Source organism: Sparus aurata, chromosome 1, assembly GCF_900880675.1.
Source record: "Sparus aurata chromosome 1, fSpaAur1.1, whole genome shotgun sequence".
Taxonomy (NCBI): domain Eukaryota; kingdom Metazoa; phylum Chordata; class Actinopteri; order Spariformes; family Sparidae; genus Sparus; species Sparus aurata.
In genome coordinates, this window is record NC_044187.1 from 14,222,281 (window position 1) to 14,342,456 (window position 120,176).

A 120,176-nucleotide genomic window follows, 5' to 3' on the forward strand; every position below is an offset into this window, starting at 1 on the left:
TTGAAGCACATACCTTAACAGCAAGCAGTCATACCTAAAACGTTTAATTTGTAGTTTCAAGCTCCAACAAGTTAGCAAGTGAACCTTTTGGGTTTAGATTACTTTGTTACACACACTGTTCCCAGAGCTCAGTTGTAAAATATATTGCACTAAGTTCATATCTCATCCTGTCACCTCAGTATTTCTCTGGCAGTGAGTCCTGCTCCACTGTCCAATGCAGAAATAATCATACTGATTGTGTTTAATCAAAAAGAAGAGCTCTGGCTTCTCTGTCCCCTCGACCAAAAACAGGATAAGAACGACAGGGCCACCTAAAAGGTGTAGATGGGACATTACCATTTAAACCACTTAGTAGTATGCTCTATTAGGTAAGGGTTCATGAAGATCTGGAGCCATTTAGAAACTTTGGAGCACTGCCTGTCTCTAACCAGATGGAGGAAGAGTGGACTCATGGGTTAGGATTGATTACAACATTAACTCCATAGACTTCCGTGAATTAGCACGGGGGTGGAAATGCTTTACGATGACCGACACTCGTGTTTAGATGACACTCCTTCACACATGCAATTCATTTTGCCATGCAGGGGCTTTTGGCAGCCCCATCAGATTTTTTGCTGCAATGCGAAGCACGGCAGCAGTGCATCAGGCCAGCTCGCATTTCAAACGGGTGGCTCGTTTGGCGCGGCTTTTTGCAAGTCCTTCTAGAAATAATGTCTGGGGTGGTAATATTTGAATGCTGTCTCCAGGGGCTCTCGGCTTTCCTCTTCTACCTTCATCGCACGGAGACAAGGGATGCACCAATCAGAGGGTGGCACCGCTACCAGTCATACTAGCTTGCCACCTTTAAGGTCAAGATATGTCCATTAAAATGCTGCGAGGCTCACTGATGAGTTGTGTGCATGACAGGCAGACACACACCTTATCTGGCTTTATTGCACCGCCTCGCAATCACACTTGATTGATCGTTCTCTCAGGTCTTTTAGAGGTTTGATCACTGCTCCTCTCACTAGACAATGCTGTGTTTCTAATCGAAACCCTCTGTGTAAAATGAGACTCCCTTGAGGACTGTGTCTGCAACCCCCCCCTCCCCAACGTCACACATGTACACACACACAATTCTGTCCACCCCCAGCAAAGAGATTCCCCCGGCCCGAGTATGGAGGGTGGTCTGCCCTGGCTTTTATTGAGTCGAAGTGTTCAAGTCTTGGGGAGGGGAAGTGTCTAACGGCAGCTGTCACGGTCACTTGTTCACTGGGACAGTTAACCCTAGATCGCACCAACTGTCAGTCAAAGCAGTCGTGGCACATTTCGCACAAGTGGGTGGTGACACGATGAACTTCAACCAACTGCCGACGCTTGTTGCAGGCTGACACATAGCAGTGCACCTGTATGTGGGCCAGCTGTTGCTCACTGTACAGGTGCACTCTCAGAAGCCTTTCTTCACAGAGGAAGTGCCATTTTGTCCTCGTCATACACACTGAATTTAAAGGTGTTTTACATTTTCTTTTTCATTTTGCAAAGACATCTAAGTCAAGTGAATTTTGAGACCCTAAATTGCCCCGGGGTCTTCTGCTTTAGACCTGCAAAAAGCCTCCAGACGTCCAGTCCAGGGCGTTTCCCCTTTGATTTATGAATTTGTGCTTGACATGTTTTACCTTTGAAGATCCTTCTGAGCTCACCTGCTCGGCAAAGGCTTGCAGATACCTGCTAGGTGGGTCGACACAAAACAACTTTTTGTCAGTTTTGTTTTCACGAGACAGTGAAAAAAGAGCTGGAACAGCCTTCAGAATTATTTAGCTCACATGCATTGGCAGCACAGTAGCTCAGAAAGGGTTTTGCATACATCTTGAAAAGATTGCTTATTTGCTTCACCCATTTCTGTACTTAAAATATAATTCTAAAACCAGCAGCTTGTTAGCTCAGCTTAGCATAAAGACAGGAAACAGATTGAAACACCTAGCCTGCCTGTGTTTAAAGCCAACACAGTAACTTAACCCAGGAAGCTTTGGAGGAACTCACTGTGTTTCCACTGCAGGTATCAGGGTCTAAATTAGGTGCCAGGTACATTATTTTACCAACCAAAAAAGTATCATGTTTCAATAGTGCAAAAACTTTGGGGTGGTGCTTGTTGAACCTTTCTGATTGTTGAGTGCTTGTAGTGAAGAGGAGTACATTCAAGACAGTAATGAAAGAAAGGTCAACCTTTTTTAAATAAATCTATCGTTGCAGAGGTGAAAAGTGTGTGAATGAATTTACTCTTTTTCACTGGAATTGGGTATTTTTTCAGGTTTGCGCCACAACAAAAAGAGATAAAGACAGAACAAGTGGTTTGCTTGCTGTTTGCCTGACTCATTGGGCACTTGCAGTAGATCAGTCAGGAGTTACTTCTTTTTTTTTGATTGATAAATATTTATTGCAATGTGCACATCACATGAGAAATATGAGTTTTTGGCAATTAAGCCCCCCTCTGACATCCATAATATTTACAGGGAGTACAGGGAAACCTTGTGATGGAGCTTTTAAGCTGCTGGTGGTGGTGATGGAGATGAAGATGATGGCTGAAGATGTGGATGAGACAGGCAGCAGATAACAGCAGCAGAGAAGAGAACAGATTTGAAGTTTGAGAGCAATTACGTAATTGGTTGGTCGATTTAGTTGAGACAAAATCTGGTGATCAACTGATCATTTGGTGGGGAGAGAGTAGGAGTGACATAATTATGAATGAACATTGAGATAGATGAACTTTCGATAAGCTTTATTTTGTTTTTGTCATCCATCAAATTGGAGTTACAGAAGAAAGCATACAACAGAAGGACTGACAATCATTGTGTTATATGAGTTTATAACCACAGGGTTTTTTTTTGTTAATTTGCCTAATTTTTTTGGTCTTTTGACTGCAGTGAGAAATGCAGGCAACAGCTGGTGAAGGAACGTTTTAACTCATTGAAAAGTAGTTTCAGGGACTAAAGGTAGGAAACAAATCTGCCTACCAGCACATTTAAAGCTCATTAATTGACAAGACTTATTACCTTAACTCAAGGAAAGCGTTTTCCATCTCAAAATGATTTTCTTCAAATCACAAGGTCAAGAATAAACATTTTGCACCCAATAAAAGGTGCAATTTGATTGCATGTTTGACAGTGGACTGAACACCCTGCGATGGATCATCATTGGAGTGAGCAGTTATGCTGAAGAATGTCAGGGTCATAGTCTCGAGCAATAGGCTACATGCAGTGTTTTGCTGGGTCTTCTTGCCAATAGTATTTCTATGTTGACTGGAATAAAAGTATTTCACTGGTAAATAGGCCCTAAAATTTTCCATCAATCAATATGCATTAATTAGTACACTTCAGTACGAGGACGGGACACATGAACCTTCGTCTGCTTGTTTCTCTGACCTATTTTAAGACTCCAGTCATAGCTATAGTAGATGAAGACTGATCAAAAATATTTTCCACTGCATCACACAAGGAAGCTCTCTCCAGTGTAATGTCTTGCATCAGATCGAGCCTGCATCCTGCTAACCAGATCATCAAGCAGATGTTCCCTCTGTACTCCCAGGCTGAGGTCATACCTCAGGAGAGAAGGGGGTCTGTACATCTGCAGCTGGCTGAAGCATTGTAAGTGATAGCCATCATGACATCACCTCTTCCTGGTTTGGCCTCCAAAGGCAGATCTGCAGGGCAAAAATAGAGCGTTCCTCAAACAAAGCTGATGACTGATTGTTTGCAGCGAAAATGATTACGGCAGTGGAGAAACCACAAAGACATCAGAGGTCAAATGCCACAGAGTAAAGAGAAGGGCCGTAAATGGATGAGAATCTATTAAACTCTGTTGCATGGATAGAATGTCAATATCCTTATCGTGGCAAATTGCATTGTATCATCTGATGTGTCTGGGACTGATCGATTGTCAAACAGACATTTGGATATTTTGCATTGTCTCAGGTAAGGTTATGTAAATTATTTTCCATTTTTATTGCAAACAAAAACAAAAAAAATCCACTAGCCACATTTTAGAAATAAAGAATGATGTTTGTCTTATTTTACTTGTTTTCTTATATCTCTTTATGTATTTATTGTCTCATTTACGTCTCATGTACTCTCTTGGGATAGCAGTTTCAGCCTGTTCACCAATTTGGTCCAGACTGAAGTATCTCAACAACCACGAGACGGATGATCATGACACTCTGTACAGGCATTTGTAGTTCCCAGAGAATAAATTTCAATAATTCTGAAAAAAAAAGAATCAGTTTGTCCAATACTTTACCAGATATCCTTAAAACTACTGACAATCCCATCAGCATCAGCTAGACTTTGTGTTTAATCCTATTTAGCAAATGTAGCCTAACCTACATTGTGATCATGATAAACATTATACCTGCCAAACATTAGCATTTTAGCACTGTCAGTGGTAGCATGTTGCCATACTGATATTAGCATTTAAATAGCAACTCAAAGAGCTGCTTTCAGGGCTGAAGTCTCTTAGTTATGTATCCAAGATTCATTTATCTTATCATTTCACAACACTGTTACTTTATACTCAACCCTAACCCTAAATTATAAACTATATAGATGGATATAAAAATGGATATAATAATAATAAGTCACAAAACTAGTCAGGTAGTATGACAGCTGATACTTCTGTATCGCTTGCCAGACAAAAACTTTCATTAGCACTCTTTAGGCCCCATCGATACCACTGACGTTAGTGCATGTTTTTCTGAGATTATGTTTGCTAAATATATATAAATGTCGAACACAAATTAATAAATCAAAAGGATATGCGCAGGTCAGCGGATACTTCTGTATCCCTTGGCAGACAACAGAATCCTTCAGCTTCCTTTGTGCTCTCTGTGACACCTCACCTCACATATATCATTGATAATATCAGTGATGTTCTGGGCAGTTTTAATCAGCCACTGCAGGAAGTTTACTATCTTAAGTTTCCTCAGTAATGAAGTGGTTTCTGGGCTTTCTTTACCGCCGTGGAGACGTGTGATGATCACGATAGATTCTTTGTGATGTTTATTCCCAGGAACTCAAAACTGTTCACCTGCTCCACCTCGGCTCCACTCATGTAGACAGCGTGCCTCAATCAGCTCCTTGGTTTTGCTGACATTGAGCAGTATGTTGTTCTCTGTACACCAAAATTGCTGATTGCTGTTTGCCTTGTTAGAAACAAGAGTGATGTTGACTGCGCCTTGGTTCGAGTGCTAGTTGTGTGCACCGTCTGATTTGTTTGCCTCCTCATCTCAACATGTACTCGTCTAAATATGTCGAGGATTTTGGTTTTCTCTACTGGTGTTCCACAGAAAAGAAACAGTTTTGGAATACAGCGCTCATAAATACAAAACAATAAGACACCATGTTTGTCTAACTCAATGGGTGGTGCACTGGCATTTGCTCCACTGCGGTGTTATGACACCATACAAAATGAATGCTGCCACCACATTGCAAATGTGGCTGCAAATCTCTTGCTAAAATTGTAACATGCAGAACACATTTTCAACAATTTTCCGAGCCAATGCTTACTTGAACCCCTAACAACAGCAACAGCAGTAACACATGGTCAACCTGGGAATTCCCTCCTCGCATGGGGTCAGAAACTGAACCCAGGCATTGTGATGATGTCACCAATCTATAATTGATCCCTGAGATTACAGCTGTTATGTGACCAGGACAGATGTGTATGTGTGTGTCTAACAGGGACAGGAGGGGGTTCGTATGTTTTATAGGGACTTGAACAGGATGATGCATGAACAGAAAACTTAACTGCCAAACCTTATTAGATTATCCTCCGTCTCAACTCCCAATTCAATTCATTCCTGAGCGAACTAAACGAGGCTTTGCTCATGTGTGAGCGTGGTGTCATGTGTTGCTTCCAGCCAGTTAAGTGTACCGCCCGTCTCCTGTGCCCACTCCCCCTCCACCTTTGGTTTAAAGACTCGGCCCTCGGCTGGAGGGGGGTCATCGATCTTGACCATTTACAACAGTCCCTCCTCTCAGGACATCAGAGGAACAATCCCACTCTGCCCAGTTATGGTCCACCTTCATTTGACCTGATCTTTATGAGTTCTGAGGAATCGTTTTTTTTTTTCCTTTCTTTTGTCAATAAATAATAAATAATGTCTTTCGGGAGCAGAAGAAACCTTGTCAAGTCCACTAAACATCAGTTACACCAAGTCCCCCAACGTAAACAAACATGATGCACAGTTTTGAAAGAAGCACAAAGTCATCATGTAAGAGCAGCAAACTGATATTCCTGAACGCCATTCATATTTCACGAGCATGATGATTTAATGCACAGACGAGCCTTGATTTAGTTAGTTTCAAGCGAGAACAAACATGACTTAAACATAAATATTCCAACAGTTAAACATAGATAATAGAGCTTTTGTTTGAATCTTTAATCAAACTAATTTGCCAGCATTTTGTATAAACTTGTAAAGAAATATGTGAACAGACAGAAGTGCCCACTGGTACAGAGGAGCAGCAAATCTCAAAGTAGATTATGAGCGCCACCTTATGGTGAAACATGCTCAGTGAAAGATTTTGCACACTGGGCTGCAAGCGTAGCTGTATGTAATGACACATAATACTTCCTGTGCTTTAAATGAATTTAAAAAAAGTCCTCAAATATCTATTCATATAAAGTGTAAACATAATTGTAACAAGCACAAAGAGACAACTAAACAGACAGCATTGAGTATCTTTAAAGTGGTAAGCTCCACATTTTGGATAACTAAAAAACAAGACTTTTTGTTCATGTCATCTGCTCTTAAAAAATACAGTGCTGTGTTTGTGTGCGAGTGCTTGGGATTCATAAACAAGGTCTTTGCTCCAGTGCTCCCTGGCCTGTTTCTCAGTGATTTCACAGATTTATCATGTTGTTTCTGCACTAGCTCACCCGATTACATCAGCGTTACAATAATTAGTCTGGAAGGATTGCGAGCACCACAGGGCCGTTTCTACTCTACAGTGTACATGACCATTCACCTCTGACCCCAAAGTTTCTGTCTGACTTTAGTGATGCAGACAACAGCACAAAGCACTGCAGCTCCCCTCTTCTGTGTGATCTTCTGCATCCCATCCTCTGACACGAGTCAGATCAGAGAGAAAACGATTATAATGAGAAACAGAAAGGAAACTGTACTAGGTCCAGCTTCTACCAAAACAAACACCCTCTGCATGAATGGATTTCTGCATATCAATCATAAGGAGCAGACTGCATGTGCAAGAAGCATCCACTGTGCTCCTGCGATGTTGTTTCCCCCGGTGCCTGGTCAAGAAATCTCAAGTAAAAGATATGTTTTCAATGCCGATTATGAGGGTTTAACATCTTCTAATTCCATTATCAAGAATTGCTGATTACAAAATGTTATGCTGTTGTGCAAATAAACAAAAGAAAACACAAAAGAATGAACATTTAGAATGTTTGCAATGAATCAGAATCAGAATCAGAATACCTTTATTGTCCCACAAACGGGGACATATTTTTTTGCTATAGCAGCAGAAGGACAGTAGTACTTTAAAAAACAATAACAATAGAGGACAATAAACAAAATAATCAAAAAAGGTAAGAAATAGAATAGAAAGATGAACTCCTATATACATATGAACATATTTAGTGTACAAAAATGACAAAAATCAGTGTGACAGTGAATTTACAAATAATAACTCCAAGTTTGCCAGCCGTCATTAACACTCCCACCATCCCCAAATCGCTGCACGTAGCCCATGACCCCCACCACCCATTACATCCATACTTTACCCTCCTCCCCTCTGGACGAAGGTTGAGACAACTGTCCTGCAGAACAACCCGCTTCTGCAAAAGCTTCATCCCCTCTACCATTACAGCTCTAAACAGCAGGCGGTAGATGTCGTGGTTTTTTGTTTATCTGTATATGTATGTATGTATTTTTTCTGGTGCTGCACGTGTGCTGGTGTCTTTGTCTGGAACAGAACTGTGAAAATGAATTTCCCCTCGGGGACAATAAATCATGAATCTGAATCTGAATCTGAAGTGCTGGTTGTACAGTCTGACAGCAGCAGGAAGGAAGGACCTGCAATATCTTTCCTTCACAGACTTATGTACCAGCTTGTTGCTGAAGGAGCTGCCCAGTGCTGTGAAAGTGACCTGCAGGGGGCGGTACTCCTGCACTAGCAGCGATGATGGCTTGTCCATCATCTTGCTCTCTCCCACCACCTGCACTGGGTCAAGAGGGCACCCCAGGATGGAGCTGGCCTTCTTGATAAACTTATCGAGTCTCCACCTGCCTGCTGCTGAGATGCTGACGCTCCAGCGGACTACTCCATAGAAAATGGCTGATGCCACCACAGAGTCATAGAGAGAAGTCAAGAGTGCCCCCTGCACTCCAAAGGACCTGAGCTTCCTCAGCAGATGGAGTCTGCTCTGACCTTTCTTGTATGTTGCTGCAGTGTGATCAGTCCAGTCCGGTTTATTTTTCATGAGAACTCCCAGGTACTTGTAAGATGTCACCATCTCAACGTCCGTTCCCTGGATGGTCACCGGTGTGCAGGGTTGTCTTTGCCTGCGGAAATCCACCACCAGCTCTTTGGTCTTCCCGGCGTTGAGCTGGAGGTGGTTCCGCTGGCACCAGTCCACAAAGTCCTTAATAAGTTCTCTGTAGGCTCTGTCGTCCCCGCCCCTGATGAGGCCGACGATAGCAGAGTCATCAGAGAACTTTTGTAGATGGCTGTTGGGTGATTTGTGGGAGAAGTCTGCAGTGTACAGGGTGACCAGGAAAGGGGCCAGGACTGTTCCCTGTACTGCAGATTATAGTGATGTGCATACTCGACTGAAACTGCTGTATAGTATGAAATATTTATAAATATGGTGATTTATGTCTCATGTTTGAAGGCTGACAAGTTTGTTTGGTGAGCGTGTGATTGGTGGACGTCTCTACAAGCACGGACAATATTTGTTTACCACTGCTGGAAAAAATATGAGAAGTTAACAATAATAGTGATTCATGTCAATTGTATATTTTTAAAGAAAAGGTGCATTTGATCTCCTTGAAGTGTGCTTTTTCTGGCCGAGGCGATGTTTTCTGTGCTAAACTATCCGTGGTGTGTTGGAGTCCAAAGAGTCATTTTGATCAAATGGATGGATTATCATGGACTAGACTACACTAGGGTACATACTCGGATGCATTTTAGATTTATCTAAACTCTTTTTGAATTTTTTTCATCATGGATCCAAATATAGTACCGATAACTAGCAAATGGATCATTCAAATCACTAGACTCATTCACTATGCAACATATCTGATCATTCTGTTTTCTCTCTGCACATCTCCCTGTTCTCCATAAGATGTCAGTGTTGCACTGCACACAGTTTCCGTCCCCCAAGAAGCTGCATCAAAGGAGCCTTTGATAGGCTTTTGGCAGCACCTGACTCACAGCTAAACACTGGTGCATTCTGATGGAAAATCAGACTCTCACTCATGCCTTTAGAAACATTCCACGTCAAATTATTTAAACTTTTCCGTCAAAATAGGCTAAATTTTCTCGAGAACCTTTTTAAACTGAGCCGGTTTGCCAGTAATTCATGGAGCTAACATGGCGGCCAGTGTTGATTTCTACGGTGCCAAAATAGACAGAGTAAAGCCTAAAGTAAAACAATATCTCAACCAATGGTTCATAACATCTCAGCGATGAAATGGACTGCCAGCAGCGGTTGAAATGCGGTCAGGTTGAGGTGAGGTTTTGGGGTTGTTGGTTCCTCCTCAAGTTTAGCTAAAGTGGAAATTGAGGTTCGGTTTGGCCCATCTTGTGAGGGTTTTGAAATGGAGCGGGAAATGGGGACGCTTCTCGAGCAGCACACTGTTTTGTTGCATTGTCAACGGATAGAACTAGAAATTAACATGGCAGAACATCAAAATATGTTTGTGTCCAAACAGTGTAAACGGAGAAAACATCTTTTTATGTTGCCTCTGTTCTCCTCTGTCCACGCTGAACATGCAATTTGAGCGCTACAGTAATAAAACGATTTCCACCCATTGAAGTTTTCAGCGGAACACACTGTTTTCATTTCTCAGTTCCACTCTGAAAATTTAGAGTGTGTCCCCGCGGGCAGGGTGGGGTGGCAGAGTGAATGGGAAGGTATTACACAGCATGACTACAGTCCGTCTCTGTGTCTATGTCTATGTTCCCCGACGACTGCCCTTGTGAGCTCACCGGCCACTGACAGGGAATTGGCTGCAGTCTGCTCTCACTGAGTGATTCCCTAGCGGGACAACCTGCCAAGCAGCGAGCCTGCCAGCAACCCTCTCATACATTCCTCAACAGAGCGGACGCTGCCAGCTCGGCCAGTCTGGGTGGGTGCCACCCAGTGCTTCCTTAGCTGCCCCAGACACCTGAACTAGCACAGGAGTGGAGGAGAAAGGGAGAGAAACAGGGATAGCTGGAAGGGTGCATGGTGGGAGTGAGAGCTATGTTAAATAGACAGCAAACAGCCACTGCAGCTGTTGTGGACTTTTTCACAACGATCCCACTGTTCCTGCTTCCAGTACAGCACTAATTAAAACTGTGCCCATCCCTCTTCTTGCCAAAACTTTCCTTACATACATAAATGCACACGTGCATTTAGACACATGCTTTCTCAGATATATACACATTGCAGTGCTCCAACCCATGTCTGTAAAGGTAACAACATGTTTGAATTAAGTTTGGAAAACCCTTGATCTTTTGTCTTTCTCTTTTTCTGTCCCTGATTTAAAGCGGCTATAAGAGTTTTTTTGGCCACTTGGGGACAACAGAACAAACTGGGAACACCTTATGGAATTGTTATGGTGAACATGTTAGAAAACAATCAGCAATTTATACATTTAGCAGATACAAAGTCATTTTTCTGGTCATCTGATGACTGTAAATCCAATAGTCAACTCCCCTTTAAGCTCTGTTTTTGGTCTCCACCATCTGCTGAGGGAAATATCTTCCTCTTTAACTGCTGAAAGCTCCACTATGATCAGTAACAGCTATCGTTGGTTTGTCAGTGTGTTGTTTGGTGATGGGTGGGTAACATCCAGCATCTTTATCAGAGCTTTTTCACTAAAAAACATGTGTGCTGCATTTAGAAATTAAATGTCACGGTGAGGAAAAACATGGACTCCAACCCAAATGCTTGACCAAAACCGGCCAAACCCTCCGGCAACCGCATAAAAACTTGCACCAGATTGGATGAATGTGACGATTGGGCTGCTGCTTGGGGATTTCAAACTGGACCAGCGTGGCGGCTCCTTTGCAAACTTTCTCTCATAAAACAAAAACAGCTCAGCGAAATGTGTTTCTGAAGACATTTTGGGCGAGACGTAAGCCACGCAGTTGCAGAATCTGTCTTCATTTTAGCTCGGCAATATCTAGTTTTTATAGTGTTTCACAAACGTCCAGAGACGCCACGTCACGTAAGAGGAAGTAAAATCTTGCAAATGGCATCTTTAAATAAACTGATGATGACTATATATACTAAGTCGACCAATCATGACTAGTCACTTAACTTCATACTTTGGAGGAAACACACGTTGTAAAAGAACAGAAATATATTGCCTTTCTCCGTGGTTGGGCCTTAATTGCAGCACAAAAGAATAATGAAGTGTGTTGGCTTCCAAGAAAAACCTTTGGTCCCAGCCACTTCCCTTCACCTTCTCCAGAGTGGGCATTCCTATATAGATTAGCTGGAAATCTTTCCTGTTCTATCGAGGATAATCCCTCGAACAAGGCCGCTCGGCTCTCATATTAAGAATGATTTAGGCACAGTGAATTCCGGTCAGGTCAAGTCTCCTGCTTTCATGTTATGATGTGGCTGTTCCAGTTGTTATACGTACCTTGTGCAGAGAATAGGAGCAGACAGAAGAAAGGGGAAGGAAAAGAGGGCAGCTTTTTTTTTTTTTTTGTACTGTTCAAAGTTCAAAGTCATCATGTGGATTTGAAACATGAATTAAGGTCACGGATACACACAGACCGCTCAGTCCGTTTGAAAGGAAGCGCGTGCATGTGTGTGTGTAGGAGAGAGAGCTTGAACAAGGGTGTCTGGGAGTTAACTTTTTAAGATGTTTGAGGTCTTACAGATATTTCCACATCAGGTTTTCCTTCAGCCACACACACACACACACACACACGCACACACGCACGCACACTACCCACCGCATAGCAGAACATTCATCAGGAGTGTATTAGTATGAATGAGAATTACAAGTGGTGCACATGAGCTTTTTTTCCTCCTGGGGTCACACAGAAGAGAGTGACTCACATGTATTTACTCCACATAATGTGATTTAAAAGTGACTGAGAGGACATTGCTGCAGAAGCTTTAATTATCTCCGTGGCAAAATTGGGAATAGAGGTTTGGTTAAGCCGCTGTGATGTGATTCTATTTTCATTCGTAAAACTGAAACAAATGAGCCCCGTTCGTTTTCTTTTTGTCCTTTTTTTCTTTTTTTTTTGGCACAGATTCATGAACACGGGGAATGATTTGGCGACAGAACCAGTAAGCTCAGCTTTATTTAGTTCAGCTCATTTTGGTCAAATTCAATAGTGCATAAAAGAAATCTGGAGAAGATTGCTGCAGGCAGCGGGCTGTCACACTCTGCAGCGTTGTAGGCAAAGGCGAGCAAAGAGAAAATGGCTCCCTAACAAGATTTATAATTTTACGCTGAGGGTTCAAGCTCTGGCTCATTCCCCCTGAGTGGGATTGGTCAGCATCTATAATTTTAATTCATTCATGGAAACACTGCACTGTGTTCCTCCTTATAGTGGCTGTGTGTCAGAGGAGATGTGGGTCCAATAGGAACATAATACCAGAATTAGCCGTGGAAAAGCCTCCACTGATGGAGCACGGGGAGAAAAGACTGGCTTATTTCAAGCTAAAGTGAAAAGGACAGTATGGGCAAGACAGGGGTTTTAGTGGTTTTACAGTTCAGTGGTGGTGTTTGAAAGCATGGTCTTTCAGCAACGTGGGTGGCACGGTTGTTCCTAGCATCTCCGCTATTGTATTGTCATTGGCTCTATGCACTTGTCAGCATCATTGCTCACTTTCTCAGGATAAATGTTGATTTTGCTTTACAGAAGGAGAGCCGAGGCAGCAGCGCTTTGATTCGTGAAATTGCCATGGCCTCGGTGTGAGAGCCTGTGTCACTGCAGATGCCCAAATTCCTCTGACATGTTTATTGTTGTCTTTTATTTTGCGGAGGCCATTCTTTGCGCAGCTCAAGCCCAAGCCACTGTTCCTGTCACTACTCCTCCATGCGAAATCTTGAGTGTCGTGTAAACAGAGAACCAGAAAATAACAAGCACAAGAAAAGGGAAAATTTCCACCCCAGCGTCGTCCGCCTTTTTTCTCCCGAAGCCCTCTCCAGTGTACCCACCACTTGTTGTCCTTTATTTGTGGCCTAAGTGCTTTGGCATTAAATCTTATTATTTTTTGGTAAATAAACCAGTTTCTGGTTGGAATTACACACAACTTGGTGTGAGGTCCTTTTCAAAAAGGGGCCTGGATCCTTTTATCTAAAATGTTTTCTATTTCTGCTTTTGTAAGACACTTTTGACTGCTTTGAAAGAGAGAAACAAGGTTTTTCTTGCGTTTCTGGGGGTGAGGTCGGGGATTTTTCTCAGCATTGTGGTGAGATTTATTCGAAGAGGCTGCATTTTTTCCTGATTTCCCTCTTTGTTCTCTGTAAGTAGTTCCAGGTCCCCCCTCACACACACACACACACACACACACACACACGCTCATCTGTGTGTGTAAACGTGCACCAGGCTCTGTGATTTTGCACATGGGTGTATGTGTGTGTGTGTGTGTGTGTGGAGCACATGTGTGAATGTGTGTGCGTGTGGGTGAGGCGGGGACTTGATGTGACACCTGCTGTTGGGATGAATAGGGTCAGTGGCAGGGCCCTTCAGCAGGCAGCAGCTGCTTGTTCTCACTGCAAGCCCGACTCTCTCAGCACTCCAAAGCTTCGACTGAGGCCCTCACATGACACGTAGTGCCCCCTACCACCATCTACTATCATTACAGTTATTATCTCCAAGTATTCCCCCCTCTCCCGGGGTCACAATCTTAATCGTTGCGAAGGAAACGTAAAATTGACCCGAGGAAAACATCAAAAACGAACTTCAATTTCCATTCTTGTGCTCTGTGGACGCAGGAAGAGGTTTCCAGACAGCTGCTGACAGACAAAGATTCTTGGTATTTGGTTGGTCTGACCTGTCTATGCTCTCTTGCTGTGTGGTAGTCTGCCCTGCGTGTGACTTAGTAGGTCTGAAAACATTCCCTGTGGCATAACAGAGGAAGATAAACAGCGAGGTATGAAAACATCAGTCTGCGTTTTCATATGCCTCTTAAATGTGTCATTTTCCATCGATTTTTTAAATTTGTAATGGCATCAGAACGACTCTTCACGGAAATATCATACGATAGACTAATAAATTACAGTAAACACTCTTTGACAGCACAACATTCTTCAGAGTTTATTGCAAAGGCAGCAGAGATACAGCATCTTCCCTTATCTATCCACCAGAGGTCAGCCTTTTATCAACAAATTCTGATCGGGTCTCACAAAACTGCTCTTTTTCATGATGAAAACTCACACTTAATGGCACATTTGATAAATTACCAGCGATCCATAAGCGATATTTGGACTTTGGCGCGGCATTTTGCAGGACAAAGCCGGCCACATGTGCAATAACAGGGGGCCGTGGTTCTGTGACAGCGGTGATGCCAGCGCAAGGAAAACCCTCCTGTCATCACAGTCCATTTGGGCTGAAGCACACAAGCAAAGTACAGAGTGTGGTCCTGTCGCAGCGCATTTGTTAAATGAAGGGTTCCTTCAACAGACATCAAACGGCCACTAATGGTGCTGGGGGTATTCCAGGTTTTTTGCTTTGGTGGCTGGGAAGAGAAATGACAGCCTTTAAAAGAAAAAGGTGTCTGTTGTGTTGAAAATGATTATTACTCAACAACTTGACATTATGTTCTGAGAGTTCCTGTTAACCATTTTGTTAACCTTGAGCGCTTCCCATGTTACCCTGTAGTGTTGCGCATCTCTTTTCATTTGACTCTAAGATGAAGGTTTCTCAGGCTTGGTCCTTTTGGAGAGTTTGTAGTTGAAGTACATGACAGCCTTGGACTGTGGGGCTCTCCTGGGCCAGCAGGTGCGTCCGTTGCCGAAGTAGTCCTCCAAACACTGACAGGTGTAGGAACCATCTGTGTTGACACACTGAGCACGGCGGCTGCACCGGTGAGCCCCGGTTAAACATTCGTCCTTATCTGTGGAGAAAAGGAAGAGAAATGTTTACAAAGGCCTGTCAGATATAAGATATAAGTCTTATTAGCTCAGCACGAGGAGAGCAAAGGGTTTTGGAAAAGGGTCTGTTTAAAACCTGCTCAAGATAATTTTGCAATGCTCATCACACAGATGAAAACAAAAACAGGTCGTGGGTGAGCCCACAGCTGAGTGGGTGAGCTATGAGTGTTCATCAAATAAACATGGTCTGTGAATCCACTGCTGCCAAAGCACATCTTCACATGATCCCTCTCGCTGCCAATTAACACAGATGAGGAGAACATGTGGAGCTGTGCTATGATCCATTTAGTAATTTACAGGATTGGACATGGAACAGATCTGAACGTGGCATAAAGAAATGTCGTAAATGGGCGTCCCTGTGGCCTGGTGGTCTATGACACATAACATGTTAAGCTCTTGTAGGGGTGTTTTCTGTTGCACGATATCCCCTTTTCTCTTCCCTATACAACAATCAACTATCTTTCTCCCCAATTGCCTTCCCTACCGTTAACATTCAAGCGCATAAATGAAGTTCCTAAAATATCAGCCCAGTTGCCATCATGAAATGTTGCTATTGCATGTTTCTGCAAACCACAGATCCATAAAATGTGCTGGTTTTATACGTATCATGTCAATGTTTCTATGATATGTGTTCTTTGCAAGCTATGACAATATTTACAAGCCTGAAACTGCTGGTTGTTTTCAACAATACATGGGGATATTTTTTAAGCCATGTTAGTGAGAACCATGATGTTTTCCTACACCCTCACCAAGTTAACCAATTTTCTATTTCTCTGTTGTCACAACATTGTGATTATGCTCTGGTTAGGTTTAGGCACCACTTGGTTGGGGTTAGGAAAACATCATGTTTTTGTGGCCTTGATCACAGATTGGAGATGATCCCACTTCCCAAGAAGAAGCCTGTTCTGGTTGCCACAAAAATGGCTGGAAATATCCACAGATGTCCTTAAAATATCCAGTGATGTGAAAGTCACCTAATGAGCATGTAATGTGAAGATGAAAGGCCATGTTTGGAATAAGTTTCAACCTTGGACAACCTTGGGAATATTTTTCTGGTGACTGGGTTGGATTTTATGAGAAACGTGGCAATCTGTTAACAACTACTTATTGAGATGCTCCAAAAAGAACATTAAACCATTGACTTCATTTAAAAACAAAGACCGCACCTCGACATTGCACCGAGCCCTGCAGCATCCCAATAACAAACCCATCTCGGCACACGCAGACGAAGCTGCCGAAAGTGTTCTTGCAGATCTGCCGCGGTGGACACACATCAGCATCGCGCTGACACTCATCGACATCTGCAAAACAACATAAACACGTGTCGAACACCAGCAACACATTAGGGTAATTTCATTGCACAACAGTCTGAATTTTTGGCCTTCTGGTCCACATAACCCAGCCTCACCTTTTTTAAAACAAACACACACACGCACCACACACTGTATCTCTTATGGACGTGAAGTTGCTTGAACGTTCCTTGTCTTTGCTCAAAAACAATAATTACCTTCACAAACATGACAGGCACAAATGAGTACCTTGACCTTGCGACGACGTCTTTGTACTGAAGCTTTGAAAGATCTTCAAAAACAAGCAATGACCCAAATACACAAATGTTTCACATCAGGTGTGCAGAATGAAGTCATTTATGGCATCCTCTGGGATTCATTAACTTCTAATGACAAACAAATAAATGGTTCTCTCCCTTTTCCACTGGTCAAAGATTGCAGTTAAACCCGCTAAGTTCAGGCTTTTTTGAGCAATGGGATTATTTACTTGGCATTTACACCCAAGTCAAATGACTCTGCAGCAGACATGGGTTTTTATCACCTCGGCTTGGCTCAGCTTTGATCTAAACACAAGACCCAGGTGAACATGCTAAATCTCGCCGTTTGAAGTGAAATATGCGTTATCAACATCCGGTGGCGTAAATACGGAAGGAATTAGTGACGCAGTATATACTAGGACATTTCATTACTGGACACTGTGTTGCAGGTGGAGTCCAGCTTATGCCTATCAAAGCTGCTCAGTGGTGTTTTGAAGCCAAATAGCCTGACATCCTGGCTAAAAATATAACTGGATCAGTGACCAAGCTGGCTAACTTCCAGTTTAGCACCCGGCTAACTTGAACGGAGATAAAATAATTGAATCTTCTTCCTCAACTTTCAAATGTTATTGGACCGAATGGCTCAAATTGTGATAGTGAAACAAGGCTTTTCGCAGGGGGTTGTGGTGCTCAAAAGAATTGATCCACCTTTTTACAGACACTTCTTTGGGTCTATTGTTGTTCTCTCTTCTGATACAACTTTTTCCAGCGCATTCGTGATGTACAACGTAACTCTTCAGATAAAAATCAGAGAGAGGATGCTTTGGCTGCAGGAAGTGGGAATGTGGTCAATACGCGGGTGTACCCGCTTTTAAAAAACCTGTGTAGACCCACTAATTTTGGTTGGAAACTGGCATTACGGTGTCTTATCTGTGTGAGCATCCTTTCCACACAACAGAGTCAGGTAATGTCCGAACATTCGTAGGTATACCGTATGTAAAACACCTAAACTGGCAACTAGATGTGTCCTTACTTCTCTGCTATCTTAACCTTCTTTCTAAAGTTTGACTATGGTTGCAAGAACCCACAAAAATAAATGTAGTGCTCCATGTTTGGTACCTTATATCTTGTCAAACCACTACCAGGTGTTAAGCAGTGACTTGAAAGCTTCGACTTCTCTCCATCTTGGATGTTGAATGGTTCCCACCAAAAGCTCTCCCACTGTGTGAAAACATCCTAACAGCCGTGAGAGAAGCTGTTGAAGGCTCGCTTCATTACAGGACAGGAGGTGTCTGCTGCTTAGCCATCGAGGGGGGACTTTGGTCATAAAGTGGTCGGACACTGAGGAGTGAGTCCAGGGTATGTTTTTCTTCACACAAGGTAATTAAAGGCTTTTTCACCGTTGGGTGGACAGACCCAGTGGAGAGGTGCCACTGGTAAGTTCGCTGCATGTAGTTAACATAATGTGCATTGGAAGCTGTGTGCATCACCTGTTCTACAAATAAAGCCAAATATAGAAGCTCTAAAGGCCACAACAACAGTGATTCACTATATCGCTGTTTCACCACAGGAACTTTCCCATGCGACCATGAACTCATAAGAAACTACCAAGAAACGTAACCTGAATATAGATGACTAAGGGACAAAATGTACAGTGGTTCTTGCACCATAGGTTTGAAGTGCTGAATCACGTTCATTGGTCAAGTACATTAACTCTAGTCATATGCCCCTTTTGCACTTGGCAAAAAAAACAGACATTAAAGCCCACAGCACAACAGTTTTTCTCTTTGACACCGGAAGAAGAACAGGGATGCAAATTTATCTATCTGGCAATGGGAGCGCAGTCGATTGCCTATTTTATCCGGTTTACAAACCTGCATATGTGTGCTAATATTTGTGTAAAAATGATAATTTACAGCGAACACAGATTAGGCAATATAGCCTTGTTTATCCTGCATTAATTGATATCAGCTGATTGAAACAGCTGTAAACACAATATTGACATATTATTCCTTTTCAGTTGAAATGGTGAACTTGACAGCAAATACTCTTACTAGCAACATTAGCATTCATTTAGAGTCATGTTTCTTGCCAACTGATTAATGCAAGTCTAACATTTGCCCTGATCGAGGTGCTGAATGCTCATCTAAGTTCAGAAACATGGAAGATCGTGCACAGTTGAGGTGCAGAACACAAAACCAAAACAATGTGCTGAAAGACACTAAATGCCCCTTGAGTTGAGGAGAGTTATTTCCCTGCAGGTTCATCACTACAAGCTGAAAATGATATAAGCAGATACACCTCTCTCTAATGATGAGTGAGGACTAATCGCCTAAACATGGAGGTTATGTCAGACATGAATAATGAAGGAAACAGAAACACTATCAAGCTAAGAAGCACTAAATCTAAACAAGTGCTACACCACAGCAATAAGCCAATGGGGTGTTTGCTAAAGAAGCATTACCTTCACAGGTCTTGTTGTCAGCGGCCAGGTGGAGGCCGGGGGGACACAGACAGCGCACCGCTCCCCCTCTCTCCATCTGGCATCCAAACTGGCAGCGCAGGGAGAAACATGCGGCTTCTCCTGGAAGACAGACAGGGAAACACTGGCTGAGGATCGGTCAGAGAAATGGGCCACTGGATCACCGCTGAGACAACACACACACACACACACACACACACACACACACACACAAACACACACACACACACACATACACACACACACACACACACTGTCATGCCACCACACACACAGCACACGACTAAACAAAACTGGTGACCAAACGGTATCTTAAAAACATAAAACACCTCTGAACTTTTCATGATATCGCTCATTATAATATAAGCCTATAAAGGTGTTTACACTGAGAACAGAAGAGCTGCTCCGACAACAGAAATATCATCTGTCAGTTTCACAGATTTTCTTCATTTGATTTTCAGATTGTGGTCTGTAAGTTTGAAATGCTTTGTTTAAACAGGAAATTGCTCACTGGTGCAGGTGTATCCATCTGCGTCGAGTGTGTATCCAGGTTCACAGTAACAGCGATAGCTACCGTGTGTATTCATGCAGCGCTGGGAACACGGCCTCTCCAGGAAACCGCACTCGTTCACATCTGGAGTCAATATGAAACATTATTCAGGCAGCAGATAGAGATCCTTGTGGTAAATGAGGAGAACACAGGTAATGGGCAAGAAATTAGAAACATAAGACTGACAATGATTTTGTGTATTATACTCCACCTTCATCACACTGCGGTCCTTTATACCCCGTGGAGCATGAACACACGTCTGGTCGTACGCACTTTCCATTCACACATGACTTCCCGCACACCGCTGTGGAGGATGATAGACACGCTGAAAACCAAATCAAGCCAACTTCTGCACACTGGTATATGAGGGCCATCTTTATAGCTGAATTATATGACAACGAAGTAATTTTTGTCCACCTGACGGCAACAGAAAAGTTGTTACACACGTATCATGTTATAAGGTGTTGTTAGCAAACAGTTGCCTATTTACACATTGCACAGATACAAAGCGACAGTAGCCTAAGTACACAGTTGTCTAAGTCAGATATTAACTCGCCTATTACCTCTGCTTTGGTCTCCACCAGCTCCTGGCGCTCCGTTTTAGTGTTCAGCTAGTTGCTAGCTCTGTTAGGTGCTGGGAGGGTGATGTAAAGTGTGTTCATCAGGAATGTTTTTGTCTTTTCTCTGGCCGTGTCAGTGTGATTTTCGCTCACCTTTTCACCCTGTTTTGGTCTCCTGAGAAAAAAGTAGCCGCTTAATGCTCCCCTGTGTTTACCAGCTAGTTGCCTACTTTGTCCGTCGTTTGCTGTTGAGCCAGTAATGATATACAGTGGTTCAACAGAGCTTTTTCACTAAAAACAGCTGTGTGTTGTGAAATTATATTAATTTGAGCAGAGTTTGGGGCTGTAAAACCAAAACAATGAGCTCAAAAACACTAAAACCTTACATAGAGCTGACAGGAGCTGTAGAGTTGAATGATGATTCTCCATTAGTCTTTTAATCTAGCAACATTTTTGCACTACTTGCTCATACAGTATATTAGATTTAATGAATTGCATGGGCAGTATAGGCTAAATATTGATTAGTACAACCATGAATTTACTCAAAAAATACTCAATATCAATTACAAAACCTGCACTCATGTTTTTACGCTAGCAAAGGTACAAGAAATAATATCATCACAATATTCAATGTACACACCATGCAGAACAGCTTGTCTCAGAGTGTTATATGAAATGTTGGATTATTACAGATACAGTCACATTAAGTAGCATTTTAATGGTGTTGTCATGTAGTGTTTTCTCTATCAATACATTGTATTGGTAGACTATATTTATAAGCTTGTCAGATGTTCAGATCACACTTACTAACTAAAGCTGTCAGATACATTTAGTAGAGTAAATAATACATAATCTCTTTCTGATATGTAGCAGAGTAAAAGAGTAAAGGAGCATAAAATGGAAGTAAAAGTACCTCAAAACTGCAGTATTACAATAATATTACTTATTTACTTACAACACTAAGAATTCTGAGTTCATTTGTTAGTAGAAAAGAAAAGACGGCAATAAATGAGGAAAAACTAAAATAAAAAAGAACCAGAAATGCAAGAACCAGAACTTCCTCACATGTATTTCCTAATATTTGTTGTTTTTCTGAGATGTTGAACTGATAACCTGTGAACTGAGGGTAATGTGTCATTGTACTCATGCTGTCACTGAAACAGACTTACGCTGACAAATGCCGTTAACATTCCTCCATCCCAAACAACAGGAAGTAGTCTGACCGTAGCCGCAGAGCCCCGGCTGCCCACGACCCCGAGTGTGCTCCAACGCATCCTCCGGTGACCTGTGGAGGCTGAGACAAAAGGTTATCAGACCATTAAGCATCGTCAAGCCTTCAGGGCTTCAATTTCAGCGCAGGACCCTCACAGGCTGATGCCCTTAAGGAAGGTGAAAGGCTAAGAAGGGTTGAGGGCAGCGGCCTTTGAAGCTCAGTTCATGATGGCAAATGCAAACATAGAGAGCACATATCATGAATATTGAGAGACCCTAAACAACAGTCAGTCCAATGGTATTGCAAAAATAAAAGAGGTGCAGCAAAAAGAAAACTGTATTCACAAATAAATCTACTGTAAAATTACTCATGGCAAAAGATCAACATTAAGTCCCCAAAGGAAGTCGTTGTTCACTCGATCACCACCTCCTACATAATCAACACTTAATAGTTTACTCTATGACAAGCAGTAAATTGAGATTTCAAACACTAGTGTGATGGTTGACAGGTTTTTATACAACATCCACAATCACACAACAGCAATTTTTAACATCTATGCGTTTATACAACGTGATGCATTGCATTGTTGGACTGTAATTTCTGCTGCTATGGGTCTCTGTTGAAACAAAACGACTGCCGAATGTTGCTTCTGCTCAGAGCCAGCTAACTCTGGAGGAGAAAGTTGGTGCAGAGCCGGGCAGCCTGGAAGAAAAAACACCCAAAAGAAAAAGAAGAAAAGAAGAAGAAGAAGAAGAAGAAGAAGAAGAAGAAGAAAATAAAAAATTTAAATGTGTCATAAATAGCTTGTCAACTCAACAGTTTTTTAAAAATGTTTTAAAGGGAGTCTGGGCAACAAAGTAAATGTGACATGTTTAGTGTCAATAAATATAAAACTCTGTAACATGATGATAATGTCAGGAGACGTATGTAATATAAATCCTTAACTATGAATTCTAATATCTAGAAATGCTAAATTATATTGAATATTAATATGATAATGATAACAAATAAATAAACAAAAAAGTGAAAAAGTAGGGATTCAAATATGCAACAAAAGAACGGCCACAAGTTGATTTGATGCAGTCAAGGATAAATCTTGGCAACAATCAAATGTGAATGTAAATCTGAATCCCTTATTCAGAGAAATATCTCATACATTTTGTTTCTTAACAGATCTTTTGAGCGCACAAGAGCCCATTTGCTGCCGCTGCACACTGTAACTACTCATGAAACACCTCCCTCATTCCCATGCGTTCACCAGAAAACGTCCTTAAAGTCTATGCGGCAATAATTTCTCCCTCATTAAAAATCTGCTGTGAATAACAAAAGCGCAATAAACTACACGGCCTAAAGAACCACTGAACAAGCTTCCTCCACGGCCGCTGTTAAATCTCCTCACACCCACACGGCAAAAGGAGGCTATTAAATGATTAGACACAGGCCAAGTAGGTTCATTTCACATGCTCACACTGTACTGGCCCCAGCGGTCTATGTGAGAAAGATTCACATCCCTTTTCTTCGTCTTTTTCTGAAGAAGTTGCACAGATTCCTGTATTTCTCATAGTTGGGCAGCAGTTTATTGCTTCTAGGAAAAGTGACAGATTATACCTCATAAATACTGAAGTGATAAAGTTCACAATTCAATTCTATTTTCTCTTACATAAATTCTTTCTTACCTGTCCTGATGATGAGCCCCAGAGAGCGTGAAGAAATGCAACATCACCACAAAGACCTTTCGGCTTATTTCAATCATTTTCTTCCACCACAGTTTCTGTTACGATCCTTTAAGTTCATATTAGCTGCCTCTATCCTCCGAAAGCTTCTCTCGTTTCATGATGGGTGCGTGTGTTTAAAAGGCAATTGTAGAGGTGTCCTCGGTGCCAAAGGGGAATTTACCTGTGTGTTTGTTTGAGGAGTGGAGGTGGTGGGTCACATGGTGTAATTGCAGGGTGCTGAATGTTAGAGGTGTGACAGCTCACCTGTGTGGAAATACAAAGAGGCAGGAGCCAAAACAAGGAGAGGGACAGAAGAAGAGTCGAATTACGTGTATGAAGTGTTCATATTAGCAAGAGGGGCTCTTTTTCATCATTTATAATTTATTTATTTATATACTTATTCATTTCTTCCAGTTTCCCTTTTTGAATGAACTATACAGGCTACCGCCACCCGCTGGAATGGAGAGTTATTTCTTCTCACGCAAGCAAAGAACGCGATAGCTAGTTGGCTGCCGGATGTAGTCTTTGTGGTGTGTTCAAGTGCAGTGTTTTTTGGCAACGATACAAGCAGTGCGAGGTGATGTAGCAATTGGCCTTCGTGATTTGATTTGGGTTTTGTGGCAAGACGAGAGGTATTTCGCTTGTTGCAATCTACAACCTCACCGCTAGATGCCTCTAAATCCTTCATACTGTACCTTTACTGTGTCACCGGAATTGCTCAAGAATTGGAACTCCCAGTAACACAGCTTTATGTTTTTTATTCTGATTATTGTAAGGGTTGAACAAAACAGATGTTAACTTTGGATAGAGACAAGCTAGCTGTCTCCACCTGCTTCCAGTCTTAATGCCAAGCTAGGCTAACAACCGCCCCCATCAGCCCCTCATCTCTCTATAAAATCAAGGAATCTCTGTCCGTCTGTGTGTGTGTGTGTGTGTGTGTGTGTGTGTTCCTCAAATATCTCTGCGGATCAGGATCAGACTGACCTGAGACTTACAACATGGCTGCTGCTTGGTTTAAGGGTGTGCGACATCGGATTTGTTTGGACTGCAATGATACCGTAAATAAATTATTTCATAAATGCTTTGCCAATTCCGCTAGCATTGTCAAGCATAGCCACCATAGTCACGTGCGCACCAGAGCCAATCACTGCAGAGCCCGACTCCATGACACACCTTAAGAAACAAGCGGATTTATACCTGCAGCAGTGCGAGCTGGACCGGGATTTAGCCGGCGGTTCGGTCCCGTTCTGTGCATCTAAACTGACTGTTGTGGATTAATGAGACTATACGAGTCTAAGGAGATCCGGATACGCAAGGACAAGAAACTGGAATAGGAATCTGTGGATGTTTGTGTGTAGCTAGCTGGTAGCCCACCCACACCTCCTGAGTCTACGGACGCGACGGCATGTCCAAAACCGGACTTACGTTAAATAACGTCCGCCACGCTTTTTCATGAACATTGCCATCACGTTCGCGTTGTGTCTGGTGCGGGAAGAGATGGTTAAAACGGGCTTTTGTCACGAAAGTGTCCACAATAGAGATCGCGAGTTTTAAGAGTTGAGAGATTTATGACATATAGCGTGTTTGGAGTGTATAGTTAGTGTGTTATGTAGTGTTTGGTGGAGTGTGTTTAGTGTGTAGAGTAGTCGTTTTTTTGTGTTGTGAGTCAAAACGATGAGGAGACTGCTGAATGTTGAGCAGGCAGGGAGGAGCTGAGAGAGCCCTGAGGCATTGCCTGCATTTAAATGTAAATAGTTAATATAACTTTGTAAATTTAAAAAACTCATGCACAAATTTAGCAAACAGCAATTTATATTTGCATTATAAGTAATAAAAATGGTTCATTAAAAACATATTTGTGGTTTTCACAGTAAAAAATCCAACTCGGATTTTAGATTTTTTGTGATTTTAGGTCCATTGTGTTAATACAGTATGTCAACATGGAAAGAAATAACTGTACAATCACACATGTGAGGTTGTGCTGAAAATAATGACACCAAACAAGGCAAGGTAAATAGTTTTTGTGGTAAAATATAATGGTAAAATCAAAAATAGTCAAAAACGGCAAATTATCTCCATGACGTTCCACCTTCAAACACAGCCTCATTTGGCCATCCATGAAAAAGCTACTTAACCTCCCACTTTTCTATAGGAATACATGCTTCCTACGGGCAATGCACTAGTCCTAATAAACAACTTGGTGAACTGTCCCTTTAAATCAACATATTACACTTTAAAACTACTGAGAACTAAGTGTACTATGAGTCAAGATGTTCAACTCCTGTGTCCAAGGTCATTAATTAACTGTCAAACTCAAATGATATCACTGGTTCCCTTTTCTAGAATATATTTTATTTGTTATTTCCATGACTGATTTTCATTTGTTTGATTGTAGAACCATATTAATCTTAATATCCTGCCCCGCACGTGTGTTTTTAACTAAATCATTCCTTTTTTTCTTTCTGGTATCGTTATTTGTTTTTTACTCGCTTGAAACTGAAAAGGGGAAGAAAAGTCAAATGATGAATTATTATTCATAAAAGTGAACGACAGACACAGATGAGGACTAAGTATTTTCCGACGGCTGGGAGGGACTGGATCTCAGGGTCGGAAATAACTGCTGGCAGGCTGAGAGGTAGAGCCTTTGAAGCCTTAACTATTACCAGCACTGATCATAGTGCTATCAGTTGTATTAAGCTCAAAGGCGGAGTCCATGTCTGGACGCCTGGTGGTCCGCTCACTATGTGAAATCGCAAGCGCACGTGCACACACACACATGCACGCACGCACGCATGTACGCACGCACACATGCACGCACACACGCACACACTGCATCTGTCTGATGAATGAACATCAGCTGTTAAAAAAGTCTTTTATAAGTTGATGTCATGTGTTAACCTCCCTACAGCTTCACTGAGGGCCCAGATCAAACTGATTATACTCATCCCCACTAAGGCCAACATTATTCTGCTTGTTTAGTCAGCTCACAGCAAACCAGACTTCCCTGTTCTCAAGCGACACCTCAATTTGTCTGACCCCAAAACAACAAATGGCGCATATTTGGCACTGTTCCTCCAGTCCCATTCAGCTAATTATGAGATTACTGTGGGTAGGTGGCCACCGGGGTGCCACCACTGCAGAACAGACCAGAGCGTAAAAAAAGTGCTCAAACTGCAAACCGCACGGTTTTTAGATTCAACCAATCATACTTGTCCAAGAATGGGATTGTATGAGGTGCTGGATGGCATGGAAGAAGGTGCGGTTAAGGGTTGCTGAAAATTGAAAATTGGTCTGTGTAAAAGTTTTGTCTCAGTTCATTCTCAGCTGTGTCTGTCTCAGTAGACATACACGCAGTCCCCCCCCTCCCAACCCTCCATCTTGGATGGTTTTTGTCAAATGTGTCACCACCACACATCAGCAACTGAGGTGGAAAGAAACCATAAAATGCCTGTGCACGGTCTGCCTTGAATTAGTGCCAAACCTCACTTCGTATCTGTCATAAACGATACAATTAAACTTAATCCTGCCTGCCAAAGAGGAAAGGAGTGAGGGGAAAGGAGGAAAAAAAAAAGAAAGTGGCCGTCAACAGTAAAACAGAATGATAAACGTTGTCGGTGCGAGCGCAGTGTGTGGCAAGTGCAGGAGTTGATCAGAGAGTTCGCCTCCATCTGCCCGCATGGACTTGGTGGGAGCGGATCAAGATTTCAAGTGTGTGTCTGCGCCAAAAATCTGCAGATCCTCCTCCTCCTTCTCTTTTTTGACCACATGAGAGGTGTAACACATTGGTGGTCTTTGATTCCCCGACTTGAAAAGGGATGCCCCACAAAGAGATCAGATGTCATTTACTTAAAGCCTCTTCCCCACCCCCACCTGCTCAAAAAATATAACATATCCGTCATAAATGATGAGGTTGGAGTGAATGCCCCGATGTGAAAATAAGATTCCTGGAACAATGTTGGTGGTCAGTAACACAGCCCGTTAAGACAGCCCTTCTGCTCTTATTAAATCGTACTTTTTCATATGTAATAGTGACATGCGGGTGTACTGCGTGACAATTCAGATTTACTTGAAGGATATTTTGCCTTTCAGAACTTGCCCACAGAGATAAAAAAGACCACCAGTACACTGAGAAGTCAAATTAAACTTAATTTTATAGTTGCTGATTATCATTTTGGAGTTAAACACTGCCACAGAGGGCTAAATTTGGACTGAACTGTCAAAAGGTCTGCTTCCAAAATTAACACTTTCACAAGATTTTGCTGTTTATGGTGTTTTATTTTTTTTATGTTTAAATCTTTTTTTTGCTGATTTGGCAGCCCCGAAGAGTAAAAGAAGACCTACTCTTCCACGAGACGACAGAGCTTCTTTCTTCAGGCTGTGAGCCCCCACGGAAACTCATCCTCAGCACTCGGCCATAAAGAATAGCTTTAATTCTATGAATTCTTCTACCCAGAGAAGTCCATCCATTACATTTGATGATATCCAATATGAGGATGATTTTTCTGAAATCTGACATGTACTGAAAGTTTCAATTGAGACAGTTTGTGTATCTCATTGTGCATTTTTAGAGTCAGGCTACGTGAACAAGAAAAGGACAGACAGACAACAAGGTAATAAAAACAATATTAAATGTAACTTCTATGGGTTACTGTAAAGCTGAACGGATTCAGAGAAGAAGTCATGAAAAAACCACATTCTTGCAAACATTGCCCCACTTCTAAAATCTGACTATATTTTTAAACTTTTTTGATTCCTGCCTGCCTGGCAATATTTTCAGTATCAGTCCATCTGCTTGTTCCTGCACACAAAACTGCTGAACTCGAGACTGAAGCTTGTTTGGAGTCCCAAATAGAGAGAAAAATTCCAGCAGTATGCTTAATTTTTCTACAAACAAATATAATATGTGATCAAAGTCACATGCTGCTTATCATGCTTTAAGTTAATACCAGTGAACACCATAACTTCCACGAGATTACTTTAGTTAGTAAGCAACCCAGTCGCCAGGATGAAATGTTGGCTGCACATCTTCAAGCCACTGATATGTACACAAAACGTGTCATATTGCGTTCACATTAAACGTTTATGTCTTGACTTTCAAGTCAGGAGGCGAAGGGGACGGCCAAGCCATTAACCATGGTTTGAGATTGTGTTTCAACATTTGTAAGCATCAAACCACTGTATAGTTTTGACGAGGGACCTCAAAGTTTCAACATTTGTACGCAGGACACAAGTGGATTCTGTTAACGAGACCCTGGGACAATCTGCAGTCGTGTTCGTGGCGACAAAACCCAGAAAGTTCTTCGATGAGATCATCAGTCAGTCTGGACATCTTCAGCTGTGTGTGTGGTGACCTAAACAGATATTTTGACCCAAAAAACGACGTTTTTTGAGCACTAACCAAGATGGTTTCCTCTCTCGCCTCTGGCACAACATATAACATATACAACAAATTCAAAATAATGTATGAGAGGTGCATTAAGCAACATGTTTAATATTTACATCAAACAAAATTACACTGCTACCGCCACTCTGCAGCACGACCCAGCTTAGTGTCACTTTCACTTATGTGTACCAACACAAACTTAAACAATGCCACATTATATAAAGCTGTGGGCAGCTGCTCCCTGCTGGCAGAGCGCAGAGGTAAACAAGAGACTGGTGCAGAAGTTTCCTGCTCTTCGTCAGTTATCACTCATGGCATTCATGATAAACACACTATTCTGTTTTCATGCATTTATACAAATAGCTTCGAGCGCCCATGAAAAAGTGTAAAAGTACATCTGGTTCTAATACGCATGTCAGTTTACAGCATGAATGTATGTATGAGTGCAAAGCAGATATGCATGCGTATCCGTGCATGTTTTTTTTTTTTTTTTCTTGCCGAAATGAAAGAATCTGATATTATTCAACACTTTGTAACCCGCTCTTTAAGACCCCCGTCGTTGGTATGTTGCAGAGGTTTTAAACAACTTGGTAGAAGGGGGTGTGTCGTCATTGTTTTGAAGGTGTCTCTCTGATTTATAGGTGTGGAGAGCTACTACAGTTTTTTGCTTAATGCTTTTACCAGGTGACCCCCAGGATGATGGAGAGTCCGGGGTCAGAGATCGGAGAGGGTATGCAAAGGAGTCGCCCAGGTGTGAGGGGTTAAAGACTAAAGGTCAGGGGCGAGGTCGGCAGACGGGACACCTGCGAGGGCCTGATGAGGACAGCAGGGACGGCTGTGGCAGGACGACAATGTAACAGATCTGGGGGGGGGTGTCTCACTCCATCTATCACCATGATGTTGATTAACAATTTTCAAGATCTGTCTTCCATCAAGATGACTCTCTAAATGGATACAAACCACCGTGGAATCATCTGAAATCCCTCCTAACCCAACGGCTGAAGCGAATGGCCGGCCACCCAGAGCCCGGCACTACTCGAGGTTTCTGCTGGTTAAGAGGGAGTTTTTCCTCACCACTGTCACCTAGTGCTCGCTCATGGTGGGAGTCTGTCTGGTCTCTGTAAATAAGATTATAATAAGACTGAGGTCTCAACCTGCTCCATTTGAAAAGAACCCTAAGGAAACGTCTGTGATGGTTCTGCGCTATTAAACTGAACTGAAATCAGCCAAGTGGCGTTTTTTTCTACATGTTTTAAATCTGGCTTCATTATATTATAAAGAAGTCCAATGAAGGAAAATGTATTGCTTGATTTAATTCGCTGCTTGTTCCTTTATGTGAAAGTTTTTATGCTGCGGTGTGACTCCCTTATAAAAGAATATTTGTGGTGAAAGAAAGCTTAAATAAATAAGTTAAAAATAAACATGTGCTGCTTGTAGAGTTAACATTTGCTCCAGCTTTAAAAACATATACATTTTCTATAGTTTATATCATTATAAACTGGATATATTTGCATTTTGGACAAAACAATATGAGGAATTTCAACCTGAGCTGCTTTTTGGTTTGTCTGTTGTTGGTTACTGTAGAAACACAGTGGTAACATGGCACAAGTGGAAGAACATTCACTTCTTCTGTAGATATAAAAACCCATACTAAGGTGACGATAACACAGCAATTCTTAGTGTCAGCGATTATACACTGACGACAATATGATTATGCATATTTTATATTTTATTATATTTTAAGTAGTTCAGAGGCAGCCATGATAAAAGCTGTTCGAATTCTCCAACAGGTAAGGAAAGGTGCTTTTAGTATCGTGTGTACACGTGGACAATCTTTACAAAAGGAAAGGTTCTGTCCTACAGCGCACCACACGGTCATAAACAAAAAACAAAAGATCCACTTGTTACATTCGTTTGTTTTATTTATTTGATATGGACAAAACTGTAACCTTGGTGCTGCAACATACAACCATGCACAGGCCCAAAGTGTTTCCATCAAGATGCTTATTTACAACACCTGTCCACATGAGGAAAACTAGAAAATACAGGGTAACAAATGCAGTGCAATTACAAATGCAGGTAAAAATACAATGCAGTGATACATTAAACATTACACATCCACAGCCTGTGAGCACTAACAAGTACAGTCAAGTCAACAGCCCCCTCTGCACCCTAAATGAAGTAGTGTTTTTCAGCTGCTGGTTGTCAGTGTTCATCCAGCTTCCATGACACAACACATTAAGAACGTACAGAGTGAAGTATCCAAGATGCAGATTTAGTAGTCCATCTTTGGAAAAATGGTGGTTTCCCCACGGCAAACCCAAAAACATCCACCGTGATATGATTAAATAGCTTAGTGTGGACTCTCTTTGCAGAGCAGTTGTCTCCTCCTACACACTTATGAATTCTCCTTCACATCTTTCCTTGACCTCACAATGTTTTTCCACTGAGGTCAAGGAAAAGTGGTTAGGAAAGGACATAGGAAGTGACTGTTCGACTGCGCCCTGGACGTTTAAGGCTCAGTGATTGATGACTAAGTAGACAGAATAATTGGCAGCGAAAATACGCGTGTAAGCTCCGGCGTCACAATTCAAAACACAAAACTGCAGCCTGCTATTACCACAGAAGTGATTGACAGGTCTTGTGTGAGGCAGATTTGCATGACTTAATGTTTTCTGACGCTGTGACGGGTTTGTTAACATCAGTAACATTGATCAACACAAGTAAAACAGGCGTGATTTAAACTGTTACAAAATTGGGCCTCCTTGCTTACTTCCTTCCTTCCTTTCTTGCTTCCTAGTCTGCTTGTGTAACAACCTCCTCCTGTCACCACTTTGCCATGTGTGTTAGTCTACAGCTAAACTGGAGGTACACAGTGTACAGAGAGGCAGTGCAGCCATTAGACACAGAGCTTTGGAGAGATTAGGATGCACACAGTACACCAACACCACCACAGGCAGTCTCTGTACCAAAACGAGGATTAGAGCTTTGGCAAGGCAGCACCACAGAAGAACACTTAACCATGCACAAAGACACCGGAGCATCACCAAATGAAAATCATGCACCATATGTGTTTTTTTTCCCTTACCTTATGTGGCACTGATGAGAATGAATGGGCAATATTTTCTGAGAAGGAATGTGCAATCTTTATTTTTCAGTTCAATATTTCACTGAGGGGAACGGCATGTTTACTCTGTAATCTGCCATTTCTGGAATAACACTGACTCGATTTATTTATGATTCATTTTGTAGAGTGCGCTCTGAAGCTTGACTTGGAGTTATGGGGATGCATTTGTGTGATTGTGTGTGGCTTTTGAGGCACTGTTGCAATTTGTTGTTATACCAGAGCCATAAACAATCAGGTTTTTTTTTTGCTCACAAAGCGCGGCTTTGCCTTTTTTGTTGCTGATTCATTGGACAAGTTAAGAGGGTTTTTTTCAATTCTTGTTTTGACTGTTGACTCATTAAAAAGCTTTAATTAATCAAGCTTCAAATCGTAAAGGACTGGTTGAGAAATGAAGTATTTACTTCGTGCAGAGAGTTTTGTTTCTTGGCAGTTTCTCATGCTTGAAGGCTACATTAAAAATGGAGGTGGCTAACTTATATCAGCATGATGACTGGAAGTGAAGCTAGCCTGGCTTTGTTAAACGGTATCCGCACCAAACTTGTCTTGGGAATACCACTACATATCTGAAAAAAGTATATTAGTATAAAGGCTTTTGTGGCTCCAGATGAAGCTCCATGAAATCTGATAAATGCCTGAGTGATGACACTCAGTGGATATATTGCATTGTGGGTAGTGTATGCAATGGCTAATAGGCTTCAAAAAGCTGGAAAAACACTGGATGAAGGGAAGGGCTTATTGTGGAAGATGCAGCGGAGGTGTGAAGGGAAAGCAGGCTGGGAAGAACTCAGGTAACAGGGCTGGGCTGATTCAACAGATACAAGACAAGTGTGGAGGGAAGCGCAAAAAACTGAACACTGTAAAAACGGCAGAAGACACCACAGAAGTCAGAAAGCACATAAAACACACGTATGATTAAACTAACATGACAGGACCATGAAATCCATGCATGTGTGCTCAAACACGGTCCACTGACAAAGTGTGTGTGTGTGTATGTGTGTGTCTGCGTGTGTTTGCTATCACTTGTGCAAGACCCCAACCTCTTTGCTAGTGGTGTGTGATAAACTGTTTGGCCCACACAGCGCAGCAGAACGGGCCGTGCCTGTACAGATAACAAGGCGGCAGGCATCTGGCAGAATTCACTGGCCTGGACACACAGACATACGGACAGAGGGCTGATGCAAGCCATGGCCCCACTTCAGTCAGACGAAAACCGCATCTCTGCAAGCACAGAAAACCAACTGTACTTTACTTTCTTTTCCTTTCGCTGTTCCTTTTTCCCGTTCTCGCAGGGCAGGAAAGTTCTGGAGGGTGGTCGGTGTTTGAAGAGCAAACACTGTCGAGGACACGGTCATCAGACGCAGAGGCTGTAATAGTTTTTTCTGTGCTGCCGTAGTCAGGTGCCTGTGAACATCAGCGGACACTTACAGTCAACTCTCTAGACCTTTTTTGGCTGTGCTTGGTCCCTTCGGTCGACACACACTCTGGCAGGGACACACACAAACACACACACACACACACACACACACACTGTTTGACCCCGGCGTTAGCCCGAGTGTTAGCAGTAAGGCTGCGGCGGATGTCCCACTGTTGACTCTGAATGATGTAAGCTCGAGATGAGCCCAGCAGATTAAGAGTGAAGGCAAACAAAGGACCCTGCCAAGATGAGCCACAGTGTATACAGATTAATATAACAATACAGCCACACGAGCGCTGCCGTAAACCATTTGCATAACTCTTTTTAATGTGTTTCGGAAAATTTCCTTGCCTTGCTTTGAGGGGATACCCCCACATGGAAACTTATACCTAGGTGGTCCATTCCAGCCGACATCAGTTGTTTACCTAGCCCGGCCGAGGATCACAGAGAGGGGAAGCAGACAAAGAGCGATGTGTTGTCTTTGACAGCCGCATGCACATTCATTATAGATCGCACACACACAAACACACACACAGTGATATATGCAGGTTACACATGCACTGTAAGGACCTTCATGCTACTGTACATACACTCACAGTAGCACATTTCACTCATACTCGTATATTTTGTGGGAACAATTTTGTTTTCCTTTTGTTTTTCCCCTCAATTAGGATACTTTGTGTCAGGATACAGTGGCTGTCAACGCTGGCAAAACACAAGATCAAACCGATCAGATTCACGATTAATTTGGTCACTATAAACAAACGTGAATGCTTTCCAGCTATAACGTCATTAAAGATTCAGGTTAACAACGTGTATTCAGAAGGCAAAAAAGAAAAGCATGTTAAGTACAAGATGAATAGTAAAGAAAACAATTAAATCCCGCCCACCTCAGCGGGGAAAACATATCATCGCTCTCCGTTGACTTTGTATTGCTTGGAGGTACCTCCTTGTGTCAAATGGCTGCTGTGTGTAATGGGATGCACTACCAACAGGGTAAGTGACTTCACTGAAGAAGTCAAATGTGGAAACCGTGAACAGGCATCAGTAGGAAAACTGAAGGATCCTGAAGCCTGGTACGCCAACTTGTGTGTGTAGCCAGCATATTTTATTTGTAATAAGCTCTGCTGAAATACTTAAAAAAGTTTATATTGTTAATAAACCTGTTAAACCTGCAGGTAAGATGTTCAAAAGGAAGTTCCATAATCAATATCAATAATATTCTATGGTATGAAAGGAGAGAGAGAAATGAAGCTGTCCTTATTATAATAAAGTGACAGTTGTGCTTGATTCATCACACGACTCAAGAGGAAGTGAGTGTACACACCTGCTGCAACGCATTTTGTATATTTTAGGTAGCACTTATTATTTCTAGGGTACACTAATAAAAAGTAACAAGCTGAACCTTTTATCAAATTAGACTAAAATGAAAGAAGTAATACGTTCTTTATTAGACAGTAAACAAACACAAGTGGGGGGTCTAACAGGTAGGAAATAAAGATGATTTTCATTTTATTTTGTAATACAGATTTTGTTGTGATCTGTTGCAAATTAGCCGTCTTTATTTCCTACCGGTTAGACTCTTATTAGTCCTTCTTGCAACACATTACAACAAAACTGTACCACAAAATAAAATGAAAAACATCTTTACTTCCCAACCTGTTGGACGCCCTACTTTGGGCACAGCCGTGTTTGTTTATTGTCTGATAAAGAACACATTATTTCTAGCTTTTGTCTAATTTGTCGGCTTGTTACATCCCACTGGTGTACTCTGAAATATATTATTAATGTGCTGCGTCCTCATGAGCAAACTCATCCAGCAGATCCAAAATGTGAAGACGCCTCTCTTCCTCTTGAGTTCACCGTTAATCTAGGGGCAGAGCCTTGTATAATTTAAGTCTGTAACAGTTCGGTCAATGTTGAGCAATTGACAATTACACAACAGTAACTAATGAACTGATTAAAACCATGAATCAAAAGAAACATCCAGTACATTAGATACTCTTATCTAATACTTGTTTTATTGCTGGTGTCTGTTGCTCAGACGCTCATAAACACACATACCTAATGTTTTCTTTCTTAATCCTCTCCTGTCAGTGTTGTGTGGTTACATTATGCTTTTTCTGCAGTACAAGACATCACACTCCCCTCATTTTTTATACCACCGCTACCCCTCACCCCCGTCAGTCTTACCTGTCGCCCAACACTCAGTGCTGCTCTCAGCCCTCTGTGGGGGTTTAGCATGTGTTAACATGACAGATTGAGCCCCAGTGGGATCCTTAATTGCATCATTTCATGGATGCGAGTCAGTGCTGTGGTCCGGGAGAGTAAACAAGCTCTGAATCCAGGAGCGAAAGAGAGAGGAAGGAGAGGGGGAGTGATGGAATGAAGAGTGAATGGAGAGATTGAGTGGAGAGTGAATGCAAGAAGAAAAAGAGGAAGTGCTTCAGGATGGGATATTGGTGTAAATAACTGAGGTATTGAGATGAAATGAACAAGTGTGAAATATGAGATAGTGGAGGTGTGAGGACAGCAAAAAAAAGAAAAGAAAAAAGTCTCTTACAAAGCAGACAAAAATCAACAGCCTTGCATGAAACCACCCAAACGCCTCTAAGGTGGTCGGCGAGGGAGGTTTGTTTTGTTATGTGATAAGCTGAGAGTTAGCTGAGGCACAGGGAGAAGGCAGCAACAGCAGCAGCAGCAGCAGCAGCAGGAGGCTGGTTGGAAAGTGTGTCTTCATTAGTAAGTGATCGGGGCCAGGGAATATGAGATTTCAGCTTCCTCGGCCGTGCGTTTCAGTAGTGCTCACTGAGTCAGCCCAGAGTAAACACATGAGGTCACAGAATACACTAAGCAATTAAGGGTGTGACAAAACCAGATAAACAACTGTGGTATTGACATGCACACAGGAAAAAAACACACAGGTACAAACTCACTGAAACAGCCGCCACACATGTTTACACAGTCCAGATCCAATATTCTCACAATATGTTGCGTCCTGAGGAGGCACATTTCATATCCGAGAGACCGTCTCCAACGTGGACTAACGCAGACGTTAATACGAAACATGAATCAGTGTTATTCCCCAGCTAGGATCCTTCCCTGACAAGACATCATGACTTCATCCAGCTCAGCCAAATGTACAACATACTGTACATTCAATGGTGATCTCCACAGTTTTGTGGTATGGTGGTGAATTGGTAATGTACGGTTAGATCACAGTGGAAACAGTTATTCATGATGCATTCGTCAAACAAGACTTGAAGGGACGTCACAGTCAAAGTGAATATCGGCAGATGTTTCCAGAAAAGTGTCATGGGATGGACATGGGTGGCTTGAGAAAAAGTTAGAGTCGACAGCTAGAGTAATGAATGGTACTGTGGATTCGATGAAGCAGCCGTGCCAAAAAAACAGGCCAATTGAGAAAAAAGTAGCCTGTCCTCATCAGAAAAACAACCATATAGGTCGACAGTGAAAGTAGCTTATTACGACCTATACTTGTGTTTTTTGTTAGGCGGTGTCCTCTAGTGGCTGTAAAGGAGGAAGTGAGGTAGTATAAAGACCAAAAAAGTCCATAAAGAGAAAAGGTTTGGGATGGATAATCAGTTCAGGACTTTGATTCAGGAGACTGCTGTTTGGTTCCAGAAGTCAACGGTGAGTTATTTTAACTAAAGTAGTGAAGTTAGGACATGTTTATAATGTAGGTATGTTTGTACTGACAGTTACAGACGTGACATAGCTATTTTAAGCCAAACCATGATGTTTTCCTGAACCTAACCATGTTTTTTCTGCCTAAACCTAACCAAGTAGGGATTTCTTCGCCTAAACCTAACTGTGATTGTACAATGGTGTTCTCTTAAACCCTACCGAGTAGTTTTGTTGCCTTAACCTAACCAAGCAGTTCTAGTCTAACCAAACTATGGGTGTACGACAATGTGTTTTTTAAACCTAACCAAACCTTTTTCTCGCCTAAACGTTATCAAGCTGTTTTCTTGCCTAAACCTTACCAAGAAGCTTTAGTGCCTGAAGCTAACCAAACTGTATGACAAACATCTGAAAAACCTGTCACGGTTAGGATCATATTGTTTGGGGAACCGTGATATATGTCATTTTGGGAGTCACTGGCAACTGACCTATTCTGTCATTTTGGTATAATGATGTGTTCGAAAAATGACTTCTTTGTATGCGTAGTTCAAGAAAGCAGCTGACAAGTCACTTTGTTCTACCAGCTTTATTAAAGGGACCGGTCCTTTTACTGCAAATGTGAATTGTTTATATGCAAACCTTGAAAATACTATTAAGCAATTAGCTCATTGAAGCACATTTTTCACAGCAACTCCAGACCTTTCAAGTTTCCACGTACAGCTGTTAGAATAATATATGTTTTTTTCCACTGCATAAGTCGTCATACTATACCTGCACTGGCACTGTGTTATGTTTAGCCTCCACATGCATACCGTAGTTTGTACTTATAAAAGTCACACTCAAAAGGCAACCTGAATATTCACTTAATGCTTATTTTTAGAGAATGCTGGTGAGTTTACAGTCCTCTCCTACACACACAGTGCTACACCTGGACTGGACTGCCATGAAAAAAAAGGTTGCTGATACTGGTGGCTAAAACATCAACTCAGCAAAATGTAGTGAAAATGCTAAACACCTCAGGAAAGTCACGTTTAAAGTGAAAGGAGTCCTTAAGGAAAATCTTTGTTTCATAACCTCAGTCTGATTTTTATGATTTGTTTGTATTAACAACTTAATTACTGAGGTAAAATGTTGTGAAAGCTCCACTTTAAAGGCTCCATTGGTTCTAGAAGTAATTGTTCATACCATTTTATTCAAATGCAATGTTATAAAGTATTCAAACACTTAAAAGAACATACAAATATCCCGAATCATCTGTGCAAAAGATAAACAAGCATCTTTAGAAAAAATTAGTTTTTTTTTTTTTTTTTTTTTTTTTTAAAAAGAGAGCAGTACAAACCTGCATGCATAAGGTGTGGAGTTACCTATGACTCCCATGATGAATTTAGGTAAATGTATACAACTTATACAGTATTCTGTGCGGACGTTTGACTTCACCGACATCACTGTTACTCTGTAGATGGGTACCAATGATGTTTTGTGCAGTTTTAGTCACTCTGCAGATGTTTCCTGTTCTGGGCCAAGTTTCTATTGCAACAGAATTTAGCTTTATTAAGTTTCCTCAGGAAGTAGAGCCTTTTCTGTGTTTGTTTTTATAATTTGACTTTAAAATTTGTTTTTTTCGACTGATGATGATGGTGTCATCCACATACTTAACAATAGAGTTCTGTGGATTGTCTTGGAGTGCAGTCATGAGTGTACATTGTGAAGAGGAGGGGGCTGAGCACACAGCCCTGGGGGGCTTGGTTTTGCACTAAAGTAAAGCAGGTGTGACTGCCAATCCCAGGAGTCTGGGGTCTGTTTTTGAGTCGGTCCAATATCCAATTGCAGAGTGTTGTACTCAAGCCCAGAGAGTGAAATTTTCCAATCAGCTTCATGGATAATATTGTATTGAATGCTGATATAGATGTTTTTATTGTCAAGGTGTGTGAAGACAGAGTGGAGGGCAGTGGATATGGCATCCTCTGTAGATCTGTTCGTTCTGAATGCATACTGGTGAGGCAAGGGTCCAGGCTGGCAAGGATGTTATCTTTGATGTGTTGGAAAACCAGTTTCTCAGGATAGATTTATGTGCCGCAGGGTGGTAGTCGTTAAGACAAGACATGGTAGAAACTTCTTATGTACATGGAAGGATGGTGTCTGTCTTGAAGCAGGTATCAACAGTCTCCTGTGAGAGTGAGACGGCCATTGAAAGCCACTCACTTTGAAATAAAAAATAAAAATGAACATGTGAAATTTGATTCCACATTTCACAAAGGCACTTTTTCGTAAGGGTCCAATCACGTATGTCACAACCTATATCTCACAATAAGCCATCCATATAAACAGCACTGCAATCAATAATTAAAACATTGATGCGAGCATCAGACATAATTTCTAAAGCAGGAGGCGGTGAGAGCCCCACAGGACATAATAAATGATTACAGAATAGGACCACAAGTAAATGCAGCATAATGAATTGTTCACTTTCAGAAAGGAATGAGAGAACGAATGACGTATTTCTTAATCACAGGGCTATTGTTTCTTCCTGTTTTGCCCTGTCTCCTCCTGTTACCCTATAAGTATTGCTTGTGCCGACTCTTTCACTCATGTATACAATATTATAGCATGCACTTCCAGCCATCTCAGTCCTACAAATATTTGGTATACAGGCTCCTCATGTTTATTCAAAGTACTGGGTTACACTGTTTGGGAAAGATAGCCAGACAAGGGCCCTTTGGGAAGGAAAAAGAAAACTATTCCAAATGAAAAGTAATGATTCATGCCACAGATAGTGTATAAACTCAAATATACGCTGGACCTCGCAGCACTATTGGACAGTTCCACTTTATGCAATTTTGATTGGATCCGAGCAGTGCATAGACAACTTAGTATTGCATTACTCTAAATATGGCAGTGTGTGCACTTGTGTGTATGTGTGAGTGAGACCAGAGTGAGGTGGGTGGTCTCCACTCACTATCATTATACAACACAAAGCCTCATTGGTATTTTGAGAAGGAAATTAATATTGCCATCAGCGGTGGCTCTTGCGTGTGTGCCTCCATGCATGGATGTGTTTGTGTACTTCCGAAAAATAGAGTGGAGAATTTCCACTTCAAATGAGGAACCTTTCCGGCTGAACTTTGGCATTGCTCAAAGTGACGCTGCATGACGACATAGCAGCCATCTCCGCTCTCTCCTCGCCGTCAACTCTGCGGGCAGCTTTTCCATTTGAGCAGGAGGGAAGGGAAAACCCTGGGCCTCTAGCCACATTGGCCCACGTTTAACTTAAACATCTCAACATCCTTCTCTTTACTCTTTTTACCTGGCTGGAGGTCAAACCATCGGTGGAAATGTTGCAGCTGACTTACCAGAAATGAGACAATTCCCAGCATGGGGCCATTACCAGAGACAAGGTTCTTGTACATTTAATAGCCACTGGATTAAAAAAAATAATAATGTTGATAGGAAAATCTCGTATCTTTTCTGTCTTTTTGCAATTTCTATACTGTCATTCTTTAGTGAGAATATGCAGTAGGGGCAGACTGGACACATGTAGAGAAACAGATGTGTCCGACAACTGAACCCAGCTGGAAAAATTGGACATTTAGATTTTATTGGAGGCTTCTCATAAGAGGAGTTTGACATTTTTGGAAATGTACTTCAACGGCTTTCTTGCAGAGACTTAGACTCTCATATCTGTATGTATGCAAGTATGAAGCTGCAGATAGAAACCTAACAGCATCTCTGAAGCTCATGAATGTATAGGTTATATTACAGAATAGACTATAATGTGTACATATCCAAAGTGTAAAAAAAACAAAAAACATAAAAAAGGGTTTTTAAGAGGTTCCCGCGTTGAGTCTTCATGCTAAACTAACTGTCTGTTGTCTGGCTGTACAGAAGCCTCATGTTTAACAGAAGCATAGAAGAATGGTGTCAATCTCTGTGAGAAACAGTGAACTATTCCTTTATGGACTTCTGTTTAATGTTGACTTTATAGTCGAGATCATTGTTCACCTTGAAAACAGCAACTGACAAAACAATTGCATCATTTGCTGTTCTGGTGTTGAGATCACATAGTATGATCTTGCTCTGTAGACGTACCTTCTCCAGCCAACGATAGCCAACATAAACAGGTGCATTTCCACGACAACTGGGAAACCTGATATACTAATGAAGGTCACGGTATGATTAAAAGCTTATAGTGGACTATGTGGTGTGAATTTGTGGTTAACTGGAGGGCAGTAAAATTTGATATATATACATTGAGAGTCAACTGATACACTTCCACTTGTAGTGTATTTACGAGTGTAGTCTGGACAATGCAGCGACTCAGCGGAGGGTGCAAAAATGTCAAATTCATATGGATGCAGGCAACATATATGGCGACTGAAGTTTGCAAGACATAAATAATTCATTCATTTTAACCCAACAGCAATTTCTCTTTCCAGTAATTACATTTAATCCAGTAGTTATAGCTCACTGAAAACCTCCAAACTTCGTTAGGTGATTAGTTTTTTCATATATTACTGACTACCAAAAACGAAAGAGAGACAAACATTTCAGACATGCTATAAATTTTAATAGACATATTGATATTTCTGTAGAGAAACAAAGTTATCCCTAGTTTTATTTACAATACAGGAATAAAAAAAAATTGTCACATACAGTACAATGGTAAAAACAACATAGAGAACTTAAATAATTATTTTATTTGTGTAACTACTTAAATAATGAAAATGGTTATTCTATTCACACCACGCCGTCTCAGCAGCTACAATGCAACTTTCACATTAAGTGCTAAAAAAAAAATTATAATTTTCCATTTTACAGCATGAATTCCATTTTGACCAGGTAGAGTTGATTTATTTCAGCAAACACAAGCGAGGCGGGAGATGAACAACAATTACATCTTTATGGACACTGGACTTCAATTAACCATGGTACTTGGGAGACCTGTTTTTCAAAATAAGAGTTGGGGAGAGAGCAAAACTGCAACTGTTTGCCTTTGAAACTGTTCAACACGATGAATGATGGTTATGTCAAGACTCAATTCATTTGAGGGACATTTAAAAAGGGAAAAGATGTAATGTGGAATTCTCAAGAAGCTGTTAGTTTCAGAGAATATGGCCATGCTTGTATGTGAGCTGCATCTGTCTGTCTGGCAACTGGAAAGACAAAATACATTAATGCGACTCCAGACAAACCCCGGTCCATGTTTGGCTGGTTTCTGACTACATGTAGGAGTCAGATGCTCATTAGAGTGTAACATTCAATCTTATCTCCATTAGACAGATCCTTAGGTTAATCTTAAGTCTGCTCTCTGCAGATAAGATCTGCCTCTGACTGTGAACTGCTTCCACAGTGACTTGGTGGCCCGACGGGATCTTTGATCATCTCACAACAGAGATGCATTTCTGACAGCCGTAATGAAACCACATGTCAGGGGGAAAGAAGAATTAGAAGGACTGCTCCGAATTACTATATGCAGGACCAGACATGCATTACTTTTATGCACCTCACGTGTCTTTCTTAACAGAGGAAAAAGCTGCATATATATATATATATAAGTACAAGAACATGAAATGACATGAACTGACAAGCTTAGTGTAAAACTGCTTTCTATAAACACCATTCTCTCCCATATATTATTACGCTTAAAAAAATAAACCCTCCTCTATGATAACAATAGTATGCTATAGTTTTTTTTGTTTTTTGCAATGCTAAGTAGTACTTAGGTAAGCTCTATTGGAAATATACATCACCGCTTCGCAATCTCTTTCCCTTTGTATTTTTTTTTTTTTTGAGTTCAGGTTCAGTGTGTGATGCAATGAAAGGAGTTTGTTAGACCATACCTGTGGCAGCGTGGTATGTACTGGATGTGTGTGAGTGTGAAACTACTCTCATTGCGATTTTTTTATTCTTTTCTTTAAAGACAAATTCATTTTGAATAATAAAGTGAATGAAACAAAAAAATGAATACAGTGCATGGGAGCCGATAACTCCGTTCAGATTGTATGAAAACTGGCTTTGAATGTTCTCACTCGGTCGTTCTGTTGTCGATCCATTCTGTACATTGGTAGCAAGTGAGTGTTGCTAAACAAAGTATACGTACTGTATACTGTTATAGTTTTTTGTTTTTTTTTGACAATGTGCCCACAAACTAAATACAACATCATAAGTGAGACCACATCTCTCTTGTGTTAGTGCCTTTAGAATAGAACAGCACAAAGCACTGCAGGCTCTATGTGACTCTCGTAGACTTCTCAGCTTTTGATAACCGAGGCAGAGGTGCAGAGTGTTCCTTCAACGTCTGTGTGTAGACAATTATTTAGCTGGATCTTGAGCCACTCCACTCTTTACAATTTTGAATCCTTAAAGAACCCCTGGACGATCAATTGTCTCCGCTGAGATGCCTCAAACTCCATTTTTTTGAGGGGTCTCGAGGAAGGCGACAGATAGCCCCTGAAAAGATCCAAAGTCTTCAGTTAATATGGTCTGTTCCTGTGGAGTTCCTGTTCCTGTGGAGTGTGCGAGTCTCTTTTTTTTTTTCTGAACTTCACGAGAAAAATGTCTTAGTGGAACTTCCATAACTTGGCCATGCTTGTCAATCATCTCGCTTGCTGTCTGCAGGTCAGTGAACACGGCTTGGATGCCAGGCCTGGTGCTCAAGAGCAAGTAGCTTATAGGCGAAAGAGGAAGAGTTTGTTGATGAGGATGATAAGCAGTCTGACGGGATCCTGTGTGTGTACTGTATGTGTGTCTGTGTGTGTGTATGTACATGCCTGCGTGGGTGTGAGGGAGATTAAGAGGCCATATTAAGGACACCTCGTTAGAGTCTGCTGGTGGTGGTAGGTAGATTTGTGTCAACTTGAGGATGACAGCGGGGAGCAGCCCCCCTCTGCGCGCCCCTATACGATATAGCTGGTCAGGTCCAGGATGTACGAGGTCATGTCGATGATGTGGTCCAGTATGCCGTCTTTCTCCTGGTCGTTGGGCATACCCCCCTCGCTCTTCTCACACTGGGCCCCAGAGTAGCCGCTCTTACACAGGCACTTGTTGGGCTCCATACACACTCCTCCGTTGCGGCAGGCTGGTTCACATTTGGCTGCAAAAGGAAAGAATAAAATTTAGGTCAAAAGTAGTAGCAAGAGAAGACAGGACACAGGAGATCAAATCGATGACATTTCTGGAAAGGAAAAACACATTTGTCCAGATGATACTACTTTGAAAATCTTCTAAAAGGCACTCACCAACTCGGCAGAGCGGTCCCTCCCAGCCGGGGCTGCAGCAGCACTTGCCAGTAGGAGTGCAGTGTCCGTTCTTACACTGTCTGGAACAAGCTGTCATCAGCAGCTCTGGAGGCTCCACCTGACGCTGGCACTCCTTAGGGGCATGAGGCCTGCAACAGATGTCGGAAAGAGGGGAAGTCAATATGTGGGGGACGCAAGCATCACATGGCAATGCTAACAAATAACAGAAAGTCCGGCTGAGCATTTATTTATGTGAATGTTCGCTTAGTGTCATCCAGAGTCACACCCCAAGTTTCGAAATACATTTTGAAAATGTCAGTTTGAGAACTTGTTTGACAGCTTCATTGACATGATTATAAATACTGGCAGTAACACACAAAACAGTTGGGATATAATTAATGCAAATAAATATGGAATTCAAAACTCCAGTATGGACCCCAAATACTGGTGGTTATCTGTTGTGAAATAAGTCTATTTCTAGATTTCTTTGAAGGTAGTACCGAAACATAGGGGGCAGCTCAGAGCACCTGACAACTGCTGTTCTCTACTAGCTATCATGGGCTGTACCTAGTTACTCACTATGAGTAACGGAGCCCAGCTCAACTGGATTTGGCCGAACACGGCTGGACACCGGATTTGCACCGAACACAGTGTCTGAGGCCGTTGAGGGTTAGTCTGACAACGGGGGCTCTAACCATGAGTATGTCTTTGGGGACGAAAAACACGCGGCAGCCAGAGAACAGCCACAGAGAGTCAGACAGCAGTTGAAGAGCTGGAATATTCTCACATCTGACTCTGTGAATACAGTAAGTATTTTGGAAAGACAAACCACGACTGTGTTGGTGCTTTTTATCTAGTTTATATCAAGCTTGTATGATGTGGGAGTTAACAAGGCAATTAAGCTCATGGTAGTTCGGTCTAACGAGACTTTGGAGCCCATTAAACTATCACCTCTTGATGCAACCAATGACAATAACAACTGTAAGGAAGTAGTCGTAGATGTAAACAGGGGCGTATTGGTCGTGTAAAGGTGTGTACTTATACTGCAAATCAATGTCTGGATGATTTCATGCCACGAGACTAGATTTGTTTAACTTCTACCTACTTCTCAGAGTGCTGGCGTGTGACACGACGCAGCTAATCAGCTCTGTATTTGTTCTGCGCTCAGCCGCCGTGCCAAGAGGAGAAAATTAGCAGGGTTGGTCTGCAGGTTGTTTGATTGGAAAAGTAAATGGATGTGTTCCTTCATCTGTCTGTGTTTAGGCACACTACGTTAAATGTTTAGAAGTTGGAGTCCTTTTAAGTGAGAAGTCACACCCACCAACACACATCAGTTGCTACGTGCCGGATCAAAGTTTCCACCAAGTTCTCGTGCAAAAATCCATTCATAACTTTTTTTTTTAAATATCGTGCTCACAGGCAAACAGAGAAGGAAGGACTGGGCAAAAACAAAACACTTGTCCAACTCTTACTGGCCGTGGTACACGGTAATACTATACTGTGATTTGTGGAAGTACTGTATGACACAAACACTTCATTTTGATCTATCATGATAGCTGAAGCCATTTGTTTACTGTATCACAAGAAGTATCAACAAATCTGCCATCAGATGTTGTGATGTCGACCAATGATTTTCTCCCTTTGGCATCTTTCTGTATATTGTCGTCATAGTGGGTCCACTTTGAATCCACCGTCTGAGATGGATTTTAACCGTACGGCAGAGACAATTACTTTGTCAAGCGCGGCGCCTTTATCGTTTCTGATTTATGTTTTTTCTTAAAATTCTCCACACTTGAAGAGCAAAACAACACTGAGGGTTAACACGGGGCTCCCGCAGATACAAACACGACTTGGAAAAAAATGCAGACACACACAAACACAAACATCTCCACACCATATGCGTGAAGTCTGAACACCACAGAAACATATTGCGAGAGTTCCATATTAAGACAAACATCCAGACACGCACATCGGCAAATGGGCTGGAGCAGAATTATTTCATATCACGCTCGACAAATCTGGAAATAATACAGCGGGTGTGTAATCAAGTTCGAATGTGAAGCGTCTGTTAGCGTCTGTTGCCCACTGGCCCACACACACACACACACACACACACACACACACACACACACACTAATACACATTTGTCTGTGTGTGCTTTTGTGAAAGAGAGAGAGGAAGGCAGAAATGTAGATGTGTAAACAGTGAGGTATAAAGCTACCGAGACAACACAATTTGCTGGACACTGACACGCAGGCATGTTAAGTGGACCCCTGTGGACCGATACTGTTATGAGCGCTGAGAGCAATGAGCAGTGAGGTCAGGGTGTGTGTACGGTACTGCTTGGTCCATGAGCAAACAGGCCTCATCAATCATGGCTGGAGAGCAAACGGTCCAACAGCAGTACAAACCAAAACTAGATGGAGTTCAGGACCTTTAAAGCCCCCCCCCAGGTCAGTGTCTCTTCCTGTCTAATGGTCGCTGGTCCTCCTCGAACAGAGAATGGGGGCGTGGCTAACAGTCATACGTAGTTATAACCATCGCAACCGCACTGATGTTCTAGCAAGAAAAATAGCATTGATATTAGCATGGATAGCGATCGCATTTACAACTACTAGTCACCTTCGCTACCAAACTCACATAGCTATCTCTCCTTCTCATGCTCGACCACACCACGCACTGCCCCTGTTTCTTAAAAGGAGCCGCGCAGCTTTTATAGCCCCTATCGAAGGATGACGTACGACTCCCAGGTTCTACTGTAGTCACATAACATTATACCATCTGAGCCACCGCTGGAATTTTGTGACTTTGAGCACAAAATTAAGTTATTATTTATCAGAAACACTGTTGCTACCATCAGGGGTCGCATTTACTAATCAATTCAACTTTTTAATTATAACTTTATTCTTTTACACATTACGTATTGACATAATTTGCATTGACATGTCATGCCGAATGTTACTTTATAAAAGAGGAGCGTCCGTTACTAACAGGTTAACTGTCTAGTCTGAGATGTTATAATGAAATAATAATAATACGCAAAATTTAGATCGATTTTGATTGTTTTATCTCACTTTTAGTCCATGACTCTCAGGTAAATGACTCTTTAGAATGATCACTACTTTATTTGTTGAGTCACACCTGCTCTGACCATCACTTGTTAGGGAGATATTACATTTGTTCACTGTACAGGATTGAGTGTGTGGGAAGATACGCAAGTAAAAATCTGCCAGTTAGTGGAAAAAATAACTGCAGCTACAATGTTGTGCGGAGATAATTGTATTTATTTGACTGTGTGAGTGTTTACTCAGCAGTGTGAAAAATGTGTTGCAAATGTTCTGACAGACACACTGACTGATGGCAGTGTGCAGTGACAATACTGTGACTGTGTGTGTGTGTGTGTGTGCGTGTGTGCGCGCCCTAAAGTTGCTTTAAATTTGGAGGATGGAGGGCAGGGGGGGTTGATTCCCATGCTCCCATCAGCACCCAACTCCAGACTCCATCCGCACTGGCTTTTGTTGTCGCAGGCTGCATGTAGTTAAAAAAGAGCGAAGGAGGGAAGCAAACAGAAAGAGAGGGAGAGAGAGAAAGAGTAAGAGTCCCTGGAGGATGGGGGGGGGGGGTCTGTAGCTAACACTGTTAATAGCAGGCAGGGGTCAGCAGCGCTACTAAACAGTCTGTACGACTGCCAGGGTGGCTGTGAAAACAGCACCTGCTGGTAGCGCCACTTGACAAAGGCAGCTGGGTCAACAGCCACTGTGGGAATTTATCAACTTTGGGAGGGGTGGTGTATGTGTGAGAGCGAGTGGGAGAAGGGCGACAGTGCTCACACATGAGGTGGCTGCACGGAGAGAGAGAGAGAGAGAGAGAGAGACAGAGACAGAGAGAGTCGATGATGATGACAACAAAAATCGCAAAGCATAAAACGAAGATCAGGTCATAGATAAAATGAAAATGGAGTGGAAAGAGAACAAGATGTGCTCGCTGCTGCAGAGATAATGCAGAGAAGAGGCCAGATGAATGCAGGTTAAGACTGTCGTTTTGTGTCCTTACACCGGGGCAAGCTGAACATTAACATATCTTAACACTGACATCCATTCAGGTCCGCGCCATCAGAGCCGTGTGGATGCTCTGCCTCAGATTTGTTCCTCATCTGTTTGATTATTATGTTTGCCAGTGTGTGTGTGTGTGTGTGTGTGTGTGTTTAGCTTGTTGGCTCGCAGGGCCCGTTTGATTGACATGAGGTATATGTGAGAAAAGGGCTGTGGAGTGGTGTACATTGTGCGCCCTAACAATGGCTTAATCAAACGGCCCAGTGTGGTCTCTTTTGCTGTTTTGTCATCCGACTCCATTGTTTGGGGGCTTCTTTTGTAGCTTCATTCCTTGTTTTAATTGTGCAAGAAATTTACTGTGTATTGTAGGAGCCAGGGCTATTCAGTGCGACTGGCAAGCAGCTTTGTCAAGGGGAGGACCATAGCAGAGATGTAGGAAGATTTAGGAGGGATAGGGAAAATAAAGAAAAGGCTTCTTTCTGCAGCGTGCTGGGAGCTAGCGTACACCACACGCTCACACAGGCTCACAGATGTGCATGTTCGCGTGTACCCACCACCCACACAGTTTATATCTGTACATACAAAACACAGAGAGGCACACATAAGGATAAATATATCCACAAACGAGCACCCGCAGTCTCCCTCCCCTGTACATGCAGTGATTTGTGACTTCCATGGCTAATGCAGTTCATAAAGGAGGTCCCAGGACCCTATTTGAAGTTCACTGTGTCTTTTTAAGGTCTCCGCTCGCTGTAATTCAATCAGTCCGGCCTGCAGCTGACAAAACCCGAACGTGTGAAAAGTCCTCCGGAATACTGCTCTCCCTTCTCCTCCGTGGAGGAGCGGAGGCAAATTGCATTTTACACCAGAAGTCAGCAGGAGGTCTGGCTCTATATGTTTCAATTAAGCCGTTGCCAGTGGCAAACTTTAAGAGCTAGGCTGATTCTGTCCAAGTGCGTGGTTGGAGCACAACATGTCCCTATTGAATTATGATATAATAAACATGTAAATTTACAGTACAACTCCCATGGCGTATTGTATATACACAGAGGGGCTGAAACAAATCCCTGTCTTGTGCTGTATCGTAATATCTTTGTTTGTTAGTATGTTTCATTTCTCAAAAAGAAAAGGGGTCTGTCTAGTATTATTTGTTCCTGGCATAAATATAATGCTCTCTCTGTGTAAATAATTATGTTATCAAATGCAGACTCAGTGGGACTGAGAAGTAGCTTAACTTGCCCATGAATACCTGCTTCAGTATATATGTGCAGAGTAAAGCCCAGCAAAATTAAATTTCACCCAGTTAAATGGCCGAGGCTTTGCTTTGATTGTTGTCGAGCAAAATAAAACCCAAAAACGTAATTATTTGTCTTAATCAGATATGACATTGCGCAAAATTTTTTATACATGATTTAAAAAAAAAAAATTCCTAAATCGATTATTTGATTCCCGAATCAGTACCAGGTGCTTAGTTCCTTAGCTCATTGCTAACATATCACCAGAGTTACCATGCTAAGAGTAATTAGCATAGCGTTCAAAATGATTATATCCTAACAAGTGATCCATTTCACTCGACATGCTGAACATAAAACATCATGTGTGCTCATACTTGCAGGTTTATACAGTATCTCACACTGACCAACTACAGCATCCTCAAAGGGTCAAAATTCATATTAAAATTTCTCAAGGGTTTTAAAAATAAAGCTACTAGTAGGTAGGTAGGAAGAGACACTGCATTACAATACAGTCAATCTACTCACATATTCTCTGTTATTTATTATTCTTAAAGCACAAGCTTGATGAGCAGAAATGTAAATGTAGCAGTTCACTTCATCTTGCAACCAATATAACATCCCTTGCCAAATTTGAAAAACACAAAGGCCCTCTTTAGAGCCTGTGCTTGGTTTGTCTGTTCTGGGCTACTGTAGAAAAACATGGCAGACTCAGGAGAATCTGGTCGTCCTACAAATATAAAATGCTTATTTCAAGGTAACAAAAACACAACAGTTCTTAGTATCAGGTAATTATAAACTATAATGTCAACATAACCATTGATATCATATTCCATTTCTGCCAATAGATCCCCCCAAATCCGACAAACTGCACCTTTAACGCCTTTTTTAATGTCTTATGTAAAGTAGTTGGAATTACTTTGGTGAAAGGTGCGCAACAAATAAACGTATCTTTTCTTGCTTTAGCTGAAATCTAAGTGCATGGATTCCCGTTCTTATGCTACACAGTCCACTTTAAGGATTTCAACTGGTCACCATATAGAGACAGATAGTGTATATGATTGAAAGTATTTCTATCTGGCTGCTATACCACAAACAAGCCCTGCCGCTCCCTACGTCTGTCCGCCTCTCTCACTCACATACACCCTCACACGCCACACACATCCAGCATGTTTCGAAAATGCATGGTGGCCTATTTATTATTGGAGGGGTACTCCAACTGACAAACAAATACCTAGAAATGAAGTCATCTGGCCAGGACATGTTTACACAAACACTGCTGAGGGATTTTATGGCTGATGTTTCCCTGTAAGCCTTCACCGCTTTCCCCAACAGTTCCTCTTTTCCCCCCTCTATGTTCCCAAACACACAGTTGATCAAAACACAGCAGTAGATGCTATACTGGACCACAGAAACCACCATACTCTAAAACAAACCTCTAAATGTGAGGGCTTTAGGGTCCAGATGTCTTTGCAGTATGGAAAAGAAAAAAAAAAAGGGGGGGGGGGGGGGACCACCGGACTTGATAACGCGTTGAGGTCAGACACGTTAGCTACCCCATTTACTCCCCCCGTCACCCCCTCTCCATCCTCCCTGAAACAAGATCATAATAACGAAGGCAGATTGTATTAGGAGTCTGGACTCCAACACCACAGGGTCCGCGCAGACTAAACAAGTCCACTTGATGGTGGAAAGAATTGTTCTTTGGGAGAAATGCATCCAGCAGCCACGCCAGAAAACATAAATAAGGAGCGAGCCACCAGGGCCCCTCTGAAACATCTGTGTTGTAATTAATTGCACTAATGCCTGGGTGGCACTGTCGTCACCCAGGAATAATCAGCTGCGGATATGTTTCTATTGCTGATTCTGAGGCATGCAAATTCTTCCTGTCTGCCTCTCTAACTTTATCTGCCTCTTTTAATCAAATCTGACTTGGCCTAAAGAAATATTATTCGTTTGGGACTTTTCCTGTGCGTTCAGTTCGTCTAGGGTTGGACACGATACGCTTACAGACCTGTGCAGATGGGCCTAACGCTGCAGGATCTCAGTCTCTCAACTTCCTGCACAAGTCCCGATAAGACGATAGGTAAAAACACGGTGCGGTTCAGCTTGAAACTCAATATGTAATTGGTTTGAATATACAAAGTCTGCTCATGTTTGCAGTAATTTCCTGCCAGCTTGATACATCAGACATAAGTACTTATACATCTGTATCATCCGTATCGTGAGGGATGCATTCATGCCCCGTCTGCATATTTTCTCGACGTGAGTGACAAATGTTTATCACATGTACTCGGGTTTCCAGGAACAGTTTATAGATCCATCCTGATCGGAACAATTTCTAATACTGTGATGCATATGGTAAGGATTAATAGACAATAACACGCACACACGTTTGAATTATGAAGTCGCGCTCACGTGCATGTTCCCAACACATTCCAGTTGTTTAACATCAACTAATTAAGCGTCAGACTGCACGGAAATGGACTGGACGGAACCACTCACAGTGAAGCTCATGTGAATGATGATTAAAATGTGCGCTGGGTTATATGCCCAAACACGCATATAAAGTATGTAGAGGTTTCTGAGCTCAGCAACAGGTGCCTTTGTGATGTCCCTGCTCTCAGCAGAATAATCCCTGCTGTCAAATGTTCTGATAATAACCAGCAGGCAACAAATCAGCCAGCTAGTCAGTGCTGCTGTTAGCAGTACTTTACACTAAGATTTTGAAATGCGGTGCTTATTCTCCAGTTACCGCTCGCCATTTGTTTTGGCCGAGGCAGGCGGTCATGGTGTGACATGATGTGAAGTTCTATTCACAGTGATAGTTGTTAATTGTGTGTGTAGGGGACGCGGGTGAGTGTCGAAGATTTGAGGAGGAAAACGAGCGAGAAAAGACGTCACTGCAGTGAAATGTGGTTAACTATAGATCCGTGGTTTCATGAGTCAGTGGCTGGATCTCGTTTGATATAGTCTATGTGGAAAAACAAAAACCAGCATGCAATTAGGGATGGCCGGCTTGTAGATGGTATGTACAAGTGCAGAGGGATCCCTTACTTGTTGAACCGGGACCTGACTGTATGCCACCCGAATCTATAAACATATGATGTCTGAAAAGAGGCTCGCTGAAATGGCTGTAAATGTGCTTCATATTTGTACCTTTTGGGGTCCACCAGCTTGTAGAGTTTCCCACTGTGTGACTGCGCCATGCTTTTACTGCTTGCCAGGATGTAGACCTCACCTGCAAGAGAGGAACAGTCACAACAAAAATTGGCCATCAGCGCTATTCGCATGACATACTGTTAATATGCAGCAAAAGTCCCAATGCATTGCAAAAAATAAGAAGAGGAGACAAGCAGGCACAAGTGGATGAAAGGAGAAGACACGAGGAGATGAAGACGACGAGTGTAGCTAAAGCTTCTGCATCGGCGCACTTGCCAAAGGACTTTGAGAAAGAGTTTAACGGGACAATTGGATACTCATGACTGGGAACCAGGCGGATAATTTAATGAGGAACAAGCCCGCAAGAAAATTCCATAAGGGGACAAATTGTAAACATGTGTCCGTGAGGCCCATACTTTGGGACACGAGCCCACCCCCCTCTATGATTCTTGCACCACTTGCAAATCAAGATCAAATGCAGGAATCTTTAAATACCTCATCAAATAATAACTCCACGACCTGGCAAGAGCCGTGATCAAACATTTCTGATGCGATCGCGTCCTCGTTTTAATCAGAAACACCAGAGCTGACAGCTAATAATTTTGAGTGTCTGGTGGGGGTCCAACTGGTAAAAACTGTTCTGTATCATATTAGTCGGCTCACCTCGGCTCACCCTCCCCTTATCTTTACGCTGCAGTCCCCCAGGTAAACAGTAACACATCTCCCCGCTCATGCAAAACATCGCCTGGTAGGTGGCCCGATATATAGCTCATAATTGGGTCTTTGGAGTATCATTGCTATCTTATGGAAATGACAATTAATCCAGGAGGAAGCACTCACTATTTAATATCCTGTTGGGAATGAGCCATAGAGGTAGATTAAGTACGGTATTACTTGCGACGTAGTTTAGAGATTTACTCCTTTTCGGCTGGGTTTTGCAATGTTCCCATATTTACAGTCGTGTTTTTATGCATTACCATGTGTGCGTGCAAAAAAATTACAAACATCTTTTAAATAACCAAGTGGAAAATTCCACACCATGATGTTAATGTATGTACCCTTGATAAATATACAAAAAGACGACTCCAAGCCATGAATTTTCCATAGTTTTGACATCCGTCATTTGAAATCAACAAGCCTTTCTGCGCTCGTGTAAAACCCCGAAGTGATTTCAGAAGATATGTTAGCACATAGCTGTCACTCACGCGGATGTAGAGAGGAAGAACAAAACAAAGGGGGGGGGGGAAGAGAGAGAGAGCTAGATTTAATGGCAGCATAACAGCGGTCGGTTTCTCATCATTCATCGTTCCACTAACCCAGTTCATCCTCTCCGAAACCCAAGATGTGCCCCACAAGCATGGAGCCACAGGAGCCAGCCGAGCCGAGACACAGAGCTTTCTCCTGCCACTGGTCGCCGCTTCCTGACGTCGACAATGTAGATTTCTGGAGGATTCGCAGGTTGCTGAGAAAAAACAAAAAAAACCCCCAAAACATAGAGTAGGTCAATCACTTCAAGTCTCACATTGTCAGTTTGTGTCATGTCGACTTCAACGATACTGCGCATAAGAAAAACCCGTGCAACTCACTTTGCAGCAGTTTTCGGAAAAAAAGTACAGTTGGGATCTGGAAACAGCTTTTACTTCTAGTAATATGGTTCAATGACCCATCTTCCTTTTTTCCACCCCGCGTCTCACATGGTGTCATTTAAGACCTCGGCTTTTAGTTTCAAAACAAACATCATGCCGGAGCCTTCACTTAGCCACAACAGTGTGCCCTCAAATTGTAATGAGGCACAGAATTAACCGACCACACATTGTTTTAAACACAGTGCCAACTCCTGATAGTGTACCCCCCCCCCCCCCCCCCCCCCCCCGCTATTTACTTCCTTTGTTTACTCAAGCGTCAGTGTTTGACATCAGCAAAGTGGGATAAATTACAAACCAAAGAAAAGTGTGTGTGAACAGCACAGGGCAGGATGTCTAATCTCAGTTTACACTGAATGGGCCATGCTGTAGTGGTGACAGTAACATGAAACTTGTTTTCCCCCATGTGGAAGGAACTTTGTTGTTTACTTTGGCACATAACGCAAGGTGCATCGTGTGCCAACGCAAGGGACAAATTGTCAGTGTGAGAACAGACGAAGAGTTATGTTCATCCACATAACAGTGAAGATGTTTCTCCCAGCTCATACATCAACAGGGGTAAAGCCGCTACACTATCCTTCAAATAAGAATGTCAGTCATCAAGTCCGCGGGGAGTCGATCGAGATCTCAACATGTGGCAGCGTCATTTTTCAGTTTGATTAAGATCAGAAGTGCTTAAAGTCCTTTGTCATGCTTACCCATTTTTATCTCCAAACACATAACTGCCATAAAGTCTTCTAGACTGGCAGCCTCTGTAGATGAAGCCTCCCACGGGTGATGCTCCTCCACTGGACTGCAGGTCATACACAGAGGGCTCATTTTCTAATGGAGGAGAAAAGGAGGCAAAGGTCTGATTTAGCCACCGCTGCCTGCGTGCATCACCAGTAAACAATCAGTCAACATTCACAAATTCAATCGTCATCCTTCAGCTGTTCTAATCTATTGAGTTATTCAATTAATTGTTACAATTCGTGCTTTGGGATGAGTTCCATTTTGTTTGGGCTGAACGATTAATCATGTTTGCTTAATTCTGTCTATTAGATATATAATAGCACTGTGGTTCCTGTTAGGGAAACCCGCTTCCATGAGAAAAAAAGAGTGAATCCTGATTGAAGTTGGACAGCGATATATTGGAATTTTCTTTGGCAGACACTCCAGACTTTAATGTGTCTTTATCAAAACTTGAAGAGAATGCATTAATCTTTTATTCATAAGTGTAGTGTTGAGGCAACATGGCATGTTTTCTGGATTACAGTTGTCTTGGCAAAGGGAAATATGAATGGAGGTTTGCTGCCTTTAAAAATTTATGATCCGAGACTCGGTGTGCTCATTTCCAAGCTGCAATCACTTTAGAGGTTGGCTAAAGTGGCTAAATCAGGCGCGTGGCCAGGCGAGAGCTGGTCTGTGACAAGAACTGGCACTTTGAATTGGAGTGAGAGATAGAAGGTCGAAGGATTAATTTGTGTTGCCAAAGCATCACCAGTCCAATGCAGTTTGGAACAATTCAGTCATTTGTTTTGTTGTGAGCAGAAGAAAGCCGAGCATTGTCAAGGTGCTGCTGTTATTGATTATTTTCTCAATGTGAGAAGAACTAGGCCCCTCTCAGCTTGTTTTCAACAATGTCAAACCACCATCTCGACGGTTATTGTTGTTGACAGCTATAAATCTTACTTGTGGAAACAACTTCACATTCACTTGGCAAATCTGCACTCCACAAGGGATGAGTCTTTGTAGGCCACATCATTTTTACATTTAACCTTCACTGTCTTCTCCGCTCGCCCTGGTGTGTTTTCTGAACTCGTTGCCAAAACACCCTGGTCTTACAAAATGTAAGACATTCGTAAAAACAGATGTAATCTTCAGCAGAATAAATATGAAAGGTGATCCAAGAGGTTAAGGTATTTTCATGTCTTTCTCCAGACGTAATGCCATCGAACATAACTCGGGCAAAGGTTCTGATTAGGTTTTTTTTTACTTATTTTTTTTTATCAAGGGCTCTATTAACATTGCAAAACAGCGAACGCCTTCCAAAGTTCAAAAAGGTAAATATTTCGAACATCTTTGGAACTTCTCATGGAAACTGAAGCTCACCATAATCTTTCCCCTTCGTAATCTCCAGTATTCTTCCCGCTGATGCATTTTTGCCACTGGCATCCGTGCAGAGGATCAGGAAACTCCCATTGTCCATCTGAAGCCGATCCACTGCACACCTAAAGTGAGGAATACCAGATGAGTTCAGGAGAAACAGAAATAATGTCTCGCCAGCAGCCAACTACAATATGGTAAACTGGTATAAGAACAAAGCAAATGGGAAGAAAATTGCATCATCTTTTTAAGTTTGAGCGAGTGGAGTTTTGAGCAGGGGATGTCTCCTGCCAGGAACGTCTCCTCAAGTTCTTCAGTATCACTCACCTGCCTGGGTCATGTAATCCATGGGCAAAGATTTCAGGTGGCTGGTTGGTGCTGTTGAAGTAAGGGTTGTTCCGCGGTATGGAATAAGGCGATGTGCAGCAGTCCGTGTCCACATCCACCCTCAGGACGGACCCTGTGAAATCACTGCATTCAAACACACAAACAAAATACACCTTCACGATGGTAGGAGCTAGGAGAGGATTCAATCTTGGGACACACATGCCAGCACTCGATCATTTGTTCAACTATTCTAGGACCTCTGATCTCACCTGAGTCCATCCATCTCCTCCATGTCATCCAGGGTGATCATGCCGTCACCGAGGATGATGTGCAACAGGCCGTCGGGGCTGAAGAGAAGCTGGCCGCCGAGGTGCTTCCTGTGCAGCTCTGCCACTTCCATCAGGACCCTCACAGTCCGGGTGTCAACCTGGTTTGGGTTTTTTCTAAAGGACACATAACATTTTTTATACCTACATGCTTCCCTGGAGTCTCATATGTATATATATTTTTTAGAGTATACATCGTATTAAGGTATTGGTCGTGGTGTTGATTTATTTTGACATATGCTGCATAAGACACGATTTTGTAAATGAGTGTGTACTCTGATTGTCTCCAATTACTTAGGAGTATAATTGCGTTGGTGGCTGAAGTTATACATGGATAAGAAACGCTGAATGTCGACAAGCCAAACGAAATTCCACATTAAAATGACCTTAAATTGTTTATTGTCTGGAGGCATTTAGTCTAAATCCAATGCATTGTCTCATTCAGACGAAGACAGTGGGTGGAGATGAAACACAGACTTCAAAATGTTTCACAATTTTCTGGTGCAAAGTGAAGATTTGGCTTCACAGTATCAGCAACAAATATTTCATGATGTGCTATTTTGGGTAGTCCTGCAATTTTTAAAAAGCAGCTTGCCAAAGACAAAAAAAAAAAAAAAAAAAAAAAGACTCTCTTACACAACCATCAAATACTTTAACCGTCATTTCTCTATTGGACCCTCAAATTAAGGACTATACGCCGCAGTCACCGAGACTGCACGCCAGGACTATAATTAAGATTAGATCATTAAGTCAAACATACAACTGTGATTATGCAGATTAAAATGTTACACTTAAACACAGTCGTGAGAGAAGATCGTTGTCTTAATCACAGGTGTGTGATTAAGAATGTTGCAAATGAACGCCCGATCACGTACTCAGCAGAACATAGCAGGCATCAGGTGGGACGTTTGACCTACTTTTCTAAATCCCCACGAGACAAAAATACTTAATTTTTTAATTGCACCTTTAGAAGAATTACACTGCGCACCCTTGAAGCTTTTCGTACTTACTGCGGTTGCAACGGTCTCTGTAAATTAAAAAAGTGTCGAGTCAGTATTGTTAGACACTTTTTTTTTATCCTCCGGGGTTTAAGGATCAGGACTTTTTCACAACATCCAATAGGTTTCAATTTTGTCCTTTTCTAACACTTATTAGCTTAGCATTTTTACAAATCTCCATCATGTGGAAATAAACTGAGATCACGTACCGACAAGCAGATTGTGGGAACGTTCACCAACTGTTATACATCTACTTCTTCAATGTTCATGCTTTGAAATATCTAAGGGTAAATACGCAGATGTTCAGGTTATATTGATCCTCATTTGGTAACGGATGAGTCGGTGTAATATATTGCGTGTAGACTGTGAGGCAGCTCAGGTTTTTGGCTTTCCTTTCAGACACCGATTGACCCATATTTAAAAAGGTAGATTCGGCACACACTTCTCCCATTACCTCGAAACGGTGTATTCAACCACACGGAGAATGTGGTCGTGCGGTCCGATGGCCCAGCGCTCTTGGTTGGTGGTGTAGGAGACGTAGAGCTTGCCATTCTTCTTGTAATTGGGGTGGAATGCCAGGCTTAGCAGGCCCCTTTCATCTCCACCCTGCAGTCAGATGAGAAACACAAAAGATCCAGGAGTTAATTATGTCCCTCCTTGGCTTCTGCTCGGCTGTGTGGGGTTGGACTCACCCCCCCCCCCCCCCTCGGTCATCTTCATCATCACCAAGACCACTACATGCAACCCCTGCAACCCATCACTCCCCCCCCCCCAGCTCCTTTAATTCTCCAACCTCTCTAATCCCCCCCCCCTTTTTTTTTTATTTATCCATCGCATTCCCTTTCACACCCCCGCTATTCTCCCATTCTCTCTTTTTCTACCCTCGCCTGTTTCACTTCACACCTTCACCAACCCTCCTTGAATATACCATTACCAACCATTATAAAGCATTTGACTCTGGGTAGCGCTGCACCTCCTCTACAACCCCCCCGCCTTTCACCCAGTCTTCACCGCAGCCTGGTTATGTGCGCTCGTCCACAGGGTCGGGGGGCCCCTGTGACGCCCCGGCCCTCCCGGTGGCCTCCATTGTGCGGTGATTTGTGTGTGTAATCTATGGGGGATATCCGTGAATGCTACGCTGAGTGGCTGAAAGAATTTATTAGCTCACTCACAGTTCATAGAGAGCACAAAAGTGCAGAGTGCTTCAGCCCTTGCTTTTTGCTCCCCGTCCTCTCGCTCCTTCCCGGTTTACAAAGTCCATGCAAAATTCGAAGCTTGGGGTGGGGGTGGTTGGGGGGGGTTGGGGGGGCAGAGAGCTGCCAACTCCCACTGTCTTGGCAACATGTTTAGAAAACATCCAAATTGCTTGTGTAATATGTAAACCTTTGTCTCACCCCGGAGGCAGCTACATCAGTTGTCACTACCCTGGTGGTCCTCCCATCATAGTTAGCTGTAATAATCAGCTACAGTGTTTCATTCCCCAGGCAAGGCAAGCCAGGTCGGCCTTCTTCTTTTTTTTTTTTTTACGTTGTACTCTCCCTCACTATTTCTCCTTGACAAAAGAATGAACAGAATGCTACGCTAAGGTGTGAAGAATGTTTATAAAGTGGTCCCTGTGTGATTGTATCCCCCCTCTGAAACAGCTTGAATCTTTTGTCTTTCACTGAGAAATTTAAAATAATCTAAAAAAGTGGCAAAATGGAGCGTCATGCAGAGACGCAGTCCTACCCGTGGCATACAGGCGAGTATCTTGTCTTACAGTTACCGCAGCTGTCTCAATCTTAAGATATCGCTACACAAAATAGTAAAATAAAATAGGAATTCAGAAGGAGATATATGTCCCGGTTTGGACGTAAGTGGCAAGCTCTGGATAGGTGTAATCTTTGCCTGGGCCAAGGAACACACATCATAAATTGGTGTACTGGATCCCGTAGTTCTGTTTGGACTGCATTAGACCCGGCCTAGTCAAACACAGCAGTGACACAGGCCACATGCGAATGCAGAAGATATGACTCTTTGCAAAGGAATGTACTTGGAGTACCACTGAGCAACAACAGAGACCCACATGATAAGCCACAAGGGTTCAATCAATCTGAATATAAAGTGAAATGTTGTGAAAGTTGACAAATAAATCTCCACCCAAAAAGGCTGAGTTCCTCCGCAAAAAAATTTATGAGCACTACTAAACGTCAGATCATTGAAGTCAAATAAAAAAGGAGTTATGTGGGAGTGGATGCAGCACACTGTACAGCTGGATGTTAGTCGGACCAGAGGTGAACGCACTTTTGCCAAAGAATGTCAGAGAGTTGCATCTTGGGGATGGAAATTCTCGACCTCACCTTGAAAAATGCTCGATCCATATGTTGGATCCGGGGTGTGCAGTGAACCACATCCCGAAAATAAACTCACCATAGGGAGCGGGTCAAAGACCACAAAGCCAAAAGAGGTCTAGATCCGGAGCCAAAGGGGGACCACCAAGATACACAGCGGTTAAATGGGCTGAAATATTAGCTCCCTTGCTAATGACTAGCTCCCTCAGCAGCAGGCGAACAGCAGCGCTGGCACCAGAGCCATAAGAAACAAACACCGCATTAGAAAAGCCGTTCACTGCGGAGCCAATCCAACGAGACAACTTGATTAAAAGAAGACGGAGTGCCAACCTGTGGCTCCTGGGCATTGATCACGGTAAAACTGCTGCCAGAGCCGCAGTAGGTAAGATACTCTTGGCACGGCTCAAAAGCTAATATACTGTACAAACAAGCTCATTTAGAGGACGTGCAAACTGTGGGTTTCACATGTTGTCAGCTGCAAAAGGGAATTTTCAGGTGGTTTGGGTTTTTACATCGCTGGTCTAAACTCTATACTTAGACTTAGGAATCTCGCTCTGCCTTGTGTCATAGCAGTGTTGTAGTACTCGAGGTCGGAAATCGGCAGAATTTTTTTACTCTCAGTCACAGGAGGACTCTTTTATTTCGAGACGAGTCGAGACCACAACTGCGGGGATGGTACTGAACACCAACTCCAAGACAGTGAACGCAGGAGACGGGAGGAGAAGCTGTGGCTGTCTGGGAGGAAGCGTCAGCCAAATCTTCTGTTATGAAATTTTGGCTACCTAAAACCACAAGGAGTACATCTGCAAAACAGCGTCGGAAAAGAAAAACACACAGCAGCATTTGAATCCTACAACGTTAACTCTTACCAATGGGCACGTGCAGAGGAAGCATAAAGAAAGGTACGCGCAAGTGAAGCTAGCTAGGTCTTGTCTCGTTCTCGACGCCCCGTGGTCTCGTTCACAAACTCTTTACCTCCGCATAAATAGTAATTAATGGTAATTCACCCTTGTAACTTCTCAACACCGGATGTTAATGCCGCTGATTACGAAGCCTGCCATCTCCAAACCCCGTTCAAATTTATTCAAATGACTCCGCGGTGTCAACTTGAAACACATTCCCTCCATTTTTCCCTTGAACATCTTTTTTATGACTGCCGTCATTCTTCCACAGCCAGGCAGGGGGTTCTGATTGAATCTCTCATGAGGAATTATCTCTTCATTTTTCACAAACACCTGCCTCTGCATTCCTCGTTTCCCTCCAATTCTCCTCTCTGGGGGGCTCCGGCTTTGGCACTGTCAAAGTGTTGGCGTCGTTCCACAGAAAGCTGGGAAAGTGAGGTGCAGGGACGAGGAGCGGTTGTTATCTCACATCTCACGGTGCATTACATGGAATGCCGGTCCCGTCTGAGCGGCAGGAGGCAGCGACACACACACACACACACATACAAATACACACACACAACGCTTACAATTTTCCATTTCTGCAAAGGGGGCAGCTGTCTTTGAGTACGAGTGACGCACGTGTTAGCTCATGCATTGTTACCCCCCCCGAAACCTTTTGATCCTTCCTCATCGGCTCGTGGGGCATTCCTCCACCAAAAGACATTCCACATGAGTTGATTGGAGCAAAACAATGTCTATGCCCTTCACTCAAAGGCTACCTGATGCATCTGCACTCACACCTCCCTCCCTCCCTCCCTCACACAGACGCTTCCTGGTAGTATTCTCTGCTTTTCTCTCGTGCAAGTGAGAAATCTAATCTCCCACTGCAACTCCTCCACCTGTTGATACATAAATCCTGACAAGCGCACAGCAATCCCATGATACATTAATCCTCCCACCAACCAAGAATAAGATATCATCCATCATCCGGGCCATAAAGCTCATAGAATAGACTCTTTTTTTTTTTCTTTTTTTTTTGTCTAACTGCTTTACTTGTTAACATTCATCTTTCACTAGAAGGCATCCCACTGTTCGAGGATAATTGTGAGATCAGTATGAGTTTGACCCTGCCTTTTGCTTCTAGTCAGAGTAAATAGTGAGGATGAGGCCACTTGTTTGAGTGTGTGTGTGAGAGCAGCCCCGAGCCTCCGATGGCCGCTGAGAATACAGCAGCTGTCAGCGGAGCAGGGACAGAAAGAATAACATGCTGTGACTTATTTGTTTTAACAGTGAAATATTTTATTGCAGCCTCCCTCGCCCCCCGTTACACAGGCTAATGCATGTCAGTGGACTGTCAGGCTCTGGGTTGCTGTTCACAGATGTCTTCATTTATAAAACTCACTGTCACTAACACACACACACACACACACCACTCTCAACTGCCCTTTCTGAAGTTGTGCTCAATTGTAGTTGTTCTTACGTTAAATTGTATCATATTTTTTTTTATTATTTTACTTCTCTATAAAGCAAAGAGTCACTGCTGTCTAGGGCTGCAAAATATGGTGAAAGAACAATATTGTGATTATTTTGACATGATTTGATGGACGATTAAACGGAATGATCATTTTTCGCATCACAATTTAAATTTTCACTGGAATCGCTGTTAAAATCTTGATGATGTGGCTGTTATATACTTGCTGTGCAGAATGAAAACGGAGGTGCTACTGTGTCCTCAAAAATGTTGGGTGGCTCAGTTTATCCTTAAATTGGCTATTGACACAGGAAAAGATAAAAAAAAAAGTTCCATTTTGTTGAAAGATTGCCAGAGCTGAAAGGGGGGGAGCGACCAGAGTGACAGGGTAGGCTACAGAAGCTAGGCGTACGTCGGAGATGATTGCGTCATGAGCACATTGACCATGTTTCGCTTCCTGAAGTGGAAGACAAATATCCCAAATTACGGGTTTAAATCTGCAAGTGTCCGAGTCAAAAAACAGCTACATGCACCAGTTCCTTACCACATCCTGTAACAGGGCCCTGTCCAATCAGGAAGGTTTGTCCACAATTCACCATAATGCTAGAGGTGTGTGAATGCGAGCTAATTGTGGAGAGACCACTGTGATGATGACATGGGTAGTGTGTGGGTGAATGTGTGTGTGTGTGTGTGTGTGTGTGTGTGTGTGTGTGTGTGGTAGGTGGGTGATTGGGGGCCTTCTGGAGTATAGAGATTGAATTTCAGGAGAAGAACACCCACAGCGCAGCTAGGAGCCCACACCACCACAGCACAGCATTGTTTCTGTGCAGTTCAGCTTAATTGGCACCGGGGGGATCCATGGAAGGAGGGGGATACAAGGCCAGAAGGAAGCACAGAACATTACAATCAAAGCATGCGCATGGAGCTGATGATAAACCCGTTATCTGCCGTGTCTCCTGGGGGCCTGGGTTCCTCTCTCTGTATAAAGGCACCTTCATCCTGTTGATGCTGCCAGTAAACACCTTAGCCCTCCCCTGGTTCTGTTCACCCTGTGTGGCTGGGAGCCCGTTCTGGCAGCTAACATCACAGAATAGGACTCCTGGGGTCTGCGGGGGATCGAGCCACGTCTAATTGTCATAATGATCACTTTATCCACAACCAGTTTGGATTGAATGATGATAAGGAGGCACAGCAGAGCGGTGACAGTATCCCGTAGGGGGCAGTTGCATATTCAATTGCTCTGCTCTGTTTGACTCCTTATAAGCAAAGGGTCTTGTCAGTGGAGGAGCTGGAGGCATGCATGATAGATAAACTTCCTGTCTGGGAGTGTGTGCCCCCACAAACATCCCAGCTTCCCCATCTCGTGCGATCCAAACAATTCCTGAACAATTCTCAAAATTCAAAAATGTGAGATGCATTAAGGATTACGGATAAAAAAACAAAAACAAGTATCCGGACATGGGAGACATTACTCTGAAGATAAGTGTCTTTGCAAATGAGATGGAGAAATTTTAAAAACAACAGCGGAGCTCGTATTACAAACAATATATGTCTAAGTCTTGCGATACTTCAGATGTCACAAGCACCATCCCACAACACACAAATTGTTGAAAATGGTTGAAAACATGCCTGCACCATGACGCAACGAACATAACAATATCCTGTCTGCAAAAAAGTTTTATTGATGTGCATCTTAATTTCTTTTTTCCCGACCCGCTTGCGTATACTTTCCTCAGACAAGACGCAGAGCCAAACAGAAGTAGAACACGTGTTGACTTGCCCCGCGACACCCCGACATCCCATCACGGCAGCAAGCAACAAGATACCACAGACATCTGATAAAAACAAAGTTGATAAAGATTGCTGACAAGGTTACAAGAGTTGTTTAACTACCGTTCCAATCACCATGTGGGGCATTGAGCACAGCATTGGATTCATCACCATGTGGGATATTACAACCCTTATAGAAACAATATGGGAGAGATTATGAAAGCCATTAACCCATCTTGTGAGAATTGGCAGAAAATTAGCAGTGAGCACAATGTGTGCTGTATGTACAGTTAATTAGCAGATAATAGTGTAATGATTAGCCCCGATCACATTTGATGAATGACTGCTTGTTTGGTGTAATTATATAATTAAATGCTAATAGTGAGCAGGCACCACTTTCAAGGGATTTATCTTGGCCGGAGACGTTCCTCACACGTTTACATAGGTGCAAACTGTTGTGTTGGAAAGAAGTGTGTTAAAGCTCTACCACATTACTCCCATACTCTGGAACTGTAGCAAGCAATATTTCATACTCCATTAGCCAAGTTCCTGTTCCCGTTTGCATCTGTGTTGCCTCTGCAATCCTTCCAACACTGTTAGCACTTTGAAGGCAAGCTCACTCCTACCTTCAGGCCACTCTGCACCAGCTTGTGGATGTCCAGGAAAGGCTCCTTGATTAGCTCCAGGTCATGGTTGAGTATCCTGACAATCCCCTCCCTCTCCAGGACAAAGAGCCGCTGGGATCCATCCCCACAGTGCACCACGGCCACCGGCTGCCTGAGACCACTCAACACCTCCTGGGCGCAGTAGCAGTTGTGTTTGTGTTTCCTGGGCAACAGGGGAGATACAAAAGGTCAGAGGCTGATGGTGGCGGTGAATAATCCAGTTAGTGGGTAGAGGGGGCGTGATAAAGTATTTAAACTATTTGGAGGGAAGCATGAAATAATCAGCAATAAGACATAGACAATAGTTTCACATAAAAAAAAATCATTGACATTAACATGTATTTAGCGGACAATTGTGTATGTGAATGCTTTACTTCAACTTTCATTATACAATTTTAAGCAAGAGACACAATTAAAGGTGCAGCAGAAATCCAGTCTTATCACTCCTACCAGCATCTCGTAAGTGTAACAACTACTGTGCGGTATGAAGACTTTCTGTTGTATGACTCCTTCTACAGCCATCTGAGGCAGCAGGGACACAGTGATTTCAATCTGCAGTCTCTGATTTCAGCAACAAAGTCAGACTTCATACCCCACATCCACCAGCTCTCTTGATCAAAGCTTACGCAAAGTTACGGTCATCATCAGTGTTGCAAATCACGATATTCTAAAGATGCAGTGGACACATATCTGAGTCAAAGCCATAACATATCAGAGCTTCTACATCACTTAACTCCCTCACAGCCATCTTTCCCCACTAATCCCCTCTCTTTGTTTCTACTTAATTCAAAAACACCACTAACGCTGTACGTCACTGGCCATGAAAATACCACAAAGTGTACCACCACTCCCTGGGAGCATTTCACGAGGAACAGAGGAGCATTTGAGCTTCACAGCTTGATTCCCCAAAACAAAGGCAATAATGTCAGCCAACAACTGTAACTTCATTTTGGACCGTTCTCCCGGCCTCTAACGTAAGAGAGTCCTGCTCACTGTCATTTATCTGCTAACTATCAGAGGATAAGGAGCAGGAGCGACAAATGAGCCCCCAAAGTTATTTGACTGAATGTTGGTTGCTGTTATTCAGGTGCACATGCTGCTTGGCCTTCTTGCCTCAGGGAAAACAGAGATGAAAGGCATCCCCCCATGGACAAAAGGGCAAAGCCCTCTGTGATGTACAGACCTTTGCAGTGAGGGAGGCAACCAGAATGACGCAGGATAAGCATTTTCATTATGTGAGCAAAGCTGAGCAAATGCAGTCTGGACAAACTTTAGGATTAGAGGAGAGATGGCATAGCATTTCTGTCTGAGAGTATGGTCCATGTCAAAAAGGACTAGTGAACCCAGAACATGTGACCAAGGCTACGCCTGTTTCAATTACAACATAAAAATCACAGCTGAATGTCATGAATCTGAAGCTCTAATGAAGCCTGAGAAGAAAAGTTCAGTTGGCTGAACCACATTAGGAAGAAGCCAAGGCTCATTCAAAACGCTATGTACATCTTCCATAATGTCATTCAAACGGATGAAAAACCATGGTAAAAGTCAAGCTACAAACCTGGTGCTGATATCTTCAATTTTTTCATCTCCCAAGTAGTTGGAGTCTTGCCCTTGTGGTTGCCTTCGTTGAAAATCTGGAAAGCACAGACTGGCATCTCTCCTCCCATAGTATTGGCAGAACTCATCCACATCGGCTTGGAACAGTTCTAGCAAACATAACAGATGCAGAGAGAAAGTCAAGCACTTACTGTAGTTACTCCACGACTTCATATACTGCTTTCATGTAGACGTCTAAACAATGCGTTTTGCTTCTTAAATTTTGTGTGCGCACACTTACGCACACTAGTGCTGTAATGTATGTGGCTTTACCGTATATGTATACATGCATGAGTATGTGCAAGACAAGACATAAAAGTAAGAGAGAAAGAGGGAGAGGATGTGATGTACTCATGTGCTGGGGAGGGTTGGAGTTATGCTTGATGAGCCAAACCAAATCCTGGCTAGACCGGGCTGAAATGAACAAGTGAAGAGAAGCTGGGCCAAACCAAATGGATCACAGATTAGACAGAGTTCTGCAGTGAAGTACGCCTCCTACACAGAGCAAAAAGGCTGCATTCTCAATTTAAGTTTACGCTGGTAATTTTTTGATTTGAAGAATAATGTTTTATGCACAAGCCTTAATGAATTACTATGGAAAAGGACTGGGTGCTGTCTGATGAGCAGCACAGTAATCAATGATGATAAAGAATTTGAAATACACCCAATACAAGATCAGGTGTGATTGAAGTATTATTCTCTCTACCGTACAAAAATATCTACCGTCAGCTGGCTTATTGGTGATTTAGGGTTGGCTAGTGTTGTTTAGTGGCATCCCCAAATTAGTGCTCTTGAGAAAGATGTTATACCAAGAAGAAAATTACACATGTTACCCTAGAATATAAACTCAACAGTCAGTTTTGAAAGGACTTTGAAAGATCAAAAGCAAGGGGAGTCTTCTGTACGATTACTCAAAGTATTGAACTCAATATCTTGTTGAAAATCTTGTCTAACCTCAGTGTTTTGATAACAAAAAATCTGTTGCCAGACATTCTTTTTAAAATTCAGATTAACAACACATGCAAAGAAAAAACTTGCATGCATCTACTATCACAGACACTGACCTCTCAAATAAAGTTATATTCAGCTCATCCAGCTGTTGAGGAAGCTCTGCACACACAACCTTAACATAACCCGACACAATCCCAACCAAACTATCAACAAAATACACTACACTGCTTATCAGGGAAAAAAAGAAACAATTGGTCAAACACTGAAGCAGAAACTGGGAAAGCACACTAAAGTAAAACGGTACACAATATCACACCTCCTACTGTCGCCTATAAAACTCAGCACGTCGAAAGATTTGTCCCCGTACAAAACTGTGTACAAATGTTCAGTGAATTAATTTCCTCTGTCGTTTATTCCTGCAGTTCTCGGGGAGGACCTAAGCACTTGTTTTTCCTTTCAAACAGGTGTGATGGTTTTGTATTAGTGGGCAACACATGGTCACAGCAGGAGAAATGAAACAATCAACCTATTAAATATGGCATGTAATACCAGATAAACACATTTTTTTTCAGGTAGAGAGATATTCTTGGCTTGCACTTCAAAACAAAGCGGGGATGTCCATGACATGCTTAGGGAGTTGTCTGACGGCAACTTTCGGCCCACAAATCTGGCAGTAATTTTTTTGTTCCCTTTCGATTTGCTTTCAGATTCCATCCCAATGCTTCTATTACTAGATATCGGTGCAGATTTGGTCACCATATATCACTGTATTCTAATAGAGAAACCGGTAAATCAATTTACCACCTCTGGCCTGGCTCACGAATGGTTCCAGTCTGATTAAAATGATGGAATACCTCAGGGCTCTGTTTGTGGCCTTCTGCGTTTCTCTTAAAGTTCACCTTTTGGCCAAATCACAGGCAGTAATGGAATGGATTTCAACTGTTACGCTGATGACACCCAGCTGTGTGTGCCTGTAAAAGATGATCGCACCCGAATGATTTACTTCGAGGCCTGCATGTCAGCTGTGAGTAACTGGATGTCACATCATTTCCAGCTCCTAAATACTGATAACATTAGCATGCTGGGCACTGATCCCGCTAGACAACAGTTCAATCCTGTAACTCTTACTTGAGCCGATCAGACAGTCTGACTCTGTTGAGGCCCTTAAATCTTCCAGTTGTTTTTTTTTTTTTTATTACTCAGCTTAAATTAATCTATCAAGCTGAGAACTTAATGTCCATGTCCCTCTGATGTTTGTTATCCACTATCCTTTTTTGTGAATAAAATTGAGTTGACTCGATTTTGTGATTGTATTCTTCTAATCTACCTTGCGGATTAAAAGGTTAAACTATCATATTCCTTATTTCCCCGGCCTGCTAGTTTACCCAAAAGGTTTCAGGGCAAGGGCAAAAAGTGATCTGCATGAAGTCACACACATCTACGCTTCCAGCCTGAGCAGTCACAACATTATTCCCAGCAAAAAGCAAAGTGTGCAGTTGGTCTCAGAGGCCCTTCGCGACCTAAAAACAATCTTGCCAATATTGTTTCCTTTAGGCAAACCCTCCGAGGACGGAGGAGAACAAATACACCAGTGATAAAAACACAAACAGGACTCTCCCTGTCCCTCCTTTCATCTCCCTCTCCTGCCACACACCGACCACAAGCGCTGACCGCACCAAATACTGGAGGTGATAGGATATCCCCTGAAACATCTAAACACAACATGAAGATCAAACACGTAGAAACACACTCACACACACGGAGTCCTGGCGATACCACCCACCCACTTGTGTCTGCAGTTATCTTAACCATGCTGGTTGCGGACCTCAGCTGCAGGGCGAGGGGGGATGAGTGAAGAGGGGAGGAAGTTAGAAGGGAAGAGGAGTACGGGGAAGGTGGGAGGCATCCAGGCAGAAGTGAGAGTCAAGGCAGTAAATGTCTTTATGGAGAAATGGGGGCTAAGTACACGGCCTAATCAAGGGCCGGTAGGAAATTTCATGGGAGAGAGATGACAGTTATGGATGCTGTAAAGGCTACTGTTTCATTTTAATACCTTCGCAAAACTTAAGGACGTATCATATTGTCTGGTCATGTGTGTGGGTATATTCGCTGTTACCGCCCCGCATAAAACAATTCAAGTTGTCAAAAAAGTTGGATTAAATATTTTTAAAATACCAGCAGTGTTTGTCAAAGCAATGCAGTTAGCTGGAAGCATCAGCATTCGATCTAATTCATCTTTTGTTTCGTAGTAGGTTGTGAGTTTTTGTTGTAAGACATTTCAAATCTGGAAATGATTGAAAAAAAGAATGAACTAAGTAAAAGAGAAGAGGAAGCGCATACGAGAGAAATAAGACGAGAGAGAAAGAGAGAGAGAAAAGGGGGATAGAGAAGGAGGGAGGGAAAGAGAGAGAGAGAGAAAGCAAGAGACAGAACTCTGTCCATATTCCCGGCTCCCTAGCGCTAAAGTTATACTTCCATCTGGTTATCTTCCAAGGCAACCTGGGTGGCCCACCCCAAGTACTTGACATCTTGATGCACTTCAGCAGTTTTACATACACACAACCTTTGTAGAAAAATAAATGTGTCATTCGTCACCACATATGCTGATCTGTGGAGGGCTGGGGGGGGGGGGGGGGAAGCGAGCGGGGAGGAGCGCAACGGTGAACGCAGGGAGGGGGGATTCTTGTCTGGATTCCTCTCCTGTGCTTTTTTGGTTTGACTCTCTGAGCCCATATGTCTGTCATCTCGTGTGCAGGTAATATACCTCCAGACAAGTCCTCTTCTTCGCCCCTGGCTCTACGCTCTGCGGAGCCCCAGTCGCCAACCTCAATCGTAGTTCAAGTGTTGTACAAGATACGCCAGCAGGCCATTAGATGCAGACGAGGATGGACCCAGATGGAATGTATGTGTTTGATATTTGACTTGAGCTGCGGCGTATCATGTGGGTGGGTTGCAGACAAGTGTGTTTGAAACTGTTCTCTGTTTGCAAATCTCAGCAGATCTAATCAGTTTGTGGCGACAGAGATTGGAAGAAGACTTGGCTGGAGGAGTAAAGACAGTCAAAAAGTGTTTGATCATGTTTGGTATGCACTCTGAAGGCACAGGTACCTGTGATCTTGCATCCCTTCAAAGGAAATTCTTCTGAAGACCAAATGCTTTCAGGGGGCAAAAAGGGTTCCTATCATTTAGCAGCACCGTATCCACGAGGAAAACTGTTGCATCAATGAGTTTTTCCCCTGTTCTGTGGATTTGGCCATCTTGTAGTAGAGCTCACAATCAGAGCCGACAGAGGCCGGCAAAGACACACTTGAAATATGTTTAGATTTATGTGAGCTTACTACTCAAATGAAAACATCCTGGTGGCAGAGCATGACACAGAGGATTTTGAGTGACAGTTTATGTCTGGGGAAGGCAAGGTGCCGGGCAGTCATGTCTAGACCACAGCTAGGGTGCTTATGCATCCCGAATACAGAATCAACCCCTTGGAGTCGAGTCTGGTGAGCAGAATCCAGGAACGGGTCATAAAATAGTTCATTTTGTTCCAGCCCTGTTTTCTGGTACACTGGTCAGGCTGAACTTGTTTTTGTCAGTCCATGTGAGATATTTGTTTTCACACCCACCTTCGCGAATCACATACTTTCCATTCACATGTCAGGAAATGCCTTCAAATCTGTGTATTGTTACAACGTCTTCAAAAAGTAGTTTTTTTGTAAATGTAAAATAAACTTGTGTGATCACAACAAACCAAACACAGACAAGAGAACAAAACATTATGCAGCAACGTAATAGTATTGTGATACACTAATATAACATTGCTCTGCTGTTTCTGAGACCAAATGTGCAAGATCAGTCTGCAGACTAATCAGCAAACTGCTGTATATACTGCGTGCGGCAAGTCATTTTGGTGATGCATTAAAGTGCAACAGTAAAGAAAGGAGGGAGGCTGCGAGCGAGCAAACGGGTGAGACAAGCTCAGCAACAAATGGAGGTGAGGTCAGATGAGGTAAGAGCTGGATAAATAAATATTCACAGACCAGACTACTGACGCACCACTTCTTGCATAAGTCCAAAAATCTGCCAGTTCTACATGTGCAGCCCGAGTCTCAATGAGAAATGAGGCCTGCTGTGAATTTTAATCCATCACAATCACACGTGTCAGTTTTGCTTTCAAAATGTACGGGAGACTGAACTGAGCGAGCTAAACACATGCGTACATCACCTGCTCTCTTCATGTGTTTGCTTGCGTATCACCAGGTAACCACACACACGCGGGCTGTAATTCAAGTCACACTCACGGTCATTATTATCTGCGTAAATTACCTGGTATGTGCCCCCTGCAGGTGTAGTAGAACTCGCGGCAGAAGTCCTGGCAGAGCCGCGGCAGGTCTGGCTCCCTGTGTGGCATCTTATCCATGTCCAGGGAGTGGAACAACACCTGGGCATTGGGGGAGCAGCGAGCACACTTGATCTCCTCCAGGAGACGTCCACATTCTGTGTTGTTGGTGGAGAAAATCTGGAGACCACACGCAACAAGAGCCAATGATTAAAAATGGTGGGCTGTAAACTTTTACGTCTTGCTTCACTTTGCACTGGCGAGCCACCTTGTAGTTTAGGATAAGCTGGACGCTTGGTGATATAAAATCGTAAACATTGCGCTACGGAGCAGGGGAAAGTTTAGACTGTGGGGTGCATTTTTAAATCTTCGTTATCGTAAATTCTTGACGGCTTAAGACACTGTCTGAAATTATCAACAACTAACTACGCAAGATGATTTGTTGGCACATGATCTCAGTGGGTCCAGACTGCCTTTTTAAGGCAAATATTAGCCCGTAAAAGTTTTTAAGAAACTTTTGTTTCCTTACTTTCTTAGATGTACATACATCACCCCATGTAATGCGTAAAATTGAGAAAATGGAAAGTGGTTTCGATTAAATGTTTAAATCATTCCTATAATAAAACACAGACGTGTATAAGAACTTTCCAGCCCTCAACAGACCTTCGCGTTAAACAAACCTAAATTAGACAATCTTACCCCAGTTACCACACGCAAAGTCAGTGATCTCTACTTCACACAAGTGCTCTGAAGCTACAACCCACTTACAAGTTAAAACTGTATGTTAACATCTTCCTCCCATATGACACAGTGGGATACTCTGTCAACAGCATGAAGCAATACAAGATGTCAGAAATCCATTACCTCGCATGCCATATCATGCGTTAAACGCCATTGTCATCATGGAGCGTGTTTATATTCTACATGATGTGCAGATCTGACATGTGGTTAGTTTGGATAGTTATTGTTCAGGCTGGTATTGTGCTGACAAAGCTTGGCCACACAGTAATTTCCTTTTTTCTTTTTTTTTTGCTTCCCAAAGCATCATCTGTAGAATGAAGAATGAAGAGGGAGACAGACGGTCACTCGCATAGTGTGAAAGTCTGCAGCATCTCCGCCGCGATCTGCATGAACGTTCACACCGCTCACGCTGCAAAGACACTCCAAATTCTCTCTGGCGACGGTGGTATAGCCTCTTTCCTCATCTCCCCACAGAAAACCATATCTTTTTGTTTACAATCTCGTGTACTCCAACTGAAATGGGAATCTTAAAGCTGCATTACACCGGTGTTTTTTTTTTCACATTTCTATCCCGTCCTCACAAAATGTTCTGTGACATCCAGCCTTTCCGAGAACAATTTGTTAAACACTGAGGTTGGAACACCCTGTCTGTTTGGAGAAATAAACACAGAAATAATCTCATTCACTGCCTACTTACCCAAGTTCATAAACAGTTAAAGTCAAATTACAATTCCCATGTCTGACAGACAGATCTCGGGGGCATGAAGTGAATGAAGTTAAATAAGGGCCTCAAAGCCTGACTTTTGGGTCATTACGCAAAAAGTACACAAAGAGTTAATCCAAAAGAAATTAGCAGGATTATTTACATAACAAATTAGCAGTAATAAAACACAATGTAATCTGTTTTAGGTCAAGAGCCGTGCTGCTTGGGCAGTCAGGCAGGCAGGCAGGCAGGCAGGCTGGTAGTGCTTTGCTCTGTGTGAGGTCCATGTGTAAACACCAATTTAGAGATAGACAGGCACATCATTCCCACTCTGGTATCAACAAATTAGCAGTCTGTCGAAGTCAATTAGACCGGCAGACCCAAGGCCAACATATGGATGCCTTACACTTCGCACGGACTGCAGAACAAACTGCAACGGAGGGGAAAGATTTTTTTCTGTTCAGTTATTCAGAGCCGTGTTTACACAACAGGTGGCAGAACGTCTGGCATAAACCTTGACGGCCTACCTGAAAAAAAAATTTAATGTTCGGCAGATCTCTTGCTGCAAAGGGCGGCGCAGACGAGCTGAGGAGGGGAAATAAATCCTAGCCTGTTTGAGAACCCTGATCTGAATCCCCCTTTTGTTCTATATATTATCTAATTTCCTAATTGACGTTTTCCCCAAAAAGGGAGCTCCAGGCTGGCTATGACCCTGTATGTGTGGTGTGTTCCTCTGTCTCCGTGCCCTGTTCACTCATGCCATGTAGTATTGTGGGCATGCCTGCCCTCCTGCTCTAAATTGCCCATTGATTCTGTGTGCCATGGGCTGGCACGAGGTCCACGGAGAGTAGCATTTGTGTGCTCTCAGCCATGCCCTGTGTCCATATGTTGCTGGGACGGGCTCCAAAGTTGCCATCATCCAAACCAGAACAAGTGGACCTTTGTTTGTTGTCTTTTGCTGAATCTCGGCGCGTACGTTCCTCAAAACCAGGGAGAAAAATGGCAATGAGGCTCAGCTGTTGCACTTTCGCTGAGGACACACCAAAGCGGGTCAAGAACGGAGCCATAATAAGCAAACACAGCGCTACAATAGCTAAGAAAATAAAATTGTCATTAACGTATCCCCCCGGCTATTTTGGACGTTTACATTTGGCCCTGTAAAAAGTTGGCGTCCCACCAGGTTGCGACGCGCGGCTTCGTATGGGAGAACAGCTGTTCCGGGATTACTTCTTTCAACGATAGCATCAGCACAATGGCTTGTGCCAATGAAATTGCCGGAACAAACATGTTAATACACAATGCCACTCTTGGAGAGAAAAAGAAGAGAAAAAAAATCACTTGTCTCCAGTGATACATATGGTCGGAGACCCCAAGAGAGCCCTGATGTAGTCAACACTGGGCTTCAAGGAAACACTCTGTCCACTGGGGATAGGTGTTAGTAGGTTGGCTGGGGGGGTGTATAGTGAAGGACACACACCTCCTCTCACAGGCATTAACACTTGGACGGGGCTGATGATTTGAGGAGGGGGGGGGTTGATGTTCTCCAGCTTCTCCCATTAGCGAAACCAACAAACACAATGGTGTTGTTGTTATTCTTTTGCCATAATCAGAAAGGGCTCCGTGTGTGGGCAGTGTAGTGGGGAGGAGGAGAAGTCGAGTTCGTCCTATTCACCCCCCCACCCCCCTCTTATTTGCATGACTTGAGCAAATTAAATGATGCAATATGGCTTTTTGTCGCAACACAAAGTGAGATACCACCCAGCCACTGAATGATTCGAGGAGTGGTTTACATGAGAATGGCCCGGTGAGGATCCATCGGAATCCGCTACAAGTTTGGCGCATACAGTCGCCTTTTTCTTTCCTCCCCCCGCCATTCTCGCACGGGAACAGAGCTGAAAAATTACATTACGACACGTTTTTTGGTTTTTACACCACTTCGGTCGATACCATAACGGACAGGAGTGCTGCGTAAAAAAAAAAAAAAAAAAAAAGAGCGAGTGCGCGGCACGTTCGTAGAACTTTCCCCCCACCAAAGGAAACGTCAGGCGAACACATTCCTGTGCGTAAACGCTGCGAACAAATGGCTGTTAGACGAACTCCTACCTTGTCGGATAACACAAACAGTTGAACAGTTTTTATCTAGTATCCCCCCTCCCCATGTTTTTTTTTTTCTCTGCTGACAGTTGTGGCGAGAAGTAACGTAAAACGTCCGACTGATTACCATGGTAACGCCGAAGCGCAATGGACGGCGGAATTTGCACCAGATTGCGTAAAAGCAGGAAAAACCCGGTAAACAAACGGAAACGTCACACACACACACACACACACACACACACACCCGAAACCGTGGAAATTGACGCCAGTTCAGACAGATGCGCGTGAAATAAACACATGAGCCCACAGATGAGAGCCTTTAGGAGCTACTTACAGAATTATAAGAACATAAACCATCACAAAATAACAGTAAGGTGGCTCAACGTGAGACGTTATGGGACATTAATGGGGATTTTTCAAGTCTTAGCTTATAGGTAACATAAAAACACACAATGTATGGTAAGCCCTCCTGACATCATGTATCACAAACGCGTTAAATGCCTCTGTAGGAGTATGACCCAGGGCAATTTCCCCCCCAGATTTCAGCGGCAGAATGACAATATACCCGGTCTGTAAACGCATCTCCTGAGGGCGTCTTAGCAGTAAAAAACAAAACAAAACAAACCCTCAGTCCCTTAATTCGCAGTGAAAACGCAACGTGGTGGCCGGACGTTAACCTACCCTGGCATCCCTGCGGTGCAGGATCTGATAGGCGGCTCTCCTGGTGGGACAGCAGGACACACGGGGGTACAACCTGTGGCAAACTTCTCCGCTGCTGCTGCCGTCAAGCAACACTTTTCGCTCCCTTTTCTTCAGCCGCTTGGGCAAGCTTCCGTCGTAACATCTTCTCCGCCTGGGGCTGAGTTCTCCCCTCTCGCCGAATTTTGCGTCTCCACATTCCCACACGTTGACCGCGATGGCCAGGACGAGCACAAATTGCAAATGCTTCATAGTTCAAAAAATCATAAAAATCAACAAAAATATAGATGTTTTTTAAAAAATATATATAAAAAATAAGATATTCCCACTTTTTTTCCCTTTTTTTTTCAGAAGAGTGGGCTTAAACCTGCAATGTAATATAAACGTATATAGTTTTATTTTGGCAGTATTTTCTCCAAGCGGAAGCCAGTTACTACAAAAACAAAACCCCCAAATAAAGAAAAATCACAAATATGCAGTATGTCAGAGCAGGTGTCCTACATTTGATTCACTGCTGTGAAGCAGAAGAAGAATAAGAAGGGGAAAAAAAAGGTGTTTACAATAAATTAATAGTTGCTTCAGCTTATATAGCACAACTCAAGAAATAATAATAATAATAAAAAAAAAATAACAATAACACAATTTATCCTGATGAACACAAAAAAGTCAAAAACTTGCCCCCCACCACCACAAAAAAAAAAGAAAAAGAGAAAGGAAAAACACCGTGAACTGCAAAAAAGAGCCGTGTCGTTCCTTAAAGATGTAATTCCTTTTTTAGCACTGCACGGCGGTCTGTGCATGCACGGGGGTCACAGAAAAAAAAACACATAAGACATAAAAGTTGTCTCTCACTAAAGTCCTCAGACCGCTCACATGTTTTCCCGTGCTCTTTCCTCCTTCTTTTTAACCAGCGCGCGAGAAGAGGAGCGAGCACGGTGACGTATGACTTCGCGGGGGCGCGCGTGCGGCCACGGTCGCGTCCACGTCGAGGTAAACAGTTACCTGGTAGGAGCGGAGGACGGAGGGGTGGAGGGGTGGAGGGAGAAAGAGAGAAAGAGAGAGAGAGAGGGGGAGAGAGAGAGAGAGAGAGAGAGAGAGCGAGAGAGCAGGCTCGCCGTTCGGTGCTCGATCGACCGGAGGAGTGGAGGAACATGCACCGGTCGAGTCTCCCTCCGGGGCTCGAACGCGCGATGTAAACAACAAATATAAGCACTTTTAATTCGATCGGTGAATGACAACAGTCCTGAAAATGACTCATTATTTCCCTGGACTGTGCGAGCAGCCTATAGCTCGTCTCTTCTCCTGCCGCTGCAGGCACATTACCTCCATCTCCAAAACCATCTAAACCTCATTCTCTGCTTTTAATTTCTTTTTGGCAAACTTCAGATGTCTTTCATGTTCAGTAGTGGATCATAACTAAGTACAGATACCCCAAAACAGTCAATTAAGAAAAGATAATAAAACATGATGCCTCGTTTTGACTTAACGGTATATAAAGTAGTGTGTTTAAATTAGCTTCCCTTTGTTTATGCCTAATAGTGATAAAATATAGAATAACATAACCAACACATATCCATTTGCTTACACCCTGAGTACTACGGTGTTATGCTTGATATTAACATTTTTTCTGATAAGATATGTGTACTTTTCCTCATTTGTGATTCTGAATGCATGATTTTTATGTTATACCGGCACGTTTACATAAGGTCTTACACCTCACTTGACTCATGTGCACGACCATTAAAGGAAAAGTCCACCCGAAAATGGAAGTTTTGTTGTCCACAAAACATTTCTGGAGCTTCACGGCAAAACAGTGCTGCAGCGTTCTCCTGAACATTGGAATAGGACTGGGACCTGTTTTGAAACATTCAAAACAACCAAAAATACAAACAAGAAAACGTTCCATACAGCTTGTCCAGTGTATTCCAATCCTATGGAAGCCCCAAGGTGCCAGATTTATTGGAGAAGATGTTATGTTCACCCTTTTAAAGATGAAATCTTTACTGTAGCTTCTACGCTACACACCCCACCCATCGAGGGTGTAAATACTGTCTTTTCAAATCAGTTTGGGGTCTCTGTGTTTTCAGTGAATTGGATTATGCCAGACAGGTTGTCTACATAATTATTTATTTCAGGTGTTTTTTTAAAAAAACAAGTCCCCGTCTATTTCAGTTGTTTAGGACAATGCTGCAAAGCCCCAGAAATGTTTTGTGGACTTCATAACCCCCCGCATCCAATCGGCCATGAGGGTACGTAGACAATTACTGAATTTCCATTTTTTTCAGTGAACTTGTCCTTTAATGCCATGCACATGAGCCCAGTCTTAAAAATATCTGACAAGTATTTCCATCACTTTTTTTTTCTTCCTGCTCTCGAATAACTGTGTTTAAGAGAAAGGCACGTGACATTTCTGCAAGACACTGACATTATGAGAAAGGAGAATATGTTACATCACGAACTGTGTCATGGGCGTTTGACTTTGTTTCTAAATGTGGTCTAAAAGGTTTATTCTGGTAGCCGCAGAATGAAGAACTGCATGTGTTAGGTAGTGGAAAATCAGCCACGACGGGAATCAATCGCTGTGACCTGGTGCCCGACAATTTGTTGCCGTGCTGGTGGTACATTCTGTGACTGCAAGGCATCTTAATTTGGCCCTTGATAATACCGAACCAAATGTGGGACAAATCCTCTTTCATTCCCCTCTTCGGAAAAGTCTCATGATAGCGATCCGAAAGGGAATGTCCAACCATGGCAATTACTGGAGAAACAACACCCACCCACCCCCTTTTTTTTTTTTTTTTGGATACACAGAGAATCTGAAATCAGTTACATTAGCGGCACCTGTTCTTACTTGGGGGTCTCCGGCACTCACCAGAGCCCCAGCTCAGCTTATCTACAGGAATCTGGAGCGGGAGGAATCCAGGAGGGGTTGGTTTGATTGTGGGCAATTATGGAAATGACTGTGTGTGCTATGAAGCCGTGGCAGACCATGCCAGATATGACCCCCCACCCTCTGCATTCTTTACGTTACCCAACCGGAGACATTTCAGGACCAAGTATAGCCAAAGCGCTACTGCGGTATTCTGGATGTAAAGGAGGGATGGAACGTCGAGCGAACGGAGAGAGGGAATCTGCCACCACCACCACCACCACCAGCACTAGAGCTCCTTGCAGAGAAAAAAGAATATAACTGCATTGTCGAGCAGCGTGAAAACATGTGGGATGCAGCTGTGGAGCAGAGAAGAGTACATCTGTTGGGAGAGATAGACCATTAGAGAGAATCACAGTTCGACAGACCGCAGTTCTGAGCTGACAGAGTCCTCGTGAAGCACAGGCTCAGAGCACACACACACACACACACACACACACACACACACACACACACACACACACACACGTGCATACACATGAAGAATAAGCAAACAGCCATATAAAGTGTCTTCTATTGCAACACTTGCTCTCCACATTTTGGTTTTATTACAGTTATTGCGTCACATGTCAGGTGCAGAGGTGGAGCTCACTTTGCTGTAATTGTCTGATGAAGATCGTGCTTGAAACGCATTATCTAGATAAATAAATATTAACACAACAATTCCCTGAAAAGGTATCACCTGCTTGGCTCCTTTTATTTCTGCAGGGTCAGTCGGGGAATTCTCATCCACTCAGCGTCTGACCCTGAGCGAGGATATCCCAGAGGATGATGGTTAGGTTTGCGTGTGACCACATAAGGATCAACAACATGAGTCTGGAGCTCTGCAAGCTCTCATTGCCGCCTCCACTGTTTCCCCCGACCGAGGTGATGTTGAAAGTTTACCCTGTTCTCTCCGTCCGTTCTGCTGCTGCATTGTTTGCTTCATAAGTCAGCGTCGTAATCACGAGCATACACAACAGGGCCGATGACAGAACTCCATTTGTGCCTTTTCAATTTTTCCATTCCAGGCTGGCGAAACCACAAGCTCACACCTCATAGTTCATAAGTCCACCTCAAGTTGTCTCCGCATGTTGTTAGAGGTGGCCAACACTTAGCTGCGAGTCCGGCATAATTCATCTGTGGAGCCACGGAAGGAAGGGCTTTAAGCCATTATTTGACACAGTAATAATCTACAACCATGAACACGGTGGAGCATCTTTTACAAATAACTGTACAAATTTGAATCATACTATTGTAAACTCTTGTCATGTTGCTACGATTTTAACATGTTCAAAACAAAAATAGACCTCTGTCTTTGACAATTCTGTTTTGTTTTGTTTTGTTTTGTTTTGTATCATCTACAGATGGTTATTTGTTGGCCACCATTGTGGTCCAGACTGAAATATCTCAACAATAATTTTAAGGATTTAAATTCAAGTTCCCATGTGGCACTCACCCTCGGGTGCATACCGAAAAGCCCAGTTTGCTCTGATTGGTCAGTTCACACAAGTCTGAGCAGGTACATACCACCTCTGTTTCCACATCAGCTCTGCTGGTGTTTTTGCAGTCGTTATATGCGCTCAGCCTGATGCTGATGCTGGAGGAAGTTTCGCAGTCCGCAAAACATTTCTGGAGCTTCAAATCAAAACATTGTTGAAGTAGATGGCTGTGAGATTCCAAATTGATTTGTAAACACAATATTTACACCCACCTCGTGCTCCCACTTCAGTGCGGATTTAGCCCTGCAGCTTCTATAAAGATTTCTGTTTGGAGTTTGATTCTTAAAGCAACCTTATGTACAAATTGGTATTTTGCGTGATTTGTGGCCCCAAACCAGAAAACCAGAAACGTCTTCTCAATCTCATGCATTGTGATCCTGCCCTCTCACCGAAGTAACATAGCGCTGGAACAACAGATACAAGGGGACCCTTTAACAAGATACTGTACCATCAAAATGATGTTGAAGATGTTATTTTTAAAGATGAAATTATTACATAATGTTGCTTTAGACCTTTTTAATCCTGCGTTGTGTATCCCCCTCTACCACAGAATCTGAGCGCTGTTCATGCAAGTAGCATTGTGGGGTCAAAGTATCCAAATTCTTCTAACAGCCCAGTTTTACGGTGCAGAAAATCACATTACGTTATGGCATTTTTCTCGACTCTACAACTAACATGAAATCATTAACGTCAGCCCGCTGCAAGCAGCCATTCAACTATGTGTGTACTTTTCTTCCACGGCCTCCATCCCTCACCTTGCAGCACACAGCAGCATTGTGTTACTCTCACACCTTCTTTAATGGCCCAGCTTTGGCAATCGCAAGCCCTAAGGCATACAGAGCTCGGAAAGTGTTCACAATGTCATTAATAGTCCTGACAACAGCTTAATGAGCCTCTGCCATCTGTTTATGAAAGCTTCAGGGAAAAGCGAGCGAGAAACAAGAAAATCAGATCCAGTAGCGATTTCCAGCTGTGCGAGCGCGTCTGATTTCCACTTGAACATTTCTAAACACATGAGGACATTTTAAGTGTAGTGACTTATGCAGCGTCATCCACTGTGAGTCAGTGACTGAGCCTGGGCTGTCTGCCCGGTATCAACAGCCTCTAAATCACTGGCTTCAACCATCGGACCACACTACCTCGCCTTTAGCTTCCTCGCCCCTCCTTCCTCTGTACCACCCTGGAGTGTCCTTAGGCCTTGTTTGGCTAAAGTATACACATGGCATGAGTAACTGAAGCCACCCAGGGCTCCCTAGCGCGATGGCACGAGGCACATACCGGGTTGCACAAGTCGAGAAAATGGAGTGTCCCGTCACTGTTTACGCGGTACTCAATGCCTGACGCGTACAAATACACACAAATACAATGACATAGCCCGAGGGGGATGAATAGAGCGGCGTTCAATTGCATTGCTCCGTACAGGAAACTGATCAGTCATTTGCCTCAAATAGATGCACTTCCAGATGTGTAGGCACGGCGGCTCCGGTGGCTTAAAAGTGGTCCGGGGTCTCAAATCTCTCACTTCACTTTGATCATGTCTTTTCTAATTTTAAAGCAAGCGGAAGGGGGGGATTTGAAGTCACCATTGCACGCTCCTTTTCGGTACTTGGCTAATTTCCTCTGTAGTCTGCTTTGAAAGGGACAATTTCCATTTCCTCCTTGTTTCAGTTTCTTTGGTTCTCTCTGAACCCTATAATAGAGAATAAGGGCGATCCCTGAAGGCAAGTAAGAGGTTAATGCGCAGATTGATGACTCTTTGCGGCCACTTGTTTGTAAATGTTTCCATCAGGGGGTTAAAAAGATCCCACAGCAGTACCATGTCAGGCACCGTACATATGTGTGCAAATTGCAGATTCATTACAGCTGAGAATCACTGCGCTGCAAATGAATTTGGTTGGATGGGATGGTGGCGGGCGGGATGGTGGCGGGCGGGCGGGCGAGTGGTGGTAAGTGTAGTCTGGTGTGGGCAGCAATGATGGTGGTCCCTGACTGTCGATCCTCTCTCCCTTGTTTCCCTCCCTTTACTCCCTCATTCCCAGTACCCCGCCGTCCTCAGCCCATCTGTTCCTGCTTGGCCTCTCAGGCTCTCCATCAGGTAGGCCTGAGCTATTGAGTGCTCCTCTCATCTCATGGCGTCCGACTAAGCCAGGCAGAGTATCGTGTGTGTGTGTGTGTGCATATGGACACCTGCAAGACTGTTTTTTTTTTTTTTTTTAATAAATGAACTGTCTAAGACGTTTGATTAATGAGGGCCCACCGATGTCATTAGCTGGCTATCAGCTTGCCTTTGGGCCGATCCGCTCTAGTGGAAATATTTAGCGTTAAGAAGAACAGTGAGTCCTCGCTGTACTCGTGTTATTGTTTCAAATACAGACAGGTGAGAAGAACAGGTGATATCGAACGGCATGACATTCAAAATCTAAGCATTATCATGCCTTTTCTAAGCAATTCTGCCTTTATCAAGAACCAAAGCGGTAGGTTTATGCACCAAATTCATGTTTGCTTAGTGGATATGGAAGGCATCAATTCTCACTCTTAACCTGAACATTTCATCCGAGGAGACTTGCCTGCAGTGTTTCTTTACTGCCACATTCTGTATATTGAACTTCTATCATTCAAACAAAACGGCTAGCGGAGGCACACAGGCTCAAATTAATCAATTCCACCCTTATTTAGATTAAGCAAAAGGAAAGTATTCTATCCATTCCTTCCATTATTTGGAAAAGTAGCTCTCAGGGTGGTCCTCAGCGTGAGCTCGGAGGGATGATTGGTGCGATAGTGCAAGGCTGTTCAAGCTCTTTCAAAAGTGGACATTATATGGTTTTCTCAGGGCTTGTGGTCAATTGTGAAATCCCGGTTTACACACTTTTTTTTGCGTCTGGATCGTTTTACAACAGAAGGAAAAGAGGCCAATGGAACAGGCGCTCCCAAGAAGTCAGCAAGGTGTGGTGTGGAATCAGTTTTGAGCCTTTTTTCCTTTCATCCCCCGCAATACAAAGGTCATTGTTTGGGAGCCCACTGTGTCTTATTGTCCCTGGGTATTGTTTTGAGGTCTCTTTTCAGAATAATATTTCCATATCTGGCCCCTTGTTCTTTTATATCAAAAAGCTGAAGTGAAAACTTCCCCTTTGTCTGGGATCTGATTACCAAGCGTGAGTCATTTTTAGAACCTGCCAGCTTCTCCTGTCAGGATGTTTTTGTTCTAATCCCTTTCAGTTAGTCCAAGGTGCGCCTGCTAGAAAACACTGCCCAGTTATTACAGTATACATTTTCATATTGGCATCCTAAACTTAGCTCGAGCTGTGGTCTCCTTTGTGTGTTTGGTTCATACCAGCCATGGAAGGTATTCGATGGTAGCTTTGAGGCAACAGCTTGAAAACTGTAATGTGCCAGATTTGCTACTGCTTTTGTTAGCCTCACTTGCTCTAAACACAGTGTGACATCAACATGTTTCATTATTTATGTCCAGGTGTATTTCCACCTCGCCCCTGCTATTACTCTTTATGTATCACCTAACAATTTAATAGCTACAAAGTCTCAGAATTGTTCATGCACAACTGCATGTTAGTCAGATGTGTTTTTGCCTCCTCAAGGTCCTTAAGGTTCTCATTAGCAGAGTGAGCTTTGTGTCAGAAGGTGGTCTCCATGTTGGCCCCAGTGATGGCAGGTTTGAGTCAGAGTCTACGTCTTTCACGGCACAAGAAAACAGGTTGCTGGAAAAAAAAAAAAAAAAAAAAATGGGAAATAACAGAATAGGCTGTACACGCACTGCAATAACCTGATTAAATGTCAAATGTGTTTGCTACATGCAGGAATGGGGTTTTTCTGCCCTACGTTCTGTCATGTTTCTGAAAAGTGTCATCAGTCAGTTCAGGATATAAATGTAGGAATTCTGCATCAACTTGATTAAAAATGACTCCATTTTTGTCATATATTTTAATTGAATTGTGAGCGTACATTATCACAAATGTTTACAACAATGTTCAAACCCAGAGGAATCCACACCTTTACTTGCAGGACGGATAAGTCGGTGAACGAGGCCGTACGTAAACGGGAATAAAACTGTATAACATTACCGCGTTTCTGAACGATTGTGTCTGAGTCATGTAGAATAGATTTTTAATAGTGGTTGCTAAATGGTGTGTCTACCACTGGCGAAGCGAGTTAGGAACATTCCAATTTCAATTCAATTCAATTCAAAAGACTTTATTATGTGTTTGTGATATTGAGTGTTTATTCCTCCAAAAGCTCTGGCTCTGCACCGGACTCTCAAAACCACAAAACACTCTGCAAATGTCTTTTGTTTTGTTTTGATAAAGAGCCCCCTAGTTACCTTTGAGTGTGACTGCAGCTTAATTACTTGTTCTTTCCTGTTTCAGTTGAAGGCACAGTGGGAGAACAGGCTCTAAAGTCAACAGCACAAAGCTTTTACTCTCTTCAAATCGGCATTAGATTACTAATTTACTAATTTATTGAGACTCATCTGTTTTGGTGTTTATTTTTGTTTTAATTGTCGGACACAGGGCTGAAAAGCTACACGTAACAGTTTCTTATAACTGCTGCAATCTTGTAAGAACAATACTGGAATTCTTTTGTCATGTCAAAGGGTACATTCACTCTAAATAAGTGTAAAAAATGACCAAGGAATTGTATTTTCGTTAGCAGGAGTCCATCTGTTTTACCAAGCCTTCTCTGATATCTCATTTACGCGACATAAAAGAAATTAATTGAATGCAGAAATATGACATAAATTGTTACTAAAGTGCATGTGAACGCACTCTGTGTGATTGAGCAGTTGCGTCCTCGGCCTTGGACCTTTCTCAGCAGGGTTCATGTGAGACTGATGGGGTCACTGCCCTGTCTGCCACTGTATGTCCCCCTGCCGTTCCTCAAACCCTCCGTCACACTGACGCTTGAACAGACAAGCTGTCTCTCATATGGTCTAAAAAACCTGCAGATGTCCACCACACATGTGCGTAAACCCCCGTCCACACAAGAGCTCGCAACGCGCAAACAGTCGCGGGCCTATTACCATTAAACACTCAAAAACATAAACAGTCAGCCTCATTATCATCATACTCCCCTCACAGCCATTTAAAGCAGACAACAAATTAACGAAAGTCAGTGACCATAAACACAGGCTGCATGTTTGTACTTTCTTGTGGGAAAAATCACTTTGTAAATAATTTGAGAAACAAAGGATAAATCAGGGCAATTTAAAAACCCAAGTTTATCTTCAGCTAATTGCAAAGATAGAGAACAGAACTTTCTGGGTGCAGTCCCCACTGCGCTGCATTCCACATGCTGATAGCAGTATTGGACCACCAAGGACTTTAAGTATACTTACATGGCTTGAGATGCACTAAGTCTCTGATAAAATGTTTCCCTCTGCTGCTTATCCATCCTCTCCCTGTCAGAGAGGCCGTGTTTTCTATGTAAGGCGGCGTTTTTTTATTTTACGAGTCAGTAAGCAGAAGTTTTAATTCTCTGTGCATGGCCCGAGAGAGATGAACTCTTCACATCGGCTTCACAAGGATGAATGGTAGCCTCCTTTTCCTCTTTTAGATTAATTTCATCATCTCATCTTTGTTTTTGTTTTTAACCAATAAGCTGTAGATGGCAAACAAAATCATAACAACCACCTGAAAATCCATGATATTAAGTAGCTGGCAACCAACAAGCATCGCGATGTGCAAATACCAAGCAGCCCCAAAGAAGGAGCTCCTCTTCACTGTGCCAAATGGAAAAATGGCTCCCTGCCAAAAGTCCTACTCCAAACAAATTGGGGGCAATTCACCAGAAAGTCGGGGTGTCCAGCCCGATCACACAGCACAAACAGCTTATTTAGCAATATGTTAACACTGTCAGTAAAAATGTACGAGTTATCGCTTAATAGCCAAGGTCTACTTACTGCACTATCATTATCCCACCTTTATTTAGTGAAGACCCTCTCCTACTCTGCCTCCGATTGGCCCACCAAACTGATGAAGGCAACGAACAGAAGACAAAACTAACTAAAACTGAGATGAAATTCTTACACAGTATAACTCTAACACTTCAAACATCTCCAGGTAAGACACACCTTCAAGCGGGTTGCCATGTTGCAGCCTTGCTGACGTTTGAGTCATGCACAATTGCATGGAAAACTGCTGGCATTTGCAGTCGACTCTTAACCTGGTTTTAATAACAGCATGTGAACACTACCAATGAAATCTCATTCAGCTTCATTGTATTTAGATGGTGATTGTTGTACTGATGTTTCAAAACCTCGACAGAAAAACAAAACTATCTGCATGGTGATTTACAAAAAATCGGTAAGTAGGAGAGATATTGTTTTTGTGAACCATTCCTTCAATTTAGGGATCTGTTTCAAACCCACCTGGTACAAGCACTGTACATTATTGTGAACAGCAGCACTGTTAGTCAGGTGGTAGCCTGCGTGAACAGGTGTTTGACGTTGATGGTCACAGATGTGCAGTTTGTGCTGATTTTCTGTTAAAGGCTGACTTTTTTATTCAGCCCTTGGCAGAGGAATATAAAAGAGGAAATGGGGGGCCTTGCCAACATTAGACCACAACTGGAATCAGTATTCCTTCGACATAATGTCTTTGATTAGTTGGTGTTGTTATGATTTTAGAGGCCAAGACATAGAAGCCATACGGCATGTTTTTTATTAAGACGCAAAATGAACTGAGCCTTTATGTTCTTGTGGTGCGCTCGGCCCACCAAAAGAGCTCTGTGTGCTCCGATATCCAGGGGATGCTGGTGAGATAAACCAGAAAGCATATTAGAGGATAGATTGATCATAAATCACTTCTGCACTGCTGTGCAACATTCAGATGCATTTCAACACTTGTCCTTCCTTGGGAAAGTGGATTTTTTCCTACCAGTCTTTCACAACCTGTGGCTCGCCTGCTGTTTCAAGGAGAAAGAGGCTGCCAAGTATCACTGCGTACTCCAAATATTTGTGTGGTCAACTGGACAGTGCTGTTGCGGTTGGATCCCATCAGTGATGTTCAAACACTCTCGTACTTGCTTCATGTTTTATACAGTGCTGTTCAAGTGTTGTGCATTTATTTTGTTATTCAACAGATCAAATGTGGCCGTTATTCAAGGGAACGAGATGTCTTCGGGGAGTTTCTGTTGATTTCTGTTGTCTTGTTCCAATTGAGCAGCAACAGCATTTGGTACACATTACATAACTTAAAATGGGGAATAAATGTGGGTTTTATTGCCTCATAAATCAAAATAACAACGGTGCTGAACATCTTTGGATATTAGATCAGTTTGTGGATCAATACCAGTGACTGACTGATTTTGGAACGTGCTGAGATTTTAAGCTTTTTAGAAGTCAGTTTTGAATTTGTGATATGTTGTGTGTTGGTGGCGAGAACACTCTGCGCATTATGATTCGTGGGAGTCTTTTATCCATCCACCCCATTCATGAATCTTTCTTAGTCTGCATCACAAACTTCTTCACTTTTACTTGCAACTTCTAGCAAGCAATTAAAGGCAGACCAAGGTGGCAGATTTATATCGCAATAGACTTCTACAGATGTGTTTGTAGAAGTCTCTGACAGAGGTTAGAAAAGTCGATGGCAGTGCTGCAAGGATGCTCAAACTTTTTTCCCTTGGAGGGCCAAAACATTACATTCATTGGTGGGATGCAAAATGGCACTAGGATCCCAAGTTACCTTCACTGACTAACCTCTTCTTCTTCGCAAAGAGTTACACCACCTTCCATGGACAGATTATGTACTGAAAAACGATCACCGCCATATTAAAATTCACATTCATGTGTATTTATCGCTATCTTTGAAATTCAAGCCGATAAATAGAGCCAATAAAAACAAATCCGAATTGCATTCATTGACTTAAGAGGCGCAGCACTTACAAACTCCATAACAGTAAGCGACTGTAAAAGTTGGTGTGCTGTCCCTCAATAAACACAGCAGAAGAAGAAGAACATGGAAAATTAAATCATCCATCATTGCCCACTAAATCTTCGCCTCTCTAGCCCTCAGGTGTGCGCAAATTATGGGTCTGGAACATATCCAGTGGTGCTAAAAATTCCCCCTGTCTTGTGTATCGGTTCTACAGTTGTATTGTCTATTTAGCTGACTTTGGGTGGCTAACCACAAACATTATCTGGTGTCCAAAATAGTATCTGGCATCATGGCTATCCACAAGTCGCAGTATACAAACTTCTATCATTGTTGTAACACAGCTCAGTTACTGTAAGCTCCGTGTTGATTCAGCACTGCTGCGGACCTCCGGTGTAGACGGAAATGTAACTCGAGAGCGTAACACAAACTTGAACACATAAAAAAAAACGAGGAAAAAATCATCACATTTATTGGACACGGCGAGGTCTCCAAGATCAACTGCAATATGCTGGACATCCTTAAATCACAGCGCCTGCAGCCTCATTAGCAACCAGCAGAGGAGAGGAAGCCATATTTTAGCGAATGTTTGCATATCCAAGTGTGACAACTTCACCAGTGGCCAAACAGAGAGGTGTCATGTGTTTGTACCTGTCTTTGTTGAATGCTTAGCAACCAGCGGCTTAGTCATTTATGACTCTTGTAGATCCACACGACCGAATTATTTTCCATCATAACATACAGCCGAAAGGATCTCCTTCACACTGTGCACTGCTAATGTACTGCAAAACATTAGTTTACTGTTACCGTGCAACATTAACGTGAGAAATGTGTCTGATCTTATGGTTCCATTTGTGTTTTAAATCATGCATTTAGAGAGGATGTGTTGTGCTGCAGCCATGATGGGTTGTTTGCAGAAATGCACAAAGTCACTGTTTGGGTTATTCCCAGCCGACATCTTTGGAGCTGCTAGACGGACATTATTTGGGGTTGACTGTGCTTGCAGTCACCTTTGTCGATCTTTCTGGCCACTTTATATCTTTCTCAGACCGACCTTTTTACGTGCATTTTGTGAAAGAATTTGAAGAATTGTTTTGTTTGTGGTACTTTTCTGCCCCTTGGCATCATATGAAGCATTGACCTAACAGCTCGAAATGTGTATTTTCTTTTTCTGTGGTGCCAGAATGATAGCCAGTTTGCAGTCAGCACAATTTGACATTTCAGGTCAACAAAATATCACACAGCATTTTAAAGACAAATACTGTATTGACACATAGATACATAAAGGAGGCAGTGCGGTATACAGATTATGCCAATGATAATTGTTTAGCAGGTTGTTTGGACTGGCTGTGTGTCACAGTGTAGAGTCCTGGCTAAATATTTACTGGGTGCCGAGGGGGTTAGAAGGCATATTTGGCCGAGCTCGACTCTCTGGTTCAGGAGCAAGGAGACAGAGGAGGGGGGGGCGAGATGCTGAAGTCACCGCCACCGACTGATGTCGTTAGTGAGCCAGTGACGTTCACTCCTGACCCTTTTACCATTTAGGGTGCCCTGGACTGATATGAGTGTTATTGACCCAGAGGCCATGCATGGCATGTTTGGGGTCTGCAGAATATATCCCAAGCTTTAACCTATACAACAGAGCCAATTATAGCTGCGAAAGGCCAAACAATACAATCCATCAGTCAGGTTTTTCGGGTAAACAGGAATGGGCGGCCCAAGTCGGGGTGTAAACTCCAAATCCCTGAGAAGCTAAGGGTCAGTGGAGCTGTTTGATTGTCTAATTGGGGGTTGGACTCTGTGTGAGTGTGTGTGTGTGTGTGTCTGAGAAAACCAGAGAATGAGAGATAAAAAAAGGAGAGTAAGGGAAACTGTGCATGTGTTTGTGTGTACTTGTGTGTGGGTGTGTGCATCACTGCGCAAACACTATGGGTCTCGAGGCACCGAGACACCTAATGAATGTGTGTTTGTCCTTCAGACCCCACACACCTCTGTTTATTTGAACATGGGATAGTGTTCCTGAGCTGTTTTATCCTCCCTGTGTTTGCCACTTAACACGTGCACCGCAGGCTTGGCCTGTGCAGCACTGTGCACCACATTTAAAAAAAAAAAAGGAGTAAAATATCAGTCAGCCTGACAATAATGATAGACAAACAAACTTTATCTTGTAGTTTGTGGACACAGTGTTCTCTTCATTATTGTTCAGTCTTCATTATGAAGCAGGGTGATAATCCAAACAGCTCCAGCGCAGACGGTGCCAAAGGCAATGGGCCAACGGAAGATTGGCGGTCGGTTTAGTGTCAATGATGTGGTGATGTGGGTCAGGGATAGCAGCAGCAGCGATCATTGCACAGTGGCTAAGAGCCCAGCCAGACCACCGGGGAGGAGGCCTTCACCTCTTTCCTCAGCCATCAATCACTCACGTACATATAAGCAAAGATAGATACAAGCAAACACAACCAGACACTCATCCTTACAGCGCACCATTATGTTTAATTTACACCTACTTTCAGCCAGAATTACCCTCAATGTAAAGATGTTGTAATTTACACGATGCTGTATATTATTCATGCCAGATCTTTGGTTCCCGAGCTTTGATTGATGCAGCATATGCACAATGTGTATTTTTGTTAATGTTCTCTTTATTTTGCTAAAGAGGACAGTCTTTTTTTTTTTTTTGCCCGGTCCCTTAAAATTGTCGAGGAAGGAACCCTCAAGGCTTCGGTGTGTTCGAAAACTGGAGCAAGCAGAAGTAACAGAACAAATCTGGATACCTTGCGCTCACAAAAAGTGACATGAGTAGTTTAGTTAAATCCTGGCTACTTTCTCACTTGTACACGCCTGCCAAATGCTGCATGAAGTGTGGCTGATGACAGACAGACTATTTTAGGAAATCAAAATAAGATGACCAGGCCCAAAAACATACACTGCTTTATCATCTTATAATACATTAAATGAACATCATGCTGTGTTGAGCAGACCTGAAACTTGCGATCGAGCCAATGAATTCTTCCAGGAGATAATAAATCAAGTAAAAGTATGGTCATTTTCTCATAAGCTTACATTTAATTGAACATCTTTTTGAAACCAGAGGAGTTGCCCCCTGATGGCCATTAGAAAGGATGCAGTTTGGAGGCACTTTTCAGACTGGTTTCACTTTTTTTAGACCGGGACGCTCCATCCACATTCATACAGCCGATGAAGAGGAGGTGATTTTAGACTTTAGATGCTTTTCGACAAGGACGTTGGTTGAGGCATAACGATCTCTTAAATCCCCAGGGTCAAACAAGGACTCAATAAACACTGACCTCCAGCTTTACGCTCAGAGATAAGGATGTTTATGTCTGTTACTTCAGGCCAGAATCTCTTTAATGTTCAGTGCCATATCTAGCCTACTTAGGCAAGTGTCAAACTAAAAAAAACGATTGGCTGTTTGGGAGAAAACCTTTGAAAGTGACCAGTCTTTGACTGTTATATGTGTGTTTTCTCTCTACCCTGAATTGTGTGTTCACGATCACAAGAAGCTGGTCAGCAAAGACAGTTTTTAAGAATAAAAACTCACAACAAGTCTCTGGGTTTCTGTATTGGTTTAAAAAATACAACATTTCAGAGTTTAACCATGACAGAACAATGCATTTCTAGACTTATTTGTATCTTTGTTCCTGTTCTTTCATATTTCCATGAGGGATCCTTCTGCGCCGAAACCTGCTCAGCATTATGTCAGTAGTGGTGAAGTGTGTCTTTGACCTACGAGACCTCAGAGTGTCCTCTGTGGAGGCCTGCGGCTCATCTGGTGTTAGCTGTTTCATGCCGGCATCACGACTGACAGTTATTAATGTTTATGGTTATCTGCATGAAATTCACCCTGAAAGTGGCGTTGAAAGGGAAGAGAAGAGTGTCTGGAGGTGTTAAAGAATTTGTGAAAGTTTGATATTTATAGCACGTTGCTCTCCGATTTCTAGGAATGAAATCAACAAAGGGTTTGTAAATACGAATATATGTCACCTAGACAGAGAAATAAAGTTTTTCTTATCCTTAAATTCACACAATTACATCGCACACATATGGATATGTATGAACTACCACACACACACACACACACACACACACTCACACACACAGGGGCTGCCCTGATGTAGCACCTCTTTAATTCACACCAGCACTTGCTATTCTTCGCTGGTGGTGTGATAGTATTCGCTGAGAGTCGTTCCTCCTGAGTCTTTCAGTTGTCCCAAACACTCTACTTCAGCGCAGGGCCTTATTGCCCACCCAAAGAGGTTATAGGGATTCTCGACTGCCCTCTCTCTCCCTAAGTGGGTGGTCCTCTGGGGTATGGCTGAGGCACAGGTGGAGCATTGTAGGGGTGCTCACAAAAATAACCCCCCTCACGCCTCACCAACAACCCTCCACCCCCCCTCTCCACCTCCCTCCCCACCCGTTATATGCCACGCCTGCTCTACGGAAAGGTGGACTAAATTTTGCAGAACCCTCCATTAGACCGGTAAGACCCTAAACACTGACGGTGAAATGTTGACACACCAAACAACTTGTGTGTCGGCCATTCTGGGAGGAAGCTGAGTAAATGAAACACTCGTGCACAAAACAGCATATTAAACCAATTGGCCCGAAAGTGTTGCTTTCAGAAAACGTTTTATAGAATTCCTGATTAACTTTTTATCAATAAGGTCGCGGGCAACCGACTTGTGTTATGTCAAAAAAAAAAAAAAGAGAGAGAAATTAAATCCTCCCCCTCCCCTACTAAAAATATTCCCATGCTCTGGTTTTGTAAATAATTACAGTTCCGCAGAATGTGTTTTATAAAGTTTACATGGTAGGTTCAGTGCACCCTATCTGTTGTTTGGAACCCTGCAAACCACCAGCAAGATGTTGACATATGGCAGCTCTGGTGTAGTGCACAAGGCATGGATTACTTGGGACCATAATAAACAGGAGCATAAAGAGGGATCTGTGCAGAGGGGGTGCCCTGAAAGGGGTGACTCTCCTCGGACCTTCTTGTCTTAATATCACTGTGTCTTTCTCCAGCTTTTCTGAAAACCCCTCCGGGCGGCAGGGATGCTGGACGTAATCACTCCCACCCCGTACAATCAGACCGTGTGACTCAGGTCGGTAGGAGGCTGCCAGACACCTGCTCATATGCGTTAACAGAGTGATTTATTGTGAGAGGATGATGAAGTTAGACACAGAACATGTGTCTTGATAACCTCACAAGCCTTGAAATGACAGAATACCAACAATATAGATGGGAAATAATGAAAAATGGGCTTTTTAACCATGTCATGCAGCTGACACGTAAACTCATAATAGAGACATATTTGTGTAAGAATACAGCAGGTGCTCCTCGTAGTGAAATTGCAATGCAGTGCGCACAAAGACTTGGCTGTGTCCTCCATCCACCTGCACTTAGGTAAAGAGATGCCAGAATTTCTGATTCAATGAACCATTTATACGAGGTCGAGTAACATAGTGGTCCGCACGCTCTCCACCTGTACGCCGCTGCAACGTGAAAACCTCATTTGCGTTCTGTGGAGCTTCTCGCTGCAGAACAGCACGGTGGAGACCGGGCTGGCCAACACGCGGCGACAGGTACTTCAGACAGTGACGGGATCGCAGAGGAATCAGCCGGCTTCATGTGAGGCTAAGTAGCCATTATCAGAGTTCCTATCCTCTTACGTCTCTCATAACTTCCTGCTCAGATCTTTGCGAGCGCCAGATGGTTACATTGGCCACTGGGGATAGCAAGGAGCCCAGAAAGACAGTTTTACAATGTGCAATTACGGGACAGATAAACTAAACGCTCAACAAAGCAAGGCATTCCCAGATTCCCTGGCTTCTTGACTTTGATAAGGAACAACCTGCATTCCTTGGCCAATTTACTGTCTTCAGAATTAAAATACCAGCGCTAATGAACAGCTTGAATGCAAGATCTTTGTCTCGGAGCACTGTAGATATACTGTAAAGCATGCCTCCGCGATTCCAAGTGTGGAGCCATCAATGTGTGCTTAAAAATCTTCGCAAAGCACTCAAAGCTGCCTGATTTGTTTTGGGTTTGGTGGCATGCCAATTGATGCTAAAGGGGATAGAGTTTCTTAACCAATGAGCAGGGCTCCACATATTGCTACACTCAAGAGTTCAGCCTGTTTTGTTCCACATTAACATTTCACAGAGAGATCAGGCGCCTGCCCTCTGTGCTTTACCCCAGGGAGCAAGAATCCCCCACAAACTGACACTGATACAATCTCCAGGTAATGGCTGCCTGCCTGCCTGCAAGCCAGAGGGTGTCTGAGGATATACTGTGTGTGTGTGTGTGTGTGTGTGTGTGTGTGTGTGTGTGTATGACTCCAGGAGGTACCCAGCACCACTGGTGTGGTCACAGGGCCAAAGTTCACTCAGAAATGTGTGGCCTGGGGTCGAGAAGTGCAATGGCCTCCGTTAACGGTGAGGGTAGAGTTTCAACCTCCACCCTCACCCTCTCCTCTTTCTCCAGGCTGCTCTGCCACTTACATTTCTCAGCATGACACGCGTGACGACCCCCACCTTTGAGTCAGGTGACAAGAGGCTCGACGGAGGTGAAGAAAGAGCGGACAACAGAGCAGGCCAGCGGGGTGTTAAAAAACAGAATTAGACGACAGCGGTTCTGGCTGGTTAGATGTGTTGATGTGTTGATTTTAAGTCGGAGAACATCAGCATCAAAAGGATTGTTGGATTGTTGGAAACGTTTTCCAATCGACTTTTATGTGGGAGCGAAGTGCGGATGGTTGAGTGGTGTAAATACATGGTTCAGATTTGTAATGACTGGTTTCGGCATCTAGAGTGAAGCGCTGGTGGAGTCTAAGCAGAGTGACTCTAGTACTGTACTTAGATACGATTATGAGGTACTTGTTCCCTTGCACTTCCATTGTTTGCTACTTTATATTTTACCTTTTACTCCACTGCTTCCATTTAACATGACAGCTGTAGTTACTTTGCAGATTCAGAGACTTCATGTGACCATCATAATATGCCATCGTTTAAACAACCTGCATTTTATGAAGTAGCTCAAATGTCTGTCTCATGACTGGCTACGACTATGTGTTGAAAACTAGTGTGTTGAAGTAAACATGTATGTAACGCTGTGCTTTAACCCTCTAACTGAAGTTACATAGTGCAGAATCAAGTGATGCAGGGGCGGAGTGGCTATTACAAGACACTGTAGCATCATTTTGAAGCTGTTAGTTTATGTTTGAGTGTATTTCCTTCCTCATAAAACACAAGCAAACGTATTTGGTAAATATTATCAATCGTGTATTGTTTACATCCTTGTTTACTTGCTAGCACTCTTCTTCTTCCTGGCTTTTATTGGTGCATTGCTACATGCCCGTCCTCATCAGACAAGCTCAGACTGTTGACGCAGCTGCTTACTACCTATATTTATATTATGTTGTCCGCCCCCTAGTGGCCATAGCAATTATTATGGCGGCAAAGAAGGAAGTCAGGTAAGTAATACAAAGAGCGACAAAGACCGCACAGGGAGGAAGTTTGGGATGGATGTTCAGGTTAAACAAGCACAGGACTTTGTTTCGGAAGCCGCCGTTCATTTCCAGTGTGAAACCAAAAGTCAACGTTGTGAACTTACGTTGCGTGCGTAAGGTATACACAACACAACTGTACAACTGCAGTTGTACGTGACATAGGTACATTTGTAACTGAAGTTACATTAGTAACGTGGTTATTTTAACCCAAACCATGGGTTTTTTCTACGGATAACCAAGTAGTTTTCTTGCCTAAGTGACTAAAGTTACGCCTGTTACTGTTATGCTGCTAATATTGCTCAAAATCTACACAGGGTACCTTAACACCTGCAATAACACATTTTGTCCACTTGAGGAGTGCAACATTCTAAACATTGGCCAACAAAATTAACAAAAAATTCTATCGTGATGGCAAACAGTTAGTGATTTAGACATCTAGAAGTCATTCTCCTTAGAGCTCAGTTTTCATCTCCACCAAATCCTTGAGGGAAATATTCACTCTGTAGCTGCTCAGTTCTCCACTATGTTCTCCAGCTAGTTGCTGAAATCTTCGCCTATTGCTTGGTGCTCAGAGGCCAGCCTGCAGTAGGTTGGCCTTAGCTTTTTTTTCTTTGCTGAAACAATCAAAACAATTAACTAAATGATGCTGAAAAGCTCCATAGTGCTTGGGGGTTTTAAAAATGAAAATCAGATTAGAGTCAGGCGATGACTGGCTGTCTGTCGGTCAGTTTTGCATTAAACAGTCTTTTGAGCCATTGTTAATATATAATGATTGATCAGCTTTAAGTAAAGGATGTGAACACTTCCTCCTCCACCTCTGGGGTAAAGACGTACAGCGTTGTTTTCCTGTTGTACAAATTAAAGTAGAAGGGTGACTGTGAAGTGTCCACAAACAGGAGCTTTGCTCCGTCTAAAGTCACGGAGACAGTTTCAGTAGTGCTCTGCTCGAGCAATTTATGGTATTAAGTGGTGCATCTTGCAAATACGGGGACACACACACACACGCACATTCTCAGCCGGCCCTGTTTAAGTGTTCCCCAGACAGTATGTGATCCTCAGACAGGACAGTGCTTCCTCCTCTCGTACTCAGGTCTTGTCTGAAGGATCAGTCTGGCGAGGTCATCCAGACAGAGACAGAGAGGGAGAGAGGATCTCTCTCCTTTATGATGCTCCTGAGCCCTGTCACAAAAATGTCGTGTTTTTTTTCAGTTCCATCTGAACTGATGTTACTAGCAAATGTTGTTGACATCTTCTTCAGATTCTTCGGCATGTTTTTCGAGCTTTAGCTTCGGTCCCCCCCGCCCCCCCACTCCGCCTGTTTATCTCCGCCGAGCCGTACGTGTACCTGTTCCTTCTCTGTGCCTCTGTTAATTCTATACATTTTATCAGCTCTTTGGCGTCGTGTCCCATGCAATGTTCTCCCTCTTGTTTTTTATGCCTTTGAAGTTTTTTTTTTTTGCCTCCTCGCCTCCCTCTGTCTCGCTTCCTCTGTCTCTGTCTCACTGCTGGTGTTTTTCTGAAAAATAACAAGGTCTGGGGCTGTGCGTGTGCATGTGTTTTGCGCTGGCTACATAGACTGGATGGGCTGGCTGCACTGGGCTGGCTTCTTGTGTGGTCCCCCGGCAAACTTTATGATTTATTCAGCTAAAGGCAGAGGAGCACGACCCCCAGTGACCACAGAGAGAGAGCTGCACGTGGGTTTAATGATTTCACCACAAAAATGTCTGCTATGGCTGGGCCTGCATGGAGCTCAGAGCCCCCCCACTGGCTGAATGGTGGGGAGGAGGTGGGGGGGGGGGGGGGGGGGGGGGGGTTGAAAAGAGAGCTCGGCTGACCGGCCTGAGTCAATACAAACGCTTACCACTACACATCTACTTGGAGGGATTACAAGGGAAGAAGAGGACGGACAGAAAGCTACATCCGAGTGGCATGTTCCAAATGTTTTAAACTCCCGTCCTTCAACAAAACGCTCAGCGAGTCCCGCATGCGTGTTGTTATTCTTTATCACGCATTCTGCTATTTTTCTCCCCCCCCCCCCCCTTCACGATTCTTGTAGCCAGTGGGAGATTTCAGAGGCATTATTGAAATGTGGACACTGAGGATGATGTAACCAAGCTTTCAAGAACAGGGAGAGGGGCAGAAATAATAGGGGGGGTGAGAGAGACAAGATTGGGGTGGGGTGGTGGTTGAGGGGGGGAGGTATTTGGCATATTTTTCTCTGCTGGTGTCCAGGTCTGCTGGCTCAAGAGAGTGACTGCTGAGGGCTTGGATCTGGATGCTACGCTCGGTGCTGCTTCTCTCTCTGTCTGTTTGGCTACAACTCCCCCAGAACAAGATGATGTCATTCAAAGGGATTTGTGAGCATTCTTGATAAAGAGACAAAATCACGGGGGTAAGCCTAATTATGCTGCCAGAGTGTGAACAGGTCAGGGAGCTACACCACTCCTTGGTTTTTTTTGAGGGGGAAAACACGTCGGCCCCGCTTCAGCTCGCTTCTTCAAAATGAACATTTTCCCCTCGTGTTTATCAATAAAAACAAAATGCCCACAAAATGTGTTTATTTATTTCATTGATTTCGACGCGCGAGAGTCACCTCAGACAAAAGCTGTTTATAATCAAATTAATGATGGCTGCATTCCACCGAGCTACTTCGGTGTCAGTGGTACTCTGCGTGCTGGCTCGCAGCTCACTGAGACACTCGAATAGAACGGAAACATCGTTAATGTTATTAGTAACACCTGCGCTCTCGCTGCAGTGGAAAGGATGCAGTCGATTGAAGCGTTTGGCCTGTTTCCATGCAGAACCGAGCTTGAATGAACCCACCTATCTGCAATACTGCAACATAGCTATGCTGTCGACTGAGGGGGTCAGAAGCCATCAAGGGGATCTCTCTGTCGATGTCTCTTTTGCTGTGCTTTTGTATGTACATTATTCTATTCAATGGTGTTTTTTTATGTGGACCCTGAGTCTGTAATAAAGTTTGATTTTGAATTAAATGGGAGTGTTCGGCCACTTTTTGGCCAAAGGAACAATTTAAAAACCCATCATCTGACCTATTATCCCCCTGAACACTTGTTTTTGTGAAAGTGTGAGCAAGCAATTGCCTATTTATTTATTTTAAATAGAGCAAAGAAACATTAGCTTTTTGTATTTTGGACCCATGTTTCTGGCAACCCGATGAATGTTACGTCCAATATTCATTCTCCTTTGAGCTCTTTTTGGTCTGGTAGGAGTTTGTAAGTTGATCTTAGCTCTATGAAGCACTATTGCCCAAGCAAAATGCTCCTTTGGACCAATAAAAGTGCATCTTATCTTTTTCTGCATTTGGTGACTTTTAAAGAATGAAAAGTTTAAGTACACCACAAAGGCAGCTTGGTCTTAAAGAATTTTCGTTTTACATTAGCCTTTGTGAATCTCTGTCTTTAATTTATATCCATCACGTTTCATCGATTCATTAGTTTTTCAGACCTCTAGTGGCAGATTTTACAGAATGCATGCCCGGGAACAGGAATGCTCTCCCTCGCCGAGGAGGACAAGGTGCAACGGTACAGCAGAATACACTCTGTACAGTGCCAGAACCATGTTGTGAAAACCAAAACGGGTAAATGTGATAAAATTCCCCCTTAGTGGGAGAAATAGGAGAACTGTGACCCTGGGAGGAAAACCGGGGAGAGGGCAATGAAAAACGAGTCTCCCAGGAAAACTAAGGCGCTTCAATGTTTGATGTATTTTACTAGCTACATTTTCTAACTTTGCCTGTCTGCTATTTGGCGCTGGGCGGGAAGCATAGGCTACATTTGGTTTATCATTGCTCGAGCGGAGTCACGGGCTGTAAAACCCAGACAATGAGCTACAGGGAGTAGTGATGGGAATTACAGCTCTTCGGAGGGAGCCAGATCTTATGGTTCAGTTACTTTCATCATTTTGTTTTCTTCGTCTTCGGGTGTGGGGGGGAGTTACTAGGTTAATTCGCAAAATATTCGCTTGGCATGTGTAGACTAGGTTTAGCAGCACTAATAGACTCGAGTGACCATATCTAAAGTCAATGTTCTGCCTTGTAACCACGAGATGACACCTGATCCCTCCACTTCACTTGGAATACTACTTTGAATTTACCCTCTGTAATGTGTTGTGTAAATAAAGTTGGGATGCCTTGAATGTCTTGAAACAAAATGAAACTTTCTGGAGAAAGAGAGTTGATTTTTGAGTTCTTCCCCAGGTTGTCGAACATTGACACATTAAATTGGAGTCCAACCCAAAGCGCGTGTTACGATCAGTTATCGTTCTCCAAGAAGTTACATTTTGTTGCTTTTAATTTCTCAATGTTCACGTAAAGTGGAGTTGATCTAGGGTAGGCAGTGAAATTTGGGGCGCAATGATAAAAAAAGAACATCTCTCATCAATTGCAACTCGGTTGTTGCTGAAAAGAATCGGACTGTTTGTGAATGTGACATCACTAAGAAGGAGCTTAAAAGACCCCAAAGATCACACAGCTAATAAGCTAAAAAGCTTCCTCCAGTCTTTAACTCTTTCAGTTCTCTCAAAGTCAGCGCCGTCACGGCAGCTTGCTGTTCTTCGATGGCCCAAATTTGCAAGTCTAAGTTAAATGAACTTCGTCCCTGCTTTCCATTGGAATTGATTGAATTTGACACCAAATTTCACCATTTAAAGCACTTTAAAGATTTGTTTACGCATGGAAAACTCTGCTAAGTGCTCCCCGCTACGGACAGAAGCTCTCGCGGGGTCGTATCACTTACATCGCAGCAGGTCTCGGTCTGTGTTTGCGCGGATGCCTCCCGAGCGTCTCTGCATGCGTGTCAGAGGGTGAAGCGGTATCAAAACCAGTCATCATTACAAGCTCATTCCACAACCCCAGGAGGGATTACACAACGGTCAGTGCGTAGTGGGTGTGACACAGGCTCCTCCGTCAACCCCCGGCTCAGGGCTCACAGTGAGTAATGAGTCCACCCAGCAGAACCTCAGCACACGCCCAGGGCCCAAGGAAATGTATGTGCTCACCATGTCTGGTATGACAACCCCCCTCCTCGACTAGCCAGGAACAGAAACTCATATCTGCTGCTCCGTCTTTGATCCCTGACAATCCCCCCCACAAAACATATTATGTGGTTTTTATATGGCAAGCTATGTACGGTTTAATGGCTTATTTCCAGTAGCATCTCATAGGTCTACAGTAAACTCACAATGCACACATAGACGCACACATACCTTGTCTCTGTCTGTCCTCTTTTCACTGTTTTTCTATAACACACACACACACACACACACACACACACACACACTGCAGTACCAGCTCCAGACATAAATCAATATGACTCAAAATGCAAAGAAAACATTGACGCAAAACATACAGAGATGATGAAGGCATTTATTTGCTCTGCGGGGTCTGCGATGATATGTGAATGGACCGTTTTGTTTGCTTAGAAAATGGAGGTGAATTAATTGATGTGCAAGCGGTGTAATTTAATGTCCAGAAGCCTGTTGAGCCCATTATAGTCAACTGGGGATTTCTCCTGGTGCAGCTCCTGGGTTTAGCTGCTGAACAGACCTCCATAGGAGAAAATGTGGCAAACGTAGAGAAGAGAAGTCGGGAGTTACACTTTTCAACTCGTCGCAGTTGTAAGTGGAAAATCCTCGGGGGGGAAAAAAAAAGAAAGAATCCGCACGATGAGACGGCTCTTGTTCGTCTCCACTTTGTCTCACCTCTCTTGTAGTTGTGGTTTCCTCCTCCCGCCTCCCCGCTTCCTCCTGCTTCCTTGGAAGGATTTGGTAATACCAGTCGGTTCCAAGTGTGACATATCCCAGCGCTCCAACTCTCCGACTCTTCCCCCTCCCCTGCCACCCGGTCCCTCTTTAAGGAGCGTTTGTTTTGGGCCTTGTCACCACCGTGCACTGTGTGGTTCCAGCCACGATGGTGGCGAACCGTCACTTGCTAATTACCACACTCCAGATGAGTCACAGAGGGAGAGGGACCGAGAGCGAGGCGTTCTCCGCTATTTTTGGCCCCTGACAACGGCCCCATAAGAGACTTTCCCCTCCGTGCCTACCCCTCTACGTCCCTCTGATCTCTGGACCTCCTCAACAGATGAAACGAGCCCTTCGAGGAGGGCCTCAGTCACTGGACCCGCTCCTCTCTCTGCTGGCCTGGTGTGAACAGCTGCCTGTTTTGGTTTGTGTCATACACACAAACATTCATACACGCAGTGTTTGGGTTTTGAAGGCCTCTCTCGGCAGGTCCTCGGTGTCCTATGAGTTATGGCAAACGTTATTATGCTCCCTTTCACATTGCTTTAGCACATGCTGCCAGAGTAGATCACCGTGTTTTCCAAGAGCGTGGGTCATTTGGCCGCCATCCAGTGTTTGAACAGCTGTAATGAGCACTCAATGTTAATAACTTCACTATGGAGAGGGAGAGAGAGAGATTGGCTTTAGATGGAGTCTTCATTAATGAAAGAAGAATTTAGACGGCAACATTTGCTCAGTGTCAGTGGTTTTTAACACAGTTTATTCCACAGCATAATGCTTCTTCCTTGAGGATACGTTAAGTGCTTTTCTGTGTTTTTTTGTCATGTCTACATTAACTAATGTTCAGAGGATCCATTTGTTGTTATGAAAATATCCACATCCACCAGGAATCATCTGACTGGTGGGAGTTCTCCATCTCTTAATGTTTATTGGTTGGAGAACAGACAAACATCCTAGGGGGGGAGAGTGCTTGCCATCACAAATTTCCATTTGTCACTGATGCAAACGAGCACAGTTGTTTCGTTTTCACAAAGACACACGCGGAGCAGTAAAAACTGTACTCACACTGCTTTTAGGCCACCACAGCATGACCCAAATTAGACTTCATATGCCACTTTGTAATGACTAGCTACGGCCCCAATTTTACCCTTGACAAGATTTAAATAAGGGCACATTTGCTCTGGCATCGGTGGTGTAGGTAGCAGAGCAGCAGGCCGGCTGGCCGGACATGTGCTCCCAGCCAGAGCAATCTATCATTACCAGCGTAATAAGGGGAACTGACTTTTTTTCCTGTCTTACAATTGAGAGCAAAATGAATGCTTCCACACAATAATCACGAGGACTTGCCAGAAGAGAGGTTGCCAGAAATCCACTACTGCTTTCTTTTTCTGCTTTTCATCCCAGTGGGTTAGGAGGGCTCATCGTTGGCTGAACGCTGTCTAATTTAGTGCCGACCTCGACAACTGCTGAGTCCTCCAAGGTCAAATAGCTGCTACTATATTTGGCGTATTTAATGAGCGTGTTAGCATACAGTGTGCTTCTGTTGTTTCCTAGTGGCTCCACTGATTTCTCCCCCTAGTATGATGTCACAACCAAGTGAAAACCAGATTAATGTTAGACACATGATGATGACAGCAATCTGTCGGACGGTTGATCGCTCTTCCACTTTCAGAGTGAAATATTGCAGCGACCGCTGGATGGATTGCTTTAAAATCAGGTACAGACATCCGTGGTGCCCCGATGACGACTCAAAACAACCCTGACTTTGCCGAGATCTTGATGTTCATGGTTTAGATTGAAATGTCTCTACAACTATTAGATGGATGCGCTCCTGACTACAGACCACAGCGCTGACACTTACGCAATGTTAGCTAGCCAGTTAGCTAGTCTTTTGCTAACATTAGCTAACCTCAGATGCGACTATACACAAAGTGATGTGTTGGTGGGTTAGGGTTAGCGTCTATATAATGTGACTGTACATAGCAAGTGTTACCTTTGAATGAACATGTGCGTCTCTGTCTTGTCCACTCTTCATTCAAAATCTGTCTTTGTTTTTGGGACAGGAACAAACACAACGCCTTCCACAACCATCTTGTTAACTTTTTTTATTTAAAATACAGAGGAACCAAGCACATAGCACATATATGTTTGACGGGAAACTGCAAAGTTGACTGAGGTTAATCTGGGAATTGAGCTTGCTAAACTGCCATCAGAGCACAGAGCAATAATAGGCGGGACTTAGGTAGGGGCCAATTGCAGAGCCCTTGGGTAGAGAGAGTCGCATCCGTTTACTCAAGCGGACAATTTTTTTAAGGCAAAAGGTGAATCGTAGCTCCTCTCAATAGTTAGCTGCAAATCAGAGCAGCCCAGTACTGTGAATCAATCAGTCAATAAATCATGTATTAACTACCAAAGGCTGTACTTCTATCTCTCTGTATTCATGCATTTAAATTCATTTCAATCGCCAGGCGATCAGCATTTTCGACTCTCTCTACTCAAGAGCTCTGGTCACTTTGCTGATCCCCTGACATTTCCATCCAGCGCCATCATCAAGTCAAATCTATCACCTTTTCTTTCTCGCTCAGCTCAGCTTTTTCACCTACCTTGGTGTTTGACATCCGTCCAAAGGAAAGAAAGATGTTGCACTGTATGGCATTGAATATTGTTCTCTTCTGGGGGGGGATAATTCCAGTAGGTTTTCAAACTGGGTTTAGGTCAGCGGCTGTGTTGGATATCACTCATTGTTGTGTGGTCTCTCTTCCATTTTCCATTGTGTGGTCAAGAGAATTGAGAACGCCTCGTACAGTGCTCCATCCTGCCCAGTCAACAGAACAGGGGGGCCTCTCACAGCAACCAACAGTCGTTTGAAGATGAGGTTTGTGGCTAGTTTCCACCCACAACGCCAAGCTGTCTCTGATTAGACCTGGGATCTAATTTGAGAAGGGGGCTAAGAGTGGGTTTCGGGGTGTGGGGGTCTGTGTGGCGCAGCCATCCTCTCCCAGAGGGCCCTCAGCTCAAGGGCTCGTGTGCTTGACTTTCTCTCGAGAAATGCATCCTGATGGTACGAATAAGAGTACAAGAGGAACATGCAGAAATGGAGATAAATGGGAGCACCCCTACATCCTCTCTCTGCTTTTCTTTTTCCTTCAAACGACTGAGGAAGCGCCTGTCTTGCACTCCCGGCCATGATGTTGAGAGCTGTACCCCCCGCTTTACACACACACACAAACACACACGCACACATATTTACGCAGGCCCTCCTGGTCCAAGTAATCACGATGCTGGTCGACCCTCTGACCCAAGTGATGTATTTCTGTGCAGTGTGTCAGCTCCCTAAGTGTGCATTCTGGCTCCAGTCTGGGTCGTGCATTGTGGGGAATGTTGATGAAAAATGACAGGCCATTATTACATGCCACGGCTGTCCCCTCCTCTTCCCCCGCCTCACCACTGATAGGGGAATACTTTAAAAAGAAAATCCATCGAAAACCCCTGTTGCTACTTAAAAAAAAACTCCCGCAAAGTCTAACCGAGGGCTATTACGATCCATTTTTCAAGAATTTTACGGAATATAAACATGACGAAACGTTGCATCCTTTTCTTTGCTCGGCTACCCTGCCTCCTTCATCCGACTCCATTAGGTTTTTATGGACTCGGGTTTCTCCGCGGAGGTCATTGTAGTGCTAATGTTCTGCAGGGTGGGGAACAAAGCGCAGAGCATGTAAAAGAAGCCCTGGTTCCTGAGGGAGGAGATCAGGCAGCTGCAGGCAGGGGGTGGGAAGGTTTAGGTTACCTGCTCGCAAAGCTGAACGCACCGACTCTTCTCCTCGCGGCCTCGGGACCACCTGGGTAGCCGGCGCTGCTCCTTGAGGAATCAGCCAGTGTGAATGCAAGCAGAGAGCAACGTAAAGAAAAACATTAAAAGACTAAATCACACACTGAGGTGATGAACCCACACATCTTCAGCCTCCGCTGACCCATATCTGCTGAGCACAACTCCGGGGGGCCTTGGGTGGATGTCAAGAGGTGTGGTGGCTGTCAGTGACGGTTGACCCTGCACCAGTCCTCTGATATCTCCTGTCACACATCACTGCCCAGGAAGCACTTTCTTTTCTCCTCTAGTCTCTACACACTTCATCATGCTGTCTCACTACAACAAGGCTCAAACCACAGATCGCTGACCCATGTGTATGCGTGTTCCTGTGTGTGTGCGTGTGTGTGTGTGTGTGTGTAGATATACATAAGCTCTGATTTTTTTTTTGAGAAACTATTTTTGATAGATAGAACAGAAAATATACCAATATGCTGTGTGTAACACTAAAGACGAGTAATGTTAAAGACTAACATTGAGGTTCAAGGTTTACTCTTGACCTCGGAAACATAATCTCCATCTGCTGATCAAAATCATGTTATATAATCGAAAGCTCCAGAAGGGCTAGTAGAAGGACCTTGAGGTGTGTAACAATGTCTACCTCGTGTTTTGGCTCATTATTCTCCCTGTCCTTCCCTTCAGTCCTCTTTCATTCTCATGCAGTTTCTTGCCATCATTGCCGTTCTTCTCTCATCCACCAGATGCCCACAGACTTTTCCACCTCTGCTCATCTGCCCTACAATAACCCCTCTCCCTCCGGTCCTAGGGTACATTACAAGTCTCGTATTTGATGCTTCTTTGCTCCTCCTTCCTGTCTTGAACCAAAGAACTTGAACTTTTGTTTTTGAGTGAAACCCATGATACAAGTTAATGGACCACGCTTAGCACGATGCTTCAGAGATAAGAAAGTCTCATCAGTCTTGAAACACGTTACACCTCACTTTGCATGGGTTTTTCCATGCGTCTCTCTGTGGGAGGGACTGAAATTAAGGGAAAAGACACAAGTGAGGTAAACGTGGATGCCGTTTCCACTTTCTGTGCGTTCATGTGCTGTCGGAATCATCGGCGCTGGCAATTTCCGACTGGAAAAGTTCATGTAAATGCCCTTTCTTGCCTGAACAACTTGGAAAGTTGGCACTAAAACATGGCAGATTTAAGTAAACATCCAGTTGATGGTAAGAAACTTTCATCGAAGAACTTAATTGAATAGTCAGTGTATGATTTCCTTTGCTCTTCACTGTCACTCAAATACTGGGAACAGCAGTCATCACGTTGTTCAAACCAACAACCACCAAATTTTTTACCTTACAATAACTTTGAATTAACAGATTTATTAGTCTTCACTTTAACAAATTTAAGAGAGTTTCAAGAGGCTGGACGCCCCTGATGTGCATAAACTAGCCAGAATTCAACTTGATGCAAACCTGGAGCGGGCAATGTGACCCACCATCTATCAGTACACACCATGCCCTTACCAGGAAACATTGTATGCTGACAATGAATGGGAAGCATGAAAACTGCAGAACCTGTAGACACTTGATTCTCCAAGAAGTCCGGCTCAGAAGTGTTCCAAAACTTCACTTTTTTTATGCATTGTGTGTCATTATTTATCAAGTGGGGACGTCATTTCCCTCCAACCAAATCATAATATTTAAAGTGTTTCCACAATGACTAATGTTTCACATAATGAGCAGCCATGGCCACAATTGGTTGTAATTAAGAGGGGTATAGTAAATTAGTGGAGTGGAACACCACAGAGATGGTATCTGTCCATATTGTATTCCATATATAGCACATGTGCACATATGAATTACTTTATTTCTGTCAGCCATAATTTCCACTCATTTAAAAGAAGGAGTGGATTTTTAAAAAAAAAGTCACAGCGAGCTGAGAATAGTTCTTGTCTTAATATCTGGAAGCATTTAGATGTTGTTGTTTTTGCTCAGCAAACACTTTAAAGTGGAAAGAGCGCTGTGGTTGGCCACAGGGGAATAAATATGGTTTCTGATCAGCTCGCTAATTACCTTCCACAGAGTAAATACGAGTAAAAAAAAACATTGTGAGCCACCCGGGTGTAAATGCTTGCTGTTACACACAAATGTGGTCTTCAGATGCTTTATAATCTAGGAGTTGTGTGTGTTAGAGCACTTTATGTGGGTTACTACACTCTAGCGTTTGTGATGCTGCAGCTACATAACCCGGCAGTATCATCATCGCTCAGTCCTCCGCTCCTTGTTGACGATTGCCTTGTTTAACACAGTGAAGTTGATGCAGCCTTTTTTGGTGCTTTACAGTGTATCTTCATCAAGGATCACGACAGCTTCTGTGTGTGGAGATCTCAGACCGGCCGGGGGAAACATTTGTCACTCTTTCCTTCTTTAGTCTTATGTTCCGGAAGATTTTCTTTTTTTTTCTTACGTCTTGTTCGCTGCTACAAAGCTCTACTCTATCCTTCAAGGACGCGCAAATGCAGCATTACGTAAAGGAGGTGGTGAGGAGTGTGACACTCGCGCAGAGACTGTCTGTACTTCTCAGTCACAATCTTGAAGTTTCCTGCCAAACCCCCGCTAATGTTGTTCTTGACCGCAGTCCAGTTTGGAACATGTGGACTGCGGCTTGACATCCACTTGCGCACAGGTCAGGATCACGGGTCAGGATGATGATGTGCCTCTCGAGCACCTTCCTCTCTCTGTAATGTAATGTAAACAACTTCAAGTGTATTACACTGGGGCTGCTTCCTGCTGCTATGTGTGTGGCATGCTGCGTACGTCAGCTGATGAGACATAAAGTGAGCCTGTTTGCGCAGTTATAAATACATGGACTGTGAATGGAAGCACCCAAATTTACCAAGGACTGTTTTGATTAAACTGTCGGACTGTGGCTTGGAAAAACCTTGCAGAAACTGATTATGACACGAAGCTGACAATGACACGGAAATCATTTTTTGGATAAGCTGTTTTTCCTTTGAGCGTGGATGCCAGGATTGAATGCATACTGCAACATGGTTTTCCTGTAGATTGATTAAATCAACAAAGCACAAAGGTTCTGACGTGAAGAAAATGGTGTTTGTCAGATACAAATGGACTTCACGCTTCGGTGGACTTCATCCGCGCCTGTTTCCTCGTTATGTCTGAAGCATGAAAGGTTAAGCCAACTAAAAATGGTGGTGTTTGACACACTTTGTTACATGCCACACAACGGAGTCCGCCAGGCAAACTCAATGAGAAGCATAATCTGCAGTTTGCTTAAATTATCAAACAAACAAACCAGCCCTATCTCCACAGATCCATGTCAGCACCCATTATTGTTCCGGTATAGGGGGAAAAAAACACTCCGAACGTCTTAGGTGGCACTAAGCCCAGGATGCAGAGTTGGTCAGGGGGGAGGCATTTGCATGCCGGAGGGTAACAGCCAGTAGTTTGTTTAGGTGCATACCATCGGCAACCGGGTTAGTGTTAAACAAACTTGTGATTTTCAGTGCGAAGGTTGCCAGCTGAGGAATTGTTGTTGTTGTTTCTAGTAAGGGCAGATTTTACATATATCGAATGATGCCATATTTACCGTCTTGTGCAATATTACTCACAATATTGAATATCAAACGCTGTCATGGCATCTTCAGGCTTTTATTCGGAAGAAGAGAATGCACGTGGAGCTGTCGTGGCAGCGGGGGCAACGTGCGCCATTTTTTGGAGGTTACTGCAGGTCAACTGCGTGATGTAGGACACACACACACACACACACACACACACACACACATGGTGGACTTGGTTTCTAAGAGGAACGCCAGCTTGCCAATTTGGCAGTATTTCGAGTTGAAAGCAGAATAAAATGGCGAGCTGTGGGGATTTGAATTAGGCTTAATGTCACCTTTGCCGTAAGCAGTTGTTGACTGAAAAGGGCAACACCAACTATTTTCGGTCTAACTTCAGCAAGATTGACCAGCGCCGATAATATCACCCATCATGATATTTGGGCAGGAAAATATGCTGATATAAAATTGACATGAAATTTTAGCTTTTTTTGAAAAAAATAACCAGCTCCAGCTTATAACTCCTGGCTACAATTTTGACATTTTCGTTAATGGCAGATGTAAGCAAAGACTCGAATTGTTCCGATCGCTCTACAAATCGATCTTTAGGCGACCTAAAGGAATAAAATGTTACGTTGTCAAGCCTTCTCCTTTTGACCAGGACTCAAAAATTGGCGCAGCGATCAATAGGATTTCTGATTTGGAGTCAGCAAAGCCTAAAAAACTCACTGAAGTGTATCTGTGGCGAGACAAAGGCAAAGCAAAGAGGGAAAGTGGCAGAGAGCACGGTGCCATGACCCGGAGGTCATTGGCAGTAGATAATCTGGTATGAGAACAACTGATAGCCTGTCAGTAACGATGGGGCCTAATGCTGGAGAAGAAAAAGGAGGGGAGCCGTAGAAGAAAGAAAGAAACCTACTGAGAACTCCCCTATGTTTTTTGTCATCTGTGTGCCAAATTAGGGTGAGAGGGGAGAGGAAGGGGGGGGTGAGGCGAACGAAAGAGAGAGTGCAGATGGACCACACCGACTGACTGGTTGGACTAATGTGGACGTTTTCTCTCCGGGGTCAGATATTTACTCCTAATTAGCTGGAGGAATGCGACGCATGAGAGCGGAACAGATACGTTACCGTTTTGGCCGGAATTTCCTCTCCTTCCGTGGCATGCGCTGCTTTAACCTGATTAGGTATGGCACTTATCGGAGGAGATGAAAGCACTCGGGGGATCGGTGACGTATTGCCGGACACCCCTGCTCTGCTCCCACTTCACCCCCATTTCCATCACGACCCTCCTCCCCGTGGTCATTACTGTTTGTGCCATGTGTCACGGTGCTGGGAAAACTGGGTTGATGATTTACTGTAAGACTGACACCGTGCCCTCAGCGTGGCACTTGTTTTGCGGGAGCGGATCAAAAGGGCTGTTGTTGGGAACAAACAAGCAGGGAGACTTTCTATAAAAATGATTTTTATTGAAGGAACTTAAAATGAGATAAACAAGTTTTACGAGGTGGATGGAGGGGCATGCTGTTGTCAGGAAGTGAGACCGTTTCCAGTGGATGTGTATGCGTGTGTTTCAGTGCAGATATCAAACCTGGTGGCGGCAAGTCAAAGCCGATTTCGTGGTTGCACTCCAGTGCAGAGGAAAGTTTGCAGCAGCAGCGGCAGCAGCAGGCCTAATTTCCTGTTAATTGTGGATTAGAAGGCTTTAAATTGCAGATGAAGCCAGTTTCTATTGGCAGGCATTGGTGTGGTAGAGCTTTAATCTGCTACATTTGTGGTTCTCTTGAGAAAAGGGGCTATCCCAATTTTGGCCCATGGTAGGAATATCGTTGTCCGCATTCATCATGTGTGAACGCCATTTGGTTTGAATTCACTCAAATGCTTAGAGGAAGGAACAAAAGCAACAATGATTCCAAAAAAACATATTTTTCTCTAACCCTCCCATGAAGATGCTTCGAGATTTGTACCACATGAAAAACACGTTTAGTTTTTTTTAAAAACTGGGATAAAATGTTGGCAGTTAACATTTCTACAAACCAATGGTGCAGTCACACTTGTATGTGTCTACATCACATTTTTCTGCAAAAACATTTTATATTACGGTAACGTTACATGCTTATGACCTGACTTTCATGTCCGGGAGTGGAGGGGATGGTAGTGGAGTTAAAAGGCGAGAGGGCTGCCAAGCCAGTGACCACAGTTCAAGGCTCGGTTTCGACATGTGACACCAAAGGATATTTTGAAGGAGACATTGGGACAATTTCCAGCCACGTTTGTGGGATACTTAAAGCCATATCATGATCTCATCCCTACCCTCACCAAGTGGATTTTTTTTTCTAACAAGATAATAAGCACAGGGTTTTCACTCCATAAAGTAACACATTTACCTAAAGAAATTTAAAGTTGCAACATAATGACGGGTCAAGTGTCAGAAAAAATTGTCAGAAAAAAGAAGAAAGGTACAAAAGCAACATTTCTGCTGGAGACTAGGTTGCTAAAAACAGATGTTTTCATTTTTGATTGCTCTCTACCAAAAAACTACAAAACCAAAGAAATCCATTGAAAATGTTTTAAATGTCATCTCTCAAGCCTGTTATCGCCACAAACACAATTAAATTAATCTCCATTGTCCTCATTCAGAGGTAGATATATCCAAACCTGAACATATCAAAAATAACATTTAAAAATAATAATATTTGTACAGAAAGATATGAGAACACTTTGGAATATCTTCCTGTTATTTGGGTGAACTCATCCTTTAAAATGCAGTCAGGCTTGCATGCAGAGCAGACACAAAGCTCTTGATATGTGCGTATGGAGGACATAAATGTGTTAACCCTCACGTTGAGGAAGGAGCTGGTGGTCTTCCTACTGATGTGGTTCTAAATTCAAGCTAAACATATATTTTTCAGAAATCCCCAACACAAACAAAATCAATCACCAGCTGTCACACAAACCACCAGTGAGGTGGAACTCCGTGATTACACACTTTACTTATCAGTGCCCATACATAACCCCGCTTTTTAAAAGAAATAAGCTCATGAATATTCCTTATACACTGAAGAGCATAACAATCTGTCTTCCCTCTCGAGCCGTACATTTCAGGATTGGAAATGATGTCAGATTTCACTATTACAGCCATGTGCCATATGAGAACTATCACTTCTGAACGCAAGACCTACCTCTGCTTGTAGCCAGCGGCACATCTGTGCACCTTCTGTGGTGGGCTCTGCCTGTGGTGGGCTTTGCTTCGTGTGGATGAAGCAAGCAGATACACATGATACACACACACACACACACACACACACACACACACATTCTCAAAGACAGCCACAGGTGGGCCCCTAATGTGATAGCAACAACTTTTTACTCTTTAGTGAACAAACTCCATCCATAGCCTTATTCCAAACTACCGATCACATGTGCTGTACCACATGTGCCTGATGTCCGAGCAGCCCCGGGCGCCTCAGAGCTGATGGCTGCACTAATGACCTGGATGGATAATGTGTAATGTGTGTTACAGTAAATGAAAATGAGGTCGTACCCTCTAATTTTCATTTTGTACCCCACACAGAGCTTGTTCGGAGCTCCAGCTTCTAGGACTCTCTTTCCCTATCTTTATCTTGCTCGCTCTCCCTCGCACACACACACACACACACACACACACACACACACAAACATGCACACTTGATCACTGCTGATCTGTATTTGCTCAAGAGTTACTGGAACAGGCCACACTGAAATCTGGAAGGAGGACATCCAGCCTCCAGCTCTCACGGTTCCACTGATTGACCTGATGAAGACCAAAGGCTCCAATCACTGAGTCGATGTGCATGTATTTGTGTGCGTATGTGTGCGTGCATGCTCATACAGCATGTGTGGGAACATGCTTGCATGCGTGTCAACACCTGACCACACACACCGTTCGGGTGGGCCATTATCGTTTTCACATTAGACTTTGGAAAACACTCCAGAGCTTCTGGGGCCAGAAACCGTCTTGTCCTTCCTTTTTTCTCCTGCTGTCTTCTGTCTTTAATCCCACACAAGAAGACCCACATCAGTGGTCTGTCAAGTGTGCGTGTGTATGAGTGTGTGTGAAGATAGATACCAGTTGGTTTCATCGGCTGCCTAGGTGGCACAGTAGAGATGATGGGATGCTGAAAGCGCTGGAGGCCTGCCAGTGTGCCTGAATTTAAATACAGCTGGTTGGTAAATGCGCACTGACAGAAGGAGACTACAGTGTCTGTTTTGTATCCACATGTCCTGCTCACAAGTGTCCCATCACTGACTTAGGGGCTGTAAGTAAGGATTATTTTCATTATCGATCAATCTGCCTATTTTTACAATGAACTGATTCATTGTTCAGTCTATAAAATGTCAGAAAGTCGTAAAAAGAAAATGCCCATCGCAAATAAAAGAGCCCATGGTGATGTCGTCAGATAAGTTGCTTTGTCTGACCAGCAACTGTAACTTGTAAACGTTCGCCCCCCCTCGTTCATTTAAATGAGGCAAGTCAGTTAACACGTTTGCTGCGCCAGCACAGATAACTTTGGGATTTGAAAGGTCATCCACCCAAAAGTTGAACCCAAAATCCTTCCTCATATAGAGAACTTTTCTCTTTATTTTCTTCTTTATGCTTAAACTTCCTGGATCGTATTTGAATGTTTCACTGGTACCTAAAACAAAGTGCCCCCATCAATGCAACCTTCCTTTTTGTTTAACACAAGGCTGTTTTTTTGGCATGAACACCCACTGAACACCCAAAGACATGCAATTTACAGTGATAGTAAACACATAAAAGCAGCAAATCCTCATGTTTGTGACGCTCAGACCAGTGAATTTTGGGCCCTTTTTCACCTGACACATAACTTAAAGGTGCTATTTGTGAGAAAATTTGACATTTGAGTCTCATTCCCAAAGTGTCAGCTTTTGACGAGTTGGACACAAAAAAACATTTTTCTTACAAATATGACCTTTAAATAAAAAATCGATTATCAGAACGGTCGAGCGTTCATTTTCTGGAGATCAACTGCTCAGTTCAGTGTAGTAGACTTTAAATTGTAAAAGTTACCAAGTAAAGTAGACTTTGAGTTGTACGAGCTAAAGTGTTTTACCAACTTCTAATTCTAATTCTACATTCTAATTTACTGTTTACTCGGTTTCATCACTTTTTATTAAAGGAGAGTCACTTTGTCAGATTTTACAGTGTAGTTGATCCCCACTCAATGGCCGCTTACTTGCTTGTTCTGGAGCTTTTGGTCATATCACATTGTCCTCATCAACAGATAAAGTTTGCCAAGTTGATATACACTACAGTTTTCCAAATTTTCCAATATTCTGAGAACTCTCCGGACTTCTTGTTCATGTTGGCTTGAAACTTTAACACAATTCACATCCAGCACTGAAACAATCAGCTGATCAATTCGATGAGTTGATGAGCAGAAAATTAATCAACAACTTTCACGTCTATTAATCAAGCTAATATCAAGTGAAAAGGCCAACATGCGGGTTTTAGCTTTTCAAATGTGAGCAGTGTATTCTTTTCTCTGTTAGAAATCAAAGTAAACGGATTATTGTTGGATTTTGGATAATTCTTCTTCTTGTCGTCTCTGCCCCTGGGTTATTAGGTTGTACATTTTCCGCTATTTTCCCTTTTCTGTGAGATTTTTTAGACAAAATAATCACGAGATTATGCAAAAAAATAATCAAAAGATTAAGCGGTAGTAAAAACAATCATTAGTTGCTGCGATCCCTGTATCCTCTGGCTGACACCACTGTTTACCTCCTATCTGTATCCCACCGCTCCGCTGACTGACTGGAAGCCCATTTTAGACCTGTCTTTACCGCACACAAACATTTCCTCCTCAGCTTTTTATTTATTTATTTTTTTTACAATATTGCACCAGCACTTTCCTTGGCATTTGCATTGTGATTGCTGCCTGCAGGCAACACCTTTCCTCTTTTATTCCCATGGCTAATACGTATTTATATAGGAGTTTCTGATGTTTCACTTCCTCATCAAACAGGGTAACGATGCCAGTACTGTAAGCCTCTTTCATTCATCAAGCAACACTGGCATCAGCTGAGTGATAAATCCACTCAATAGCATGTGGGTGGTATGGGCTGCGTTCTCTGGGTGGTCATATTTGGGAAATGTGAAGTCCAATAAAGGTGTATAATTTAAAGGGCACTTTCACCAAGCGTGTACCAGATGTACACTAAATGTCCTGAGGTAAGCAGCGGGTTCAACACTACATGTTGTATTTGCAGTCTTCATATTCCCTTTGGCAGGCCGGGTTAAAATTTAATGAATTTCCTCGGGAACGATTTGCAAATAAAGTTCAGCTCTTCCAGAAAATTACCATTTGGCAGAAGATTCCCTTGTGTTACTCGAGCCGGGAAGAAAGACAACGCGCTCATTGTTTTGCTGGAAGATTTCCTCCAGACTTCAGCGTTTGGTTTTTCACTGTACGCAACCAGCTTATGGATCAGAGAGGAGTCCCACCGAGAGGAGTGAGTGACAGAGGGCAGCGGGGAAGAAAGAAAGGAGCGAATGAGTGTTCTGGCTTCTTGACCTCTTAGCATAAGAAGTCTTCTGAGTTCAAACTCCAGTGATTACAAGCTGAGCTGGTATTTAAAGTGGCCCTACCCCACCCCTCCCTCACCTCCCCTCCTCCTCTCCTCCATACACCCCCCCCCCCCCCCCAATTCACTTCAGACTCGTGTGAGCTGTGTGTGCATGTGTGACAATGTCTACGACTTGAATATAAGAGTACATGCTATATGAACCTTTGTGTGTGTGTGTGTGTGTGTGTGTGTGTGCGTGCGTGCGTGTGTGTGTGTGTGTGTAGGGGTTTAGTAGAGTAGGTGGGCAGGGTCAGGGGTTGCCTGGTGGGGTTCTGGAGCCGGTGGGCCTTCTCCATTGTTCAGGCTGAAGGAGCCAAAGGGGGGCAACGAGTATTGATGCCGAAGGTATTGCCTGCTTACGGTAGGGGGTTAGCAATAAGTGTGTGTGTGTGTGTGTGTGTGTGTGTGTGTGTGTGTGTGTGTGTGTGGTAGTGTGTTCTTATATGTATGTGGACCTTTGCTCCAGGAGGAACCCGCAAGGGGCGGGAAAGGGAAAGTAATTACAGATGATATAGGACCAAAGGGAGGAAATTGATTAAAGAAAATGGGTGACCAGGAAATAAGCAGCGATCTTTGTTTTCCCTTCAATTAAACTGAAATGTCTCAGTGGTCTCTCTTTGAGCTGCACATGGTGGAGCAGGACTGTGTGGAGGGGGGTTACTGGAAGTTGGGTGGTTTACTGAGGTGATGTCGATAGATGGATGGGTCCCCTCTGGAAGCTGGCACTCATGACGGCCTCCTTCCGCTGCTGCATTCGTGTGATTAAAGGATATTAGTTGTCTGCATTTCACAGACTTGAGGAATTAAAGGACAGTTCCGCCTGCATATCAACTTATTGTCATAGTTTTGGCCATCAATGAAACACAGTCCTCAAAATCATTTGTCTTTATCATTAGTCATGCAGGTGTACACAGTGCAGACATTATACCCTGCCACTTGTTACTTGTTGAAACTTTGCAATTGCTTATGTTGCAACTTTGCGCACGTCCATCTTTCAATTGTACGTTGGGACAACAGTGTGCTTATGCACTGGCCAGTCCTAGGCACAAACTCCACTTGGTCAGGGTTAGGAAAAGATTGTGTTTTGGCCAGAAATACCTGTTTTGGTTGCCACAAACACAGCTGAAGATGTCCCATCTCTTTAAAAACACCCAGGTTTGTCCCCACAATCAGGCCTGGAAACTTTCCTGAGGTCTGCTTCGAAATATCCATTGTTGACGCACTTCCAAGTGTTGAAATGCTGTGGTCGCTTGTCGAACCCCACATCATGAACATGTAATGTGAGCGTGACATGACACTTTTTGTAGAAATGTCAATGTTGTTAGTGACACGTACAAATGTGGTTATGCAGGAACGTCAACACCAGTAATCATCGTTCTTTGTATTCCTTCAACAAACACGTCCGAGTGAATTAAAATCAACTGGAGTATAAATGTGGACAATAGTGTCTCTACCTGGCGGAAAAAATGACTCCCTTAAGAATGTCAAGTGGGTCTCATGCTTACAAATGTTGGTTCCACACCTCGAACAGCTGTCTCTCATTGGATAGCCGTAACACCAACACCATTCCCCCCCCATCCCTCGACATGAAACTCAGGTCAGACAGACTTGCTGGTTCAACTGTGACCTCCAATAGCCACTGTACTTTTTTCCTGTGATATACCCAGTTCTTAGTTTACCTCCATCTGTTTTTTTGGGGAAGCTGTGGCTCGGGGGGGAGCCAGCGTCTTTTTATCGGAAGGTTGCTGGTTAGATTTCCCTGGTCGGCATGTCGAAGTGTCCTTGGGCAAGATACAGAACCCCAAACTGCTCCCGATGACAGCCACAGCCATGAATATATGTACGAATTACTGTAAGTCCCTTTGGACAAAAGCGTCTGCTAAATGCCCTAAAATGTAAATGTTTTAGATAAAACGCTTTAATTCTTTTTTGACTGCTAGTTTTTTGCTTTGTTTGACATTATTCTGGCGTTGTCGCCATGTTCTCAGATGTGAGCAAACACTTTGTTGAGTACCGTAGTATCATTATGAATGAAAACGATGGCCCAAACTTGAAAACATGATGTTAGAAACACGTAACAAAATGAATTTTCTTTTAACCCTTTGCGATCAGACTCTGGAAGAAAAATTCAATTATATTTACTGTCAATTTGTCACTTTATTGCTTCATTGCTTTTCAGTGCCTTCATGCAGTATGTTACCCTGACACTCTTTAACTGATACTAGTGAGCTAGGTGTAATCGGTTCGAGAGGTCAACAAAATAAAAATCTCCTCTACAGGCTGGAATCCAGGTGCCATTATAACACTGTTAGCTATGGGTTTGATGGGTTTCATTTTACATTTTGTTTGGAGAGCAGGATTTATACTAATTTGATTACACTGATGAAATAAAGTAAATTGAATTCAACTGAACTGGAAAGAAGTGCGGGTTCATGAGCATGTGGCTAAAGTTCACCGTACCCCTGTTTAAACTTCCAAGTCATCCCTCTCTCGCTCGCTCATTTACTGTTGCTTCTCTGTTTCTTGCTTGGCAAAAGTGAGTATACAGTATGAATAGTTTTACAAGGCCAAGGGAGAAATAACAGTGTTGGGAGGTGGTGGTGGTGGTGTGTGGGGTGGGGTTGGGGTGGTTGTGGGGGTGGTGGGGTAAAGAAAGAGAAAACAGGTTGTCAGTGTGGTTGAACAGCAAAATAGCATTTTCTCCCTCGGGCTCAGCCTCCACAGATGTTTCATTCAGGCCCCATGGCAGGGCCACTCTAAAAGTGCTCCAGCCCCGACACAATTCAGCTCCTTTGTGAGCTGAAGGAGAGAAGCTCAGCCCACTGTTTACTGCTCGTCCACCCCCCCGCCACCCCCACCCCACGTCCCCCCTTGTCTAACCCCCCTCCTCATGTTAGCAGGCGGAACAATTGGGGAGGGCCTTGCCCAGAGCTGGGGCGGTGTGGCAGGTCAACAGAATGGGCTGTGAATCCTGTGCCTCTGAATCCTCCGGGTGGGTGGTCCGGCTCTCTCCCCTCTCTGTGTCTCTCTCTCACACACATAGAAACACACTCTCTCCTCTCCTCTCCTCTCCTCTCCTCTCCTCTCCTCTCCTCTCCTCTCTCCTCTCCTCTCCTCTCTACTCTACTCTACTCTCAGTGATTAGCTCATCCACCGAGCCAGGCCTGGTGCTGGTGCCTGGGCTCTGTGATGTGGTGATAGGTGGCCCAGAGAGGAAGCCAGGTGGGGGTCCTATTTTTTTTTTTTTATGTAATTTTTTTCTTTTCAGGATTAGCGGACTCCCAGTCGAACTCGTCACTGCAAGTGGGCCCGGGACAGACCCGGTCAGGCCAGTCAGGCGGGAGGGGCCTGCGGTGGCCCACGTGGAGCCTGCCAGTGACTGGGTGGCAGTTAACACTAATCCTGCTGCTGATTACCACTGGCATGGGGAAATAAACAGTAATAAATGAACCTACAAGGCTGAGCACACATACAACCTTGCAACAACTCCGCCCACACAAGACAAGTAATGCTGACACACTTGTAAAGCGGCACACACTCACATTTATAGACAGTCAAAAAAAACGGCAGTATTTCAGCAACTTTTTTTTAATATACTTGTTAAAAACAGTTGTACAAACAGACAGTCGGTCACTTATGTGTTTATACAAGCATTACACATGTCAGTTCACATGATAAAGGGTCAGTGGTCATTTTGCGAGGTGCACATTTTTCCCAGTAGCACAGAAATATATAAGTGAAGCTATTCTCTCCATCCCTTGAACAGTAGAAACAATTTCTATCCAGTCTTTGTTGGAGATTCGGGCCTGTAGCCACTTTTGTGTTACAGCTTTCTTAGCTGGTTTGATCTAAGATTTAGTCTCTTGGCCTATAAAATGCCAGGACAGTGAAAAATACTGGTTATGATTTAACAGAGCGAGAAAGATGTATTGGTCCGTTCTTTATCCAACCAACAGTTCAAAACCCCAAAGATATTCATACACGACCAACATCACATCTTCACATTTCACAAGCCGCAACCAGCGACAGTTTGGTATTCTTGCTGGATAAATGCCGGAAACAATTAATCATTTTTTTCAGTTTTTTGTTGATTACAATTGTAATCACAATGTCTTCAGCCACCACACCACTAAACGCACAATAATGTCCCCTTTCTTGCCTTAACAATATTATCATTCATCTTTATACTACTTTTTTTTTTAAAGCCCACTGCAGTGCAACTTAATGTCACAATTCCTATATTTGCTCCACAACATTAGAGTCAGGGAACAAATTCAGGTAAAGTTTAAGTTAGTTCTACCTTCAGCAAGG

The 120,176-nt window shown here is 43.2% G+C and overlaps 2 protein-coding genes across 3 annotated transcripts; both read right to left on the reverse strand.

Moving 5' to 3' along the window:
* Nucleotides 1-14,463: 14,463 nt before the first annotated feature.
* On the reverse strand, nucleotides 14,464-23,548 carry LOC115589616 (nephronectin). Its single transcript, XM_030430596.1, has 7 exons — nucleotides 23,353-23,548; nucleotides 21,633-21,757; nucleotides 20,115-20,207; nucleotides 19,865-19,987; nucleotides 19,336-19,455; nucleotides 16,492-16,626; nucleotides 14,464-15,288 (listed from the first exon to the last, which is right to left on the reverse strand). Exons 1-7 carry the CDS (start codon nucleotides 23,427-23,429, stop codon nucleotides 15,080-15,082), a joined length of 882 nt encoding a protein of 293 aa, XP_030286456.1. The 5' UTR covers nucleotides 23,430-23,548; the 3' UTR covers nucleotides 14,464-15,079.
* Nucleotides 23,549-41,502: 17,954 nt separating this feature from the next.
* hhip (hedgehog interacting protein) lies at nucleotides 41,503-77,177 on the reverse strand. Of its 2 annotated transcripts, none has more exons than XM_030428865.1 (13): nucleotides 76,240-77,177; nucleotides 72,008-72,200; nucleotides 66,699-66,846; nucleotides 65,102-65,303; nucleotides 58,475-58,626; nucleotides 56,966-57,139; nucleotides 56,697-56,840; nucleotides 56,376-56,494; nucleotides 54,983-55,106; nucleotides 53,958-54,103; nucleotides 52,639-52,720; nucleotides 44,196-44,344; nucleotides 41,503-44,050 (listed from the first exon to the last, which is right to left on the reverse strand). In XM_030428865.1, exons 1-13 carry the CDS (start codon nucleotides 76,507-76,509, stop codon nucleotides 43,854-43,856), a joined length of 2,100 nt encoding a protein of 699 aa, XP_030284725.1. In that variant the 5' UTR covers nucleotides 76,510-77,177; the 3' UTR covers nucleotides 41,503-43,853. The 2 variants fall into 2 exon arrangements, with proteins under 2 accessions (XP_030284725.1, XP_030284734.1); XM_030428874.1 differs by lacking the exon at nucleotides 76,240-77,177 and adding an exon at nucleotides 75,568-75,662.
* Nucleotides 77,178-120,176: the final 42,999 nt, after the last annotated feature.

What these genes read in the sequence shown, in the direction of transcription:
- hhip (XM_030428865.1), bottom strand. Translation starts at nt 76,509, where the DNA reads ATGAAGCATTTGCAATTTGTGCTCGTCCTGGCCATCGCGGTCAACGTG. An exon ending in ATTGAAGATATCAGCACCAG is followed by an intron (nt 65,304 to 66,698) that starts GTTTGTAGCTTG and finishes CCTGTTGCCCAG; the next exon opens with GAAACACAAACACAACTGCT. An exon ending in GGATTACATGACCCAGGCAG is followed by an intron (nt 56,495 to 56,696) that starts GTGAGTGATACT and finishes TCCTCACTTTAG; the next exon opens with GTGTGCAGTGGATCGGCTTC.
- LOC115589616 (XM_030430596.1), bottom strand. Translation starts at nt 23,429, where the DNA reads ATGATTGAAATAAGCCGAAAGGTCTTTGTGGTGATGTTGCATTTCTTC. An exon ending in TGTTAACGGCATTTGTCAGC is followed by an intron (nt 20,208 to 21,632) that starts GTAAGTCTGTTT and finishes CATCCTCCACAG; the next exon opens with CGGTGTGCGGGAAGTCATGT. An exon ending in TGACAACAAGACCTGTGAAG is followed by an intron (nt 16,627 to 19,335) that starts GTAATGCTTCTT and finishes GTTGTTTTGCAG; the next exon opens with ATGTCGATGAGTGTCAGCGC.